Source organism: Hevea brasiliensis, chromosome 12 (assembly GCF_030052815.1).
Source record: "Hevea brasiliensis isolate MT/VB/25A 57/8 chromosome 12, ASM3005281v1, whole genome shotgun sequence".
In the NCBI taxonomy this organism is placed as follows: Eukaryota; Viridiplantae; Streptophyta; class Magnoliopsida; order Malpighiales; family Euphorbiaceae; genus Hevea; species Hevea brasiliensis.
This window is the reverse complement of record NC_079504.1, coordinates 3,955,787-4,069,306: the sequence shown is the minus strand read 5'-3', so window position 1 is coordinate 4,069,306 and position 113,520 is coordinate 3,955,787. Positions and strand designations below refer to the sequence as shown.

General features: G+C 33.5%; 10 protein-coding genes, 1 long non-coding RNA gene and 1 other non-coding gene across 23 annotated transcripts; 7 read left to right on the top strand and 5 right to left on the bottom strand.

Annotated features, from left to right (window-relative positions):
- Positions 1-25,005: 25,005 nt before the first annotated feature.
- On the bottom strand, positions 25,006-27,602 carry LOC110664340 (patatin-like protein 2). Its single transcript, XM_058130511.1, has 7 exons — positions 27,302-27,602; positions 27,023-27,207; positions 26,680-26,869; positions 26,387-26,551; positions 26,002-26,304; positions 25,524-25,696; positions 25,006-25,420 (listed from the first exon to the last, which is right to left on the bottom strand). The coding sequence occupies exons 1-7, from the start codon at positions 27,434-27,436 to the stop codon at positions 25,318-25,320; spliced, it is 1,254 nt and encodes a 417-aa protein (XP_057986494.1). The 5' UTR covers positions 27,437-27,602; the 3' UTR covers positions 25,006-25,317.
- Positions 27,603-31,934: 4,332 nt separating this feature from the next.
- On the bottom strand, positions 31,935-32,725 carry LOC110664341 (uncharacterized). The gene is made up of 2 exons (XR_009141808.1): positions 32,189-32,725; positions 31,935-32,100 (listed from the first exon to the last, which is right to left on the bottom strand). It is a non-coding gene; the product is annotated as an uncharacterized LOC110664341 (long non-coding RNA).
- Positions 32,726-36,840: 4,115 nt separating this feature from the next.
- On the bottom strand, positions 36,841-39,369 carry LOC110664339 (patatin-like protein 2). The gene is made up of 7 exons (XM_021823978.2): positions 38,997-39,369; positions 38,565-38,746; positions 38,260-38,449; positions 37,964-38,128; positions 37,568-37,870; positions 37,272-37,444; positions 36,841-37,186 (listed from the first exon to the last, which is right to left on the bottom strand). Exons 1-7 carry the CDS (start codon positions 39,129-39,131, stop codon positions 37,108-37,110), a joined length of 1,227 nt encoding a protein of 408 aa, XP_021679670.2. The 5' UTR covers positions 39,132-39,369; the 3' UTR covers positions 36,841-37,107.
- Positions 39,370-43,005: 3,636 nt separating this feature from the next.
- LOC110664338 (patatin-like protein 2) lies at positions 43,006-45,408 on the bottom strand. The gene is made up of 7 exons (XM_021823977.2): positions 45,083-45,408; positions 44,743-44,924; positions 44,464-44,650; positions 44,013-44,174; positions 43,606-43,908; positions 43,334-43,512; positions 43,006-43,215 (listed from the first exon to the last, which is right to left on the bottom strand). The coding sequence occupies exons 1-7, from the start codon at positions 45,224-45,226 to the stop codon at positions 43,140-43,142; spliced, it is 1,233 nt and encodes a 410-aa protein (XP_021679669.1). The 5' UTR covers positions 45,227-45,408; the 3' UTR covers positions 43,006-43,139.
- Positions 45,409-46,934: 1,526 nt separating this feature from the next.
- LOC110664336 (uncharacterized) lies at positions 46,935-53,345 on the top strand. Its single transcript, XM_021823971.2, has 10 exons — positions 46,935-47,832; positions 47,953-49,113; positions 49,350-50,504; positions 50,686-50,727; positions 51,275-51,351; positions 51,842-51,926; positions 52,035-52,118; positions 52,225-52,326; positions 52,404-52,502; positions 52,818-53,345. The coding sequence occupies exons 1-10, from the start codon at positions 47,116-47,118 to the stop codon at positions 52,947-52,949; spliced, it is 3,654 nt and encodes a 1,217-aa protein (XP_021679663.2). The 5' UTR covers positions 46,935-47,115; the 3' UTR covers positions 52,950-53,345.
- A 745-nt stretch (positions 53,346-54,090) lies between these two features.
- LOC110664337 (probable inactive heme oxygenase 2, chloroplastic) lies at positions 54,091-57,451 on the top strand. Its single transcript, XM_021823976.2, has 5 exons — positions 54,091-54,821; positions 55,186-55,409; positions 56,362-56,469; positions 56,561-56,688; positions 57,056-57,451. The coding sequence occupies exons 1-4, from the start codon at positions 54,335-54,337 to the stop codon at positions 56,651-56,653; spliced, it is 912 nt and encodes a 303-aa protein (XP_021679668.2). The 5' UTR covers positions 54,091-54,334; the 3' UTR covers positions 56,654-56,688; positions 57,056-57,451.
- A 138-nt stretch (positions 57,452-57,589) lies between these two features.
- Positions 57,590-60,459, top strand: LOC110664335 (uncharacterized). Of its 3 annotated transcripts, none has more exons than XM_021823969.2 (6): positions 57,590-58,363; positions 58,852-59,087; positions 59,166-59,424; positions 59,532-59,711; positions 59,789-59,944; positions 60,038-60,459. In XM_021823969.2, the coding sequence occupies exons 1-6, from the start codon at positions 58,343-58,345 to the stop codon at positions 60,209-60,211; spliced, it is 1,026 nt and encodes a 341-aa protein (XP_021679661.2). In that variant the 5' UTR covers positions 57,590-58,342; the 3' UTR covers positions 60,212-60,459. The 3 variants fall into 3 exon arrangements, with proteins under 3 accessions (XP_021679661.2, XP_057986853.1, XP_057986854.1); XM_058130870.1 differs by having other exon boundaries at positions 59,166-59,428; positions 59,536-59,711; XM_058130871.1 differs by lacking the exon at positions 57,590-58,363 and adding an exon at positions 58,391-58,748 and having other exon boundaries at positions 59,166-59,428; positions 59,536-59,711.
- A 15,311-nt stretch (positions 60,460-75,770) lies between these two features.
- On the top strand, positions 75,771-81,525 carry LOC110640801 (polyadenylate-binding protein RBP47). Its single transcript, XM_021792298.2, has 6 exons — positions 75,771-76,523; positions 77,357-77,825; positions 80,247-80,314; positions 80,392-80,522; positions 80,637-80,733; positions 81,106-81,525. Exons 1-6 carry the CDS (start codon positions 76,161-76,163, stop codon positions 81,274-81,276), a joined length of 1,299 nt encoding a protein of 432 aa, XP_021647990.2. The 5' UTR covers positions 75,771-76,160; the 3' UTR covers positions 81,277-81,525.
- Positions 81,526-84,053: 2,528 nt separating this feature from the next.
- LOC110640810 (uroporphyrinogen-III synthase, chloroplastic) lies at positions 84,054-90,756 on the top strand. 2 transcript variants are annotated; one of them, XM_021792311.2, is made up of 10 exons: positions 84,054-84,374; positions 85,577-85,664; positions 86,110-86,179; positions 87,179-87,297; positions 87,450-87,545; positions 87,650-87,705; positions 88,161-88,246; positions 89,606-89,740; positions 90,235-90,300; positions 90,506-90,756. In XM_021792311.2, exons 1-9 carry the CDS (start codon positions 84,156-84,158, stop codon positions 90,281-90,283), a joined length of 918 nt encoding a protein of 305 aa, XP_021648003.2. In that variant the 5' UTR covers positions 84,054-84,155; the 3' UTR covers positions 90,284-90,300; positions 90,506-90,756. The 2 variants fall into 2 exon arrangements, with proteins under 2 accessions (XP_021648003.2, XP_021648004.2); XM_021792312.2 differs by having other exon boundaries at positions 84,056-84,374; positions 86,113-86,179.
- A 239-nt stretch (positions 90,757-90,995) lies between these two features.
- Positions 90,996-97,430, bottom strand: LOC110640809 (serine carboxypeptidase 1). 6 transcript variants are annotated; one of them, XM_058130867.1, is made up of 11 exons: positions 97,001-97,430; positions 96,292-96,914; positions 95,900-96,005; positions 94,497-95,828; positions 92,953-93,060; positions 92,537-92,808; positions 92,194-92,445; positions 91,886-91,992; positions 91,607-91,699; positions 91,383-91,488; positions 90,996-91,297 (listed from the first exon to the last, which is right to left on the bottom strand). In XM_058130867.1, exons 4-11 carry the CDS (start codon positions 94,882-94,884, stop codon positions 91,142-91,144), a joined length of 1,482 nt encoding a protein of 493 aa, XP_057986850.1. In that variant the 5' UTR covers positions 94,885-95,828; positions 95,900-96,005; positions 96,292-96,914; positions 97,001-97,430; the 3' UTR covers positions 90,996-91,141. The 6 variants fall into 6 exon arrangements, with proteins under 6 accessions (XP_057986850.1, XP_021648001.2, XP_057986851.1 ...); XM_021792309.2 differs by having other exon boundaries at positions 94,497-96,005; positions 96,292-96,381; positions 96,492-96,914; XM_058130868.1 differs by having other exon boundaries at positions 96,492-96,914.
- A 144-nt stretch (positions 97,431-97,574) lies between these two features.
- TRNAF-GAA (transfer RNA phenylalanine (anticodon GAA)) lies at positions 97,575-97,647 on the top strand. Its single transcript has one exon. It is a non-coding gene; the product is annotated as a tRNA-Phe (tRNA).
- Positions 97,648-104,723: 7,076 nt separating this feature from the next.
- On the top strand, positions 104,724-109,276 carry LOC110640814 (uncharacterized). Of its 4 annotated transcripts, XM_058130863.1 has the most exons (13): positions 104,724-105,185; positions 105,302-105,399; positions 105,880-105,987; positions 106,094-106,210; positions 106,554-106,809; positions 106,905-107,062; positions 107,141-107,502; positions 107,604-107,703; positions 107,881-107,940; positions 108,066-108,149; positions 108,244-108,360; positions 108,459-108,681; positions 109,136-109,276. In XM_058130863.1, the coding sequence occupies exons 2-13, from the start codon at positions 105,340-105,342 to the stop codon at positions 109,156-109,158; spliced, it is 1,668 nt and encodes a 555-aa protein (XP_057986846.1). In that variant the 5' UTR covers positions 104,724-105,185; positions 105,302-105,339; the 3' UTR covers positions 109,159-109,276. The 4 variants fall into 4 exon arrangements, with proteins under 4 accessions (XP_057986846.1, XP_057986844.1, XP_057986845.1 ...); XM_058130861.1 differs by lacking the exon at positions 109,136-109,276 and having other exon boundaries at positions 108,459-108,918; XM_058130862.1 differs by lacking the exon at positions 109,136-109,276 and having other exon boundaries at positions 104,725-105,185; positions 105,311-105,399; positions 108,459-108,918.
- Positions 109,277-113,520: the final 4,244 nt, after the last annotated feature.

Here is a 113,520-nt window from a genome sequence, read left to right as displayed (position 1 = left end):
TTTCATTTTTCAAAAGGCATCTTCTTCGATTGATATCTTTTCTCTAAATCCTTTTTCGTATCTATATTTGGTTGAAGGCGATTTTTGATAATTTCCCACGCTTTGGTTTAGATAGAATGTAGTTCAGATTCTGTGTTTGAGAGGTTAAAACTATTTTTCTGAATAAAAACATTATTTTAGATACTATTAAAAAAATAATTTAAAAAAATCTATTTCATTATTAGTACTCTTATAATTAAAACTTATCAAATTTAATTTTAAATTATTTTTAAATACTTTCTAATAGCAGTTCTACCAAACAGGCTCTCTATTGGGATCTCTTCCTAATTATCCCCTCCATCAATTGGGTGGTTAAAGTGGATTATTTATCATTTCAAGTCTTAAGTTTAGGTGTCTTTGGTTAGTCTTTTAAATTTGTCTTGTTAAAATTTTTCTAAATTAAATTCTATGCTTTAGTAACAAAGATAATATAAACTCAGTGATACTGAAATCATCTCCAGAATTATAAGATCTTGTAACACCCCTAATTTTTAAATTTATTATTTTATAGGTAAATATTAATATTTTGTTTTATTTAAATTTTGAGAAATTATTTGAAATTTTTCGAATTTTAGAAATTGGGTTTGATTTTTCGAAAATATAAAATTTTGATGATTTTTAAAAATTAATTTAGAGACCATGTGGCAAAACTAAAAATATATTTGGGCTCAACGAATTTTTTTGAGTTTTTTAGAATTTTTTTTGAAATTTTTGTCCCTCGTTTTCGGTCCCAAAGCAGAGTAAAAATTTAAATTTTTGTATCCTAAATTGGACTGGCCGAATCGAACCAGACCGGATTTTACCTGTCAAATCGGACCGGCCCCTTTTCTCTCTTTCTTTCCTCATCGTGCGCGCCCCCGACGTCCTCTCTCTCTGTAACACCCTAGGCAAATCCCACATCGACAAAACATGGGAGATGCTGGGTTTATAAGTTGGTGGTTCGTAACCCCTATTGACGCGTTTTAAAACCGTGAGGGCTTCAGCCCAGAGCGGACAATATCACTAGTGGGCCGGGCCATTACATTTATGGTATCAGAGCCGCTCCGCGTGCAACCTTGAACGATGGTGGGGCAAACCTTAGCGAGGACGTTGAGTCCCATAAGGGGGGTGGATTGTAACACCCTAGGCAAATCCCACATCGACAAAACACGGGAGATGCTGGGTTTATAAGTTGGCGGTTCGTAACCCCTATTGACGCGTTTTAAAACCGTGAGTGCTTCGGCCCAGAACGGACAATATCACTAGTGGGCCGGGCCATTACACTCTCTATCCCGTTTTCTCTCTCCTCCCTCCGCCTCTCACTGCCCCAGCCTCCCCAGCTCGCAGGCGCACCACCTCAGCCCTTCCCCCTCATCGGCCGCTGCTGGAACGCCGAAAAAACGTGCCCAAAGGCGCTTACACATGCAGCGCGCCGTTTCATCTTCCTGCCAAAATCCGATCGATCCGGCCACCAATTGGATCGGATCTTGTGCCAAAACGCATCTACACCTCGAGAGCTTTCCATAGACACCAAGAACACCAAAATCCATCGAGTGGTTTGTCCAATTTTTGTCTGAAAAATTTTAGCCCATTTTGACTTTTGGACTAGATTTCTCAAAAACCGTAAACCCCACCCAAATCCGAGAGTACCGGAGTGCTCCACTCATCGAGAGCTTCGTGGTAATACCCATTTCAAATTTTTCTAACACCGTTTTTCAGTGGGTCCCATGAGACTTCACAATATTTTTTCGAGCATTAAATGAGCTTAGAAAATTCTGTAAAAATTAAATACTAACCCCCGTGTTGTGGGCTTCGCATAAGTACCTTCAATTTGTGAAAATTCAACAGTTGCTCAAGTCTACAATTTCGGGCCAGGCAGACAAGCTACCAAAAAAGTCTCCGAATTGGGTCGAGGTTATAGGCTAACCCACCATCTTCAAACGTCCCAAAAGCATCTCCACGGTCGGAATTGGCATAGGTAAACCTGAACCCTCATTTTTCTTAATTATCTAGTGCTTGATTTCGATTAAAAATCTATAAAATATTCGTGGTAGGTTAGAAAAATATAATTCCTTTTGCGTTAGCTCTATAATATTGATAAGGACCGCGGGGCAAAGTTTTAGAATTTTTAGAGTTCATTTGGGTAGTTTTTGTAAAAGGGATAATTGTAGGGACTAAATTATAATTTTTCAAATAGTGATTGTTGACTGTTTGGATGGGCGCAGGAGGGGCCATATGATGTGATTGAGTTGTGGATGTGTGGCTTGTGAACATAGAAGTGCATTTTAAACCCTTTTTCAGGTTGGGTAGGTCCTAGGTATAGGGGAGTCTCTGCCTGATTTTCGGCACGACCTAGAGTGTCTTTGGTTTTTTTCAAGCTTGTATCGAGTCAAATATATTAAATAATTGCTATGAAATTGTCAGGTAAGCCGGAACAGTCTTCCTCCTTCGCCTAGCCACCGCAGTGACTTCGGTTAAGTCAGTGAGTAAAATATTAATTTTAATTGTAATTTCGATATTATTATATGTTTAAGTATGTCTATGCATCACTTATAAATATATATATATATATATATATATATATATATATATATATATATATATATATATATATATATATATATCTATGTAGTTAAATACTAGGCATGATTTATATTACATTTTAAATTGATGAAGTGTTATGGATGTTGTTTATGGTAATTTGGTGCAGTGTGTATGCGTTGGCGTGCGTGTGGTAGGGTATTGGATATGGACAGGATGGGTAGACACGGCTTGAGAGACACTCGCTGGGACCCGGTCCTTTATGGATAAGTCAGAGTAGACACTGCTTGAGAGACACTTGCTGGAACCCCGCATATGGTTTATTAAGTGAAAGTCTACCTTGAGAGACACTCGCTGGCAGAGGTTGGATTAAGAGGGCTGTATAGGGAATTAGCTCCCATATGTGTATTGCTTGACAGTGTTGGGTGTGTGAGTGCTCCAAATTTGCCTTTTTGCTATTATGATATGAATTGTATGAAAATTATGACGATGTTGCGTTTCACTCCACAGGGTGCATTAGTTTTAGATAACTATAGAAATTGTGGTTAAAATTGGTATTTTACTCTCTGAGTTAAACGCTCACTCCTGTTCATCTATTTTTCCAGGCTATAGGAGGATTATTTGTTGTGGCTAACCTGCTCTTCTTCTTCGTAGGTCCATTAACAGTATTTAATGTATTTTATACAATTGAGTTAAATTTTAGACTCCGCATGTGGTAGAAGTACTTATTTTTATTTTGGGCCTGTATTATAAAAGTTATGTTAGACCTGTAAAATTGTTAACTGTAAGCATGATAGAATTGAATGAGGGAGCTGAGCTCCCATTCGAGTTATGGCATTTTGATTGTATGGAGGGTGAGCTGAGCTCTCCAATTTATTATATATTGTGTTTATAGGTCGGGCGAGTCAAAAACTCTCTGTTGAATGGTCCATTTTATGGCCGGACTCTGTCTAGTTGAATTCTTGAAATTAGGCCCAAATGGGCCTTAGAATTGGGTTGAGGAATAGTTAGACTTACTACGGGCCTCAGGGGCTTTAAGCTGGCCCAAGTCCTAATGCCGGTCTGGCCCATGGGTTGAGTCTTGACAAATGTCGTATCAGAGCTTAGGCTCCAGATTCATAGGAAAAATATGTCTAAAGTTTTGGGAAGAGTCTAATAGGAGTCACATGTGGAGAATAGGGTCCACATTCGTCCTTGCATTGTCATCTTTGCTTCTAGTTTTTGCTTTATATAATTGTGTGTAAATATGAGTCTATAGAGCTGTGTAACATGCTGTTTTGAATTTTTATGGGCTAATGCTGCTGAATTTCAGGAAAATATGTAGAAGCAGAAGAGCTGCAACTGCACCAGAATGGGATGTGCCAGACAAGGTGTCGACACAAGATGAGGCGCTTGCCCCGAGGAGGCGGAGTAGGAGACCTAGAGCTGCTCAAGTAGAAGAGCAGCCGCCACCAGTTCAGGAACAGTCTTTTATGGCTCAGGGTCCCATGGACCCAATGGCAGCTACCTTAGCCGGATTGCAGAGAACCATCGATATGATGGCACAATATATGGTCCACCCTCCACAACAGCAGCAGCCCATCGCACCAAGAGGGGAACCTTACAAACAAATAATTAATTTCAAGAAGTTGATGCCTGGTACTTATGATATGACAGATGTGTTAGTATTATGCCCTAGAGCATATCATTTAGTATGTATCTTGTACATATTTTATTAATAAAAGGCATTTTTACTTTTTTATTTACATAATATATTTATGTGTAATAGAAAAGGTCCATTGATATTTTGTTAGAAATTCTATTCTTAAGTTGTTAAGAATATGAGTGATAATATTTCTAGCACAAAGTATCATAAATAGGTTCACAATCAAGGATTATTCACAATAAGGACATGACTTATCCAGAAAGATTGTATTCATGTTTGTTCCTAAGTTATTTATATGAGATATAAATAAGATGGAATGGTGAGTCTCATGCCATATAACAAACATGATAGGCACTTATACATGATAAGTAGGTCGAACCAGTGACATTTATGACAAGCACATAGAGTTTACTCTTGTCAATGTATTGTCATAAATCATATCAATGCATATAATCTTTAGACTTGAGATAGCACAGTTATCTTGCATATAAGTGGTTTGAGTTTGATACTGCTTTCATACTTGTATTGTGTATGGGTATATGGGCATGTGTTGGCTCCTACTAGTTATATATAGAGGCAGGTGTTGATCAAGATGGAACTGTTCCTCTAAGTAAATAGGGATAAAATCCTATGTTCATTTAATTGTTCTTGATGTTTCAAGTTCCTAGCCAGGACAGATAGATTTAATCAGAAAAGAGTTTCTGATGAGAAAATCTTTTAATCGAGAACTGGAATTAAAAGAGAACATAATATTCATAGCAAATGGGGTTTGACATAAACCATGACTCCAGCTTGAGTTGGGATTTTGTAACAGAGAGATTCTAGTGCATGGTGACATATGATTATAGGTTCATTTAAGGTAAACCTTATTACTGATTAGGTGGCCATGGCATGCTATGCTAGGTGTTAACCATAGTCTATGAGGTGCATAAAATGATTTAGAGAAATCATTTATGGTAAGAAAGAGTTCTGATGATATTAAGAGTTGATATCATGTCTCATTGCTAATTAGTGATGAGCCTAGTAAGTCACACACATACACAAGTAATCACCAAATTAAATATGATTTCATTAATTAATTAAAGAGTTTAATTGATTAATTAAATAGGTTTGGTTTGCAATTAGATTGCAAAGTCCCTAGCATGGCTTAAAACCAAATCTAGATTTTTGGATGTATAGTACAAGTTAAATTTATATTTAAAGTGTTTAAATATGAATTTAATTAATGAGAAAATTAATTAGTAGAGATTAATTAATTAATTTATATTTGATATAAATTGATTAGAAGAAGAGAAATAATTATTTTGGGTTGAGAACTAAAAATTAAGACACAGGGGTATTTTGATCATTTCACAAGGTGACATATGGCACCATGAGATGATGACACATGGCGCTACACATAAGCTTGTCATACATCTTTTAATCATGTAAGATGATTAAAATCAAGATTAAATATAGGTTTGACACTTGGCACAATGTGATTGGGTAAATTAAACCTAGAGCCAATCAGAAGGTGACATGCGGCAAGGGTTTTGAGTGATGACCTAGCTATATAAGTGTTGTTATGAAAGAGTAAAATGTGTGGGCTGTTGTTCTTCTTTGGTGCAGCCACCCAAAGAACATCTCCCCTCTCTTCTTCTTCATCTCTTATCAATTCAAAGAGATTAGCTATCAATCTCTTGAATTAAAATTACTAGAAATTGTTTCTAGTGTCCTGTTTACATCTGTAATATCTCAAAAGGCAAAACTTGATTTTCTAATTCATAGAAAAAGCTTTAGAAGCTGTTCAAGGGTTGCCATAGGTGATCTTGGTGTGGACAAGCTAGAGGGACAACATCTGGTGTCCTAAAGACGCATCCCAAATGTGCCAAACACACTGCAATGCATCAAGAGGTTAGTGCACTTGTTCTTGATCTAATCTAAGCTTCTTAAAATTTATCTGATTAATTCTAAAATCTTAAATGGAAAATGTAGATCCAAAAACATATTAAAAGAGTTTTAATATGTTGTTTATCATTGAAATCAAATAATTAAAAATGAATCTTGCATGATGCATGTGATCCTAGGTGAAAATTTTTTAATTCAATGGTATAAACATGTGTTTTTCATGCTTTCGCTCCTTCAATTGGTATCAGAGCCACTATATTTGCCAGTTAGATTGTTGATTATATGATTTGATTGTGTGGTATGATCATGAGAAGATAGATCTATTGCTAGTTGCAAAGAAAGGTGGCGGCTTAGTGATGAACACCATTGTGTGCGCAAGGTTTGTTCATCCCTTATGGTGCACATGGTTTTGGGCAATATTTGTGCAATTGTTGTATTATCTAATGCTCATTATTTTGTCCATTTTATGTCTAATTAAATTATTTAATTAGAGTTTTAATCACACAATTAAATTTTGATTCAAATCTGAATTTTAAAAATTATTTGAAAGTGATTTAAATCTGAATTTTTAAAGTTGTTTGAATGTGATTCAAATCTGAATTTTTAAAGTTATTTGAATGTGATTCAAATCTGAATTTTAAAAGTTGTTTGAATGTGATTCAAATATGAATTTTTAAAATTGTTTGAATGTGATTCAAATCTGAATTTTTGAATTTGTTTGAATGTGATTCAAATCTAAATTTTTAAATTTATTTGAATGTGATTCAAATCTGAATTTTTAAATTTGTTTGAATCATATTCAAATCTAGATTTTTAAGTTGAATATGAGATATTCAATTTAATTTAAGTATGTATGTTTTATTTAGTTGTTAAATAGTGATATGCATGATGGATGATCATGGGCTATAAAAGACCAATGTGATTGGATTTATTTCTTTTATGTTTCTTTGTGTTGTAATTTAAATTAATTTATTTTAATTTATTTTTAGGCATGTATTATTAAGGTTGTAATAATTTTCAGGTTGTAATTTCATTTATTTAGTTCTTTTAAATTCGCCTTGGTATGCTAAGAATTACTATGTAATTGGATTGCAAGAAGATCAAGGAGGTCAAGAGTATTGGTGGGCAAGATCAAGTGTTGATTATGTACTCCTTCAGCAACTCTTGTAATATGAATGAATGAAATGCACCTAGGAATGCCTTGATTTAATTCTTGGTGGCTCAGAATTGAATCCCTTAGAAAGTCCATGATCATACCATATTTATTTATTATCCATGAATGCATGAAATGTATGGGAATGTATGCAAGTATATGATATATGCATGCTAATTGGATAATGTGCAAAGTGAGACCTTAATGGTAATTAGGACGACCACAAAATCTTTCAAACAAATTATTAAGTTGGATATGTTATAATTAAAATAATTATAACATGGGGCCTCCATTGAGGCAATTATTTTAAGAAATTTTAAATACTTGCATATGATGCAATTAATTTAAGAGATTTTCTTAAGAATAATTGTTAAGCATGAGATGTTGTAAAGGCCAATATTGGATGTACCTGAGGACATTAAAATTATTTGCATAATTACTGGCTCAATGGGATCAACTTAACTAATGCAAGATAAGTCAATAATGGATGTACATGAGATTTTAAGCATTAGGGGCTAGGTAAAGGATTGAACCTCACATGAGATGTGATGGGCAAGGAGTTGCTCACTTATAATTTATTGTAATTCCAATAATGGATGTACCTGAGGATGATCAATGGAATTATAAGAATTCAATCACCCACTAGAAATCCATCCAACTAGGATTTCCATTTTTTACTTTGGAAGTGTAGGATTCGCTAAGTTAGTGGGAGGACCAATTTGATTAAAAGACCATAATCATTTTGGTTAAATACATAATACATTTACTAATTAATCTGGTTATTTTTTGCAGTTAATTTTTTGATAATAATGAACACACCACAACCACCACCATCCAATATCCTTGCAAGCATACTTGATCGCAATAGGTTGACAGAACCTAATTTATCTGATTGGCTAAGAAATTTGAAACTTGTCCTGAACTTTGAACATATAGGATATGTTCTAGACTCAAATGTTCCCGGTCCCTTACCTCCAGAGGCCATTCAAGAGGAACATGAAACTTTGGACAAGTGGAAGGAGCATGATATGAGAGCTAAATATTACATGCTTGCTTCCATGAGTAATGAGTTACAGAAGCAGCATGAGAACATGCAGAGTGCGAGTGAGATTCTCCTTCACCTACAAGAGTTATATGGTGAGCACAATAGGAATGCTAGGTATGAGATATCTAGACAGCTATTCTGCATAAGGATGTCTGAAGGACAGAATATTGGGGATCATGTCCACAAGATGATTCGGCTGATTGAGCAGCTGAAACATCTTGACTTTAACATGGATTTCCAACTACAGACAGATTTGATCCTTCAGTCCCTTCCTGAGTCATTTGGTAATTTTGTGACAAATTTTCATATGACTAAACAAGAATGCACCTTGGCTAGTTTACTCAACATGCTAATTATTGCCCAAAAGAATATGCCGGGCAATAAAAGAAAAGAGGTAGCTTTGATTACATCTTCTTCTGCTGAAAAGTTCAACAAGAAAAAGGGCAATTAGAAAAATGAACCTCAAGTTCCAGGACCTTCCAAGAAGATAACCAAACAGAAAAACAAAGATCAAAGCTGACAAAGGCAAAGGAAAGTGTTTTCACTGCCAGCAGGATGAGCACTAGAATAGGAACTGCCCAGAGTATAGCAAGTAGTAGCAGCTTGCAGTAACGAGATATTAGACTCTGAATTGGCATTGGTTCAACTATTGAAGCCTTAGCCATAGGATCTAGATCTTAATACATGTGTGGACATGTTTTGTATTTAAATAAGGTTATGCATGTACCTGATGCCTTTTAATAACATCATTTCTATATCTAGTTTGACTAGAGATGGTTATGAACTTTAGTTCATAAATGATGTTTGCAATATTTATTTTGGAAATAAATATGTTGGTTCGGGTTATATGCATGATGGACTTTATTATCTAGATAATAATATTAAATACAAATCTAATGCAAGCAATATAAAAGAATGCAATGCCATGATGAAAATTAACTCAAGTTCAAAATATATTTGGCACTTAGGGTTAGGTCATGTTGCAGAAGATAGGATTACAAAACTGAAGAAAATAGAGATTTTATCCTCATTGGGCTCTGAGCCAACTCCAACTTGTGAATCTTGCCTACAGGGCAAAATGACTAGATCACCCTTTGTAGGACAAGGGCTAAGAGCAGAAAATATTTTGGAGCTAACACATAGTGATGTATGTGGTCCATTTAAAGAAATGGCTAGAGGTGTTTTTCATTACTTTATTACCCTTACTGATGATAAATCAAGGTTTGGGTATTTGTATTTGATGAAATACAAACATGAATCCTTTGAAAAGTTCAAAGAATTTAAATCTGAAGTAGAAAATTAAACAGGAAAGAGTATTAAAGCTCTTCGATCAGATCGTGGAGGTGAATACTTGAGTACTGAATTTGATAAATACTTGAGAGAGCACGGCATTATTTCCTAGCTGACTCCTCTAGGAACACCACAGTTGAATGGTGTATCTGAAAGGAGAAATCGTACCCTATTGGATATGGTACGTAGTATGATGAGCTATACTGATATGCCAATCTCCTTTTGAGGATTTGCATTAGAATCAGCTTTGTATATTCTGAATAGGATTTCATCAAAATCAGTATCTTCCACACCTTATGAGATATGGCATGGAAGAAAACTAAGTCTTAAGCATGTTAAGATTTAGGGTTGTCCAGCTTGTAACAAAAAGCTGAACACTGATAAATTAGAAACTAGATCAGAAAAGGGTCGATTTGTTGGATATCCAAAAGATAGTTTTGGATATTATTTTTATTTGCCTACATCACAAAAGGTTATGGTAAGTAGAGATGCCACATTTCTTGAACAACAGTTTGTTCAAGAAGGAGGCAAAGGAAGGCAAATAGAGTTAGAATTGGAGAATTCTGACCAACCAACAGATCATATGGATATAGATCCATCTAGTCAACCTACACCTATTGATGAAACATCTATTGCTGTTCCTCGTAGAACAACCAGGGTATCTCACCCACCAGTGAGATATGGTTTCCTTCATAAAGAAAAATAAGAGTTGTCTACTCATGAAGAAGTAGATCATGGAGATGATCCACTTGCCTATGAAGAAACTATATCAGATATAGACTCTTCAAAAATGGATTGATGCTATGAAATCCGAGATTGATTCCATGTATAAGAATCAAGTTTGGGATCTTGTTGACCCACTTGAAGTTATTATACCTATAGGGAACAAATGGATTTTCAAGAAGAAAATTAGTTCTGATGGAAAGGTAGAGACCTATAAGGCAAGGCTAGTAGCGAAAGGGTTTCACCAAAGGCAAGGAATCGACTATGAGGAGATTTTCTCGCCTGTTTCCATGCTTAAATCAATTAGGATTCTATTAGCAATAGCCACATACTATGATTATGAGATTTGGCAGATGGATGTCAAAACAGCTTTTCTCAATGGATACATTGAAGAAAACATTTTCATGGAATAACCTAAGGGTTTTGAATCCCAAGATGGTTCCAAAGTGCCCAAACTAAAGCGATCCATTCATGGGTTGAAACAACCTTCGAGGAGTTGGAACATCTGTTTTGATAAAGCCATTAAGTCATTTGATTTTATCAAAAATGAGGATGAGCTATGTGTATATAAGAAGGTTAGTGATAGTGCTATCATTTTTCTTGTCTTATATGTGGATAATATTCTATTAATACGTATTGACACAGGTATGTTGACAACTATAAAGGTATGGTTGTCAAATACATTCTCCATGAAAGACTTAGGAGAGGCAACCTATATTCTTGGAATTCGCATCTATAGAGATAGAGCGAAAAGAATAATTGGTTTATCCCAAAATCTATACTTGGAAAAGGTGTTAAAGAGGTTTAATATGCTTGATTCCAAGATAGGATTGTTACCAGTGAGACATGGTATCCACCTTTCTAAAGAGATGTCTCCAAAGACACCTGAAGAAAGAGGTAAAATGGCCAGGATTCCATATGCTTCGGCTATTGAAAGTTTGATGTATGCAATGTTGTGTACTAGGCTAGATATCGCATTTGCTGTTAGTTTGACTAGTAGGTATCAATCCAATCCAGGTTTGGAACACTAGATAGTTGTCAAGAATATCCTTAAGTACTTGAGAAGAAATAAGGATTTATTCTTGATATATGAAGGTAGTTACTTGCAATTGGATGGTTTTACTGATTCTGATTTCCAATCAGATATCAATGATAGAAAGTCTACCTCTAGGTTTGTGTTCATTTGTAAAGGAAGTGCAGTTAGTTAGAAGAGTTCCAAACAGGGTACGACTGCTGGTTCCATTACAGAGGCCGAGTATATTGCTGCATCAGATGCTGCAAAAGAAGCTGTTTGGATATAAGAAACCCCGGTCTCACTAGAAATCCAAACACATAGAAAAGCGCTATCACATTATCAAAAAAATAGTTGGGCAAAACAATGTAGCCATGTATAAAATAGTATCAGTTGAAAATCCAGCTGATTCATTCACTAAGCCTTTGTCACAAGCTCAGTTAGACCGACATCTTGAGAAGATGGGTCTAAGGTATTGTAATGAATGGCTCTAGTGCTAGTAGGAGATTATTAGTATTATGCCCTATAGCATATCATTTAGTATGTATCTTGTACATGTTTTATTAATAAAAGGCATTTTCACTTTTTCGTCTACATAATATATTTATGTGTAATAGAAAAAGTCCATTGATATTTTGTTAAAAATTCTATTCTTAAGTTGTTAAGAATATGAGTGACAATATTTCTAGCACAAAGTATCATAAATAGGTTCACAATCGAGGATACTTCACAATAAGGACATGACTTATCCAGAAAGATTATATTCATATTTGTTCCTAAGTTATTTATATGAGATATAAATAAGATGGATGTAACACCCCTTACCCGTGCACAGTATATCCGAGTAAGCAATGTCACACGGTGTATCGGCACCCTCTATTTTACCTTAATCAATTTTTGTCATAGTTTTGAATATAGTTTTTGAAATATAATTTATTTAATCCATTTATCAAAATTATTATTTATTTGAGGTTCCGAAAATTTTATAGAAAATCCGGCAGAGTACCGGCTAAAAATGGAGAAAACAGTTCTTCGGAACCTGTGAAGAACACTTCCAATAACTATATTCAATCATCTCAAACTCCAATAATCATCAAATCTCAACAATTTTCAATTTCAGTTCTCAATCATCCATCACATGTGATAATCAAGTATAAATCACAATAAACATTCTCTTTTCCATTTGCAAACATAATTCTCATTATTTACATGATCATCAAAATACATTTCATAAGTTCAACTACAAATGAGAAAATGAAAATTTAGTTACAAAATACCAAAATGACACCTAGTGTCCTACCAATGCACTGCAGAAGTTGAGGTGACACGGACACTGTGCAGAACTGTAGGATGGACTCACCCAGTCTGCGGTCTACTGGGCTCACGATCTGTATCTCCAGAACCTACGCGTGGCAAAAGCAACGCGCTAAGCAATAATGCTTAGTGGTGCAATAATAAAATAAAAGAAAATAGCAGAAAATAAATATGTAGTGAATGTATATGTTTTATTTGTTTTGAATTTATATATCATTAACTTGTCCACTTTCCTTCATTTGGTTGCCCAAGTAACCTATACTGGATGACTGGACTGGATAAACAGGTAAACTGGCACTGGGTATCAAGTACCTCGGGCCGTCACACCATCGGTCACATATGTATCTCCCGGTGTGCAACAGAATAGCTAACAAGCTGTAAATAATATCAGGCACAAGGCCAAAGCTCAATACAAGGTCAGAATGGCTAAAAGCCATGAAATCACAGAATGGCATGTTGCCATGTGCAGTACTGCTAACTGAACCCTATTGGCATGCCAAACTATCCAAACCAATCTTGTTAGGTATACTAGGGCATTTGAAACTTTTAAATTCTTCAATTTGTGAATTTCTAGTTTTGGTGTCACTATTCACCTCATTGGTCAACAAAAATGTTGACTTTTGGATAGAAAATAGGTATATTGGTTTTGACACTCCCAACATACCACATTTTGCATTTAAAATTTGTTGGAATTAACTCCTAAATCCATTTCCAAAGCTAAAACCTAGAGAGCAAAATTTTCAGTTTTTGTGACCCAACTTTACTGTTCCATTGGGCCCTGTTGCAGTGGGAATTTGAGGAAATGGTAAACATGAAAGTTGTTCCTTATTTTGTCTAGTTGAATTTCCTTTTTTGAATCACTCCATTTGGAGTTTTGTAGCTCCAGATATGGTCCAAAAACCAAAGCTGGCCGGATTGCCAAAACTGCAGAATTACCAAATCTACAGTACCATGAACAGTGACTGTGATTGCATTTTTGAATAGGTTCTGGCCATAATTTGGGGTAGGTTTCTTCATGAAAGTTGTTTTTCTATGTCTTAACTTGTTGCTGTAAAAATTTCAGGTCAATTGACCATATCTACAGTGAGTTATGGCCAAATGAACAGTTACTGTCCATTTGGTCATTTCTGCAGGTGCTGTTGCAGGGTATCCGGATTGGGGCCAACTTTTGGTCCTCTTGCTTTGGTCTTTTGGGCATGGTTTCTTCAGTAAAAATGTGCCATTATAAGCCTAGTTTCATGTCCAATTGGCCAAACACCAATTGGACCTACACAGCCAAAGTTATGGCTGTCTAAGTGGGCTGGAATCTCAGCCTCATTTCTGCTGTCTTTAGACAGCCTTCCATTTTAGTTTTGCCATGCATTAACTCACTTCAAATTATGATTAACTTGCCTTAAATGGTCACTAATTGACCATTAGAATGTCCATTAATCAATTCAAATGCCAAGTCCAATTTTCACTCTTAAAACCCTAGTTCCCATTATAAGTTTTCACAACACACCTTAATTACTAACTCATTCACTAACCACATGCATACATGGTTTAAACATGATCTCTAATCCTCTTTAAGTCTATCAAAACACTCTATTATTGTTCCTTCAATAGGGCTGCCGAATTTCATGTACACATACACATGAGTTTTTGTCCATTTAAATTACAATTCCTTACTAAATTCAAGTCCCTAATCATGAAATTAAAGAGTTTTAAGTAAATAGGTGCACTAACCTTTAGGTGGCAGATTTTTCCCAAGTTTAATCTTCACTTTCTTTCCTTTTCTAGGCTGCCAAACACTCTCCCAAGATGAGTGGACAAATTTTAATGAAAGGGGTTTAGGGTTTAGTGGTGTAACAAAGGGAGAAAGGGAGCTTGCTTGAAGCTTTAATGGAGGTTGGCTAGGGCAAGGATTTCGGCTGCATATGAGGAAGGGGATGGCTGCTGGCTTTTTGATGATTTTGGTCTTCATTTATCTCTTTTATTAGTTGTTAATTGTTTGTTTAATTGTGATTGGTTATGGCTTTTAAATGACATCATCATGGTGTCATAAATAAGCCTTTTTTTCTCATTTTCTTTTCTTTTCTTCACTACTCATTTTCAATTTAATTTTTAGTAATGTTTATTCATATTTTATGTTATATTAATTATTTACTCAACTGGACAAGTCGGCCAAAAATCACCTCTGAAGGCGAAATGACCAAAATGCCCTCCGTTTGGCTTAACGGGTCAAAATTGTCTGTACCGATTGAAAAATTTTTCTAGGTATTTTCTTGGCATTCTAATGCCATAGGAAGCTCAATAACCCTTCTCTGGAGTCCCAAAAATTATTTTATAATTTTTCCTCCGGGTCTAGGGCTCCTAGTTGCGAGAACCGCAACTTCTCTCTGGGTTACCCATCGCTAGGGCACCGGCTCGTTTAACTTGGTTGTACTTTATTTCTAAAATTTTTACTAAATTTTTCTTATTAATATTTGAGTTAATTATGGTTCCTGACTTTAGTTTAAATATTTTTCCGGACGTTCTAGCTGTCCGGACCGACACCGGTCACCGAAACAGTAGAATGTACGGAGTTGCTACCGGGAGGGTGTTACAATGGAATGGTGAGTCTCATGTCATATAACAAACATGATAGGCACTTATACAAGATAAGTAGGTCGAACCAGTGACATTTATGACAAGCACATGGAGTTTACTCTTGTCAATGTATTGTCATAAATCATATCAGTGCATATAATCTTTAGACCTGAGATAGCATAGTTATCTTGTATATAGGTGCTTTGAGTTTGATACTGCTTTCATACTTGTACTGTGTATGAGTATATGGGCATGTGTTGGCTCCTACTAGTTCTATATGGAGGTAGGTGTTGATCAAGATGGAATCTATTCCTCTAAGTAAATAGGGATAAAATCCTATGTTGATTTAATTATTCTTGATGTTTCAAGTTCCTGACCAGAACAGATAGATTTAATCAGAAAAGAGTTTCTGATGAGAAAATCTTTTAATCGAGAACTAGAATTAAAAGAGAACATAATATTCATAGCAAATGGGGTTTGACATAAACCATGACTCCAGCTTGAGTTGGGATTTTGTAACAGAGAGATTCTAGTGCATGGTAACATATGATTATAGGTTCATTTAAGGTAAACCTTATTACTGATTGGGTGGCCATGGCATGCTATGCTAGGTGTTAACCATGGTCTATGAGGTACATAAAATGATTTAGAGAAATCATTTATGGTAAGAAAGAGTTCTGATGATATTAAGAGTTGATATCATGTCTCATTGCTAATTAGTGATAAGCCTAGTAAGTCACACGCATACACAAGTAATTACCAAATTAAATATGATTTAATTAATTAATTAAAGAGTTTAATTGATTAATTAAATAGGTTTGGTTTGCAATTAGATTACAAAGTCTCTAGCATGGCTTAAAACCAAATCTAGATTATTGGATGTATAGTACAAGTTAAATTTATATTTAAAGTGTTTAAATATGAATTTAATTAATGAGAAAATTAATTAATAGAGATTAATTAATTAATTTATATTTGATATAAATTGATTAGAAGAAGAGAAATAATTATTTTGGTTTGAGAACTCAAAAGTAAGACATAGAGGTATTTTGGTCATTTCACAGGGTGACATGTGGCATCATGAGATGGTGACACATGACAATACACATAAGCTTGTCATATGTCTTTTAATCATGTAAAATGATTAAAATCAAGATTAAATATAGGTTTGACACTTGGCACAATGTGATTGGGTCAATTAAACCTAGAGCCAATCAGAAGGTGACATGTGGCAAAGGTTTTAAGTGATGACCTAGCTATATAAGTGTTGTTATGAAAGAGTAAAATGTGTGGGCTGCTGTTCTTCTTTGGTGCAGCCACCCAAAGAACATCTCCCCTCTCTTCTTCTTCATCTCTCATCAATTCAAAGAGATTAGCCATCAATCTCTTGAATTAAAAATACTAGAAATTATTTCTAGTGTCCTGTTTACATCTGTAATCTCTCAAAAGGCTTCTAATTCATAGAAAAAGCTTTAGAAGCTATTTAAGGGCTGCCATAGGTGATCTTAGTGTGGACAAGCTAGAGGGATAACATCTGGTGTCCTAAAGACGCATCCCAAAGGTGCCAAACACACTGCAGTGCATCAAGAGGTTAGTGTACTTGTTCTTGATCTAATCTAGAGTTCTTAAAATTAATCTGATTAATTCTAAAATCTTAAATGGCAAATGTAGATCCAAAAACATATTAAAAGAGTTTTAATATGTTGTTTATCATTGAAATCAAATAATTAAAAATGAATCTTGCATGATGCATGTGACCCTAGGTGACAATTTTTTAATTCAATGGTATAAACTTGTATTTTTCATGCTTCCACTCCTTCAAGATGATGCTTATCGATTTTTCGTTTTCTGCAAACATGTAAGGATGGAGTTGTAGTTGATTGATAAGAGGCTTATAGAGTGTGTGCAGGATGTATTGGGGCCAGTGTTAAGACAGTGGATGACAGACTACGTACTACCTCGTATAGAGGGATTATCACAGACCCAGTTTGTGGAACCGTTCATCAACAGGTTTGTGCCAGAAAGTTTCAGAGATAAAAAATAGTAGGCCTTTGAGGCCTTAAGGCAGAATGGTAGATCCGTAGATGAATATACTACAGAATTTTTAAAACTGAGTAGATATGCCCCCACAGCAGTGGCTACAAAAAGTATGAAGGTAAAGAAGTTCCTAAAGGGGCTGGACAGGAGGTATGCAAACCAGACCATGATGTCTGATATGTCTTTTGATATGATAGTTGATCGAGCTAGATAGATTGAGATTAGTTATACAGGAGATGACAGTGGAAGGGCAAAGAAGAATAGAGCAGAAGGTTCTTCAGGTATTCCCTACATGGGTACCACAGATAGTAGAGGCCAAAATCACTATAGAGGAAGGGGTAGAAACAACAAGAAGGGTGGTTTTAAACACAAATCTCGAGGATTCAGACTAGGGTATGGATCCAGTAGTGGTCACAGTTCGAGTTATAGAAGTTCTGGGTCTGGTTCAGGATCCTCCTTGGCACCTTGCACACAGTGTGGAAGAGCACATTCAAGACCTTGTATGATGGGTTCAGGAGTATGTTTCTGGTGTGGCCAGCAGGGTCACTTTGCTAGAGAATGTCCAATGTTCAGCGAGCCACAGATGGGGTCACAGGGTTCTGTTGCAAATGTTCCTCATTAATTGTATCCAGTACTTAGTCATGGCGGCGATCGATTCGATGGCCATGAGTGAGGATAAGGATGACGTGGATTTGGAGGCAGGTCAGGAGGTAGAAGTCAATTTCAGGGTTCTGCAATGCAGGGTATGGGTCAAGCTCAGGTTTTCATCTTGACCCACCAGGATGCTCAGGCTTCCAATGCAGTTGTGGCAGGTATTCTTCTAGTCTGTTCCTATGAGGCTCGTGTTTTGATAGATTCGAGTGCTACGCACTCATTTGCCTCCCCAGTGTTTGCTATGAGATTGGGTAGGAACCCTACAACTTTAGAATGCCCATTGTCTGTAGCTACCCCGCTTAGTGATAACATAAATATAGATATGGTTTTTCGGGGTAGCCTAGTAGTAGTGGATGGAAGGATCCTCCCAGCAGACTTGGTTCCTTTATTGGTAATGGATTTTTATGTGATTTTGAGAATAAATTGGTTAGCAACTCATTATGATACTTTAGACTGCAGGAACAAAAAGGTGTATTTTCATATACTTGGTATGGAAGAGTTTAGCTTTGATGGTGACAGGAGCGTGGCTCCATATAACTTGGTGTCAGTAATTAGTGCTAGAAAAATGTTAAGGCGTGGATGTCAAGGGTATTAGGCATTAGGGCTGAGCAGAATTCGGTTCAAACCGAAAAACCAAACCGAACCGAGTCAATTCGGTTCAATCGATTCGGTTTTGAAATTTAATCGATTCGATTCGGTTTTAATTTATAAAAATTTTGGTTATTTCGGTTCGGTTCGATTTTGAAGAGAAAAAATCGGTTAAACCGAACCGAACCGAATAGTGATTTATATAGTCAAATCGAATCGAATTGATTTTTGAATTAATTTATTTTTATGGAAAATTTATGAATTATATTTAATTTTATATATATTAATTGTTTAATTTCATTGATTAATGGTTATTAGGTTCAAACCAAAGTTAAAATTAGACCAAATAACTTGAAAATCAAGTCTAAATTAAAAAATCAATCAAAAATCAAACCGATCGATTTAAATCGAACCGAACCGAAATAAAGCGGTTCGGTTCGATTCGATTTTTCACCAATTTCGGTTTGGTTCGGTTTCTAAAATTGACGGTTCGATTTTTATAATTTAATTCGGTTCGGTTCGGTTTGAACCGATTGCTCACCCCTATTTGGCATTTGTGAGAGATACATCTGTAGAAGGTGTTAACATAGAAAATTTTCCTGTTGTCAGAGAATTTATGAATATCTTCCCTGAGGAGCTTCCAGGGTTGCCACCAGAAAGGAAAATAGAGTTCTGCATTGATGCTGTGTCGGGTATAAATCCCATATCAATGCTGCCTTATAGGATGCCACCAACAGAATTGAAAGAGCTAAAGGAGCAACTACAGGAGCTTTGGGATAAGGGTTTCATATGTCCGAGCACTTCACCCTGGGGCGCTCCTATTCTATTTGTGAAAAAGAAAGATGGGTCCTTGAGGTTGTGTATTGATTATAGACAGCTGAACAAGGTGACTGTAAAGAACAAGTATCCACTACCTCAGATCGATGATCTGTTTGATCAGCTCCAAGGGGCTAGATTCTTTTCCAAGATAGACCTACGATCAGGCTACCATCAGTTGAGAATCAGGAATAAAGATGTGTCCAAGACAGCATTCAGGACAAGATATGGTTATTATGAATTCTTGGTGATGTCTTTTGGACTCACAAATGCACCAGCGGCCTTCATGGACTTAATGAACAGGGTGTTCAGGCCATTCTTGGATCGTTTTGTCATCGTATTCATAAATAACATTTTGGTATACTCTCGGACCAAGGAAGAACATGTGTGGCATTTGAGGATGGTGTTGCAGACTTTGAGGGAGCACTAGCTATATGCCAAATTTTCAAAATGTGAATTTTGGCTAGAAAACATCTCATTCTTGGGACACATGGTTTCTAGTGAAGGCATTCAAGTGGATCCTAAGAAAATTGAGGTTGTAACTGATTAGCTTAGGCCTACAATAGTCACTGAGGTGCGAAGTTTTCTGGGCCTAGCTAGCTACTATAGACGCTTTATATAGGATTTCTCCAGGATAACAGCTCCCCTAACTAAGTTAACTCGGAAGAATGTTCCATTCATTTGGACAGATGATTGTGAGGAGAGCTTCCAGAAGCTTAAGAAGTGTCTAACTATCGCCCCTGTGTTGACATTATCGATGAGTGGTGAAGGATATACAGTGTACTGTGATGCCTCCAGAGTTGGCTTAGGGTGTGTTTTGATGCAGAATGGAAAGGTAGTGGCTTATGCTTCAAGGCAGCTAAAGAGGCATGAGCAGAACTACCCCACCCATGAGTTAGAAATGGCAGCTATAGTCTTTGTTCCAAAGATCTAGAGATACTACCTGTATGGTAAAGTGTGCGAGATATACACCGACCACAAGAGTTTAAAGTACATCTTCCAATAGAGGGATTTAAATTTAAGACAAAGGAAATGGATGGAGCTTCTGAAGGACTATGATTGTATCATCTAGTACCACCCTGGGAAGGCCAATGTATTAGCATATGCTTTGAGTAGAAAATCTTCTGGCAGCTTGGCGCACATATTAGCAGAGAAGAGACCGTTGATTCAGGAAGTACATGAGTTGATAGATCAAGGTCTAATCTTAGATCTTTCATATGAGGGGGTATTATTGGCCTATTTTTTAGTGAGACCAGACCTGTGAGACAGAGTCAGAGTTTCCTAGCACAGACACTAACAATTGATGAAGATCATAGAAAGAGTATAGCAGGGTGAAGGTGGTGAGTTTGGATTTGCCAATGATGACGTTCTTATGCAAGGTTCTAGGATGTGTGTGCCCGACGTGGACAATCTCAGAAATGAAATCATGCAAGAGGCACACTATACACTGTACAATGTCCACCCAGGCTCCACCAAGATGTACCATGATGTAAAAGATAGCTACTGGTGGAATGGCATGAAGAGAGACATAGCAGACTTTGTGTCCAAGTGCTTGACTTGTCAGAAGGTGAAGTTTGAACACCAGAGGTCGTCAAGGAAGCTGCAAGAGCTCCCTATCCTAGAATAAAAGTGGGAAATGATCACTATAGATTTTGTGACTGGGTTGCCTCGTACCACGTGGGGATATGATTCGATATGGGTAATTGTAGATCGTCTGACTAAAGTAGCTCATTTCTTGCCTTTGAAAATCACATATTCTGTTGCACAGTACGCTCGGCTCTATGTTCAAGAAATAGTCAGATTGCATGGAGTTTCTGCTTCTATAATATCTTACAGAGGGCCCCAGTTTACTTCTAGGTTTTGGAGAAAGCTGTAAAAGGCACTTGGCACGCAATTAAACTTTAGTACTGCCTTCCACCCTCAGACAGACGGGCAGTCCAAAAAGACAATCCAAACACTGGAAGACATACTTCGCATGTGTGTTTTGGATTTTGGAGGTCAATGGGATGACCAGTTACCCTTGGTGGAGTTTGCCTATAATAACAGTTATCACTCCAGTATTGGGATGGCACCCTATGAGGCGCTGTATGGCAGAAAGTATAGGTCTACTTTGTGTTGGACAGAAATGGGAGAAGCGAAGGTGCATGATGTAGACCTAGTGTAGTACACTTCAGAGATGGTTCCTTTAATAAGAGAATGATTGAAAACAGCTTTCAGTAGGCAGAAGAGTTATGCAGACCCCAGATGAAAGGATTTAGAGTTTGCAGTAGGCGATTATGTATTCCTGAAGATTTCTCTGATGAAGGGAGTCATGAGATTTGGGAAGAAGGGCAAGTTGGCACCTCGATATATTGGACCTTTTGAGGTTACTGATAGAGTTGGAGCAGTTGCCTATCGGTTGGAGTTACCACCCAACCTTTCTCATGTTCATCCTGTATTTCACATCTCCATGCTTAGGAAATACATACCTGATCCTTCTCATGTGCTACAACCGGATATAGTAGAGCTGAAGGAAGACTTGACGTTTGAGAAGCAACCTGTAGCCATAGTGGACTACTAAGTAAGGCAGCTATGATCAAAATAGATCTCTATAGTTAAGCTTTTGTGGAGGAGCCAGTCAGTGGAAGAGTGCACCTGGGAGTCAGAGCGAGACATGCGTAGCAAGTACCCTTATTTATTCAATGTGTGATTCTGATCTTTTATTCTACCTTGTGTAAAATTCGAGGACGAATTTTCTGTAAGGGGGGAAGAAAGTAACACCCCTAATTTTTTAAATTTATTATTTTATGAGTAAATATTAATATTTTGTTTTATTTAAATTTTGGAAAATTATTTGAAATTTTTTGGATTTTAGAAATCGGGTTCAATTTTTCGAAAATATAAAAATTTGATGATTTTTAAAAATTAATTTAAAGACCATGTGGCAAAACTAAAAATATGTTTGAGCTCTATGAATTTTTATGAGTTTTCTAGAATTTTTTTAAAATTTTTGGGCCTCGTTTTCAGTCCCAAGGCAGAGTAAAAATTCAAATTTTTGCATTCTGAATCGGATCGGCCGAATCGAACCGGACTAGATCGGACCGGTCGAATTAAACCGGCCCTCTTTCTCTTTTTCTTTCCTCTTCGCACTCGCCCTCGACGTCCTCTCTCTCTCTCTCTCTCTCTCTCTCTCTCTCTCTCTCCTGTTTTCTCTCTCCTCCCTCCGCCTCCAGCCTTCCCAGCTCGCCGGCACACCACCTCAGCCCTTCCCCCTCGCCGACCGCCGCCTTGAATGCCGAAAAAACACGCCTAAAGGCGCTTACACATACAGCATGCCGTTTCATCTTCTCGGCCAAAATTCAGCCAATCAGGCCACCAATTGGACCGGGTCTTGTGCCAAAACCCATCTATACCTCGAGAGCTTTCTATAGACACTAAGAACACCAAAATCCATCAACAGTTTGTCCAATTTTTGTCCGAAAAGTTTTAGCCCATTTTGACTTTCTACTAGATTTCTCGAAAACTATAAATCCCACCAAAAATTTGAGAGTTCCAGAGTGCTCCACTTATCGAGAGTTTCGCGACAATACCCATTTCAAATTTTTTTGACGCCGTTTTTTGATGGGTCCCATGAGACTTCACAGTGTTTTTATAAGCATTAAATGAGTTTAGACAATTTCGTAAAAATTATATACTAACCCCCGTGTTGTGGGCTTAGCGTAGGTACCTTCGATTCGCGGAAATTCAACAGTTGCTCGGGTCTGTAATTTCGGGCTAGGCAGACAAGCTATCGAAAAAGTCTCTGAATTGGGTCAAGGTTATAGGCTACCCCACCATTTTTAGACATCCCGGACGCGTCTCCAGAGACGGAATTGGCATTGGTAAACCCGAACCCTCATTTTTCTTAATTATCTAGTGCTTGATTTTGATTAAAAATCTATAAAATATTCGTGGTTGGTTAGAAAAATATAATTTCTTTTGCGTTAGCTCTATAATATTGCTAAGGACCGCAGGGCAAAGTTTTAAAATTTTTAAAGTTCATTTGGATAGTTTTTACAAAAGGGGCAATTGTAGGGACTAAATTGTAATTTTTCAAATAGTAATTGTTGACTATTTTGGTGGGCCCAGGAGGGGCCATGTGATGTGATTGAGTTGTGAATGTATGGCTTATGAATATAGAAGTGAATTTTGAACCCTTTTTTAGGTTGGGTAGGTTCTAGGTATAGGGGAGAATCTATCGGATTTTCAGCACCTAGGGTGCCTTTGGTCTTTTCTAAGCTTGAATCGAGTCAAATATATTAAATAATTGCTATAAAATTGTCAAGTGAGCTGGGACAGCCTTCCTCCTCCGCTCAGCCATCGCATTGATTTCGGTTAAGTCTGTGAGTAAAATATTAATTTTAATTGTAATTTTGATATTATTATATGTTTAAGCATGCCCATGCATCACTTATAAATATATATATCTATGTAGTTAAATACTAGGTATGATTTATATTGCATTTTAAATTGATGAAGTGTTATAAATGTTGTTTGTGGTAATTTGGAGCAGTGTGTGTACGTTGGCGTGCGTGTGGTATGTTATTGGATATGGACAGGACGGGTAGACACAGCTTGAGAGACACTCGCTGGGACCCTGTCCTTTATGGATAAATCGGGGTAGACATGGCTTGAGAGACACTCGTTGGGATCCCGCATTTGGTTTATTAAGCGAAAGTCCGGCTTGAGAGACACTCGCTGGCAGAGGTTGGATTAAGAGGGCTGTATAAGAGATCAGCTTCCATATATGTATTGCTTGACAGTTTTGGGTGTGTGAGTGCTCCAAATTTACCTTTTTGCTGTTATGATATGAATTGTATGAAAATTATGACGATATTGCATTTTACTCTACAGGGTGCATTAGTTTTAGATAGCTATAAAAATTATAGTTAAAATTGATATTTTACTCTCTGAGTCGAACGCTCACTCATGTTCATCTATTTTTCCAGGCTACAGGAGGATTATTTATTGTGGCTAACCTGTTCTTTTTCTTCATAGGTCCATTAATAGTATTTAATATATTTTGTACAATTGAGTTAAATTTTAGACTCCGCATGTGCTAGAAGTACTTATTTTTATTCTGGTCTTGTATTATAAAAGTTATGTTAGACCTGTAAAATTATTAACTGTATGCATGATGGTATTGAATGAGGGAGTTGAGCTCCCATTCAAGTTATGACATTTTGATTATATGGAGGGTGAGCTGAGCTCCCCAATTTATTATATATTGTGTTTACAGGTCGGGGGAGTGAAAAACTCCCTGTTGAATGCTCTATTTTATGACCGGACTCTGTCCGGTTGAATTCTTGAAATTGAGCCCAAATGGGCCTTTGAATTGGGTTGAGAAATAGTTAGATTTACTACGGACCTCGGGGGGCCCAGATCCTAGTGCCAGTCCGGCCCATAGGTTGGGTCATGACAGATCTTGAGTTCAAATTTTAGTTAAAGCTAAATAAAAAAAATAATATGCTATTAAAATTTATTTTTTATATTAATAATAAATTTAAATGAAATATTTTACAAGTTTAACTTTCTTCACAAGCAAATTATTAATAAGAGAGAAATATATTTTTCACTTCGTTTTTAAATTTCTTTTTTTTTTCTTTCTTTCTTTCTTCTCGTTTAATTTATCTCCTCTCTCTTTCATCTTTTCGTTTAACCAAAACAAAACGTAAATTAAAAAAAAAACAATATAATAAAGGGAAAGATGGAAATTTATTCAAACAATTTGGTACATTATTCAAGGAAAGAAAAAACTTGCAACATTGGTAACTTATTAGAAAACTTGCAGCATTGCGAACTTAATAGAAACCCTTTCAGGGATTCTATTAGTTCACGTATCCCACACCTTGAAGTCTAAGCTTCTTATTACAAAAATAATAAAAGAAACATGAAATTGTGATTTACATGAGTGTCCATTTAAAAGATGAACATCTAAAATAATAAAATTTTATATTTTAATAAAAAAATATAAAATTTTAATATAATTTATTAAAATTCACATCTATTTAAATGGAATCTAACTTCAGTCCTTTAGAATTTAAAAGAAGTCGTCCATGGGGTGATCTAGCTAGGCGAACCTGCTTCTCCTGAGAGAGTAGTTTGGCAAACCTACAAGACAAATAGATAATTCTTTAATTTATTAATTACAAATGTTTTAATGAGTAAATAAACAGTCAGTTACAAAAAAAGCTTGATTTGATTTCTTAATTACCTTTTGAGAGCCTCTTCGTTAGTCCCTTGATTAGTGGGTTCGAATGTGCCTGTCTCCAAGTTTACCTTGGAAACAGGTTTCTTTAATAATCTTTCACCAACTTTGACAAGATTTTCTAAATTGTCCCTTGTAGCTATATCCACCGATGATTCTATTCCACTCAATGTATCATCCTGCATGTATATGTCCCAATTTACAATTAGCATTAAAACATTATTGTAAAAATAATTATAATTTTAACTATTAGATATGGAAAAGAAAAAGCATAATTTCCAATGAAAATTAAAAATTAAAGTATCGATTTCTCTAATAGCCTATTATTTTTGAGACGGAAGTAGTAATTATTAACTACACAATACAAAGTTATGAATTCAAATCTTGCCAACTTTATTTCCTTGAAAGATTTTTTAAAGTGAAAAAATCAATGCAAGTCATTGAAAATAATAATAATAAAAAAGTGATGAATGAATAGATATACCTGAATGCGAAGATATTGCTGTTCAGAGTGCAGGGCTTGAAAAACTGCAGAAAGGTGGAAGTCCACCATATCTGCACTTGCTTGGGTGAAGACATCAACCAAAGGAGTAGAACCACCACTGTTTAGCCAACCCAGCAGACCCCATTTTCCTGCCTTATTTGCATCATATCTCTTTTCCGATTTTGGTGACCCAGTTCCTAATGATATAACCAGAAACCGTCCATAATCCATTGGTTTTATCGGAAAGAAGTCAGGATTTCCCTTTATCATCTCCTTTGTCAATTCACCAATAGCAATTAATGCCTGATGAGAATCCAAGAAATTAATTATTTAATAAGCACATAAGTAATTTCAATTAAAAACATAAAATAAAACATGCAAATACCGGATTATTTGCAGCAACTCCACCATCTATAAGGTTGAACTCTCTCTCTTTTCCAGTTTGCTCGTCTTTGGTTTCAAAATAATGGGCTGGAAGATAAGTTGGTGCTGCTGAGGTTGCAATGCATATATCCGAGAGTAGAGCATCCAAGCAAGGATTCCTCTTAACCTAGCCCATGTAATTAGCGAGAAAAAAAATATTATAGTAATTATTAATGAACTTAACCCACATCGATCATAACCATCATTTCCTTATATATACTTGAATTCTTAAAGAATATCTGGAACTGATCGAACCTCGTAGGTGGAAAAGATGGTTGGCTGAAGTTGTCTGATGTCGAATGTTGGGATCACGATGTTTGTCAGTGTCTGATTCAATCTTGTCTCTGCTAGTTTTTCCCGAACAATACCATGTAGATATTTTCCATTGTATTTTGGTCCCGAAATTGCTCTGATCACCTTTTTCACTTGTCTAAATAATGGGAAACTGTTTTTTTTTTTTTAGAAAAGAAAATCAAAGAACATGTTAATTAACAAAATTTAGTTAGAAATAATTACAACATCAGACATCAAATAATTTAATTTAAAAAACTAAATTGGTTAATGAATGTTCAGATTTGTGAACTCCATTATTAATTACCATTTAGGTTGTGGGAAGATTTTAGGGCAGTGGTTGAGGTAGAAGTCCTTGATATCTTTAGCAGCAAAGAGGGGTCGATTATTTTCATTGGGGGCAGTAAGCATGGCAGTAAGAAGACCACCTGTGCTCGTTCCAGCAATAACATCAAAGTAGTCTGCAATTCTTGCTTCTTCACCATCTAGCTTCTACAACATGGCCAAGTCATATATATTATGAGTTAGCACTTGTCTCAGTATATATGGCCTAAATATAGATTATTTATTACTTACTATAACCTACCTGAAGTTCAGATTCTAGGAAACTAAGGATGGTTCCAGGGATAAGTCCTCTTATTCCACCCCCATCAATGCTGAGAATGGTGACTAGGTTTCCATAAGTTGGAGGCTGCAAGGGTGGATTTGTTCCTTCTTCCATGTGAGAAATTATTGTGTTGGAAATTCTGATATATCAAAGGGAGGATAGAGAACCAGAGAGGTGTGGCAGCTAGAGAGAAGAGATAATATATGTATTGTGTGGTTTTTGATGAGTAGTGTTGGAGAGAATTTTATGGTCTTGTATTGATTTCTAGCTATGTAACGAATCGTACCGTCCATGGGGGTATTTATAGAATCATATTCCTGATCAATGCACGGATATACATATGCCATGTCTCTATACCATGTCTTTGACTGCACTTTAATCCTTTTTTGTTCTTGGATATATTTCATAATGGCTGCTGGTCATCCAAAGAAGGACAAATTTAGAACCCAAAACGCGTGGATCAACTCTATTGAGAATTGTAGTTGAGACTCACTGGCCATGTGATTTGTAGGTGAGAGTAAAGGGTAGCAGAAATACCACCATGATTAATTTTTGTGCGCCAAGTTGATCTCTTTATGGAATTATAAGGCAATGCATCTTTGTTTGGCAGCATATTTGATGAAGACGTGCTCATATTATATTCTAAGAATTTTAAATCGTACAAATTTAACATTAACATTACTTTCGATTCGAAAATGGCGGCGTCTGACATTATTTTCTGCTCATAACTGCTGTGTTTTGTTTTTATTTCTTGCTTTTTAGGTCGATTGTATTGGAATTTGCCTTTTAACAAGGAGTTAGTTTTATTATCAATAATAGTATATATATTTTCTTACATCAAAATATGTATTTTTTTTATAAATAAAATATATATCTATTTTGGATTTGACTATTATTATTATTTTTTAATTTAATTATTTAATTTTAATTAAGATTAAATTCGAGCTTCATAATTCTAAAGATGACCTTAGAATCAGAACAAGCGAGAATAGTGATGATGCGGTTTAATTTCAAACAAGATTACAAAGTTAACATATAACAAGTGATATATAGAAGAAGTTCTTTAGGTTAACCATTGGGTTTCAGCTTTATCTGTAACAAATGAATGAGAGGAAGAAATTAATTATGGTGTTCACTTATTTCAATCTTTCTTCGTGTTCATTTTCCCAATTTCTTCCTTGCCATTCATATTGGAGATCTTGAGAGCCATACGTTGAAATCTGAAAGCAATAAACCAAAATATCTTGACTTTTTTTTCCCTATTTTTGTTGTACCCGTGTGATACTAAAATTAGGTTATTATGTTTAGAATTCTAAAATTTAATGAATTTTCCTTGGCAGAAAAGTAATAAAGTAGATATATGAGTTGTCCTTAATATCATATTCATTATTTTATGGACGTGCAGTGCACCGTCTTAGTGCCTGTTTGGCATTGTATTTAGAGATTTAAAATTATTTTTTTGAATAAAAGTATTATTTTAAATGCTTTTAAAAAAGTAGTTTGAATAAAACTATTTTATTATTTTAATTTTCTTATGTCTAAAACTTATTAAATTTAATTTTAAATTATTTTTTAATACTCTCTAACTAGTATATCTTAAAAAATAATTTTCTCAACAACAATTCTAACAGCAATCTCAAATGGACCCTTAGATTTATTAAATTTTTTTAATCACATAAATCTCCACATTAATTAATCTGAACATTTTGAAATTTAATTTTTTGTTAATTTAAATTTGAATAAAATTTAAATTTATATTAAGCTTTAAAAAACCATTTTAATATCATTGAAATTTATCATTATATAAAACTTTCTTTCTTTTTTTCTGAATGAACTTTATTAACAGCTGAAATATTAATGTGTTGAGCAGGCCTCCAATGGAATAAGTTGTGTTGAGCAAATGGAATATATATTATATATGGGTTTGGCCAATTTCATGAAACATGAGTTTCGCGGTAATTAAAGACGCCATAGAAAGTTAAGAAAGCATGCAGGCAAAGATCCTACAAATATACAGAAATTTCGTAGGCATCCGTCACAGTCCTAAAAATTGAAGCGAAGACTGGTTGAAAGTTGAAACAAGTAGATTTGAGGAAAAAAAAAAAAAAAGAAAAAGAAAGAAAGTTGAAACAATGAAACAGCAGAACCATTGGCTTTCCAACTTTTTCAAGCCATCATTCATTGTGTTTTGCTAGCTAGCTAGTGACATTTCGCATCTCTCTCATCATTTTTTAGTTGATTTATTGTCAGTACAGATGAGGCCAAAGAGAAAGCTTCCATCTTATCCTTACCAGAAATGGTCGAATACGTAGGTATGTGGCATTATATGAGAATAAGTATCTTGTTGTAGTTGTTATAGTTTTAATAAGTATTCATTCCCATCAATGAATCTTGTGTGTGTTTATCTCTCGACCAAAAAAAAAAAAAAAAATTTACCACTGTCATGCTTCATGTGCTCAAACATTTAAAAAGTTCGTCCTCTCCAATAATTAGCTTTCGTGGAAGATATCCCAACATAATTGTAAGTATTCTTGTTGTCTCACGCCAATCGGTATAGAGCAAAAGTGCTGCTAAGTATAAATACTTGATAATCATCCTCTTTGAGTTAGATTTTAGGATTGGGCTGCCTCATTCATTTGCTCCACATTATTTTAGAGCCAACTCTTTTAATATTAGACTACCAAAGATATTTCACATGTTAGCTATTCATATATAGGTGTAAGGGGATTGTTTTCTATGTCAAGAATGCTAAATATAAAAATTTTAAAAAAATTTTTTAGCTAATATATATATATATATATATATATATATATATATATATATATATATATATATATATATATATATATATATATATATATATATCACTTTTCATGGCAGAATATTTATTGGAGCATCAATATTTAGAATTGGGACAGGGAAAAGTGATGTATTAAGATCTTGTTAATAAGAAATAGTAATTCAATCTTATTGGGTTAATCATTTAATAATTAAATGATTATTATATTATAAAGTAAAAAGTAAATGGATAACTTTCTCTAATTACAAGTTTTAATATAAAAAAATAGTTTGTATAAGTTTAAGATTTTTTTTTAGAAGCAAAAACAATTTTATTAAAATTGTGGGAGGTATAGCGATGGAGGATATGCTCCAAAAGCTAGACCCTTACAATCAAGCAAACCCCTTACACCCAACCTAGAGAGCAAATACGCCTCCAACCCATAGGAACAACAAACAAAACATAACACAAAAAAAGCAACAAAGACAACATACTTACTCAACCATTGCTTGACTAGCCTTGAGAGTGCAAATAAAGCGTCAGACCATGTGATATGTAGATCATCCACTAAACCAAAAACCCAATCACAATGCTGCATTTGCTTGAACAATCCAGGAGACTAACCAAAAGTGAAATTCAGCTACTATGATCTCCAAGATTATGAAACTACATCCCAAATCAGCGAATCAATGACTAAGGCAAAGTGAACTGCTTAAATTTTTCCTCCACATGAATTGCATCCCCCACAAAACAAGTTCGCATGCTCCATTAGATTAAAACTCTATAAAACTATTCCATGTCAGAAGTTGACATCCTTCAATTGTTAATAGAATCCAATTGCTGAAAATGTTATTCCTAGTAACAGAACATGACCCTTCATTCCAAACAAAATTAACTCTAGAGAGCCCAACCACATCAACAATCCAATAAAGTCAACCAACATGCATGATTTCCTAAACAAAAAGAATATGATAGAAGTCTAAAACGGAAACATTGGATGCCTCAGTTCATAAGTGTAGGAACATTGTAATCTTGTGCAATGTGGTTAGCCATTTGAACCCAAAAAAAGGATTCATCACCAACAAAAACTAGCCCTAAATTCTTCTTCAATATAACCTTCTTCAATTAAGATGATTACTGTGAAGTCGATCATCTGAAATCCATTTCAATAAATGCTTTAGAATGGATTCTTCATCTCCTTCGAAAATGATGCCCGAGTTCTTCCCTGTTTCTAAGACAGCTCTAGCCTCTTTACTAGGCGAGAGAAGAATGGACACAGTAGGTTTTGGGCGGAACAAGTTATTCATATGCCGGATTTCACTATCAGATACGATAAGAGGCTTAGTGGGCTTGATCTTACTAGGTTTACTTTTTCCTTTGAGTGAAAACTTTGGATAAAACCCAGAGAGTTCATTAACTGACTTGCGCTTCCTCCTTTTCTTTAGCAATCGATTAACTTTAAAAAATGTTGAAGGCATGTTACTCTCTAAACTAGGACTATCCTCATGAGCCGAATTATTGAGCTGACAAGCAGGTTCATCTGAAGAGTGATGAGAGGGAATAATATCTCTAATAAAATTATTAGTGCCCTTTCCTTTACTAACAGCTGGAGAAGCATGCACCAGGGATTCCGAGAGATTTATATTTCTATTTTTCACCGTACTTTCATGAAAATTTTCAAAGATAATAAATTTATAAATAGTTAAATTAAGAACTTTTGCATTTCCAAATAAATATTTAATTATAAAAATAAAAAAATAAAAATGTAAAATTTAAGAGAGAGAAAGACCCGCACAAATAATAACCAAAAATTCAAAATAATAAAGAATCATATAATTGAGGTGGCGCTGATTTTCTTCCACAAACCACTAATAGATTAAACAATAAAAAGATGGATCACATAATCTGTTTTTGGGGTAATCGTTTCGAATATGCAGCTTGTTAATGGGGTGATTTAGAATGGCTAAGCCGCCTTTCTTCGAAAAGCAGTTTGACAAACCTGCAAGAATGTTTCAGACTGTTATTTTAAGAACGATTAGCGTACTATATACTTCAATCGCCAGAAAAGTTGTGAATGGTTTTCATACCTTGTAAGAGATTTTCTTTTTTTTTTTTAATAAGCTGCCGACAAGTAAATCCCAGTACACCTATCCTATGGAGCAAGCACTAATTCCAATCAAAACAAACCATACAACAATAGCAGCAAACGAAATGACAGCAGCAAACAATCAAATAGAACCAAACAAAATGATAGCAAAAAAAAGCACATAAAATCAGCAGCAACAGGATTCCATTCAGAAGAGACCTGCAGAAAATCAGCACAACCAGTCAACCCCAAAATATACAAGAGCCTGCAACACTGTTGTTTCACGAAGAAAGTGGACAAAGCTAGCACTTGGAAATAGAATAATACATATTTTGAGCGTGAGATAGACGCAGTGGTGAGTGGCCAACCAAAAAAAAAAAAAAAGATGAGAGCAGGGCTGCATTCCATGTTTAATGAACGATATCAATATATGATTGAATCTTCATCGACTTTGACCAAAATTGCATTTTCTTGGATGCATCTAAAATATTTGACATAGTTATCAATGGTAGGGAACTTTGAAAGTTTGAAATTTGATATGAACCCAATGGCCAGCTCACAGCAAATCAAGTACACTAGTAGGTGAGACTCTTGCACGTGATTTGTAGGTTAGAATATATATTTAGGTGATGCAAAAAGACATGAATGAAGCCAATTGCGTACCCTATTCAATTGAGTTAATGAATCTTATCCACATTGAAGGTCCAATTTTTTTTTTTTTCAGTTCATTAAATTATTCACAGGGGATATTTTTTGTCTGGGAGAAAACATTGACGAAGACATAGTATGATGGATAGAAATGTTGAATTAAAATTCAAATTTTATATTCACCAAAGATGACATCTTAACTATATTCAAATTTGCGATAATGTTTAATGCAGTAACAAATTAAAATACTTAAATATATAGTTCAACCAATCGAATGATAGAGTTCTATACTAATTATATCTATTAAAGATATTCTGAATCCCTCTATTATTTTAGATTATATTTAATACATAGATAAGCAGTTAAAATCTTCATAGATAAGTACGTTATTTTTTTAAATCAATCTTACATACACTCTATTTATACTAATTCTAATTTAAGTGTCGGAGTATTCTTATCGAGAATATTTCTGTGGATCTTTGACTTTTTTGTTTTTTATTTTATAAATCCATACTTGTATTAATTTTTGAATTGAGAAAATAGTAAAATATATTCAATTTTTTGAATTTCATATGTTAGTGTTATATTTTAATATACTTTATGGTTGACTAATTAAATTTGGATAAAATGAATTAAAATAACTTTATGAGATAAATTATATATAATAACGTGAATGATTTTTTAAACAAATGATTCTTCTTTCACCTCCTTTTTTAGAGTGGTAATTGTAGATGACATATGTACTACAGTTTTTAGGGATAATATATGTAATTTATCCTAACTATATGAGTTTGCATCAGCATTTTTCTTGATTATGATCAGAGGACAAAAATTAATGTATATAGAAGAGAAAACCATTATTGAATCGGCTACTAGTACACTGTTCAATTATATAAGTACTTAGATCATGATTTTATCAAGATATATGTCCTTGCATGATCACTGATGATGATTACGTGTATGAGAATAATTAATTTAATTAACCAATAATGTAAGCATACGTACCTTGGTTTGTATAAATTACCGTCAAATTATCACAATTTTATAAAAAAGCATATCCTATCCCTAAATTTTGATCTTGAGAGTGTTTAATTATTTGCATATTTAAAAAAAAAAAAAAAAACATAGCAATTAATATTGACCACGCTAAATAGTTGGGTTTCTTTGAAATCGAACAGGCCCAACAAGCCGTCTTTGTGTTTTATATATATGTGTGTGTAATTTATCCTAACTATTTGAGTTTGCATCAGCATTTTTCTTAATTATGATCAGAGGACAAAAATTAAAGTATATAGAAGAGAAAACCATTATTGAATCGACTACTAGTACATTGTTCAATTATATATGTATTTAGATCATGATTTTATCAAGATATAAGCACGTCAATCCTTGCATGAATGATTATGTGCATGAGACCGGAATTAAGATAATTTAATCAAACACTGTCTCGATGAATAGGATTATTTAACAAAATACATGTGAAAGATTAAACTTAAAAGAATTTCCAAGCACGGAAAACCAAATATTAAAGTATGAGGGTTGACGATTAACATGTACGTTACTCAAAAATTGCAGCACGGCAATATTAGTCTGGCTTATAATTAAAAAAATTAAAATAAAATCCAACATAGTTTGTTAATCATATTAGCTAGTGGGCAATTAATATTGACAACACTTGGCACTTGGGTTTCTTTTAAATTAAGCAGTCTGATTAGTTTAAAGATATTCTTATTTAAATTTAATTTATTATGAATTTAAAATATATTGATATATAATGAAATTAATCTATTAAATATATAGATCTCACATATTTATATTTTTATTCATAGTAGATCCGATTTAAATAAGAAAAATCATTATATTTGATATGATTTTTAAATATATATATTGAATTAAATTAACTTAAATTAAATTAAATTAAGGTTTACTGGTAAAAAAAAAAGTACATATTTTTACAATCGTGTGATTTTAGTTTGTCATTTTAATTTTAATTATAATTTATCATAATTTTAAATTTTAATTAAATTACATATAACGAAAATTTATTAAAATTAAAAAATTTATGAAAATCAATTTAATAAAAAAATCATTTAATTACAACAAGGGTTTTCAACTAATTAATTTTTATTGAAACTGATATTTATAACAAAATTATTAAAATTAAACTATTTAAATAAAAGTATAAAAACAAGGTTTGGACCTTTTAAATATTAAGCCTCGTTAATAATTTTTGGGGCAAACCGAAATCGTATATAGGAAGAGAATAACTTGCATAAGTAGCATATAAAATAAACACATATAGAACAATAATCTTTTAGGCAATCATAAGTAGCATATAGCAGCCATGCTAACAGACTAAACATTTTGAAGGAAGATTGATCTACTACGTATTTCTTGTCTTCCCCCTTAAGCTTTTGGATTAATTAAATTAATTGATTTTCTCACAAAATCTTATTTATTTTTATTTAGATGATACTTAAATTAGGAAAGCTATAATTCTAAAATTTGCCTGAAAAATAACTTTTTGAGAATAAAAAATAAAAACATTATAGAGAAATCATTTTTCCCAATCATAGAAAAATACTCTTTTAAATTTAGGAAAATAACTTCTTATTTAAAGAATGGAAATTCTCCTAATACTTACTTGGCTATCATTACTCCTTTTATTTTGTTATGGGTTGCTAATGACCAATTTAATGGTTTTTTTTACTTAATTTTTTATGATAAATTTAATTATTTTTAATTAATTTTTAATATTATATTAAGCAATAAAATAATTTAGTTTTTTAAAAATATATTTTTATAAATTATTTTATGTAATCCAAACGGAATCTTGGTTAATGAATTTCCCTTGGCTCAAAAGTAATATACCAGTGATATATGGGATGTCCTTAACATCAGATCGATTCCTTCCATGCACATGCAGTGCACCGTCCAAGAGTTGTTAAATTTCTTAATCACATAAATTTTCTGATTAATTTATCTGGATATTCAAAATCTAAAATTTTTTATTTTGTATTTAAATATTTTAAATATTAAAAATTATTTTAATATTATTAAATTAAAATTCAGTAATATTTAATTTTTATTTTTTTCCATTGCGTTAAGCAGGCCTCCAATGAAACACATTAATTGCGTTGGTCAATTTCATGAAACATGGGTTTCACGTTAATTAAAGAAGCCGTGGAAAATAAAGAAAACACGCAGGCAAATGATCCTACAAACATACAAAAATTAATTGGGTTAGGCATCCATCACAGTCGACTGGTTGAAAGTTGAAACAGTAGAGCCATTGGGCTTTTCGAGTCATCATTCATTAGGTTTCGCTTGCTAGTGACGACATTTCGTCTCTCTTTAATTACCGTTTTAGTTGATTTATTGTCACCACAGTTGAGGCCAAAAAAAAATAAAATACGTACATGTATGGCATTATGTTCTTTGTCACTTGTTATTCGACCTCATTTGGAAAAGTTTGCCATTGTCATGCATCCTGTGCTCAAACATTTGTTAAGTTCTTTCCAAAAATTAGCTTTCGAGGAAGATGTCCCAAACATAATTGTCAAGTATTCCAACCCAATTAGATACGTATTTATACTCCAAATATTTTTAAATAACTAATAATCATTTTCTTGGCACGTGAAATGTTTATTTGACCATCAATATTTGCATAGAGTTAGGCGAAGAAAATCATGGAATGGGGAAATTTTGTTCATGGAATGGGGAAATTTTGTTTAAAGTAAAATTATTTCTGTAAAATAAACAGTTTAAAAAGTAAAATGATTACTTACTAATTACAAATTTTAATATAAAAAAAAATAATTTGTTTAAGATTTGCATATTGTTTCCCAAAAAAGTTTTAAAGATGATGAATTTGTCAGAATTTAAGAAGCAAATTAATACTAAGCATCAGATTATTAGTTTAATGATATGCAATATCATCTAATTAGAGTAAAAAAATTAAAGCATAAGGGAGAGAAAAGAGAGAAAGACAAGGCACAAATAATGTGGTAATGAAAATTGACTATTTGCACAGATAGATCAATTATTTAATTGATTTACATGCCCAAAGAATTTAAAGAAAATAACTGAAAAAAGGAATCTTACAACTCTGTCCCACTGAGGACTTATTCAACCACAACTTCAGAATAATAAAGAATTATATAATCAAGGTGGCGCTGTTTTGCGACCCACCTCTTGATTTTCAACCACCCGTGTATTATACCACTAACAAAACAATAAAAAGACGGATCACATGATCTGTTTTTGGTATAATCATTTCGAATTCGCAGCTTGTACATGGGGTGATTTAGAATGGCGAAGCCGCCTCTCTTCGGAGAGCAGTTTGGCAAACCTGCAAGAATGTTTCAGACTGTTATTTTATGAACGATTAGCCTAATACTTCAATCACCAGAGCAAGTTGTGAATGGTTTTCATACCTTATAAGAGCTTCTTCATTGGTTTCTTTATTAGAAGGCTCAAAAACTCCAGTCTCCAAGTTCACCCTGGAAACTGGTTTCTTTAACAGCCCTTCGCCAACCTTTACAAGATCATCCAAGTTCTTTTTCGTGGCGACATCCACAGAAGAAACTGTCTTGTTCAAAGTGTCGTCCTGAACGAATTTTTATTCAGAAAATATTAATATTTTTTATTTTTTTAACAAAGAAATAGAATAATATATAAGATAATTGATTTAATTTCGAATTTGTGTTGTAGCTGAATAGAATTATTATACCTGAATCCGAAGGTAATTACTTTCCGAGTGAAGAGCTTTAAAGACCACAGAAATATGGAAATCTACCATGTCCGCACTTGCTTGGGTAAAAACATCGACTAAAGGTGTGGAACCGTGGCTTGTTAACCAACCCAACACACCCCATTTTGCTGCCTCAGGGGCACTGTATTTCTCTTCAGCTTTTGCTGTTCCAGTACCTAAGGATATGACTAGAAATCTTCCATAGTCCATTGGCTTTATAGGAAAGAAGTCTTGGCTTCCATTGATAATTTCCTTCGTCACTTCGCCCATGGCAACCAAAGTCTGATGGAAAATCGTTTTAGTTAATAGAGTTGACTTGCCAGAGAACATGCAATTATATTTGTAATTAATAAACGACTTAAAGTTATCGAGTACCGGATTGTTTGCAGCAACACCGCCATCAATAAGGTTGAATGCTCTCACTTCTCCAGATTTCTCATCTTTTGTTTCGAAATAATGGGCTGGAAGATAAGTTGGTGCAGCTGAGGTTGAAATGCATATGTCTGAGAGTAAAGCATCCATAGATGGGTTGTTCTTAACCTGGCCAATGAAAAACAAATTTCAGGGAAAATCATTGTATATCATGCATACCTGAAAATAGAATTTACACATTCATGTAATACTTGATAATTATAACGCGGTGAATTCTAAGAGAAGATGGCAAATTAAACCTGAAAGCTGGAAAAAATAGTAGGCTGAAGTCTTTTGATATCAAATGTTGGAATCACAACATTCGTCAATGTCTGGTTCAATTTCGTGTTTCCAAGTTTTCCCTTGACAAGAGCGCGTAGATATTTTCCGTCGTATTTTGGTCCTGATAGAGCTTTTATCACCTTTTTTGTTTCAGCAAATAATGGACAACTGTTGTTTGAAAAAGAATAATAAAAAAAGCGAAATCATGTTATAATTTACCAACCCAAAAGCAGAAAATAAAAAATAGCTTCTTTTGCGTTATTGATCGTTATGATTTTTTTACCTGTCTTGTTGGAAAATCTTAGGGCACTCATTCAGGTAGAAGTCCTTGATATCCTTGGCAGCAAACACTGGACGATTCTTCTCATCTGGGCTAGCAAGCATGGCAGTGACTAGACCACCGGTGCTTGTTCCTGCGATTACGTCAAAATAGTCTGCGATTCTTGCATCCTCACCATCCAATTTCTGGACCATGCAAATGCAAAAGACACGTATTATATATTCAGTTCTTGTAATCAAATTAAAAAATAAAAATTACAATATGAACTAAGGATATAAATTAAAGCCCTATATGTACACAAGGCTCTTTTTTTTTTCTCTTAAAAGTAAAAGAGAGTTAATATCCTTGCATGCGTGCATGGGTCATATGCTTGATGATGGACTGACTTGGAGGAAAGGCTCTTCCTGCATGTTTGAGGAATATTGGTATATATACCTGAAGTTCAGACTCCAAGAAGTGAAGGATGGTTCCGGGGATAATGCCTCTTATTCCACCCCCATCAATGCTGAGGACAGTAATCAGGTTTCCGTAAGTTGGAGGTTGAAGGGCCACTGCGGCTGTTCCTTCCATATCAGGAATTGATGATCAAGAGAAAAACTGTGCGCAAGAGTGATGATTTGAAGAGTCTAGGTGTGTGAAACTTAAAAATTTTAAGAGCTTATATAGTAGTGATCTTGATGTGTCGGAGATAGAAGCAGAGAGATTGTACGTATATATTGTCGGAGATAGAAGCAGAGAGATTGTAAGTATATATAGAGAGAGAGGATCCTTAGGAGGGAACTTGAGTAGTAAAGCCTTTGAAAATAGCTTGATGAATTTGTGATTAGGGATTCTTTGGACATGGGTATTTATAGACTCTCATGGTACGCAGATCGTACAAACACCCACTTTATTCCATGTTTAATCTTCATCAACTTTGACCAAACTTGCACTTTCCTGGATATATCAAAATATTGGACATAGTTATCAATAGTAGAGAACTTTGAAAGCTTCAAATTTGATTTGAACCCTGTAGCCTGCTCACAGCAACTCGAGTACACTAGTAGGTGAGACTCTTGCACGTGATTTGTAGGTTAGAATATATATTTAGGTGATGAACAAAGACCCGAATGAAGCCAATTAAGTACATACCTCTCCGATGGCATTGATTAATTCTGTTAGCTCCTAGTTTATCCACATTGAAGGGCCAATTTTTTCCCAGTTTATTAAATTATTCACACAAATACTTGATTTGTCTGGATGAAAACATTGACGAAGGCACAGTATGATGGTTTGCAATGTTGAATTAAAATTCAAATTTCATATTCCTAAAAGGCGACGTTTGAGTCGATATTGAAAGTCAATAAAAATGTTGATATAAAAATATATTTAGAGCCTATTTGGTATTACTATTAAAATTGCGGTTGATAAAATCACTTTTTTAAATATACTTGTTAAAGAGTATTAAAAAATAATTTAAAGTTAAATTTAATAAATTTTACTCATAATAATACTAAAATAATAAAATAATTTTTTCAAACTATTTTTTTAGGAGCATCTAAAATAGTATTTTTATTCTCAAAAACAGTTTTAGACTTCCATACGCAATACCAAATAGATAATTAATTTAATTTTATTGATAATTATTAAATTAGAAAGATAGTAGAACCTATTGTGATTAATAAATAGTATAATTTTAAATAATTTATGGAGTTATAGAGACTCATTAATTATTTATTAATATCAAATGAAAAGAAAATTATTTACCTAGATGTTTACTTTATTTTTAATTTCTTTTACATTTTTTGATGAACCGAATTGTTAAAATCGGCATTTAATATAATTTAAAAAAAATTGATGAATATTAAGTACTGATCCATTTTATGAAATCTCAATTATAATACATTATATTTTTTCAAAAAAAATTACAATGAAATTTTTGACGAGTTTCATATATTAGTGTTATATTTTAATATGTTCTTCATGATTGTCTAATTAAGCTGTAATAAATTGAAGATTTTAATTAATTAAAATACTTTGAGATCAACCATATATGATAAGCTTAATGATTTTTTAAACAATTGATTCTTCTTTCATCTATTCTTTTAAAGTGGTACGTAGTTGTAGATGACATATGCAGTGCATGTTTATCTTTTTTTTTTTAAATATGTTTATCCTAGCTAATATTATATGATTTTGCATCAGCTTTTTTCTTAATTATGATCAGAAGAACAAACATTAATATAGAAGAGAAAACCATTAATTGAAACGGCCAGTCGCTCACTGTTCAACTACATATATAATTATACATATTTAGATCATGATTTTATCAAGATACATGCACGTCACACGTTGCATGATCACTGATGATGGCTTTGTGTATGATAATAATTAATTTAATTAAGTAATTAAGATAAATTAAACAAACACAATCTGTCTGATCAACTCAGCTAATTTAAGATTATTTAATCAAATACAATATAACCATATGTTAAAGAATTCCCAAGAACGGAAAACCAAATATTAAAAGCATGGGAGTTGACGATTAATATGTACGTTGCTCAAAAATTGTAGCACGGCAATTAGTCTGGTGTTTGATTTATAATTTATAGAAATAAATCACATTTGTAATCAAAATGTTCACGTTGGTCAATCGATAAATAATTAAAAGTTATTTTATAACATGAAACATATGCATGTAAAAGAAAGGCCAAGTATATTTGTTATATTAGAGTTGGCAAAGATGCGGAGAAGCTTGGAGCTCGGAAAGCGACTTTAATAGCACAGATTCATTAGATTAGGGGAGTAGTGATTTAAACTTTTATTTTTTATAATAAAGTTTACGTGACTCAGTTTAGGGTTATGCACATATCATCAATATCTTATTGAGAGATTATGGGTACATCATGAATTTAAAATATATATATAATAAATAGATTTAGGCAATGTTTATTTTGGAAAAAATATTTTTGTCTACTACATATCTGAACTTACTTGCTTATGGGACTTCTACACATGGCTGCATATACTTCCTTTTTTTAATCAATATGATACCTTCGTGTCTAAATATTACATTCAACCATTCAAAAACTTGATCTCCTATTTTAGAAATTATTTATCCTGATTATTATTTTTCATAAAGAAATTCAAATTTAAAATTTTATTTAAATTAAATATATATTTATTATACTATTGATAAGTCTTCAATTAAATATATATAAAAAATTATAATCCAACCAAATCAAATTATATTGAAACAAAGGTTCAGTGATAAAAAAAAAAAAAAAGCCTGTTTTACCATTGTGCAATTTTATCAAGTTATTTTAATTTTAATTATCAAATTTTTCATAATTTTAAAATTTAATTACAATTATGTCTGACTAAAATTAGTTAAAATAATAATTTTATTGTTCAATATGATAATAAAAAAAATTTATATTAATTTTTATCTTAAAATTATTAAAATTAAAATATTTAAATAAAATTACAAAAACGAGGTTTGGACCTTTTTAATATTAAGCCTTAGACCAATTAGTATAAGAAACATTCAGGCCGGGCTTCGTATTGGCTAGTTTGGGGCCATACATAAAAAGGCCCGACTCGGGAACGGTTCAAAAATTGAGACCGAACCTATTAAGTTGAGTTTGACCATAAATTAAGTCTGAACCTTTTTAACACACACACACACACCATAAATTAAGCCAAAAATTGTGTTCCTGTGGCATGCCATTCAGGGCCGGTGTCTTTGGCAACCTCCTTCTTTCATTATTAGAAATGTGCTTTGAGCTTTGTGGAGAATTTGGGAATTTGGGTGATCTCTGCTTAGAAAGTGCTGAGCTGTAGGAGGCTATGTTAGTGCTCATTGGAATGCTGGGAGATGGTGAGTTTCGATAGGCGGCGTTGGACATATTCTATGTTCTCCTAGGGTTCCTAAGACGGACAGAGTTGTTTGGTGGTTTGGTTTGATTTATTTAGGGTGGGTTGATTTGATTTGTTTTTAATGTATTGAGTGGGCTTGCTTTAGCCATAAGTGTGGATCTCCCTTTCTCTTGTTTGCATCTATAACTAAATTGTATCTCTCTCACTCTTTAATGGACTTTTAATGCAATATAATATTAAAAAAAAGAAATTAAAGCATTATTATATAATTCACATCTCCAGTCTCAAATAATATAAATAATTCTAAACTTTATATGGATTGATGTGCATTTTAAATAATGAAGTTTTGGAAAATTTATAAATTTTTAATTAAAATATAAATTTAAATTCTTAACTATTTCAAATGCACATTAAAAAAACATATATTTCAAATGCAAGACAACTCTAAATTCACGTACATTATAACCCAAAGTTGCAAAATTTAATCTGAATCAATATTTTATGAGAAATTTTATTTTTCTTACATTTTCACTGTCATTTTAAATAATGAAGAGAGATTTTATTTTTCTTAAATTTTCACTGCCATTTTTATACACATAAATGCACATTAATTTGATAGATTCTTAATTAAGAATAAATAAATCGAAATTGTATTAAATTATTCTCTTATACAAATTGACTAAACTTGAGATGTTGCGACTTTTTTAGCGTTGAAGGATATCAGGACAGCCTCTTCCCTGCAGTGGGGGATTTTGTCTCTCGTAATCTCCTTTCCACAGAAAGCATTTTCGCAAACCTACATGCATGAAGAAGAACCATAGGGTTAATTTTGGTTCATATATATATATATATATATATATATATATATATATATATTAAATAAATTAGTATCTATAAGAGTTTGATTTTCATACTTCCTAAGAGCCTCAGCATTAGTGCCACCATTTTCAACTGGCTCAGACAGGCCTGTCTCCAAGTAATCCACCCTGGAAACCGGTTTCATCAATAGCTTTTCACCAATAAGTACCAGTCTGTCCAACTGCTCTTTTGTTGCAATATCAACAGAAGAATCTCTTCCTGTTAATGTATCCTCCTAATTTTTGTTTACAAGGTAAATGATGCTACATGAATTCATGGCTTGATTAATTAAGGAAAAGCTATGAAATGCGAGAGGCTATATAATTACTTGAATTCTTAAATAGTTTGCTTCTGAATGAAGTGCTTGAAACGCTACGGAGATATGGAAATCAATCATATCTGCACTTGCTTGAGTGAACACATCCACTAGTGGAACTGAACCACCATGAAGCAACCAACCTAAAGTGCCCCATTTGGCTGCCATTTTAGCATTGTATTTCTGCTCCACTTTGGGTGTACCGGTGCCTATTGAGATTACAAGAAACCTCCCATAGTCCATGGGTTTAATCGGAAAGAAATCAGGATTTTCATCAAGTATCTGTTTGGTCACTTGGGTTATTGCCACTAATGCCTGACACAACATCATAATTAAATATATCTATGTAAGACCAAAAAAAATAATTTTGTTTTATGATCATCTCAATATAATCATTCCCTGCGCATCTATTAACATACCGGATTATTTGCAGCGACACCACCGTCAACAAGATGGAATTCTTTAACATTTCCATCCGGATCTTGATTCTTGAAGTAGTGAGCTGGAAGGTATGTTGGAGCGGCCGAAGTGCTAATGCATATGTCCGACAGTTTAGCATTTAGGCATGGGAACTTCTTCGCCTGCATGCATGAAGTTGGCTTCTATTATCTCTTTTCAGTTCCAGCTAAATACAACTTAATTAACTTGCATGTGCATTAATTAGAGGTTCTTGACATTCATTTTGAATTTAAAACTTATAAAGATTTTTTTCTGATAAGCTAAATTTTAATAATTAAGACCAATAAAAACTTAATAAAGAAAATCGTTAAATCATAATCAGTAGATCAAACTCCAGGAAACCCTAAATATATACTTTTAAAAGATATCTCATTTGAATTTCAAACAAAAAAAAAAAAACAAAAAAGATACCTCATATGATGAAAAAATGGTTGGCTGCAGTCGCTTGATATCAAAACTAGGGATCACAATATTAGTCAATGCCCCATGCAATCGGACCTCTCCTAGTTTCTCCTTTATCTGTTGATGAAGGTATTTTCCATCATATTTGGGTCCTATTAATGATTTAAATATATTCCATATTGACCCACATATGCCCCTACATATTGCAACCAAATACTATTACTTTCACATTCTAATAATTATAATTAATTAATTAATTAATTAAATTCCAGTTGCTTGCTAAAAAACCTCTTCTGTGGAAAAATATTTGAACAGTGCTCGAGATAGAAGAGCTTGATGTCTTTGGCGGCAAAGAGAGGACGATTTTCTTCATTAGGAGCAGTTAACATTGCGGTTATGAGACCACCTGTGCTTGTCCCTGCAATCACATCGAAGTAGTCTGCAAGTCTTGCATCCTCGCCATCCAGCTCCTGTCCCAATTTCACAAGATTATAAGAAACCCTTTTAGATGCGTAATGCATTGTTTATAAATTTGCATGACATATGGATATAATGCATTGTATGTATGCATGAACGCATGCACGTGTACCTGTATTAAAATACACACAGACTTATAAAATGTGTATACCTGTAGTTGTGCCTCTAGGTAAGCAAGAATTATAGCAGGAACGATCCCTCTGATGCCACCCCCATCAATGCTGAGTATGGTGATTAAATTCCCATAAGTTGGGGGTTGAATTGGAAGAAGGGGCGACGATGGAATTCTTTCCATTATGAAGATTAAAATGACAAATTACTTGACACGTAGTGAAAGTGTATATTTATATATGTATCTACCCACCAAAAATTAAGGAACAATCCAAATTGAGTAACAAGAAAATGAAAGAAAGGCAATTAATAAAAGCTTTTAGGTAGCAGGCAAGGAAAAGAAAGCTCAAGTTTTTCAACTCTGGAAGTTTTAGTTTGCACAAGGACATCACCAACAAACCTATTTATTGAACAATTCTGCAAGACACGCAGCCCCTACACCAAGTCGTCACAACCCCAATCCAAATACTTGGATTACTTATATCTCATATCTTAGAAGGCAAATAAAATCGTCTAATTGTTTGATCAATTACTACAATTTATATTTATATAATATGTTTTTTTATAGCTGATGTCTGATGAATTATTCCTCAATTTGGATAATTCCTCCATGTAGATGCATGAACTGACCTCATCAGCTTGATTTTTGCCAGGCCTTTTAATTAAAATCTTTCACTATTCTCTAAATACTGACTTAATCATCCAATTAACGTAAATCACGTACATCGTTTCTCAGCTCTGCACGTACTTTACTACCTAAGAAAGATTTTTTTATATATATAGTAGAGAGTAGAGCCGCATGCTGATGATATGGCTGATAAGTATAAGATCATGCCAGCATATAAATAACACGTGAAAATCTTGAGACTAATATGCAAATCAATTGGTTTTGTGCGATATGGACCCGTCTCTTATCTTTTATAAGATCACAATTAAGTTGAACGATTATTTTCATATTTAAATTTATTCACGGATCTTTAATAAAATTTAATATAATATTAAAACATGTGTGTAATTTCAAATTTAATACAAAATATATGAATTATCCATAGATCTCGTACAATCTTCAGAGGTTACGTTAAGGTTAATTACATATGCATTGGATTGTTTATGTTGCCCTATAATGACTGATACCGAACATTTCATCAGCTCCTGGGTTGTTTGTCCATATAATGACCTTCAGAACCAACTGAAATCATCATTTGAGAATACGTGGCGCACCTAGTTATGAATTGCTGAGGTTTTCATGATTTATCTCATCTGCATCAACTTGTTAATTGAACTAATTAATGAGCAACTTCCAGGGCCCAAATTAACATCATCAATACTTAAAAAGGCAAAGCTTGAGCTGCGTTCAGTGGTAGTTTTGCTTGGTTTTTATGGGCTGGGGAGCTATCAGTTGTATAATATGACGCATTTGGTAAGGAAAGCTTGCAATCAATAAGCATTCGGCGCCATGATGTAAGCATTGGGAATTCAGAATATTATGGTAACCAAACATGCCAAACTTTGAAACTATCATCAATTCAGGAGCCCTGCGGGGTTGGGCCAATTGACGCAATATATTGTGGTTGAAGATGTCAAATTTTAATGTGAGATTTTGCATGATAAAACCTTAATTTTTGTTGAACCACAAGCCCAAATGCATGATTTGGCTGCAGAGCAAACAATTGTATTTTTCAAGTATCATTTCATTAATAGGATGGTCCCTTCGTTTAAATTAGATTAATAAAAGGGCCTAACACGAGCTCAACTCAAAACTCACTTTGGATTTCGAGTTCGGACTAAGTTTATGTTTAATGTGTTAAAATTAATCAGGACAACCCCGCAAAAGAATTTCGAGTTGAACTGTGTTATTTTCAGCCCGGCCCATTTACAATCTAGCTGTAAATATGCGCATATTGTAGGAGAAAATTCCAATTTCCAAGGGATAGACGGCAATGGCGTTGGCAGTTAGAGTACGAATTGCAATTCGGCCTCCCGCCATCTGCTCGTCCAGCGATTTTACTTGTCCTCCAATACAAAAACTTCTCACGCAAACGCAGACGCAATTCCCATTTCTGTTCAAGAGTTATGCTTCGTCTCTGTTTCAGACTCCGACGCTACCGTCGCCTTTCCCTCCCTTCCACTCGCTCCTTCTCTTCCTCATCCTCTTCGAACCCAATCGATCCCCAAAACAATCTCAAAAATCATCACCAACCACCAACCATCCACCACAACCCCCTTGTCTTAACCGCCAATGCTTCCTCTTCTCCTCGTTACTCCGTGCTCGGCCTTTCCACCGCTGTCGTATCCTTTCTAATCGCTTCCGTCGCTCTCCTCTCCTATAATGACCGCCACTCCTCAGAATGTGATTCTAATTTCATCCACACCGCCATTGAACACACAATTTCTAAATCGAACGACTCTTGCAGGAGAGTCTTTTATCACGTCAGGCAAACGGGCGTTGCCGCATCGGTTCTATGGCAGTCTTTGAGGTCCGTGCTTTCCTCTGCGAACCACGAAGTCAGGCTGGGGTTCGAGCTGCGGGTGGCGGCCTTGTTGGCCGACATTGCTGCGGCAAATGGAGGCCGCAGAGCGGCGTTGGTTGGAGCGGGCGGCGGAAAGGTGGTGGATTGGTTGCTGGAGAGTGTGGCAGTGCGTGAAGACGGGTGTAGCACCCAGGCTGAGGCGGCCAGGGCGCTTGCTTACTTGATTGCGGATCCGGATGTGTCTGCAGATGTGCTTGGCAGGCCTCGCGCTGTGCCCTATTTGTTGCGCTTTATATTTTCTCGCCAACCAAAGAAGAAGGTCAGTTTTTTTTTTTCTTGGCGCTATTAGTTCGCATTGTTGAGCGATTAAGAGGGTGTTCGGTTTGATGACTCCAAGTTGTGTTTTTGCCATTGATATATTGCATTTCTATGGGAGCAGCATTCAAGACGTAGTTCATTCGATATTTGTGATTCTTTGAAAGGTGGGAGCATGCTTGTGGCTGCCATCATGGATATCGTCACATCCAACTGCGATAGAAGTTTAGAAAAGGTTCCTTGCAAGCCATCCTTGCCTGGAAACGCTGAAACAAGGGATATTGCTGTAGCTATTGAGGTCATTGAGGAAGGGGGCTTGCATATGGATAGGCCGCAGGAAAATGAAGATGATGACAATGGTGGAAGAGAAATGAAGGGGATTGGAATTAAAATCCTTGAAGGTACAACAGTTTTAGGGCTTACAAGAAATAATGGGTTAACAAAGTTGGAGCACTCTAATTCCAGTAATGTGGAATCATTTAGTCAGACTTCTAAAACCCTCAGCTTTTTACAAAAGAAAGATGGTTCGCTAGCACAAAATTTGTCTTCTACTGTTGTTCCTGGACTCTGGGATGATCTACATTGTCAACATGTTGCTGTGCCTTTTGCTGCATGGGCATTAGCCAATTGGGCAATGGCATCTGAGGCCAATAGATCCCATATTCAGGAACTGGACCAAGATGGTCAAGCTGTGATGACTGCCTTAATGGCACCTGAGAGATCTGTGAAATGGCATGGAAGCTTGGTAGCCCGGTTGCTGTTAGAGGACCGACATCTGCCCATAAATGATTCCATTTCGGACTGGACTTCCAGTCTTCTCACAACTATTTCTCAGGCAAGTAAAAATGATGATATTCCTTTGGCCCAGGTGGCTTTATCTGCTTTTTTGCTTTCTGTTGAGAGGAGCCCAGAGGCACGGAAGATAGTGATGGAAAAGGGTCTTGAGCTGATGAGGAAGACAACTAAGCAGACAACAAAACACAAGCAAGTACAAGAAGCATTAGCAAGGGCTTTGGAGTTACTTTCTACAGGGGATGTGCATTTATCTCTTGAAGAGAGCGAAAAGTGGTCTGGCATTCTGCTTCCTTGGGTTTTTGGAAAAGTTTCCTCGAACACTATAGGATCTTCAGCCACAAAAATTCTCTCATGCATTCTTGAAGATTATGGACCTTCTTCTGTGCCAATTTCTCAAGGATGGTTAGCCATTCTCCTAAATGAAGTTCTGGCTTCGATCAAGGCTTCATCTAGTAAGGGAGGCATTCAGCCCAAAAGTGATAAAGTGAAGGTTTGTGAATATTTTTATCATTTCATTTAGCACTAAGATGATGTTGTATTGAAAAGCTCAACCAGGTTTTGCATAATGAAGTCTTTTATTCTAGCATATGCAATTAGAGTGTACTTTACCATATCAATATCTATAACTTTATTGAAAAGGCTAATTAACTTTTCATTCTAGCATATACAATTGTTATGTACTTTTATTATCTGTACTTGTATTTACAGGCTGATTAACTTTTGCAGACCCAAATTGATCAGTCCAACATTCTTTTCGCAACACAGACTGTTAATCAGCTGGCAGGTGCTGTCGTAAATCTAGCAGGGAATCAACTTAGAGTGGCCACTGTTTCTGTTGATACATTCCCACTGGTAGATCTTCTTTCCCTGGAACCTTTTGCTGGACCATTTCAAAACTTTAAGAAGGATGCTATGTCTAAATTTAATGTGGCAGATTCTGCTTCAGCAACCCTAAAGGGGATCAAAGCACTGACTGAACTTTGTTCTGAGGATTCTTTTTGTCAAAACAAAATTGCTGACCTTGGGGTCTTGTGTTTACTGAGGCGCTTTTTGTTATGTGATGATTATGAGAGACTGTCTGCAATGGAAGCTTATGATGCATCTAGAGCCCTTGAGGGACAGGAGAGGGTTTCAAATGTTGATGGTGAGACGGCTAATGCAGCTATTAATGGTCCATCTAGTCTGCAAGTTCCACCTACGGCTCACATTCGAAGACATGCAGCTAGGCTGTTGACTGTCCTATCAAAGCTTCCTCAAGTCCAGAAGGTTGTTCTAGCAGATAAAACTTGGTGTAAATGGCTTGAGGATTGTGCTAATGGGAACATCCCAGGTTGCAGTGATTGCAAAATGCAAAGTTATGCTAGGGCAACACTCTTAAATATATTTTGTTGTCACCATGCTGGCACAGACTCTGCAAACATTAATCTCCCTGAGAGTGGAGGTGCAAACAGAAACAGCAGTTGTCCTCAGTATAATGACATGATATTTTTAATTAATCCTGAAATGCCCCATTGGAAGTTCTGTGAAAATATGGATAGTAAGAAAGTTGGAAGTGATAAATCATCGTTGGTTGAGGCTGATTCTATTAATGGTGACAGTTCATCTGTAACCAAAACTTCAAACATTATTGAATGTTCTACTGCTGCCAATGAATCGCTTAATAGATCTGAATCAGAGGCTCCTCAGCTAGATGTTGTCTTTGTCCATGGTTTGCGTGGTGGGCCTTATAAGACTTGGCGCTTAGCTGAGGACAAAGCCTCAACTAAGTCTGGGTTGGTAGAGAAGATTGATGAGGAAGCTGGGAAGCAAGGAACGTTTTGGCCTGCCGAATGGCTTTCAGCTGACTTGCCTCAGTCGCGTATGTTTACCCTCAAATACAAGGTTTGTCTTCATATTGATTTTTTGTTTAAGAAGTTTTTGACTTGCTAGTTGTTCCTTTGATTGATTACATCATGAAATTTAATGTCCACCACTTATTGGCGGCTCTAATGTTGTTTTCTGAGGTGGTTTTGTTTTGGTCATTTTCATCCCTGTATAACTCCTGATTAAATGTTTGATGCAGTCAAATCTTACACAGTGGTCTGGGGCTACCCTACCTCTTCAGGTATTTCCTCTTTGATGATCTAGCTGTGTCAATGTCCAATTTGCTTGTTTTGGTTGCATTATTTCTCCATTCTCAAAAGTTTGAGATTCAAAAATGAAAAAAATTTCACATTTAAGAAAATCAGCAAATGATTACAAAGTAACCTACTGAGGGTTTAAAAAAGATGTAGCGTAAATATTGGGTTTTGAGACATTTCTACAGTGCATGTGTCATTTACAACTTGCAATTGGTGATCTTAATGGCCCAAGTTGACATAGATTGGGAGGTTTGATATACTTATCAGAGATTAATGCTTGTATTATTAAAAATATTTTCCAACTTGGTACTAAACAAAATTGAATATATGTTAATGATGTCTGCTACCATTAAAACTTGGTCTGATATTTATGTCTAATTTCCAGGTGTAATTTTGCTCATTTAGTGCAAACTAGCCTCCCCCTCTCCCCCCACCCCCCAAAAAAGCCCCTTCAATTCTGATATTTGCTTTACTAGTGACCTTTTGTTCTTGATGTTATAGCATTATTCATTTTCTCACTGAAATGTGCAGGAAGTCAGCTCCAAGCTGTTAGAGAAGGTTGTCGCTGCAGGCATTGGGAATCGACCTGTTGTGTTTGTGACTCACAGGTGAGTAATTATTCATATATCTTGTTAACTAAATAATTGATAGGAATCTCTCTCTCTGCTATAGTGTTGTTGCTATTTTGGTCTTTCATAAATTTGTTAAACATAACTATTGTTCAAGAAGTGTTCTGAGGGTGCTTAAGCTTAGTGCTGCTGCTGAAGTATCATTGGAATAAGCTTTCTAGCTTATGATAGACTAGCAAAGCAAATCCATGTGATATAATTTGCATGTGTTGATTCGGATCAAGTTTTGTTCAGTTTATGTGTATAATAGGCACCAAGAACTGGGTACTAGGGCTTTATGTTGTGCTTTTTCCTTTACTTTGTTTACTGTTATCTGCTTGCACCAAATGTATGGTGAAAGAAATGAACTCGGCCAGTTTCTGCAATTGTTTTTGGTTTATTCCAGGTTTCTGTGGCTAATTTGTGTCCTTTCCAACATTTGCATGATAGCATTGTGCTTTTGAAAGTAATATTTTTCTGGTGTTTGCAGTATGGGAGGCCTGGTTGTTAAGCAGATGCTGTATAAAGCAAAGGCAGAAAAAATCAATAACCTTGTGAACAACACTGTTGGAATTGTGAGCTTCACTTGATGGTTTGATGTTAACATACATTGCAATGCTTCAGTTTTTGTATTCACCAAGTCTGTCAAATTGTTTAGTCTTATTGTTTGACTCTGATTTCAGGTGTTCTACAGCTGTCCACACTTTGGTAGTAAACTAGCAGACATGCCTTGGCGAATGGGCCTTGTGTTACGCCCTGCTCCAACTGTTAGTATGCAATTTAAGACAATTTTTTGTTTCAGAATTTAATCAAGTTAAAAGTAGTTAGTATGAATTGATTCATGCTATAGCACAGTATTTGCTTATTTCACAGATAGGGGAGCTAAGAAGTGGATCCCCTAGACTAGTGGAGCTTAACAACTTCATCCGCCACCTTCACAAGAAAAGACTGGTTGAAGTCCTCAGTTTCTGTGAGGTAATATATGTCAGACTTGCATGCAAGTGTGTGTGTGTATCTTGCAAGTCTGATGGCTAGCTGTTATTGCTTTGCAGACCAAGGTAACTCCAATAGTTGAAGGGTATGGAGGATGGGCTTTGAGGATGGAAATTGTACCAATTGAATCAGCATACCCTGGATTTGGCGAACTTGTTGTAAGTGTTTTTCTCATAACAATATTCTTTGGCTCGTTTGAATAATGCATTTTTGAAGAATGGTGGATGAGTTTATGGCAGTCTTTTTTTTCTTCTTTTTCTGAATGGGAGGCTTTTGTTTTGTCAAATTAATGCATATGAATATGATTGCATTTTTTCCATCCTCACTGTATTATTTATTTATTCATGATACAAGTTTTGTTGAGAAATAGGATTTGATTGTATAGAATTGTTTTGGACAAGATGCGGTCAGAATTTGAACAAGTACGTTTAGATTTTCACACAAATTTCGTTTCACTACTTCTCAATAAACAGGTGCTAGAGTCAACGGATCACATAAATTCTTGCAAGCCAATCAACTGCAGTGATCCTTCCTATGCAGAGACATTAGAGTTTTTGCGCAAGCTAAAAACCCGTTATTCTAAAGAGGATGATGCTTCACTGTGATCTAATGTGCTTGAAAATCTGTGGTGATAATCATGCAAAAGTTTTGGATTAAGCTTTGAAATTGCATGGAGTCCGAAACAAATTATTCCATCTGCAACTTAGTAGCCTGCAATTTGGATTGCTGACCTAATGTGATGAAGCTTGCAGACAACCTATTCTTTCTGAATCATCATACACTCGCAAAAAGAGAGATTTTTTTTTTTTTTTAATGTACATTGTTATCTTGTGTTTTGTCTTAAAATTGTACATTGACTTTGTAAATCATGTCTTTCTCATGTACACTAGCATCTGTAAATAAGCCTACGCGTTAGAGTAGGTTCAAAGGTGGGTTGTATATACTTGAGGAGAAAGAAATGGAAGTTAGTGAAGGTTACAGAGTTTGATTTGTTTCCGCAATCCTGCAAATATGTTTTGATCTTTATGGAATTGTTGAAAACAAAATAGAAAAGGGTTATTGGAGGCCGCCTCGTTGTCTCCTTTACAGGGAGCTTTGGGGGAATTCCATTCATTCTATTAATTATTTTTCTATAGTTAATATATACAATTTCTATAAATTATTATAATATGTTTAGCGATCCTTTTACTTTCCATGTATATCTTAATAGCCATCGATTTGCCGCACCAAGGATTTTTTCTTCAGAAAGTATACGACTTGGCTGGGCTGAAAACCGAATACGAGTTCACGGGCCTGAGCAGAGGAAATGAGGTAAATGCCCTTGCAGCCTAGATTTTGATACAATTTCAATTGGCCACCTTTTAGTGGGCCTCTAGGCCTTGATATGAACTGAGCTCAGCGCCTTAGGTGAAGAACAAACCCTGCCCTTATGCTTCGTTTAGATGAGATGAAGAGAAGTTTAATAAAGTAATATAAAAAAAAATAAAAAATTATATAGTATAATAAAATAAAATAATAATTTTATTTATATTAAAAAAAATAAAGTAAATAAAAATTTTATAATTTATTTTATTTAATTAAATAGTATTAAAAGATAAAATTAAATATAAAATTATAAAATTATTTTTTTTATAAATTTTGTTAATTTATAGTAAAGAGAGATAATTTAAACTTTTTTTTTAAATTAATACAAGTAATATAAAAAATCAACAAATAAAATTTTTTTTAACCTCTCCAATCCAAATTGATGAGTTAAAAATTAGAGGATTTTGAATAGTTTCAACCCTCAAATAACCTCCCAAAAACCATCAATTCCCTTAACTCTTCCCACCCCTCCTTCTCAATCAAGGTAAAATTTCCTTGAAACCGTTACTTACTTTCCCTTGCCACCGTAGCCTCTCAATCCAACAAAGAGTTTGCATCATCTTCCAGTTGCAGACAAGAATACTAGCAGAAACCAGAAAGTCTGGGCAGTGTCTTAAAAGCACCGATGGCACCGTGTCAAGCACTGCCAAACTCATTATTCACATCATCTCAACTGAAGCTCATAGTACCAACTGAGAATAAGAGATACCCCACAAAGTTGATAATGTGTTGCTCCCATTCCAATTCTTCATTTTCAACCACAACTACGACGACGACGAAGTTTGGTCTTCCGATTATTAGAAAGAGAAAGAGATACAGGAAGCCGTACCCAGGAGAGACAAAGGGCATTACTGAAGAGATGAGATTCGTTGCTATGAGGCTTCGTAATCTCAAAGGCAAATACACCCGCGAGTCTATTAACAGTGATGATGGGGATGATGATTCCCAAAATTCACAAGACGACCGCGTATCAAAGGAAGAAGAAAACACGGGTGAGGGTGATAGGGAAAGTTGGGTCCCCAGTATGGAAGGGTTCATTAAGTACCTGGTTGACAGCAAGCTCGTTTTCGACACCGTCGAGCGTATTGTTGATAAATCCGATGATGTTTCTTGTTAGTTTTTCTCTTTCCTTTTATCTGGCTTCTCTTCTTGTCCCCAATTTTCTGCCATTCAAATTTGCCGTTCTTGGTCGCTATAGTTTTCTGTGAATTGTTTTTAGTTTTTGAGGGGTTTTGGTTTAATCTATTATATGATTCTGTTGATCCTTGCTTTGTTATAATTCTCAATTATGGTGTAAAAGCATAATAGAAATTATCATTTTTTTTCTTGGATAATGGCAATGAACTTATGTGTAGTTGCCTAGGATGGCAATGCATATATTAGCGCCAAGGAATGATTATGTGTCTATGGTGGAAAGCTGCTTGCTGAATCCTGCTATAATTTAATGTTCTTTTTTTTAATTTTTTTTTATTACAGATGCTTATTTTAGAAGAACTGGATTGGAACGATCAGGGGTTCTTGCAAAAGACCTTGAGTGGTTTAGCCAACAGGATATTGCTATTCCTAAACCTAGTACTCCTGGAGTTTCATATGCCAAATATTTGGAGGATCTTGCAGAGAAGAGTGCCCCTTTGTTTCTCTGCCATTTCTATAATATATATTTCTCACACATAGCAAGTGGTCAAGTGATAGCAAGACAGGTGTGTTGGTGTGTGCATACATGTGTGATTGGATTATTATTTGTGCTCCTGATTAAACAAAAATTATACATTTTCTATACATGAGCTTATAAGCTTTTCTGAAACCGAGTTGATCTTTGGGACCTTGTGATTGCTTTATGAAGCATGATTTTTCTTTGTCCTCTCAAAACATTTCATAAAAGTTAGTATCTTGTGTGTATTCTTAAAATTTTTAGATGGAGTATCATATGCATCAGGCTTCCAAATTGATAATAATTGTAATTGTAGTATCGACATCCTACAAGTTAAGTAAGCCCTCATGGCTGGTGATATAAAAGAAGTTCCATTTAGAGCTTAGAAAATCTTTAGCTGCTTAGGATTTGAGCAATTCGTGCCTGACCTTTTCTGTGGACAAACTATTTGCTCATTGAGAATTTCCAACTCTTTTTTCATGGATATTTTTTGGTTTCACAGCTTATGTTTGTTTATGGTGCTTAATTAAAAATTGAAAGAGATACAGAAGCCATAAAGAAATAGAAAACCAGATATGAAGGAAACATGATTTCTTGTATGCTATAGCTATCCATCATCGGACAGTGATTCAAAATGACACAGTATCTGCAGCTGCCCCCAAAATAATTTGGGCAAGGCAAAGACATTGAAGAACTTTGCATTGGTTTTATTTCTTTATTTATTATTTAGTGCTCTCTGGATTATACAAATTTAATTAGAGAACACATAGTGACAACTTGATCATGCTAATGCATGTCTATTATAGTCTCATCTTACTTTCTTCAAAGTATAAATCAAGTTGCGTTTGCCTATTTGTTTGAATGCATTGATTTTCTCTTACCTGTTCTAGTTGCTTTGAATGTTTGAATGGCTGTTTCCTTTGGAGACTTGAGACATTGAAAAAAAAATTTTCTTCCATAGAAGGCCTTACCATTCTTAAAACTTTTCAAACTTTATTTAGGTCTCTGAGAAGCTTCTAGAAGGGAGAGATTTGGAATTTTACAGATGGGAGGGAGATGTTCAAGAATTGCTGAAGTGGACACGTGAGAATCTCAATATGCTTGGAGAGGTTGATTGCTTGAGACAAGTATATTTGATTTGGCTTTGCATTAGATTTTAATTGGGGATTATCCTCTTATTTTTCTAACCTATAACTGCAGCACTGGCCCCGAGATGTGAAAAACAAATGTTTAAAAGAAGCAACGAAGTCCTTCAAGTATTTGGGGCAGATAGTCCGGTTGATTGTCTTGTAAAGCAAATTTGTTTTTGCATTCAACCGTTGTGCTGGGTAAGGCTGCAATTTCTATCTTCATCCTTTATTTTCTTTTTTCAACCTTGATTATCAATCTTGTGATATGAATGCCCACAAGTCATATGCTTGTCTTATTATGAGAAAGTCTTTCTACTCTCTCTCCCTCTATATGCTATCTACTTGAATTTAAATATGCTTTCATGATTAAACAGCCATCAAAGAGCTAGCATGCCTTCAACAAAATTCGATGCTAATGATATGAAGTTCTAATGATTTTGCTGTACTTAGGTGTCAATTAATGGTATTATATCTAATTCATAGATCCCCGGCAACAAAGCTGTTCTAACTGCCTCAGCTTTTTTGTTTTACAACATTTTTCCTTGTTTTGTCTTATGTTTCCCAGGTAGCATTGATCCCGTTGTGGCCAAGTTAAAACCTTTCTCTAGCTGTTCAACTTTGCAAACAGGCAGGAGTGCGGATCATGGAGTAAAAGCAGCACTTTTCTTTCTACACATGGGATTGCCTTATGCTTGCGCTTGGTGACACTGATTTTATCCCATGTGAAGCAATTCGACGTAGGAAGCAACATTTGTGTTCTGAACCATGTAAAGTGGTGGATCTCCCCCTACGTCCTTCCTTTCTAAGGCCTTGCCTTCAGAACCTAGCATTTGTTTCTGATGCTGATTTGGGGGCTGGGTCCATTGGTCCTGATCCCTCAAGGGATGTAAGGCAAATAAAGCCACGTTGTTTGTTGGAACTGGAAACTTCAATGCACCCACGAGTTTATTTTGTCAGTAAAGTGCAAGTATAATACAACAAACCAACCTAACTTAAACATGATAAAACAAAACAAATCAAACAAAGTAGATCACTAAAAAGTAATTGTATCCATAGAAGGAATATTACAAACAATGTTCTGGCAGACGGTTCTCCATGGACATCATCAGTGGGAGGCAAGTCTCTATTTAAGGTAGGTCTATCTCCTTCATGTGTTTCAGCATCTCTTCTTTCTGCCATAACTGTAGGTGAGACTTTTTAACTTTTCCAGATTCTCTTCAAATTGTGCAAGCAAGCAAGACCCATTATTGTTTGGATCCTTAAAATGTTAGAATTTATTTAACAGGCACGATTGATATAATCCAGGTAAGGAATGCGAATAGCAATGCTATGCCACAAAGTCAAAGTCATTCCCTTATAATTATTGAACAAATTAAAGCTCAATATCTATTTTGTCAAAATAATAGCGAATACTTTTGGCATAAATTAATGGAATTGCAACAACTACTTTATTATATTTAATTCTTTTTATTTATTATAAAAAAAGGCAAACTCATATCCACTAATGGAGAGGCTATAAAGTTGCCTCTCTCTGTAAGACACTCATATTTGGTTGAAAAACTTGTTGAAAACTTTGCCGACGCAAATTCACAAATGTCCTCAAAAAGATAGTGATATGAGAAACGCGTCAAGATATATTTATATGAAAGAAAGACTGCCCAAATGAGCATTGAATTCAAAGATGTCTTTTTCAAACAAAAAGCTTTAAAACCTGGATTTGAGAAGTAGCCTTGAAAGATCACCGCAACAAGAAGGAAGAACCTTTTTTTTTTGAAACCAGAAGGAAGAACTTAAAAATGCTCTCATTTCTTATCTTTCTTTCTTTGTTTTCTTTCCTAAAGGATGGCTGAAGATGTTTTGCTTTTTCAACAAGGTATGTTAGTTAATTCTCTGTTTCATTTCATTTTTTAGTTATCCATAAAACAAAAATTGTTGGATTTTTTTTTATTTTAATTTTTTCTTCATTGGTTGGTCCCTTCCTAATTTTCATGACTGCAGGACAAGTATAGGCTATATTATAAAAACATATGTTGAGTGCCAGAATATTGTTGTAGATTTGTTTTCCTTTGGTTATGAGTCATAACATGCATGTTTTTGCTTGGATCTGATCTCTTCAAGTGAATCTATGCTCTGACCATTTCTATCGCCTTAATTTTCTCCAAATGAACTACCAGAATAAAACCCAAATCCCTCCCTACTTTCTTGTTTCTTCTTTGCTCTAACTCTATTTTCATGGAGTATTATAGATGGAATCTACAGTATGATTATGATCTATCTTTACTTGTTTTTATTTTATTTTTATCTTTTTAATCTGTTATTGGCATCACCTATTCATTACCTTGTGTAATTCTTCAATTACAGGATTCATTGATCATTAAGGCTCCTAAGAAATCCCCATTAGTATTGAGATTGGTGGTGCTAGCATTTGCTATGGTTTGTGGAGTCTACATTTGCTCCATATGTATAAAACAAATAGGCCCCCACACAACAGCCACACTCCTAAATTTCAAAGTATTTGACCAACAATGTAATACTTCAAATGCAGAACCGTGGGAACTTCATTACATGCACTACCCAGAACCTGAAACATTTAGCAGGTAACTTAAAAAGTTATTTAAAATTCTGGTTCATGTTACTGTTTTCTTGCAGATAATGACTCTGGCGCATATATGCAGGGAGGAATGTGCCTGCAATCCTGTAAGATACTTTGCTATCTTGTCCATGCAAAGATCCGGAAGTGGGTGGTTTGAGACATTGTTAAATAGTCATATTAATGTTAGCTCTAATGGAGAAATCTTCGGAGCCAAAGAACGAAGGGCGAATGTTTCTGCAATTGTGAAGACATTGGATAAGGTATACAATCTTGATTGGTTCAGCAGTGCTTCAAAGAACGAGTGCAATGCAGCTGTTGGGTTCAAATGGATGCTTAATCAGGCAAGTGATGTAACCAATTATACCTGCAAATTGAAGGCATCTTAATTTTTCTTCTTCTTCTTGCTTATATTCAAGGCATATAGATTATGATGTATACATTTTTGCAGGGAGTGCTGGAACATCACAAAGGTATAGCGGAGTATTTCAAGAAAAAAGGAGTTCATGCGATCTTCCTATTCAGAAGGAATTTGCTACGCAGAATGATATCAGTACTTGCAAATTCCTATGACAAAAGCAAAAAACCACTCAATGGAACCCACAAGTCTCATGTCCACTCATCTGTAGAGGTGCATTCTCTTTCCTTCTCGATGAAATTCCTGTCTCTATAAGCACTGGCCTCAAACTTGACAAATAAGCATTGCAGGCTAAGATACTTGCAAAATACAAGCCAAGATTAAATACCAGTACCTTGCTATCCGAACTGAAGCACGTAGATGATAGAGCTATCAGGGCCATCAAGTACTTCAAGAGCACTCGCCACATTGTTGTTTACTATGAAGATGTTGTGAGCAATCGCACGGTAAGGCTTTTAAAATTTTTACCTCAGCCTCTTCAATAAACATTTGATTTATGGGCTAATATAAAAACAAACTTGCCAAAAATTCGTGTGCAGAAACTCAAAGAGGTTCAGGAGTTTCTAAGGTTGCCACATAGAGAGCTCACAAGTCGTCAGGTTAAGATACACAGTGGAGCCTTATCAGACCAAATTCAGAACTGGGATGAGGTCTCACAAGTACTGAATGGAACATCGTATGAGAGCTTTCTTCATTTAGACTATCACATGTAGGATAACGACTTGAATAACAGTGTTTTTTTTTTTTTTCATATCAAATTTTGTAGCAAAGAAGCTTTCCACAGTTTTGGTCCTTGGATGCAGCTAGACTTGCTAGGATGCTGCCTCTTCCCTTACTCTCCTTGCGTTTTCTACCCATCATTACTTAATGGTTAGATTTAGATAAGCCCTGTACTAGCATCTAAACATGATCCTGTTCATTCAAATTCGCAATAGCAAGTTAAATTGTTATCCTGGATAAATCTACAGAGCAAAATGATTGCTTCCAATTTCTCCAGCTTTATGTCAGTGATGCTTAGGATCGTTTTCAGAACTATGAAGTCTCAAATATATATATATATATATATATATATATATATATAAGCATAAATTTATTGAACTAGTAATTTAGGGGTTGAATGCCTGTCTCATGCTATAGGAAGTCATAGAAATAACCCATCCAAACTGGAAAAAAAGAAAAGGGAATACCAAGTATCACGAACTTGGCCTTTGGAGGTAGCTACTTTCGCAGCTTATTGGCACGTTCTCCATGCCATCAAAAGTTCCTGTACAGAGATTTTCCAGGCACAGGCAGAATGGGAATCCAACCGCCATAATACATATAGAAATTAACTCTAACTGCTTCAAATTTAGGTTTGATCCAACAACTTTCAAGTTAAGCAAAATCCAGCAGCAGCTGCGAGTGATTAAGTGCTCAAGCAGGCTATAGTTCAATAAGAAATTTTCAATTATATCATCAGTAACATCCATAGGGCCGGGAATAGACCTGCCCATCGCTATGGGCCGGTCCGGTTCATTTTTTGGAACTGAGAGTCCAGAATCCAACCATAAAATACTCTAATTTCAATTTCAGTATAATTTTGATTTTAATTTTAATTTTAATCCAATTAGATTTGAGTCAATTTAAAAAATAACCTTTTTTTTCTAAAAGAAAAGTTATCATTTTGAATCAAATCGATCTGCATCTGATTTTATTTAAAAAAATAATAATTTAATTTTAATTCATATTTGTAAAGCTTTATTTAAATTTAGTTCAATTGTAAATCAAAATCAAATCGTGGGTACCTCTAACTAGGGACACGCACAATGCAACAAATAACTGAGCCCAACCTAATTTGGGACGTTATGTTTTATATTTTATTAAGGCCTGATTCAACTTTGGCATGGGTCTTAGTGAGTGAGTCTACTGGCTTGTAACTTGCCTTTTAAGTTTCGATGTTCAGAAAGTATAGTTGGGCCCATGGAGCTCTTTAAGGATTAAAGTTTGAGCCAGCTTGTCTCTGAGGTGAAATCTCGAGTGAGTCTAGAAATGAGAATGCTAAGGCTCATGCTACTACTGCTATTCCAATCCACTAGTCCAATAACTTGGTTTGCAGGTGTGGAGTCGAGGATGCTGTGCCTGAGTCGGTAACCCATACTTTTAACTTACGATGGGCAAAAAAAATGAAAAAAAAATAATAATAATTAAGATTTTATTTATATGCTTTCGTTTGAATTTGATGAAAACTTTTTTTTTAAGTTTTCACAATAAAAAATGTTATTAAGCATATTAATTGACTGACCACGAGCTTAAGAGTGTTTTTATTTTTCATATTTGTCAGGAAAATTTTTATACAAATTCAGTATATTATGGATTTAAAATATAATATATACAATAAAACATGTAAAATAAGTAAACACATATGTTTATATAATTATATATTAATTCAAGAATTACTTCAGCATTAATCAATTAATGAAGCATTTATCTACAAAATTAGATATGCATTTTATTAACTAATATTTTTTTCTTTCAAATTTTCACTAACAAATTTATAATTATATATTATATATGAAATTTAAATTTTACTGTTAAACTTAGAAAAAATAATAATTATGCTATTGAATCAATATTTCAATGATCAAGTGTTTATTATGAAATGCAAAATTTTAATCATGGTAAATCCTTTTTTTAAGATTTTCAAAATTTTAAAAAAAATACTTATTTTAATTTGAAATACCATTTATTTGATGTTTTATTTCGTGAAACTAATATAAATGTAATGATTTTATTATAATCATTTATCATATATCAGTTATTTATTTATTTATTAATACTTTAAATAAAATTATAATTAATTAAACTTAGAAAAAATAATAATTATGCTATTGAATCAATATTTCAATGATCAAGTGTTTATTATGAAATGCAAAATTTTAATCATGGTAAATCCTTTTTTTAAGATTTTCAAAATTTAAAAAAACATACTTATTTTAATTTGAAATACCATTTATTTGATGTTTTATTTCGTGAAACTAATATAAATGTAATGATTTTATTATAATCATTTACCATATATCAGTTATTTATTTATTTATTTATTAATACTTTAAATAAAATTATAATTAATTAAACTTAGAAAAAATAATAATTATGCTATTGAATCAATATTTCAATGATCAAGTGTTTATTATGAAATGCAAAATTTTAATCATGGTAAATCCTATTTTTAAGATTTTCAAAATTTAAAAAAAAATACTTATTTTAATTTGAAATACCATTTATTTGATGTTTTATTTTGTGAAACTAATATAAATGTAATGATTTTATTATAATCATTTATCATATATCATATATCAGTTATTTATTTATTTATTAATACTTTAAATAAAATTATAATTAATTAAAAATTCTATTGTAACAAAATTTTATAATATTATTATAAAAATAAAAAATATAAAAAATACATAATAAATTAATTTTAAAAAATAAAATAATAAATAATTTATGCAATACACAATTAAAATGACTAATTAATTATTATAATAAATTTTTATATATACATTAGTTTTATGAAATAATTTTTTCATTTTTACCCTCTACCTCCATTACTTTAATAGAGTGAATAATAATAATAATAAAATTTACCTTATTCCCCTCTGTTGCATTTCCTAATATTATTATTCTTTTATATGTAGGAAAGAACTATTATTACGATCTATGATGTCATAATTATTTTATGGGTTGAATTAAAAGCAATAAGAGGAAACACTCTTCTTCCCCAGTGCTGGCTGCTCTGGAATCCAGCAATCCTGCCGATAATATGGGCTAGAAAATGGGAAGCAGCCTTCACTCTGGAGCACAATGGCCGTAATTTCATTGGCTAGCTGGACCTGGCCCGCTCCTCACCAATTGTGTTCCTTCTAGGTCGAACAGATGTATCCCACAGCGATATCATATATGTATTTTTTTTTTTTCAGCTTTGTCTAGCTACAAATGATCCATCTCCCACTAGACGAAGAACATGGAAAAGGGCAAAAGGCAAGCACCAAAATCTTTTGCTGCTTCTTTCATAGATTCCTTAGATACCTTGACTTTTAGTAAGATTCCTTTCTCTTTTTCTCTTCTTTCCTCCCTTTGGACGGTTGGGATTTGACGATTCACATAAGTGGCTTTTATCTTTCAACAGAAAATTCCCCATCCCCCATTCTGATTGATATGATCACAGTTACGACTGAATAAAAGCTGCTGAGTGCTGCCCATTCTCTAGGGTCCAAGAAAGGTGAACTTCCCCAACTTGAGGAGCCAACCAGCCACCATTTCCTTTGTTTTTCAACCATAATGTAAAATCAGAAGAGACACAGAGAGAGAGAGGTTAGGATAAGGAACATATCATAGCAGTAATTCATCATTATTTTCATTTAACCACAAAAGCTAGTTAATTATTTTAAACACCCAAAACTAAGAAACACATATATAATCACGTCTTACGCTATTAACATCATGAAAAATAACAAGGCTCAGCAAAAGAAAAAAAAAATCTCAAATATAAGTTAACGAGCTAATATAAGCATATATTTAGGCTGATTTTGATTTGGAATTGATTTAGAATCGGGATTCTTTATTTATTAAGAATATAAATCTGAATTGATCTCTAAAATTCTCTCATAATTTTAGTTTTATTTCTAGTTTAATTTAGTTTGATTCGATTTTGATTAAATCTAACTGTTTAGATTTTTATATTTTAAAATGAAAAATTCGACTTTGATTTAAAATCGAATTGTCTAGTTTCGACTCTAATCAATTTTTATTTATATTAGTTTCATATTAATTAAATATATAAATATGAAAAAAAAAAAGTATTGGGTATTTAAGTTCATTTAATTACTTTCATCTTCTTTGATTTGTAGGATTTTAATCTAATGTAAGTACAGAATTATACACTAACACGGACAGAAGGATTTCTGTGGGGTTTGAAAGTTTATGGACCTTTCTTTTCCTGCTAAAAGGTTTCAGAAATTTAGTGCGCACTTTGTCACGATTACTTGCCACTTTAGCAATACATCAAAATCTTCAATTATTTCTCACAAAATCTTCATTTAAATGCTAATTAATGTATCTCTTAATCATGATTTAACAATTAATGAAACTGTTCCTTTTGGATATTCTTCCATCTTTTTCCAAAACCATCTATGGTGCCTTTAGGCATTATCCAAAGTGACTGTCTCCATACTTTGTAAGAATAAGATTTGCGTATGACTCGTTTTGCAGATTCATAAATAATTGTTCAGCACTTACAAACACTTGTATAATTAAAAAAATTATGCTTCATTACCAAACTTAGTATTCATATGTCACCTTCGTTAAAAGGTGACAAGCATTTTAGCGTGGGCGAATCTTAGTAATCACTTGCTCAGAAAAAAAATGAACTCTAGCTAGCCTTAGATTTATTATATCAAATATATAACTCATATGGTTACTGTATTTTGTGTCACAATTCAGTGGTTTGTTATTAATAATTAATCATGCTTTTGCTTGAATACAGTCTGGTAAGGGTTAAAAGTTGAATTTTACGCGTGGAAGGAGATATTTATATAGGTGCCCACAAATCCTGCCTTCGATTCTTATCATAATAATCACTCTATCTTTCTAGCTGATGAGATTTCCTGCACTAGCTACATATCGAATAGCAAACAAAGGTAATATATATCTACATTATTACTATTACTATTGTTATTCTTGTCTTGTAGCCACCAAATGTGAGCGATCACAAGTCAAAATGAGTATGTATTGAAACTTTGAAGAACAAAAATTCTAGCTATGTGTAAAAGTCTATAGGGATCCATATTGTTACATAACTTTGAAAGAAAAACATTATATACATATATATATATTTTACAATTAGCTTCAATTAAAATTTTAATTCGATATTTCATAATTTTATAATCGACTCAAGCATCACTAAGTTAAAATTCATTAATAATATATTAAGATATTACAACTATGAATTAGCCTAATCATTACATGGGAATAAAAATGGACCAGAAGAAAGCCATATGATAATCCTTGTTTAAAACATATCAAAATGCTTAGAAAATTTCATGATTTGCTCAAGTCGCTATCTAGCAAGCAAAATCAAGAACCGCCAAACACGCTTAAGCTTCATATATCACTTTCAGATGTTGAAAGATCTTTCCTGTAATATATATATATATATATATATATATATATATATATATATATATATATATATATATATATATATATATATAAAGCAGAGTGGTGTCCCTGATGCTGCCACATAGGATTCTAAAACTATTATATTTATACTATGTGGCAATATTTAAAGTAGTCAAATATTCTCCTAAGTGAAGTGACAATATTAAATTGAATTTATTGCTAGCAATATTTTTTCCTTCTCACATATGCCAATTATATTAAATTGAATTTATTGCCAGCAATTTTTTCCCTTACCTCATTTATCAATTTTATTGATAGCAATTTTTTTTCCTTATTTAATTTTTAAGTTATAATCCAAATTTAACTTTTTACTGCCTAAACATACATAAAAAAAGATCCTCAATATGCCTAAATACACATATTTTCTTTCTTATCAATATCAAAATTTAATTTCTTGAGTACAAGAAATTAAGGGAATAATATTCTATTCTCTGTGATCCAAATTCTATAATTTGTGAATTGTAATGATTCTTCAGACTTGAAGTGAGGTAAATGAGTCACTGCAGGCCATGTGTCTTCATTTGGAGGTTGTACCACAAACATATTATTAGATCAGTACTACAATTTCAAATTTATAAATCAAATACTAGACAGATCCATCATAAGATTCACTTCAACAAATAAAACATATCTCCCATAGTATTAAAAATAAATAAATAAATAAATATAGTTTTTATTTAATTGGCATTAAGGTAGAATGATCATGTTCTTGCAAAAGAACAAGCAAAAAAAAAATATATTCTTAGTAAGGAAAGTTTTCCATATTTTTTGAAAATAAAGTTGAAATATTTTTTTTTAGAGAAATTAAGTAGAAAATCAACAATACGAACAAGAAATAGAGCACATAACCGAGTGTAATCAAGTCAAATAAAAAAAAAAAACATAGCAAAATTACCATAAAGAGTGGTAGAAGAAGTGAGAATTCAGAAAGAATCACAAGGGGGATTGTCATTTTAAAGCAAAACACAAATAAGATGAAAGAGAAGAAGAAAAGAATAATAACCACAAAAAAAGACTTTGCCTTGGAGACCTAATCTTTTCATTATTTTTCTAAAGAGTTGAAATATATAATTATTATATAACTTCTAAATTTAAATATCTTTAAATTTAAAAAAAATAAAGGTCAATATTAAATTTTATTTATATTTTCTAAATAGTTTTAATTAAATTTAATTTTCTTTAAAATATATGTTCTAAATTAGAATCAAAGAATCAAAGATATTTGAATATTTGTGAGAAATTAATAATTAAATTTTTTTAAAAGATGTCTAATTATTAAGGTTATTTAAAAAAAAGATCAAGATTAAATTTTATATATATTTCATAAATAGTTGTAATATATAATTATTATATAATCTAATTCTCTAAACACAATTCTTAATTATATGATCTTCTAAATTTAAATAATGAAAAATTATTAATTACTATAATTAGGTTTAATTTTCTTTAAAATATATATTTAAAATTAGAACTAAGAATAAGGAAATATTTGAATTTTTTTTAGAAATTAATAATAAAAATTTTCATTAGGTGTAATTTTCTTTAAAATATATGCTTTAAATTAAAATCAGAAATAAATAGATATTTGAATTCTTATGAAAAATTAATAATTTTAAAGGTAATTAATATTCAATTTAAAAAAAAAAGAAAGATCAAAATTAAATTTTATTTATATTTTCTAAATAGTTTTAATTAAATTTAGTTTCCTTTAAAATATCTATCGTAAATTAAGACGAAAATTCTTAGTGATTAAGATATATATATATATACCCATAATTAGTTTTAATTTTCTTAAAAATATATGTTTAAAATTAGAACTAAGAATCATGATATATTTAAATTTTTTTAGAAATTAATGATAAAAATTTTCATTAAGTTTAATTTTCTTTAAAATATATGCTTTAAATTAAAATCAGGAATCAATGATATATTTTTAATTATATATTAAATGATATATATATATATATATATATATATATATATATATATATATATAAAATGAATTATAGAAAAATGAAATGAAATAAAAATTTATTTTCATAGTTATGGCAAATAGAAAAGTTCTATCAATATTTAATTTTTATTTTTTTATAGTATATTAATAAATAATTAATATTATTACTTTAGTTAATATTAATTATGTTATATTGTTTTATTATCATTTAGAAAAATTAATTAATGATATAATTTTTTTAAATTATGATTAAGTTATTAATTCCCTAATTATGTGGATATAAGTTACAAACTATTTACTTAGTTATTACTTTAATATTCTAATAAGTAGCTATTATTATTATTATTATTATTATTATTATTATTATTATTATTATTATTATTATTATTATGTAGAAACCTTAATTTAATTAGACATAGAAAAAACTCTTTATTATGTATATATATAGAGAGAGGTTATATTTAATAATTATATTAATTAATGTAAATAATTATTATAATTACTCTTATCATTAATTATTTTTACTATTACCATTATTATCACAATTTTTATGGTTAACTAATTAAAAATATTAGACATATTTTAATAATTTTATAATTTTCTTATTTAATAATTCTTCAAATTTTAATTATTTCATTTAATTATAAAAATTTAATAATTATATATATCTTAAAATTAATAAAATAATTTAAATTTATGCTATGAAAGTAATCATATGGAGTTAAATACTTTGCTCTCTTTCTCTCTTTCTTTTATATATTTAATAATCTTTAATTTACTTTAATGTTATTTTATTTTTATTTATCTTATTTTAGTATTCATTTAATAAAGGCATATTTTTAATTATATATTGAATGCTATATAAAATGGATTGTGGAAAAATGAAATAAAATAAAAATTTATTTTCATTGTCATGGTAAACAATAAATTTATATTAACTCAACTCAACTCAACTAAACCTTTATCCCAAAAATTTGGGGTCGGCTATATGGATTCGCTTTCTCCACTCTGAACGATTTTGGGTTAAATCCTCAGAAATATGTAATGCTTCTAGGTCATGTTGTACTACTCTCCCCCAAGTCAATTTAGGTCTGCCCTTTTTTTTCTTTCTATCCTCTAACCTAATGTGCTCTACTTGTCTAACTGGAGCCTCCGTATGTTTACGCTTCACATGACCAAACCACCTCAATCTCTCTTCTCTCAACTTATCTTCAATTGGCACCACTCCTACCTTTTCTCTAATACTCTCATTACGGACTTTATCTAGTATAGTATGGCCACTTATCCACCTTAATATTCTCATCTCTGCAACTCTTATCTTAGATGCATACGACTCTTTCAGTGCCCAACACTCACTACCATATAAAATAGCCATCGTATGGTCAGATGCAGTAAAATTTTTCTTTCAATTTATTGGGAATCTTACGATCACATAAAACTCCCGTGGCACGTCTCCACTTCAACCATCCGGCTTTAATCCTATAACTAACATCCTCCTCACATCCCCCATCTACTTTAAGGACCGAGCCTAGATATTTAAAGTGATTACTTTGGGACAGTACCACTCCATTTAAACCAACTCCTTCCCTATCAACAATTTGGCCTTCACTGAACTTGCAATGCATGTATTATGTCTTCGTTCTACTTAACTTAAAACCCTTTGACTCTAGAGTACTTTTCCAAAGTTCTAGCTTTTCTATTGACTCCTTCTCGTGTCTCATTTATCAGAACAATATCATCCGTAAACATCATGCACCAAGGAATACTCTCTTGTATATGTTTCGTCAGTTCATCTAAAACTAATGTAAAAAGGTAAGGGCTTATGGCCGATCCTTGGTGTAATCCAATTGAGATCAGAAAATCTCTTGTGTCTCCTTCCACTGTGCGCACAATAGTAGTTGCTCCATCATACATATCTTTCAATACTTGTATATACCTAATAGATACCCTATTTTATTCTAACACATTCCATAAAGACCTCTCTTGGAACACTATCATAAGCCTTCTCCAAATTAATAAAAATCATGTGTAGATCTTTCTTCACATCTCTATATTTATCTATTAAGCTTCTAATGAGAAAGTTCGCTTCCATAGTTGAACGACCGGGCATGAAACCAAATTGATTGAGAGAGATAGAAGTATCATGACGTAGTCGATGTTCCACAACTCTCTCTCACAATTTCATAGTATGGCTTATGAGTTTAATTCCCCTATAGTTTGAGCAATTTTGTATGTCTCCCTTATTTTTAAAAATAGGTACTAAAATACTCTTCCTCCATTCATCATGCATTTTCTTTGAGTTTAGAATCTTATTAATATAAATTAAATAAATTTATATTAATATTTAATTTTTATTATTTTTTTCATATTTTTTATAGTATATTAATAAATAATTAATATTATTAATTTAGTTAATATTAATTATGTTATGTTATATTATTTTATTATTATTTAGAAAAATTAATTAATGATACAATTTCTATAAATTATGATTAAGCTATTAATTCCCTAATTATGTATATGTAAGTTACAAATTATATAGTTATTACATTTTAATATTATAATAAGTAGCTATTATTATTATTATTATTATTATTATTATTATTATTATTATTATTATTATTATTATTATTATTATTATTATTACTATTAATGTCTAGAAAAGCTTAATTTAATTAGAGATAGGAAAAATTAAGAGTTAATCATATTAATTTATTAATTATGCTCAATAAACACATATATGTTAATTTATGTATATTTCATGTTCGTTTTCTGATAAAGAGGTTATTCAAATTTTATAAAACAAATTCAATAAGATATAAAATTTTAAATTTGTCACATTTGTAGCAAGTAATAATTTTTAATTAAATTTATTGATAACAATTTTTCTATATTTCTTAAACAGCTATGATATATAATTATTATATAATATTATTTTTAAATGCGATTCTTAATTATTTTGATTTTTTAAATTTAAATAATAGAAAAAATATTAATTACTAAATATAATTGTCATTCGTTACAAGTTTCTTACTTTTTAATTTAAAAAGTCAATGGCAGTTACTTTAAAGGAAAGTTAAATACTTTTGAACACATTTACTATAATTAAATATAATATTTAATTGCTAATAATTCAACAACTCAAGACATTTAATTTTAAAATTCAACTAATATTATAATGATTATCCAATTATTACTACAACTAAAAGTTTAATTTCCTTTAAAATATATGCTCTAAATTAGAATTAAGCATATTTGAATTTTTATGAGAAATTAATAATTAAATTTTTTTTAAACATGTCGAATTATTAAAAGTAATGTCTATCCATTAATTTTTAATTTTTTAAAAGAGAAAAGTCAACATTAAGTATTTTCTGTATTTTTAAAATAGATGTAATATAATTATCACATATTATTATGTTCATAATTTTTAATTTAAAAAGTCAATTACAGTAAAATTAAGACTCATATTTACTTTGAAGAAAAATTAATATTTAAAATTTTTTTCTCTTCCTTTTATGCATTTAATAAATTTTAATTTGCTTTAATTTTATTATTTTAAAATAATTTTATTATTATTATATATAAAAAATAATTTATGGCCATTAAAAAAAATTTATAGTTATCAAGTTCATTAATTTGAGAGTAATTATTAATTTATTTAATTAAAATTTATTGCTAATATTTTTAAAACTTTAAATAATAATATTAAAATATTTTTTATTAAAAAATAATATATATATATATATATATATCATCGTGCATAGCACATGTATTTCGCTAGTTTGTAATATATATTTCTCCTCATTTGTTTTCCTTCAAAATCTGCTTTAATATTATATGTATAATTTCAATTTTTACATCTCAAATTAAGTAATATCCTGCAAATAAATTCTCCTTATAAAATAAATATTTTTAAGCACACCTTTTTTTTCATATTTAAATTTTCATTTTCTTCTTTCAAATAAATCATAAAGTACAATTAAAAAAAAATGGAGTTCGTCATTTTGTAACAAAAAATAAAGAATTATTTGTTTCACTAATTTATTTTTTGGTTTTATATCTATGAATTCATTTGTATTTAAGAGATTATTTTTTTAATAAATAGAAAATAATACGTTATATTATTACGTAAAAATTCTCAAAACAAGAGATAAAATAGATTCTGAAGTGTGTAATCATAAAAAAGAATCGACCGTTTCACCAAATTTATTGTCTCATTCAAAGTAAATAGTTAGCCGTTTCGCCAAACCTTTTGTCTTGTCGAAAATGATATTCTCAAAAGAAGAGTTAGTAACAAATTCTGCTTGTGCTCACTCGTAATCGAGAATCAGCCGTTTCATCCCATTCAATATAATGAGAGCCATTTCATCAAATATAATGTTTTATTCACCATAAAAGAGTCAGAAGAGAGTTAGCCGTTCCACCAAATTTTTTTGTCCGATTGAAATTATCAAGGCACACTGATGTCTCAAAATATATCTAAAAAAGGGGTGAATTAAATTAAAATAATTTTTCAATTCTCACTCAAAATCTTTGAAAAATTTTAACTTAATTGTTGTAAATAATAGAAATATAAATGTGTACTAATTAATTCATAAATAGCACGTGAAGTATGATGTAAAAACATTGCCCTTTAGCCCCGACTCAAGAACCACTAAACGTCAAGTCAAATTTATAAGGTGAAGTGTTATTAGATCCGGTCTAACTCTGCGGCTTGATTTTGTGAATTGATGATCGGAAATTAAATTAGTTCGAATCTTTTATTGAATCAAATAAAAGATTAACACAGAAAAGTCAAGTAACTCAGTTTAGTTTTTATTAATTGTTTATTATATTAGAAATTATTTTAATAAATATAATATTTAATTTCTCAGAAAATATAATATTTAATTATTTATTTTTTTTAAACTTATCAATTGGGTCTTTTAGAATGGGATTTAAATTCGGACCAGTACAGCTAGCAATTGGCAGTGGGTGCAAGTTTCATTCACTACATCTAACTTTCTATTAATTTTCTTGAAGCAATCCGAGAATTAAATTAATAAGAAAGAAATGTGTTAAATTGTAATATAATATAGTTGCATGGGGCATGCAAAAATATACAACACAGAGAATCTTGGGAAACATAATCATGAAAACCTTTGAAATCCAACCATCAGCCACTTCACAATTTTCCCAAATTCCATTTTGTATAATTTATTTATTTACCGTACATAATTTCAACCCATCTCTAAACTCTATATATATTCAATAAGGCAATAGCTTACAGGCACTAAAACCTCTAAACACCTCTCCTAGCTAGCCTTCTTCAGCTTTCTAGTTACCCTTCACTTGAAAATATTTGGCATGGCTAGAGTTAAGATCATTTTCACTATTGCTTTGATCATTGCACTAGTTTTATCTTATGAAATTTCTTCCACAGAGGGAAGGCTGTTGAAGATCCAAGAGAACAGTGTGATGAGTACTGGCGATTTCAACTTCCACCGCCGCAACCCTTTAGTGGATACTGAGGGAGATAGTGACGATTTTCGACCCACAGATCCAGGCCATAGTCCTGGTGCCGGTCATCCTAAGGGCCCTAGCAGTGCTGCACCTTAATTATTTCATGCTTCCATAAATTAAGTATCATCTCCTATGAAATAAATGATGTGGTATGATTATATATAAGTAGGTTTTTATATATAAGGGTTTTATATATTAATATCAGCAGCAAATATATGCCATAGTGCATATATTATTTGTGTTTCTATCATTTCTGTTTTTATCATTTATGTGTATTTGCATGTCATTCCATCATGGTATGTATGAACTTCATGGTATTAATAATAAATTAATTTGGATTTTAGCCTGTATGTGTCTTTCTTTAAAAGTAGTCACCAAGATAGACATTGCCCTGATTTACACTTGTGATAGAGAGATGTTGACAATATGCAATATCATCCAAAGTGGCCATGCGAAAAGCATTGGTGAAACAATTTCTCTTGTAATCAGATAAAGGGAGACATTACTTTTTGTTAGAAGATGATATGTAACAATTTTCCATGAGCCATTTTCAAGTTTTGTGGCTACAGAATTATACCAATATTAATTACTCACCAGAAAAATATGAGAGACCTATAATTTAATTTAATTTTGACCATTCCATTATCATTGTCTTCTTATAAACTACTCTCCATTTCTTCCTATAAATGATTCGAAATAATTAATAATTATTTAACATATTATAAAATGCTTTGAATGAGACATTATTATTCCTTTTTTCTCTTTCTCCAAATCCTTGAATTCTATTTTTACTTATTCAATTAACAAAGATTAGTCATATATAGTTAGAATTAATAATAGTATTTTTTTATGATAAAATTTAGAAAATTGTGCAATTAATTTTTTATAAATTATAACTGAAAAAAATAACTGTCAGAGTTTGAAACTTTTCATCATTTTATATATCATAACATCACTTTAATATTTTACACTGTGAAAAATATTTATTATCTAATTAATAAATTGTGTAATAATAAAAAAAAATTAAAAATGCATTTGAAGCGAACAAGTTGAAATTGAATAAATGCATAGGAAAAAATAATTTATCATGTGAATTTTATAACATATATTATATTATATTTTTAAATTATAATAAATCAAATTTAAAAAAAAAAAAAAAGAATCAAAACAGGCATGGGCATGGGTATGGTTTAAAAATTAAGTAAAAAAATTAAATAAAATTCTTTGAACTTGGTTATACTGACATGGGCTGGTAACATGCTTTATCAATTGTTGAACAAAAGAGCCCATAGAAAGCCCATGGGCAAATTTATACAAAATTGCGATTAGGCCCTCCTACTACCCAATGACTCAGTCAATTTTGTCAACGCATACAAAACAAATTACTTAATTATTGCCAATTAACAAAGACTTGGAGACTTTGAATGTTATTAATTATTTTTCTTTTTTTTAGTTTTTTTTTTGACCTTTTAAAGCAAATAAATGTGTTTGTTTTAACTTAATGAATCCTTCCTTTAAAGAAAAAGATTAATTAATCTCTATTGACTCATTATTGGGCTATCAAACCAACTCCAACAACTCAATAAACCCATAGCATGCACACGTGCAAAAACATGTCCACACACTAGACAAGATGGCAACTTGTAGCCTATCACCTTGTAAGTTTAATTTTTAATTATGCTTAATAAACGATAATTGCAATTTTTTTTTATTAATGAGCTATAAATTCAAGACCAGCACTCCAAAGTCTATTTAGAAAGGAATTAACATTTAAAAACAAGTTAATTTTCCTTAATTATGTTAGTTAACAATTAATAAATAGGGTAGGAGAAACATTCATCATTGCTTGCACTAACATGTAATTATAAAACAGGGTAGGGTTGTGCAATCAATAGGATTGGTTTCAAACCGAACGTAATCAAAATAATTAGTTAAAAATTAACATTAATCAAATGAATTAAAGTGGAGGTTTAATAAACTAAATTGAAAATTTTTAATTAAATTTAATTTGATTTATCAAATTGAACTTATTTTATTGAATTTTTTTTTATTCTCTGGATCACTATAAATTTTATAAACCACATATTATATTCCATAAAAATTAATAACAAACTGAATAAATCGGATGGGTTTTTTTTTTTTTAAAATTAATCAAACTATAGCAAAAAAATGAAACTTTATACAAAATATTAATAAAATGAAAATAATTAAAAATTAAATTAAATTAATTTAATTATTATTTTTTTAATTTTTCAACGCCCCTAACAATAAAATTACAAGTAAATAGTAGTAATTGATTACTCCAATTAGGTAATTATTTAACCTTTTACTCTGGTTAACTTCAATGCCACCCTAACCTAACCCAATTCCCATAAAAATACAACGCACAGAAAAACCTTAAAAAGTTTCCTCTTTCATGCAGCCATATGCCTAGGATTTGGTCAGAAAGAATGGGAAGTTAGTTCAGTATTTGATTGATTAACTGTGAGGTGACGCAAGGTAAAAAAAAAAGAAGGAAAATTTACCATTCACGGTGAATAAATGCAAAACGAAATCTATAGGCAAACCAAAGAAATTTCTCTACTGGAAGAAGAGGAGTACCACGCCACAAAACATAAAAATGCGCAGCTGGCGGCGGATCCTGGAGAGACGAGAGAAAACCAAAGTAATATCACATGCATATGAGCATATCCTCCGGTTTTACCAAAACCAACGGCTACGATCAAACCTCATTACCACAATCCAACGGCCCTAACCACAACCGCGTTTACAAACCCAACACGGGAACCCTCGGAATCTCTTTTAACAAACAATCATAAATCCTCTACTTAGACCCTAACCGTGTCTCCCTCCCTCTCTCAAGCCAAGAACTCAGATTTATATTTACAATCTCTCTATTGAAACTCAGATTCATGTCCTTTTTCTTTGAAATCTGATTCCATATAGAATAGGTACGTATATATTCGTTTGGATAATAAGGTAAGATGCAATCCAACGGCTCCGATTCACAGCAGCAGGAGCAGAACCAACGCCAGCAACAGCCGCCGCCTCCACCTCAGCTGCCTCAACAGCAGCAGCAGCAGTGGATGGCGATGCAGTATCCAGCGGCTGCCATGGTAATGCAGCACCAAATGATGCCACCTCAGCATTACTCGTCTCCACCGCCGCAGCACTACATGGCTGCGTACCACCAATACCACCATCACCACCCGCACCTACAACAACCGCCACAGCAACATCATCAAAACCAGGGATCTAGCGGTGAGAACAAAACGATTTGGATCGGTGATTTGCATCACTGGATGGACGAAAATTATCTCCATACCTGTTTTGCTTCCACCGGCGAGGTACAAATGACTCTCCCTATATCTATCTTTATTTACATATATAATAATGAAATATGTATAGATGTTTTTGTGTTTTGTGTCCATGTAGAGATGTAATAGTTGCATAGAAATGACGAATGACATAGCTGCTGGTTAAATTCTGTGAATCCCGGTTTCTGTGTGTGTTTAAAAGCTGGTGGAGCTGCCTGTCTGGTTTTGCATATATATGTTATAAATGTTGGTATTTATTTAAGGAACCCTTCATATGGACTGGAATTGTGGGAGGCAAATTTGAATTTGATTTCAGCATGTCATGAGAAGTCGAGCTTTATAATTATTATGTGCCATTACAATGAAAGAAAAAAAGAAGAATAATTGTGTCAGTCAGTACAATCCTGGTGGCGTGCAAAGGATGATGTGCCGGCACTTAATCTTTTGGAATGAGGGGAGAGTTCTTGTGAACGAACTATGTGCATAATATTAAGTTATAATCCTATGTGATCATCAAGACAAATCACCTCTTAGGGTCTAGATGGAATGGAAATAGAAATAGAAATAGAAGTTGCATAGATTTGTCTTTCCAATTCCATTTTGTGGAGAACACATGGAGCCATGCTAAGTGTAGCTTTTGAATATTATACTTGGAAATTGGTTTTTGTTATCACCTAAACAGGTTGAGCCAAGCACAAAGCTAAAATTTGTATTTATTGTGAAAAATGTAGAATGGGATTCTTTTCTAATTCCAGTTTCTAGCTAGGACAAACCGAACAACACTTAAATTTTCTTGTTGAATGTTTGTTTGGTTGACTATCACACTTTTTCCTGTCTAATGACTAGTGTTATGTATTGCACAGATTGCTGCCATTAAGGTTATTCGCAATAAGCAGACTGGTTTGTCTGAGGGCTATGGATTTGTGGAATTTTTTACACATGCAAAAGCTGAGAATGTTCTGCAGACCTATACTGGCATTTTGATGCCTAATACAGAACAGCCGTTCCGTCTCAACTGGGCAACATTTAGCACGGGTGATAAGCGATCAGACAATGCGCCTGATCTTTCTATTTTTGTTGGAGATTTAGCTGCAGATGTTACTGATAGTATATTGCATGAAACTTTCGCTGGTAGATATCCATCTGTTAAAGCTGCTAAAGTTGTATTTGATGCCAATACTGGCCGTTCAAAAGGTTATGGTTTTGTGAGATTTGGAGATGATAGTGAAAGAGCACAGGCTATGACAGAAATGAATGGTGTACATTGTTCAAGCAGGCCTATGCGTATTGGTGCTGCAACACCCAGGAAGTCCTCTGGATATCAGCAACAAGGTATTGGATTATTTTGTTTTGCTTTGCATTTGTATTGTCCAAATTTAATTGTTGATTCTTGATACTGTTCCTTTATTTTATATTTTTAAAAACTTCTTGTTATAATTTCATTGACTGCTAAAAATCCTCTTGACTTTTGGATTGGATAATAAAAGGCTATTTGTGCCTTACATTCTGAATTGCATCATAATTTCATTAGCTACTCTGTTCTCTCTCTCTCTCTCTCTCACACACACACACACACACACACGCACACACACACACGCATGCACTTATATGTGCGTGCACACACAAAAATAAAAATGACAAGCCAGCGCGTAGGCTCTCTCTCTACTCAACTCAACTAAGCCTTTATCCCAAGAATTTGGAGTCGGCTATATAGATTCTCTTTCTCCATTCTAAACGATTTTGGGTTAAATCCTCGGAAATGTGTAATTTTTTTTTTTTAATTTATAACCATGTGGAATATGTTTCAAGGATTCTTTAAGTCCTCTATAATCTACTAGTTTCTTCATCAGGAAAGCAATCCGAGTTATATATTGGATAGGGATGTGAGAGATGTGCTCTATAGGAGGTCCTTGTGATTTTCAACACTGCAATGCATTTGATTCATGCATCTTCTACTGTTTTATACATGCTTAAATGTGATCACTGATTCCTTTGCTTCCCTTTCAAATGCCTCACATGCATCAACAGCCCCATCTCTGCACCTGAAAAGAATTGGTTTATCTTTCTGTACTGTGACCATTGTTTGATCCCATGGTTGCGTCATTGTAAAGAATCAAATTTTTGTGGGAGAAATTCCTTGCTATGTTGGAATTCACTTGTCAATTTTTACTCATCAAAATGAAGAATCTAAGAGTATTCTATGACTACTTTCTTAATTTGTTTCCTTTTACGCCGTTTCAGCCATCATCCTCTCCTTAGTTCTGGTTTGACATGTTCATTTTTGTTTGATTATGTGATTATTTATAGTACTTCTGTACTCTGGTTGAAGTTGAATCTCCTTTAATTCTAATCGTGACCTTAGAAATTGTTGAATGAATTAATTTCTCTGCTTTCATATTCTAACTTGCCAACTCTGAACAAACATGGAAAACCTTTTCGTTCTTGATTGATGATAGTGAAAAGGAAACAGGGACATATTGGAATACAATAATTTGGCGTACAAGTTTCCTGTGGGATGGGCATGATTTGGACATTGTGTGTTTTGAATATAGTCTTTTTTTTTTATATATATATATATATATATAAAATTAGGCTGTTGTTTTGATTATATAAGTTAGAGGTGTTGCCCAGTTGTAGAATGCCCCAAGTTTTGGAATTGTAATGATGTACTTCTTTGGTTTTATATATGACCTATGCTCAATACGTAAAAAGAGTGCTTTTCTGGGACCAAGTTTGCAGAGTCATGATTTTAAGTGAGATCATTATGCAATTTAGCTATTAGTTTACAGTGTTTTAGAATGTTTCTATAGTACTAGGGAGATAGAAGTCCAGCAGAGGACTGTATATCAGTGTTCAAAGTAATCTATATAAGTGTCTGAAGACCTTAAAAGTTTACTGGAAGTTGCAGTATAGTATTGAATTATCGAGGTAAGTCCAGTCATCTCTTGTGGTAGTCTGGTTAAATAAGTGCTCTCCATGCTTAAGTATCTATGCTAGCTAAGTAGGGATTTCTCTTTGTAGACAATGAACTAATGAAGAAGAAGAAGAAACAGAAAGAGGATGTGGGAGAAGAATTGCTTAATTATTTCCTCAAGCATCTAGGGAATGGGGTATATATACACTTAGAGATAAACTAAGTATAGAAGGTTACAATCAATTGTATAATTACGGCACATAATCACTCACATGGTTATAGCATACAACTACTCACATGATTACAGTAATCATATAGCTAGCATTCTAACACTCTTCTTCTGCACTGACATTGAATTGTTTGTTTTTAGTTAGTCTGTCTTGTGAAGCTCTGACCTTTTCCTTTTTCTCTTTTTTTCACGAAAGCTAGTGACTTACAAGATTTTCCACCAGAGTTTTTGACTTGTAAGAAAGTCAAGTCTGCTAGGTGTTATGTTGGGCCTGGAGTTTACATGATGGCTCTCTTTTTTGCCATATTGGTATCATATTCAAGTTCTGAACATCCTTTATTTGGCAGTGATCACAGGATGGAACAGTAGATGTCTCAACATACTAGTTTCCATGAAATTTTTGTAGAAGTTATTCATGTCATATATTCTCTTATCCCCATAAGTGGTTTGACTGTAGATGCTTTTGGTTTTTTATTTCCTTTTGTATCTTCTCCCTTTCAATCTTCTTCAAACTGAAAACCTTCGTAATTGGAGTTAAAAATCTATCAAAACATAAAAGAATGCCTTTCAATCTGGAATCTTGTCAAACCCTTCTTCTGTTCTTTCTCAGGCGGATATTCATCAAATGGTGCCTCTGGACAAGGCTTCCAATCAGATGGTGATTCCACTAATACAACAGTGAGTTTCAAGCTTCATCATGTGGTTTAACCTGTAGCCTGTGTTCTTCTGTTTGAATAAACCATGTTTCTTTGTAGATATTTGTTGGAGGACTTGACCCTAATGTCACTGATGAAGATCTCAAGCAACCTTTTTCTCAATATGGTGAGATAGTTTCCATTAAAATTCCAGTTGGTAAAGGATGTGGATTTGTACAATTTGGCAGCAGGTAAAACTTGTAGTTCCGCTCTGCTTTACATTTTAAGGAAATGCTAAGGTATGAGTTCTGTTATTTCCTCATATTGAGTTCTTACATAGTCTGCCATCTAACTTCTATTGACAGGAGTAATGCTGAGGAGGCATTGCAAAAATTGAATGGGACTGTAATTGGCAAGCAAACAGTGCGTCTTTCTTGGGGTCGCAATCCAGCAAATAAGCAGGTATACATTCTTTTGCAGTGTTGATTCCTTGTACCTCCTTTCCTACAAGTAAACTTCAACTTATGACCATTGCAAAATCCATGGTGTAATTATCTTGGAGGAAACAGTTGTGAGTTTTAGCAGTTGAAAAGGTTTTAGTCTTAGGTTTGCTGTGATCTGTATATATAACTGCTCAGGAAGTAGTCGCTGCATAGTTTGTTAGAAATTAATCGGTTTTTTGTTTAAGTCGTAGTCTTGTGAATCTAGGAAATTATTTCAGAATAATCAAAGTGATCTGAAAGTAGATATGGAAACCAACCATCATTAGAAATGAATTGTGTTAAATATGCTACTAGATTATTTATTTGCTTCTGTTATTTGGGAATTTGACAGTTTCGATCAGATTTTGGCAACCAATGGAGTGGGGCATACTACGGAGGGCAGGTTTACGATGGCTATGGATATACTTTGCCGCCACCTCATGATCCAAGTATGTATGCTGCAGCAGCTGCAGCATATGGCGCTTACCCTGTGTATGGAAGCCACCAACCGCAAGTAAGCTGAAATAATCGCAACATAAAAACACGTAGTTCTAGCAATCTGGATTTGTCACGCTAGAAGAGGCAAACCTGTCTCATTTCTCCGTAGCTCTTTTGGATCTGTAGAATTCTTATAAATCCCTCCAATTTGTGGAGTGGAACCGAATTTTGATGACCTGAGGTAGTCTTCAATGGATTTAATTAATTATTTGTTTAAAATTACCGTAGCTGAGGTAAAACGTATTTATTGGAATGGAATGCATGAATTGGTGAACGTGTGGCAGAGTGCACCGTGAATAAATGTGGTCTAATATGTGTGTTCCATAGTGCGTTTATCTTAGATATATACTGTAGTGCCTCCATGTTGAATGGAGGTACTTAAAATTTTTATCTAAACTTTGATGTGTTTTTGGCAGATAGGAGTGAATGGAGATTTTTTTAAAAGTGAGGTAAAGTAAAATAATGAAAGGTAAAATATTTAAAAAAGAAAGGAAAATCTTTTAAAATTTTACCTTAAAAAAAAAAAAAACAACCTTTCTCAAGTAAACTTGCTTTTTTAAAAACTGGTACTTTATTTCCTAAAACTTCCCTTATCTCCAAGAATTCTCCCTAAATCAGCTTTGATGACAACTTTCTGCAATGAGCTTCCATTTTTTTTTTTCCTTAAAATCTAATGGGTGAAATTTTCGTCATCAAAGTGTTGATTTTTTTTTTTTGAAAAATCTATAAATATACCAGGCGAGTAGGACATTTTGGTTTCGCAGATTGCAGTTGCTCGAAATGGAATGATTTTCGGGTGCGTCGTAAGCTCAACATGAATTAAAATTAAAATATTTTACCCAACATGAATTACTGGAGTCATAGATTTATCTACACAATTCTATGAGATTCATGGCATGTGTTTGCGTTCTTTGGAAACTCTTTTTGTATTCTTTTCCCCTTCGAGGATGCAAATGGAACTAGAAACTTCCTTAACTAGAGCTGGCTTGCTGTCAGTATTGGGTCTTGAAAACATTTTAATTTACAAAAAGATTTATTAAAGGTAGTTAATTTTTTTTTATCGGAAATTACGAAACTTCATGGATAGTCCATTACATACAGAAGTCCTAAACTATCTTCAGTTATCAAGCCCTAGAAAATTAGAGCTCAAAGTCCATCCAACAACCCATTTACAATCGGGTAAGGGATTCGGTAGAACAAGATCCGACATTACCAAAAGCAAGACAAAATGTCCTTGTTGCCGCATCATAGACCGGCATCTGCTAACTCTGAGGAAAACTCAACACAAAAAAACACTAGTAGAAGCTCTACCTCTACTAAAGAAAAGAAGCAAAGCTCTCCAAACATAATGTCTCCCTCAAACCAGGTGAGCCAAAATAAAATACTGCATCAAACTGAAAGAAGGTTAGGACCCATGTATATATCGGTGGAAATCGAGATAGGAATGATAGAGCTCGGGCCTCTAACTCTCCTCTATTCCGTAGGAAAATCAATGCCCATAGATGATACCACCGCTCCTATAAGTTGCCATCCAAGCAAAAAACCCCTGGAATAAAACATGCATCCACTTGTAACAAGCAGATCTAAAAAAAGTACAAACCCCATCTAATGAGGGAAACTAAAGTCCAGATTTTTAGACTGTAGGAACATTACAACAAAGCACAAAACTAAAGAAAATAAAAATACTAAGAAAAGAAAGAGGTAGAGGGGGAGGGTTGACGGCTAAAAGGGCGGATTTCCCCCTCAACTGAGAGCTGAGATTGGTTTGGGTGTTTTAGAGAAAGGAGAAAACTGATTTAGAGTGAGAGTTCTTTTAAAATGTTTAATGTTTGAAGACAATTACAAGTATCTGATGATATTTAACCGTAATTTACATTTATAGTAAAAAAGGATCAGACGTATTGTATAATATAGTCATACATTTATAATTAAAAAATTTAAAGTAATTTAATATATTTATAATAAAAATTATTTAGAAAAATAAGTAAATAAAATATAATATTTATATAATAATTTTAATTATATATAAATATATATATATATATATGATTTTTTATTTTGTTTGAATTTGATATATTTTTTTATAAAATTTAGTAAAAATTAAAATATAATTAAAAAGTAAAATAAATTTGATTAAATACAAATTTAATAATTTTTTATGATTTTTTGGTTTAATTTGTGACTAAAAATGGCGCACACCCCCTAATCTCGGTTCCCCGATCCCCGCGTCCTGCAATTTCTGAGACCAACGTCTTGTGTTGTTCTTGTGATGAGAGCCTCCACAAGCCCATAGATTTAGAAGTCTAAGCCAAAAGTGTCCGTGGTCCTGATGGAATGGTCCACCAAGAATAATGATGAGGATATAACAAAGCATTACACAGGCTCGCTCGATGGTCACAACTTTAGGGGAAGCGAGCTGGATAGCCGAAAGGCATCAAGGGGGGGCACAGCATCTTAGGGCTGGGTAGCCTATTTGGGAAACTGCCACCTCAAATTAAAATCATTAATATACACATATGGTTCAATTTATATCTATTTTTGTATTAAATAATAACGTGTATGTGAATTAGGGTCCTGGTCAGTCACTAGGGAACCACATGATGGTTTCATCGGTGACAAATGATAAGCCCATGAGGAAAACTTGTGTGTCAGACGTTCATTGGTTGGGCTACTACTGTTGGTTCCACGTGGCTTCGACCGGTGTACCTACTTCAATGTTTTGATTAGGCGCTAAATCGTAGGGCTTTAATTTTTAATTATGATTTATTTTCGCTTTTCGTTGAGATATTTTGATTATAATAATAATAATTATGGTGTCGGCTGCCTTTTTTTTTTTTTTACAAAGTGCCTAATTTGGTAACTGCTGGCCAATTGGGAATCAGCTCTCTTCCCAACACGTCGCCAATGGCACAAGTCTCTTACTTCTGTTTTGCTCTGCTTCCTCCTTCAGCTTCCTCTGCTCCTTTTCGTCTGGAACTTCACCGGCGAATTTCTTCTCCGTCTTTTCCAATCCGAGCTGCTACTAATGCTTCTTCTTCGTCTTCTACTTCTATTTCCGGTTCGAAGCCAAAAGTCGTCGTCACAAGAGAACGAGGCAAAAATGGCAAGCTCATTAAAGCTCTGGTGCCGTTCTCTCTTCCTCTTTCTTTTCTTCTTTTCTCTCCCTATTCATGGAGCATTTTGTGCTGTTGCTTTTTGTTTAGGCTTTGGATTTGAGATTTTTTTTTTTTAAATTGCAATGTGGTATTCTATTGGAATTTGGATTGGAATTGTGTTGACTTTGTCGGATTTGTTTTTGGATATTAAAAATTTTTTCTCATTTTAAGTGTTTGATTAAATGCTCGGAAGAGACACGCTGCATTTTCAGCATTCGACTTGTGACTCGACAAATGTACTTGAGTCTTGACATGTAACGATAATCGGATCTTACATGACCATTTCTATAATTGAAATATTCTAAATAGTAGAGATTTGAGCCTGTCAAAAGTGGAGGTGGTTTTAGAAACTTATGTAAAATTTTGTGTCTGGCCCTAAACAGAAAAAGATGGAGGAAAAAGACCTTTGTAGCCAAACTCGAAGCTAGTTTGGGACTGGGGATTAGTCGAGTTTATGCTATTTTTTCGGTGTTCAAAGTAGAGACTTATGTTTGGATAATTAGGAAAAAGACATTTAGATGTTGTTTACCTGTATAATTAATAAATTTATTAGTTAAGAAAATGCAGGGTATTCTTGAAACTGTTGCGTGAGTAATTTCTAAAAATGTATCCATCGAAAACGCATATCAAATGAATTATGCAATGGTCTACTGATATCACGTAGTCTTAATTGGATCATCCAAGAAAAATTGGAATCATTGTGAGAAGTGGTGGTTTGATCTCATGGAGAGTATTGCTTTTATAGTTTTGGTCTCTGGTTTCCCATCAATAGAAAACAATATCCATAATTTTTTTTTTAAGCAACGGAAAGGTCAGGAGTGTCTCAACTCACACTGCGCACTTCTTTGCAGCAGTCCAATGAGCAGTCATGGTAGTAGCTAAGAAATCTGTAAATTGTTAAAAGTTCTATTACTTTTATGTGCTTTGGGGTGAGTTGCTCTGTCTGAATCTATTTGTGCATCATGCTTTATAAGCTGTGGAAAAATTGTAATGCCGATCTTCTATATGGGGGAAGAGTTGGGGGAATACTGTTACTGGTACTAGTGCATGAGACCATATGAGGATGTGTGCAACGTGCATATGGTGGTGATTTGATGCAAAATAATACAAGAGTAATTCCTTGTTGCATACATTTGCCAGAGTATATAGTTAATGATTTTCTTTTTTCAGGCCAAACATGGCATCAGTTGCCTGGAGCTTCCTCTAATTCAGCATATTCAGGGACCTGATTTGGATAGACTCTCTTCAGTATTAAGTAGTAATTTCTTTAACTTGATGGATTCGCTCTATGGTGGTAGAAAACACATGTTACTTTATTCATTACATGTTAACTTGTTGCCTATCAGCTTTTTATATTTGAACTCTCGGACATAGAAAGAACCGATTTAGGATCAGGAATGGAGACATTTCTCAGACCCAAGGTGGGTCTGAATGGTCCTGACTGGACCTGGCTGATTCTTAGCATGGTATTTTACATGTATAAATTCCTTGTTGTCCAGAGAGTTATATTGTTGCATACTTTATATTCTATTCTCCTCACTATTTGGTTATAAAACGGTGATCACAGATTTTTCTGTATGCTGATATTGGAATTTCTTGTGCATGTATATGATAATAATTATTATGATGGCTTTCCCTAGTCTGAAAAACAATTTTACTTGTTATATTTGAGTTTTCTTATTATTTTGTTATAATGATTTCAGCAGATACTTCATTTGACTGGATTGTCATAACTTCCCCTGAAGCAGGCTCAGTATTTCTGGAGGCATGGAAGTATGTGTTTGAAGTTTTTAACAACATAGTGTCCCATTTTGAATATTAATAGTACCTTGAATTTTGCCTCAAAGATCTAATGGGGATTCTTTTGTTAATATTAAAATCTCTGATGCTCAAATGTAACATTGAATTGTTGACAGTTAACACTTTTAAATCAAATCTCAAAATCTGATTATTTTGATTTATTTTGTTTAACTTGTTTGTCAGTTACAAGTATGAGTCAGAATTGTCTTGTTAATCTACTTTTGTACTCCTAAAAGTAAGGGGAGGCATGCTTTCTGAAAAGTTGTTTTGTAACCATGCTTAGTTGGTATAAGCCATTGAGAAACTTGTATCTTTAAATATGATTATGTAATAGCAGATGTAAGCACTCTTTGAACCAATTATCTTTAGCAGAACTTCTTTCCTCTGGTTTAAAAAATTTTTCTGTTTACCTCCAACATGAATGCGTGTCTGCCTCTAGTCCCTCTGCAGTTCAATGGCTTGTTTGATTAATATTAACTGGTCATTTTTCACCCTTGGATTTATATTTTAATCAATGGATGTGGAGTATTTCTGTTGTGGTTAATTTTGGGTTAATATATTAGTAGAAGAAAGGCCCTGCACCACAATTTTCCCCTTTCTATTAAATCCTCCTCTGCTTTTGTTTCCTCTGCTTTTTTTCCCTTGGTATTATATCTGTCCCTCTCTCTGAAAAAGCAAAGCAGAAAAACATTCCAATTAATTGCATCATTTCAGGATATTATATTCTCAGTGATCCTGCATCAAATATATTCTTTGGATAGTGTACATAGAGTTTGCAAAAACAGTGCTTGTTTTGTATCAGTCTGTAGGATTGCTACATGCTAGTTGTGAGGTCTTAAATTAGGGTGTCTAAAAGGGCATATTGAATAGAGCTATTATTTCATTGTTGTTTGGCTAAACAGTATATCTCTCTCTGTTTTCTTTTCCTCTGAAAATGTAAATCAATAAACTTGTCCTTAACTTGGTCGTTAGGGCAGCTGGAACCCCAAACGTTAAGGTAGGGGTTGTAGGAGCAGGTACAGCCAGCGTTTTTAATGAAGTAATGCAATCATCAGGGCGATCTCTTGACATTTCCTTTGCACCATCTAAAGGTATTCACAGATGTATAAATATGCTAGCAGTAATATAAATCTATGTCTGCATTGAGCTTTTCCTTATTACGCTTTGCTAGATCACTAGACAGTTATATTTTTTTAGCACTGTGTCTAATGTGCCTTTTTTCATGAATTCTTCCACTCTTCAGCAACAGGCAAGGTTTTGGCATCAGAACTTCCAAAGAGTGAGAACAAAAGATGTACTGTTTTGTATCCAGCTTCCGCCAAAGCAAGTAATGAGATTGGTATGTAACCCTTCTAGTTGTATGCTTTCCTTGCAAAAAATAATTTATATGTGTGAGAAGATGCAAAAGAATAATTTTGAAAATTTTACTTGCATATGTTTCAGAGGAAGGCCTGTCTAATCGTGGATTTGAGGTTATGAGACTAAATACATACACAACGGTAAGTATTTTAATTTTAGTACTTGATTGTGCTCTTTCAGTTTTGCTTTAATACTTGGAAAATGTGTGCATGATAAAGCTTATATAATTAGGTTTTGTTTGTGCTACTTCATAATTTCTTATCTCAAATGATGTTAAATTAACTGATATATGAAGAGTAACTGCCTTCTGGGTAAACTTTATCGGTAAACTAGGCCTCGTGAAGTGTGATTTTTATCAAGAATTCCATGGATTTATTGGCCAAATAGTCCGCAGAACTAACTATGATGCTTGTTCGTGGGTGGTTTCATCCGGGGTGGCTCTCCTTGGTTATGTAGCTTTGTTATGCTTCTTAACTGTGGTATAACCATAGTTTTAATGGTAGCTTAAACCTCCTATGCACTAACTAGATAGGAATGTCATGGATAAATGTGAGATGTGTCATCAGGTCCCCTCATTCATAATTGTCAACTTCAGGTACCTGTTGATCATGTTGACCAAATGGAGCTGAAGCAGGCACTTTTTTGCCCCGTCGTTGCAGTTGCTTCTCCATCTTCAGTTCGGTAAGTCGTTAGTTGCATTTTTAATGAAAATTGATAGCAAACTAGAGCTTCCTAAGGTAGCTGTGGGGGCCCTACAATTAAGGGAAGGGGGAGGGGTGTATCAGTTCCCTGATTTCCCTATTGATAAATTAAGGACATAAAGACAATTCAACTAGTTGCTCTGGCTGCCATAAAACCTTCTGGTCACCATGGTTGTTAAACTCGAACTAGACCAGCTGGTTGAGCCAGTTTAACCGAGAACCTGAGCTTGGTCCAGTTCGGTTAACCCTCAAACCAAATTTTTAAAAACTCCAATTGAACTGATGTGAATTGGCTAGGTAACTGGTAATCCAGATTTTTAAAAACTCCGGTTGAACCGCTGTGAACTGGCGTGAACTGAAAAATCAGCCGGATTTGAAACTGGCCAATAAGATACTCAACAAAAAATTTTGAAGGAGTGCGCTGCCGTGAATTGAACCGAAGACCCAAGGAAGTTGTTTTCATGCCAATAACCAAATGTCGTACAAAACTTTATAACTAATTTACAATAAATTATATATTAACTAAACCCAGTATGGAGAAACTACCTTATTTATAAGATTATAAATATTGCAAAGTTATGAGGTTATATATGTTAATTCACATGAATTGATTTACTATACAAAACTATTCCTTTTATTAATTTAAATTATATTATATTAATATAAAATAATTAATAACTATTATACTGTAATTATTGTAAAGAAAAAACAAAAATTCTTAACTTTACCCGCTTGTAATTTAATAATTAATAGTTTCAAAAATTTATTTTATTAGTATATTAACTTGAATTATTTTTTATTTTATTATATTTTATATAATAAAAAAATATAAAATTTTCTGTTTACTATGTTATATAATTTTAATGTATAAACATTTATTTTTTATTGATATAAATAAATTTATTATTATAAAAATTTTAATATTAAATATTCTTCATTATAAATTATTAAATATTGTTATTTAAATTTTTTAAAAAATATTTATATATTAAAATTAAACTAATTTTATGTTAATACTTATAAAATATATAAAAGTATTAATTATAATATGACATTATTATTAATTTTATAATGTTTATGTAATAATATATCAATTAAACCTTAGCTCGACTCCGGTTGAATATTAAATCTTAATTCCATGCCTTCACCAGTTCAATGACCAGGCTAGGTTTGAAAAGCTTAGTCATTCCATATTTATCATTGTGGGACCTTCATGGTGCTTTTTGATATGATAAAAAGCTATTGGAAACCAGTTCCTGTCCTGTCCCCCGCTTTGAGCCACCCTGATTAACCAAGTATTCTATTCTGTGTACTTGTTTCATATGCCTCCAATGCACAGTGCCTGGGTCAATCTTATTTCAGAATCAGAGCAGTGGAACAATTCAGTGGCCTGTATTGGTGAGACAACTGCTTCAGCAGCAAAAAGCTTGGAATTGAAAAACGTGTACTTTCCAACTCATCCAGGTTTTGAAGGGTACTCCTCACTCTGTGTACCTGTTCTTTCTCATGTCATTCTCTCATGAATATTAGTTACTGCTATCTAAATCTCTGTCTCGTAGCTACAGTATTAACACTGCATCAAGATCTCACAATGCTTGTTGTTTTAGATTGGGGTTCTGTCATAAGAAAAGTATGTTTTAGTTGCAAGTAGTGAATGTCCATAGCTCTTAGCAACAGTAGTTATGGTATATATATAGTCCAGAGAATTCTCATTCATTCTTCTTGTCTTATTGTCTTTGTGATATCCTTTTATGTAAAAGACGTCACTTGTTTGACTGCAAGCAGTTATTTTGTTAGAATGTTGCTCATATATCTTTTATATTTCCTGATTTGATGCTACTGTTAATTTCATGGAAGGAATAAATATGTTTTGCCTCTTTTTTCCGTCAGTTCAATATATTATTTCTCAGGCAGGGCATCTTTAACAAATTCTTCACATGATCACTAGTTTTTTTTTTCCCTTGGCAGGTGGGTAGGGAGCATCCTTGAAGCATTGAGGGCACATGATAACTCCTAGGAGTTGAAGCTTTTCTGGTAGTTGCTGCTTTTATCTTTCTTAAAATCCCACAACACCAATCACAACCACAACCACACCCCACCCCCACATCACCACCCCCACACCCCCCCTGCGCCCCCCATGGAGCAGGGGGAATTCTTCTGGGGCTTTTATATATCTCTAGACATTATATTAAACAGTCTCGTATTCTTGGTAAAAGGTTAATTGAATTCTATTCTTTAGTTTCCCGCATGTCCTCAGCAGGCTTACAAGGAGGCCTAAAGTATAAGATTGATGCACTTCCTAAAATGTCAAGGCCTGCAAAAGCTGGTTGCAGGGCAATATGAAATTGTTTCAAGCAGCAAGCAAAAAGGTGGCAAAATGTTTTGATATTTGGAGAGATCAAGTCCAGTTGTCACAGCTCTAATATGAAAACCATTGAGGTTTTTTGCTGGTATTGCCAGCAAGGAAGCCTCTCAATTTGTATTTACATTTTTTTAAAATCTTTCATTATAATTCCATATAAAGCAGTGCATGTTTATTAACACTAAAATGAAATATTTCCCCATATTGAGCTGCTGACAAGAAGTGGAAAATTTTATTAGGGTTTGTCCACTTGTATGATTGTATTATAGCCATTGAACACCTTCCAAGATTTTAAAAATTGAAAAACTTTCACAATTATGTTTGTATTTACCTGCTATACCATGATATTTTGAAATGTACATCTGTCTAGTGTACCAGGAAACGATCATATATTTGATAATCTGTTCTTTAGCAGAATTGAAGATAAATTTTACAAGCAGAACCTGATCATGTTCTTGTAAAAGTAACAGGAATAAAAATGATGAGATAATTGTCATATGGAATGGCTTCCATTCAGTGGTTTCCTTGAGAGGAAGGAGGAATTGTTCCCTGAAGGAAAGAGTATATCATGGTTAGAGCTCTCTCTGGTTGGTAGCTGGGAACGGTATGCCCGGATCCTCTGACTGTGACGAATGTGAGCCCTTGGTACTCCTCCACATATCCTCCAACCTGAAACCGTTATTGTATTGAAATAATACATGAAGTAGTTCTTGCTTTGGGTTTTAATGATGGGTGGGAAATTATCAGAATTTACCTCATTACTGGTGTACCACGGATGCCAAGCCGTGTCGATTGCAAGTTTGAAGGTTTTTATGGCGTACCTAGATGTTGTTACTGATACTACTGAATCTACGTCGCCACTGCAGATCTCATTTTGAACGCGGTTCAAGCATTAGGATTTGCAATTTATTATATGAAATGAAATGATATTCTGGTGAGAAAATAACTTCTAATTGGTCTTGCCAAGTGGTGACTCACCTGTATATCCACAATCTTATCCCGCCTGCCATTAGCTGCTGGATGGTGGGTAAAATTGTTGGTGGACTGTCCGTCCATTGTACTAGATGACCTCTGCTCACCAGGTGGCAACCAATTTATTAGACTTCAAATTTAATTATATTCATTATAATTATAAACCAAAGGATTTTTAACTCTTTTATAATTAACGAGGGTAATAAAAAATTGACAAAAAAAAAGGGGGAAACATTGAAGGGAAGGTATGCGGATTCAAGTTATGCTATGCAATGCAGTGCCTACCCGCAAGCCTCCCACTCCGTGGCCTCTGCATGAAGAGCTGTTTGCACCTCGGCTAGATTTAGATAAGACAGTACATAGTCACTGGAGCAGGGGTCGAAATCTTTGACCTAATGATAAAAAAAAATAATAATAAAATAAATAAATATATAACAAGGTTCATCTTTTGCTTCAGCTGCTTAATTGATAACTGATGGTTGAGAACTCATGAAATACTAGATAAAAAAAAAAGCCATGAAATGGATTTTTTTTTTCTTAAATTTTATTTTATTATCCTGGAATATGAATTGGTGATCTCCATGAACACTTACAGAACCAGGTGAGCCAGATTTTGGTGCTGATTGATTGCAGAATGGTGCATAAATGTTGTAAGCGTCAAGGTCCCCAACTTCCTCATCGCCCAGGTCCTGATATTTATTGCAGATGCTCGAGAAATTCCCAGTAACGAAGTCACAGTACTTGTTGATTCCTGCATTGGTTTCGTCAGAATTCAGAGCATGCGTCCAGTAATAATCATATGTTCCCTTCACGCCAGTGTTATCATCTATCCATGCATTCCCAATCTGTACCATTAAAAAGTTAGCTTCTTAAGATTTAAGGGAGGAATGAATAGACAAGAAAAAAAGGTTGGATTTTTATGGAATATGAACTCACAGCAATGCCTTTAAGGTTGATGATGGTCTGATTTGTGCTATTGTTATTCGAGAGGATTGTGTAAGCAAGTTGGGGTACATAATGACCAGCGTAACTCTCCCCAGTTATGTAAAAGTCGCGACTTTTATATTGGGGGAACCTCTCCAGCCAATTCACCAGAAAAGTGTAAGAATCCTCAGCTGTTTTCTTGTCGCCGGTGGTATAATCTGAGGAAGTGTTTGAATACGAAAACCCAACTCCGGCAGGGGATTCCAAGAAGATGACGTTTGCAACTGCCAAATTTTACCCTTCATTAATGCGGATAATATGTTCGATAAAATATATGAAGATTAAGAATTTGAGACGGTAAGTATCTCGATCATCAATTTTATTTCAACATATTATCATTTCTTTGACAATTAGAAAAGAATTGCTACCATTGTTCCAAGCATACTCATTTCTGTATAGTGTCTTTCCGTCACTGTTGACTCTGAAAGGTCCCAATTCTTCCATGGCTCCAAATCCTAGAGATGAGCATCCAGGTCCTGTACAATAAAACATCATCACGTTGTTTGTTCATGAGACCACTTCTTTTTTCTACAGACGGCAGCAACTATGCACTCAATGAGGACAAGGGTGAGGTGTCACGGGAGTTCTCTAGTTTGCTATATATTACGTTATTGTTTGCCATGGTCTGCTTGTGTTAAACGTGGGTACTGGGATGGGAGCTACATGTTGGGTAAGTTCTATTTCTTACTATTACGCTGATTTAAAACTTTTAGAGCTCCGTTGTGAAAGAGATTAGAAGTAACCATTTAGAAATGTTTTGCATAGATGGACTTTAGGTGTACTTTGCTACAATGATTTTCATGTTAGGGAAAAAGTTGAAGTTCATATTTGTTTAGGAAGCAACTCACATGCTCTCAAGGAGATTCAAAAATGGCAGAAAATGAATATTGACTGACATGGAATGACAGGTGAAAAACTGTGACAATGACTACAATAGAAATAGAAGCGCTAGTAAATTATGTTTTAGAGATAGCATCAAGTGTATTAGTGGCGAAAGTTGTTGGCATTATAATGTTTCCAGATAACTGGCTAGCCATTGTCCCCAGTTTGAAAAAACAAGATTCCCAAGAGGGGTCGATATCAATGTCATGAAACAGTGTTCCTTCTAATGGTTACATTGATTGAATCTTTGAAGTTGAAACTGTCAAATGAAGATGTCCCAAATAGTGTAAAATGTATAATCAGCCCTCGAAAGTGCAGAGCTTTAAAATCATCCAAGTAAAGTTATTTGACCAAGAATTGTTCTTGAGTTTTGACTCATAATTTAGTTTGAGAATAATTGCTTTCATTATATCAGTGTGCCTTATCTTGGAAAAGCACTAGTTAATGTTGGTAATAGAAAAGCCCAGTAGGAAATTGGGGATTTCCTGGGCCTTGCTCTCCTGATCATTGACCATGAGCAATTTGATTACCTCCTCCTAAGCTAGTCTGGCTCTTCTTGGTGGAGTTTTGGGTTGAAAACGTCACTTTCTTATGGAATTGTAATGTGGATTTAAGTGCTAAGCGCACTTCGAAAATGATCATGCTGGTAGTTTAGTGCTTGAAACAGAAGGAGTTGGATATGAGCCACCAAGTTCGCCTTTGGAGTTGGCAAGTGCAGGCTCTTAACTTTCCTCATTTGAGAATCCCACTCCAGTTAGTGCGAGTCCTATTTTTTCATAAGTTTGAACAAGCCAGGGAAGCTCTATATGCCTTTCTTCTTTTATGTGTGTATGAACACACATGAGATGTAGATGCATGCAAATGAAGAATATGAAGGAAATCTTAAGGCCTATTTATCGTTTGTATGTTACTATCAACATGCTTAGATGATCCTACAGTATATAGACTACTAAAAAAGCGGTGTATCTAGTTTTTATTTTCCTACTTCCCTGTGCCATTGCTAGTTAAAATAGGAGTAGTATTGTATTACCTCCATTCAGCCATAAAACCAGTGGTTTGGTGGAAGAATTCTGAGGTGACTCAACAAAATAATAGAACAGCGCCCTTCCATTCTTGGGATCAACTGTAACAAATCCTGCATACTGATTAAAATCCACTCCTTTGGGCTGTCCGGGCAAAGTATCAATCTTGTCAGCTTCCATCAATCCATCCTGGGAACCTATATATACCGATGATAGAGGCCTGTATGCTCCATCTTCTTTATTCCATGACTCGGTGTGAGAAGCAGAGTTGAGTTTCTGAGATCTGATAAACTTGCGGAGGTTGTTTATCTGGTTGGCATTGCAAAAAGTGTGGATAGCCAACAGGTGGAAAGAAAGAAGCAACAACAGCAATGATTTGAGGGTTGTTACTTCCATTTTCTTGGTGCCAGAAAGTTATAGTTTAGTTTGCCAAGGGCTTGAGCTATTTATATATAAGCACTAAAGAAATAACTGTCTAGGGTGATAATACTGATGGGTTCTGTTACATACTGCATCAGTAGATACAACTTGTAGCAATTACCTAGAAATATTATGGGGCTGAGTGTCCTTATTGCATTATAGTCCAACGGGGAACTTTCCCCTTACTTTTTCTTTGGCATACAAGGAAAATCTATTATATTTTTGAAGTAGTTGTGCCTGCATTTGTCCTTCTTTGTTTAGATACCGGCTGAAGGGAAAGGCCTTTTGTCTAGTTCTTGTTGTCCTGATCCAAAAATACCGTCAAATGGATATCCATAGCAAGAAATTACATAATGATCTCTTTTACTTTAAAAAAGCTCCTCCCAAACAAAGGCAAAAGTGCATATTGCTTTGAGTAGTTGAAGAACTGGATGACAGGATGGAATGTGTTTGACAGGTCAATTGAATTCTTCATTTCCCTAGCTATAAGGAATCTAAACAACATGAATTCAAATGTCTCACCATACTAGGCTTTAATCGTCTAGCATCTCATATTTTAATGGACATTAGGGAAACTACAATGGAGAGCATCTCATATGAGGTACAAAACACAGCAGGGAATATAAATTCTTCATACTCCGTGCCAACATACATTGTCGTTGAACTATAGGATGGGAAAAGCAAGAAGCCTTCTGTGAACCATTCACTTTTGAATGATCATTTAATACACCAGAAACACTCTGTTATTCCCCTTCTCCATATGATTCGAACTCTGGTTCTTGAATCTTTAAGGTGAAGGTGGAAGCTTCCTTTGTAGGAACGAGTAGAGAACCAAAGCCTGCCTTGCAGGTGCCAAAATGTCCTGACCCCCTTATGGTCACAAAGGTTAGATTTTGGTATCCAGCAACATACCCACCAACCTTCACAGGCATTAATATTGTTTGATTGGCCATCAAGGGATATAATAAATAATAAGTTGTAGAAGTTTTACCTCCCCTTGGGCATACCAGGGACACCAGGCAGTCTTAACTGGTGATCCCAGTTTGTTAGTGGAATATCTTTTGCATGTTACTGGTAAAGCACCATCTTTATTGCCACTGCATATTATGTGTGGTTAATTTGGCCTAGTTAACATTTAGTAGCTTGAATCATTTGTACATATAATGAGGATAAACTTTTCAAATTCTTAACCTGTCTATCCACACACGAAGTCACATCTTAATCTTTCCAAACCCTATTTAATTTTCCACTGTTTTAAAACATAGGGAGAAACTCCAAAAAATAATTAATGATAGAAAAAGCCAAGGCTAGCAAGCATTAGACACAAACAACTAATAAAACCTCAAACTGTAGTTATAGCAGGTATATGATATGAGGTAGTACCTGCAGGATTCCCATGGATAAGGAATAGCAATAGCATTTGCACGTAGAGCCTTTTGTACTTGTGGAATGTTTATGTAGGAGTGGACATATCTAAAGATACAAGCATTACCTATCTAAAGATATCATGAATCTCCTCGAGTTAATTAAGGTTGATATATGTATATGAACTTCAAATTTCCACTATGAAGAACAAAACTTACAGCAATTCCCCTTGAGTTGATTTTGGTTTGGTTGGTTTGCTTCTTGTTGTGAAGGATTGCGTGAGCAAGCTGGGGAACAAAATGGCCTGCATAGCTTTCTCCAATTATAAATAATTCCCTGTTCTTGTACTCTGGAAATCTCTCTAACCAATTAACTAGAAATGTATAGGAATCTCCGGCATTTGTATTATCTCCGCTTGATTCATAGTCAGACGTGTTTGAATAAGAAAATCCAAAACCAGCAGGGGATTGAAGGAAGATAATGTTGGCATCTGAAAATAGCCCAGAATTTGTTAGCCTCTAAGTTACTTGGAGTACTCGCAGCTGCTACAAAAAGTGAAAAGAACAACAATATTCCAGGCGTATTCATTTCGATCCAGTAGTTCCATCATTGCTCATTTCCAAAAGAAGAGCAACCAAGCCCTGCCCATCAAAGCCACAATACCCATTAACGAAGTGGCGCTATGGGTTCAGAAAAAATGCCATATTAAGAGATATATGCATATTACCTCCATTAAGCCACAATACAAGAGGCTTGGAAGAAGAAGAGTTTTATGGTGACTCGACAAAATAATAAAACAGGCTCGCCCTGCATTAGGTTCCACAGCCACATACCCTAAGTACTGATCAAAGTCCACACACCACACCCTCTTCAGCGTCAGCTAGTCCTGGCAAATTTTAATCTTGTAGTTCTCTTTTGAGTCCAGGTTGAGGGTCTGCATACACCAGGGAGCACCCTTCAGATTTTTCTAAACCAAAAGCCGTCCATCTTGATTCGCCATAAGTGGGTGGAAATCTTTCTCTCTGTAGCAGTTCACAGAGCATGTGAATCACAAAAGTGAAATCAAAATGATGGAAGAAGAATTCGGCATTGATACTAGCATGTATTGCAATGTTGTGTGTGTGCATAAATTTTGTACGTAGTGGTTGATTTGGTCAGCTATTATAGACCTTTGTAGAAAGAAGAGGGATGGTTGATTTTTGTGTATTTGTTATTTTTGTAGCTGGCCTTCAACATTGTGATTTTTAGGCCGAATTCATCCTCGATATAAGTTAATAATCAATGGATTCTTAAGTCGTCTAGCGGGGATAGCTCAGTTGGGAGAGCGTCAGACTGAAGATCTGAAGGTCGCGTGTTCGATCCACGCTCACCGCAATTCTTTTGCTCTTTTACCTTTGCTTGATAGATCTGAGCCTACATAGGCTGAGTTTTGCTATTACTAAAATTTGAACTTGTCAGCAGCCTGCTATGGGCCTAAGTTTGTAGATCGGTTGAGATAAGAGAGTATTTGAGCCTATATGAGATAAGATTTGGACATGATGGATCAATTCAGGGCCCACTCAAGCATCTTGTGATGGGCCTCAATTTGGACATAGCGGCATTTTGGCTCGCTTATTTTTCTCCATTCCTTTTTGTATGTATTTTTTCTTTAATTTAATTTTGACTGAATGTACTTAAAGTGTAAATTTTCTTTTCATTTAGTTCCGATTGAAACTTAATATGAATATGATATTATTAACTAAAACTCATTACTACTTATTGTTATAATTTGATTATCTTAATTAGAGACTTCAAATTTATTACAATCACTTTGCTGCTTAAATATTTTAGTTAAAAAATATTAAAAATTAATTTAAAATTAAATTTAATATATTGTCATAAAAATTTAAAAATAATTAATTAAAATTTTCTAACTATAATTTTTAATAATATTTAAAATAAAGTTGTTTTTTCTTTAAAAAAAAAAAAGACTGTTTTAACTGCACTCTCTAATGTTCCTTTTCCTGAATTTTGAAGGTACGAGTAATTATATATTTTCATGTCCTATTAACAGGTTGCAGTTAGATGAACATGAATGTAACTTTATCATATGTGTCAGGTGAGAACCAAGGTTAGCAAAAGGTAAAAGCTCTCCCATCACAAGATTACCCTGCCTTTGCTGTGGACTTTTATGTCTCCTTCATGGATTTCTGTCTCAAGAATTCTTTTTTCTTTTCTTTTCTCCCCACTTTAGATGATGTCTACGGGAAATAATACTTTTCTTTTCCCTCCTACTTTCTTCTTTTCCTCAGCAACTTTATTGTTGTACACGAGCTGCACATTTCTCATCATTTGTATTATTTATTATTTTTAACCTAGAGAATGTGCAAATGTAGTGTAGACAGACATCACATACATTTCTTGCACTTCTTCTGTTTATGGGTATCAGAGAAACAAGATTTTCGTTTTTTTTTTTTTTTTCAATAATCCTATATTACCAACCAACAACACTGGCTTTGGCTTATTAAAACTGAAATCGTCTTTAAAATTATAAGGTTTTGAGTTGAAGTCTTAATTGAAATTAAATACAAATAAAAAAAAACTCACCCAAAATTCCCCGAGTTCGTGCAATGTTTGTTGACATAAAAACTGAAGGATCTGGCAAAAGCAGCTCCACTGGTGAGTGGTGACCACTTCGATTGCTAGCTGGGCCAGTTTACTCACATCTCATCATAAAGGCTAAGCAGGTATCAATTTGGAAATTTAATGATTGAGTGCAACATAATCAGCCATCATCCTTTAAATATTAGCGATCATCAATTAACGGTCAGATGATCTGAAAGTTCTAATTTTCAATAATTAAAAGTTCAAAAACTAAATATTAAAAATAGACTTTGAACTGCTTAACTAAATCAGACTCTTAAAATCTTGAAAATTGATTAATGAAGCATTCCATACGTTATATGTTGTGATATTTAATTAATTAAGTTCTTAATATTTAATCATGCTGTATTTTCCAGAGTTTTGGAATATGTATTCGTAATGCCATGCACCCATTTGTTCTCAATATGTTATGTAGCTGATGGGACTTACAAGTATAATAAGTCCAAGCCATTCTTTTTTGTGTATGCTATGCTATAATTATTAATCATCAAGCCATAAAATATGTATAGGAAAATCAAATTAAATTACTAGAATCACAAGAAATAAACTGTCAAAATTATTTACCAAGCATAATCCCAAACAACCTCTAATTCTGGATATATATTTTATAGAATTCGTATGATGACTTTGTTTGGAATCATGATTGAGAGATTAAAAAAATAATTTGATATCTTTGAAGTTTAATTTGCTATTGAGATCAGGGACGAGAGTTCTCTGTAGAGCTGGTCCTCCCATGCTCAAGTCTTTGTCGCACTCCAGAAAATCGAACTAGCCATGCACACATTACTATAACATCAATAATTTGCTTCCTACATTATTCCATGCCTAGTTGGTTACACTAACAAGAAACAGAAAAAATAGTTGAACCAGAGGCTTCCTTTAGACAATCCAAGAAAAAAAAATCATTGGATTTTCTAGCATTACAATGAAAGTGTGTTTCTTAACTTACCCACGAAACTCTTATACTTGAAATTTCTATGGAAAATGGATGAACCATTAGGAAGAGATACCTAGCTACCAAATCCTGAGGTAAATCAAGAGAGAAGCCGACACTCACTGCTCTATACACATCCCATCCAGCTATCCTTAGATTTCCATTCGATTTTGTCTGTGCTTTTGTCTCATTTTTTGTCTTCAGCCATTAATTTTCAGACCCTTTCTCTATATATGGTGTGAATTTTTGACAAGTAGATAACAGTCAATGGTAGATCTATGGCATATATAGGTAGGTTATGGTATGGAAGTGGATCTCAATTCTTTTTGATTCTTTCCAGGACCATCTGGTCTTTTGAACAACATGTGCATAGCAATTAAGTTGGGATTCACTCACCTATTATTTATTTTTTAAGATCTGGCACCTGGTACCATGATTAATGTCCACTTTACCATTTTTAATTAATGTCATGTGATAATGGAAGCTACTATGTTTAGTTAAACAGTACATATGCATCAGTCATGCATTCTTTATCTTAATGGTTGTAGATGTCCTGTCTATTGATTAGAGGACAGACCCTCTGGGAAGATTTGCCCCAGAAAGGCCAGCTGGCAACCCCAATTGAGAAAATCTCATTGTGAGCTAAATAAGGTCTAGTGGAAATAATAACAATTCTTGTTTGCTCCATTTTGATTTGATTACACCATGAATTGCATTTACATTAAGGAAGTATATATGATGATTCAGCTTTATTCTTCAATAATGGAGATTTGTGGGTGAAAGGCCAAAGAAAAGTGAAACAGCAATTAATCCATGCAGGTCCACCAAATGCTAAAGTGGCCTTTAATCTTCACCATTCAGTTTTTGAAGATGAAAGCAGAGACTTTTTACGTATAGCTGCTTTTTTGCCTTTCATCAGATTGCCACCCACCAAGTGCCTCTGTTTTCCATGTTCTATTTTGGCGTCATGCCCAGATAAAGTTGAGACACCAGAAACCCATGCATAGAGCCAACAGCTTCCATACACAATAGGACCACTTCTAGACCAATGCCCTTTGACTTTCATGGCTTCATCCCATGATTATTTGCATTGGAATTATATATTATATATGTCCTAGATTTTTCACCCATTATATCCTTAATTTCAATACACTATACTAAAAAAACAGGCTTAATGCCACAAAATTTTTTGTTGTAATTTTTGTACTTTTACAGCACATAAAAAAATTGTACTAATTATTCCATTTGATGCTTTCATTTTATTGTCATTGTCAAGGACACCTGAAATGAAAGAACCGGACCAACAAACACAGAACCTTGCAAACCTTGAGTCAACAAATTTAGAAATACTTGATCATCTCTGGTACTGTAATTAAATTCAAATAGCAAGATCTGTTTAATTTCATGTGCATTCAAGATTATATTGTCCTGTGACCAAATTATAAGAAATCAATAATAATCATCAATTATTATCGGATTGGTTTCATCAAAGAATTTTCCCTCTTTAACGGCTTTTATTTATATTTTGCAGGATTTTATTGATGAGAGAGGACTGAAATTTTTGGAGAATGAATTATATATTTACTAGTTTAGTGGTACTGGAATTTCGAAGTTTCAGTCGGAGTTAAATGTAAGAAAAAGAAGTAATTATACGATGCGAAAGAGTAGTATAAAGTGGGCTGAAACGAGGGGTCTGGAAACAGAGAAAAGAAGATCATACGAGAGCAATAGATAAGCTTTAGGTAAAGATTAAAGCAGCAGTACAATCATTCTGGAATTCTGACCATCAACACCAACTCATCATCCAAGTCCTCGCACTGAAAAGCTTTCAAAAGCCATACATATATATTGTGCACTTTTTTCATATGCATATTTTTTATAGGGAAGACATGCGTAAAAATAGATGATCAGTAAGTGTCTTTCTGCAAAGAAATGAGGGGATGACTTGTGTGGGGTATAGTCCTTATGGAAACCGGAGCACCCATCATCACATCTCCTAATTAATTAAATTGCTATTAATCCTAAGACCACACACCGATCAACAAATGAAAATTGAAACCACCCCATTTTCAGCTCTTATATGAAGCAAGTTTCTGGTGGATTGATAATTAGTAAATGACCCATCATGATCATCATTCCCCTGCAGGTCTCAGGTTTCTCATTAAAGACCTACCAAAATTTCTCTTTTCAGAGCCGAGCACCAGTCACCATCTTTTATTGCATGCGCACATGACTTATTCCAGGCCAAGAATGTACATACAAGAATCATTAAAAGGAAAAACTTCTGACCAAGCTAATACTATTCGTCGCTTAGCACAACATCTTATCAATGAAAGTGGATTGAAAATTTGAGCTAATTGCTAGTTAGAGCGGCTTGATGGTATGTTGGGATCTTTAGTTGTTCTAGGTAGGGTGCATGATGTGATGAAAAGCATAAATGTGGAAGAGAAATGTTGGTACTTTTGTAGGACCAAATGTCTTGTTTGGTAATGAAAATGGTGGCAGACTCGTCCAAAAGATTCTCGCACAGACTTCTTCAACCATAGGGCGGAAATAGTTGCCATGGATGAAGTCAGGCCTGTCATCCAGAGCCACAAGGCACAAAGCCAGGATTCATCATCTCATTAGTACGATATGGTTAAGTTGAATCCAAACAACCCCTACCCTCATTATCACATTGTGATTGGAAATTTCTTTTTTACTTAATAAAATTAAATATCTTTTCTAGACAATATAAATAAATATTGATAATAAAACACTTTAAAATAAAGAATTTTCTAATTAAAAATGAATTAAATTATTTTTTGTTATACCCACCGAATGCATATATTTTATTTCAAAAAACCCTATTAGATTGCTAGTAGTTGGGACCAAAAGCAAAATTCTTATCTTGAATGTATGTGGAGGGGGAATCATTGCTCGAAGCATTCATTATTGTCATTCAATAACAACGAAATTTCCCGAAATAATTCTTTGTACTAATTCTTCAGTACCAACACAAATACAAAATCTACTTAATTCCTCTACTTCTATTTTGTTTCCATCAGAATATATAGCTTTTATCAGAAATTATATATGTTTTTTTTTTTTTTGGTTTTCTAAACCTAATCTTTTGGATTTTAATTAATAGAATATTGAAATTGTTACTAATATTTATTGGAGATTCTTATAGGCATATTAAATAAAAACAATTAAAGGACAAAAAATATATATATATGCGAAATTCAAGAAAATTATGATATATTCTGACTCTATTAGTGAATTAGAAAATAGACATTTCACCTACCTGCAAATGAACAGCTTACTGCTGTGACGGTAGAGGCTTGCAAGAAACAATTTGTCTCCATATGTCTCTGATGCCTCAAACAATTAACAATTAATGGAAGGAGGAAAGAATCTTATATAGATTATGCAAAACCTAAATAGAAAAAGATATTAAAGAAAAAAAATAATATTTAGTTAGCTTATATATATATATACAAACAATTTCATTACATTTTATTAAATTAAATTTAAAAAAGACTAATTTTATTTCAGATAAACAATTAAGTAGCATTTCAATTTCATTGCTTAAAAATATCTTGGCGTATATAATTGTTGAAATCTAGCTGATTTGGGTTTGTCTCATTCTCATCTCACCCTCAAAAAAAGTAAGATTTTAAAAGAATTAAACGCGTAATAGTGGACAAATCATAAACAGCTAATTAAACATAAAGGTATTATTTAATACATTGTAGGTTGTACTCAAAGAGTCGCCACTCACTCGTCACGTGGTTGTGGGTAGTGAGTCCATTTCATCATTTCAATCTTTCACTTGAAGCCCACATATCCCTTCATTATAGCTCTCCCCAGCCAGAACTAGCCACACCCATCCATGTCCAATCCAAAAACTCCATTTCATTTGTTTACATAGTTTCATTGCTTGAGTGTGTCTAAAATTATGAGATTTTAAATTTAATTTTTAATATAAATTAATTATAAATAAAATAATATTATTTTGATTTAAAAAAAAAATTTAATTTTAAATCTCATCATTTTTATTATTTAATGAAAAAAACACACGTCTTTTTCATTCACATATCATTCGTTTGTGAAAAAAGAGATTTTGGCGAGCGGATAAGAGATAAAAGCTTAACAAGAACGCCAAACATTGCACGAGACGTGGGGTTTACATAATTCTTAGATTCCATACTTAGAGCTTTAGCTTTGTTTCCTTGCCCTGTTTAAATAGTTCCACATTTATGACACCAACTTCCATCTAAGCATTTCCCCGTTTTGGTATGCATAAATTGCTTTTTTTTTTTTTTTAATCCACAATAACTCAATGAATTGGAATTCGAAGTTTTAAACTTCAACCACTAATAATTAACGACAAACGTTAAGCAGAAGGAGCTATATTAATCCAACAAGCAGGATGTATATTAAATGAGAAAATGCCTGTAATAGTTGGACTTGGACCTCCTTTTAAATATTAAAAATTTCCAAAACCAAAAAATGTTTAGTTGGCAAACATGTGACTGAAGCAGCTTTTGGCCTTTTGCCTTGCAATGGCGTCCCGTAATCGCTCGCTCGTTCACTCACTCACTCACTCGCCCACCCATATCTTACCTTTAAACCCATCAGTTCACAACCAGCCAAATTCCAAACGATGGCCAATCAAATTCTGGTGTCAATTGATGAGACTCTTTCGCTTCCACCGTCAAACCTCAAACCCTGTTAAAATTATTTACGAATATTGGAGATTTTCCGTATCAGAAAAAGAATATGGACATTGTGGTCTGTTCAGGTAATGATCAGGGGCATTTCCGGAATGATGGAAAAAGGCATTCAAAGAATGTTTAAATGGGAGGCGCACGTTATTTCATGATGACGCAGAGAGAGAGAGAGAGAGACCACGGAACCTGTATGCGTTAGGAGCCTGCGTACGGCGCCATATTGCGCCCTGATGCCCATTTTGCCTTTTCTCTAGCAGAGCCAATCTGTTTCAAATTTCACCTTTCACCTTTCACCGCCCACATCCCTCTCTCTCTGCCACGCCGTTATAAAATCTTCCGACTTCGCATAAACAATTAACAATAGGATACAGCAGTGAAATCTCACTCTCTCTTTCTCTCTCTCCCTCTATTTCTCTCTCTATGTTGAGTTTTGAGTTCTGCACATACATACAAATAAACATTAAGAGCACTGAATTTCTTTGTTGTTTTAATCTGGGTGTGGTTGAATTTACTTCATGATGATCGAGAAATGCAGAGATTAAAAGTGACCTTGTAGTTATACTTGATTGTTGGGCATTGAATTTTCTTGGATTTCTCAAGGAATGAACTTTCTGTTGAAGGTATAGATATGAGTCTGGTCCTCTGCTTCTTAAATGCCATTCAATATGGAGTTGCGTTCTCCGATTCTGTTTCTTTTCGGTTCTGTGGTTGTTAACCAAGTTATTGATTGGGTTAGGATTCGCAGATTTAGAGGGAAGTGAAATATAGTAAAAGATGAATACGAGAGCCGGGACAAGGCTGCAGCCCATGAAAGGTCCAGTGAAGCCTGAAAAGGTAAGCTAATTTATCACACTAATCAATGTTTAAACAGTGTCCGTTTGATCTTGAATGTTCTTGTTTTTGTTAGTATCTGTTTTGAAAGAACGGTTTCTACTCTACATACTCTATCCAATCTAAATTCATTCAGAAGCTTAAAGATACTGGAAATCCCGATAAAGTGGCCATATTTGAGGGAAATCCGAAACGGTTTTCAAATAAATCTGTAAAAAAATAGAAAAGAAGAGACATTAATTTCCCTTAATTTTTAACGTAGATTTCTTTTGGACATGCCGGTCCCCTGCAGTCACCAAATTTTCTCTGCATAATCATGATATGTATGAATTATCTTTCTTTTGATTTACGTTCTTTCCTTTATGCTTCACTCTTCTTTGAACAGGATATTTCTTCAATTGATTTGATAAGCTAACTGTTATTACTCATTATTACTTTCTGCTTATCAATCTCTGTTGCCGATCAATCTCTGTTGCCGTGAAGGGTAAGGTCGAAAAGATATTGGGGAACAAGCAGAGAGATATCACGAAAGCTGCTAAAAAAAATCGACAAGCCTCAAGCAGAGAGAAGAAAATAGCACTGCAGCAAGATGTATAATCCTTCTTTGTTTATATTTATTTCTCAATTGACGTTTTATCAATACCCATCTACATCTTTTTTATAAAAATTAAAGAGTTCAAAATTGTAATTGTTTCAGGTTGATAAACTAAAGAAGCAGCTCAGGTACGAAGAGAATGTTCACAGAGCTTTGGAGCGAGCTTTTAACAGACCTTTGGGAGCTCTTCCTCGGCTTCCTCCTTATCTGCCTGCAGCTGTAAGTGATTCACAATCCCTTTATTTCTATCTTAGATTTTGTCTTCTTCCTTGTCCTTCTTCTATGAAAACAACAAAATGAAAAGAATCTTTTTTAAGGGGAACGCATTTACCATACATGCATGGACAAAATAATAGGAATTTCTTAATCATGAGTTGAGTAGGAATGGAAGAATCAAATGAAGAGATCTGTGCAGGAAAACAGAGCGACCCACCATTTTCAATTAATATTTTAATGGTCAACATGAAGATTAACCTCAATATTTACATGTTTTGTTATTAAATTCACTAACAAATGCAAATTATTCGAAGAGAATTTTGATTCTGGATTTTAGTTCTTCTAGACGCTAGAGCTTCTCGCAGAAGTAGCTGTTTTGGAAGAGGAAGTTGTTCGGCTTGAAGAACAGGTGGTGCATTTTAGGCAGGACTTGTATCAAGAAGCTGTCTACATTTCGAGCTCGAAGAAAAATGTGGAAAGTTTAGCAGATTTGTATGACCTGTCCCCAAATGAAAGTTCCAAACCAGAAAATGCCAAGACAATAGCTCGAAATTTAGGGGAATCCACAACATCCATAATCGGGCATTTGCCAACTCTTTCCGGTAAGTTGCAGGTCTCAACGAAATATACGTGGTTGCCACTATTGAAATTGCAACATTAACTTACTTTTTTTGTTCATTTTTTGTTGTTTTTATAGAAGATGGACAAGGGAAAGATAATCAGTTGTGTACTAATTCGGTGAAGCAGAACAAAAGTTCCTCAATCCATAAAGCTCAAAGAAGCAGAACTCCAGTGAAAAGACCTCCTGTCGACAATAAACCAGCTGAGAAGCATTTAAACCCTCAGAAATTGGAGGTCATTTATCTTGCAATAATCTCACCAATTTAATTAAAGTTGCAATTCTAAATTAACAAGAGTTTTATAATCATCCAGGTAGATTGTAAAGCGAGAGGCCAAGAAAACGCTGAAGCAAGAAGTGTTAGCTCTGCAGAAGAAAGGTTATCTGGAGATGACAACCCAAACAAGATTTCTGAGGACATTTTGAAATGCTTATCGACCATTTTCTTACGAATGAGCACAACAAAAAGTAGGCGTACTGCAGAGAATTTACCTTTCTTATCGACATTAGTGTCCCAAGAAAATGGTGAAGAAACTGAATATCGAGATCCTTATGGTATGTGTTCACAATTTGGGAAGAGAGATATTGGTCCATACAAGCATTTATTTGCTATAGAAGCTGGCACAATTAATCCAAACCGAACATCGAACTCTTTATTTCTACTTCATAGGCTCAAGTAAGTTCTCTTCTACATCAAATTTTATTGATTTCTTGACTTCTTTTCATCATGATATTCACAAATTGTATTTATGGTCAATCAATTTTCTGAATTCTCAGACTTCTACTTGGGAAACTTGCCTCTGTCAACTTGCAGAAGCTCACCCATCAAGAGAAGGTTGCGTTCTGGATAAACATTTACAACTCCTGCATGATGAATGTATGTGATGCCCCTCTTTGTATAGTTTTGGTGGCTTCTTATCTATCAAATTCCATATGATTTAGCTTCATCTATATTTGTCAATATATCTTTTCTTTCACATAGAAGCAAGTAATGCTATATATATGTGTTCTTATATTGATAGAAAGGACCACTTACCTTGCTATCTTGGTTCAGGCATTTCTAGAACATGGAATACCAGAAGGTCCTGAGATGATTGTTGAACTAATGCAACAGGTATGAAATATTTTCTGAATTGCAGTGAATTTGGCCTAGAAATAAATTAGAAAATTGAAAAGCAATATTCTCAAGTTTTATTTATAGCTTATACATTCTTGGTGATTCCATTTCTTAATATTTAGGCAACAATAAATGTTGGGGGACACTTGCTAAGTGCAATAACCATTGAACATTTCATCCTCAGACTACCTTATTACTCAAAATATGTCAGTGGTGCACGCAACAACTTGTTTTGCTAATTTCTTCTGTAAGTAATTAAAGACTTTCTGAGCTTAACTCTCTTTCCTGATTTACCATCAGACCTTATCAAAAGGAGCAAAAAATGATGAAATGACAGTGAGGAGCAAATTCGGATTAGAGTTATCTGAACCGTTAGTCACATTTGCACTTTCATGTGGAAGCTGGTCCTCCCCTGCTGTAAGTTTATGCAGAATTTCCATTGGTGTGATCTATTAATCTTCCAATTGATTTTATCACCATTGCTGTTACTGATCAATGTACATTGCCAAATGAAGGTGAGAGTGTACACTGCATCTCAGGTTGAGAACGAACTGGATGTGGCAAAAAGAGAGTATTTGCAGGCTGCAGTTGGAACTTCAACCAGAAAGTTTGCAATCCCAAAGTTGTTGGATTGGTATTTACTTGATTTTGCAAAGGACATGGAGTCATTGCTCGACTGGATCTGCCTTCAATTACCAGGCGAATTAGGGAAGGAAGCAATTAGGTGCCTTGATAGAGGTAAAATCGAGCCTCATTCCCAGTTTGTCCAAATTATGCCATATGAGTTCAGTTTTAGGTACCTTTTGTACACACAATGAATTTCCTTTTTTTTTTTTTTTTTAAACATTATTCTGGGGGAGTTGGTGTCTCATTTAGTCAAATTTTGTACACATCCTATAGGATAATATCAAAGCTAAATGTGTAATTATATCTTGTTGTAAGTACTTTGTAAAGAAAATCCATTATTCTCTCCAACCCATAATAATTTCATCTAACAAATGAAAAGCATATGCTATTGTTTTGTCCTAATCAATACGTATCAGCACAGCAGTTAGCAGGAAGGAGTTATTAGAGTTAGTAGGGTTTCAGTCAAATCATCCATGTATAATTCTCTACCTCTTTGATGGATGAAAAAGTTTCGAATTTCCAAGCCTGAGTGATAGGTTGACATGTTGCTTTTGTATTGATGTAGGGAAAAACAAACCTGGAAAGTGACTTGTTTGTGGCCCCATTTGGCATTTGTTACGCTGAAACTGCAATAACGACATTGTTTACTTCAAAAACGGCGTCATTTTAACCGAAAACGTCTTCCAATCACTCTTCTTTTCTTCAATGTCTCTTCTACTTTACCAAAAAGCGCATGGTCGAACTTTCTCCTCATAATGCTCACTTGCCCAGAACCCTCCTTAACCCAACTCTCTAACAACCACCAAGTTCTCTGCCATCACCACACCGTCCCCATCTGCCAATATATATATATATATATATATATATATATACACTATTCATTACCCTAAAGCAAAATATTATCCGGTTTAAAGTTTAAAAACTGGAATTTGAACTGTAAATTTTTTTTTTTAAATTGATTTTAATTTTATTTTAATATTGATTTAATTTCGGTTTTAATCAATCTAACATTTAAATTGTTTTCAATTTTTTATTTTTAAAATTAAAAAAAAAATCTTATTTTAATTCAAAATAGAACAGAATTAGTTAGTTCCAGTCTAATTTAAGGCTGATTTTGATCAATTAAATTTGAATCAATTTCAGTTATATCTGATTTTAAATCAGACCATGCGCAGACCTACGTATACCAAAATAAAATACGGGACAGGAGAAAATTTAAGAGTACTGAGCAAGAAGATCTGCAAATGATATCCATATGATCTCATCTGCAGTAGAAAGATGACAATCTACTGTAATCCCCAACTAGTTTAAGTTTTATATTATGGGCAAGTGAAGTTGTTTGATCTGACTTCACTTAAAAAAGGTATTGAATCTGAGTGCCTTTTGTGTAATTGATATGCCAACTACATTGAAAATGAAAACAAAGATGAAAGTCCAAAACAACGACACATTCATCAAAGAATATTAGCGTTAAACATTGAAACCTGAAACTTGTTAATAAACATCTTAAGTTACTGTAAAAATTAGAAGTGGGAGCAAATAATTGGCTAGCGCAGCTGAATAGGTTGATGGAATATAAAGTTTGTCCCACACTGAAGAAAAATAATTGAGGCAAGCAGGGTGGTCCAAACGTTTTGTAGCTTTATGGTGAATGAGGATTCATCTAGCAATTCATGTGAAGCAAAGATCAAAAGTGTTTTCCAAAAGTGAAGGATCACAATTCACAAGTCACACGTCACAAAAGCTAAACCCTGAATCGGCTGGTTCTCGTACGTGCTACAATTAAATCACCGCCACATCTTTTTGTTATCCAAGAGGATTGGCCTATGCCTTGCCTGGGTGTGGCCATACATAGCCCCGCCCAGACGCTGGTTCTGGCCCATAGAGGGAATAGATCTGAATAAGATTGGAGGGGACCGTTTTGATCTTGATTCAGTTCTTGAAGATTTTAATTTTGATTTAGTTTTAGTTTTAATTTTGGGTATTTGCCTATTGTGTGATGAACATGATGTAGTTCTTATTTTAAGCTGAATTGTGAGGGGACCATGGAAGGATAAAGGATTAGGCTGAATAAAGGTTTGAGTCCTTCCTTTACCTAACCTCTACTAGGCTCTATTTTGCAAACCACGTCACATGTGAAGTAATATCAATGCAGGTGAAAGTCTCACAGATTAAATATTTTTTTTTTTTACTATTACAGAGGGGGAAGACAAAAGGCTGAATTATCTTATCTTGTTATTTTCTTCTCTGATTTTTTTTTTTTTAACTGATTTTGTTTTATTTTCCCTCATTATGCCCTCATAACCGTTGCCGTTTTAACTTGCCAAATGCTAATGTGGTATTCAAAGCGTTTATTTCCTTCCATGTGGAGGAGATGCTCCACATTTAGGGTCAGAGATCAAACAAAGACTCATGGAAGATGGCCTACTAGCCCAGTTATAGTGGGCTAAAACCTGAACGTTACTCCTGGGAGAGCCCAATGAATGTTTCTCGTGTATTCAATATTGAGCCTCAATGAGAATGGACAGCCCACACACTCTGATGTTTTTTTGGCGGCGGCAAAACCAATGTATCCGAACCATATTTGGAAAATTATATGATGTTACTGCACCATGCAATTCAGTTATTGCATGGATTATAGAATGTGAATCTATTTTATTATGAAAAAAAACAAAAAGCATGTACTCCTGCAACACCAAATAAAATATAAAGAATTTTTATAAAAAAGAGAGTTTAATTTATGCCTAACCACTGATGAATTATATGACAAGAGGTAGTCATCTCCTTTCTTATCACAAAGGTGAATTATTTTAAAATAAGTAATTGGTAAGATTCGAACTCGAGAGATCTCTACTTTTTACATCTTAAAAATAAAAAAGACCAACCAAACTACCTTGATTGGCTGTTGATACTTTTTTTTTATACATTAGATGTGCAACTGTGTTCATACATATATATTTATAAAAAAAACTATATATATTATTCAAAATTAATGAAATACCCATGAAATTTTGAGTTCAAATGTTAAAATTAAATAAACTAAAACAAATTATCAATACGATTTTAACAGATGAATCCATCAAGGAAATTCCACAGAGACAGACAAGATATGAGAGTTCCATACACCATATAAATATGCCATGCGTATATATATATCCTTTAAGTTGTTGATGGTCTCTTTTGTTTTTTAGTACACTACCCTCAGAAAAATCCAACTATAAGAGTGTTAGGCTCTTAAATTAGTTATATGGATAGTACTTAAAATGGAGCCTCCCTATTGCAATCTTATTAACGTGCATGCAAATGAGATAAGGACTTGTACAATTATCCAAATTATAATTATTCACAATAATTGCACGAAATAATGACAATAATAAAAGCTTGATTTAAAAATGAAGTAAAAATTCGAAGCTATACAGTGGATATATATGTTATAATTTGGTTTAGATTTTGCAGAAATATTTACAATTGAATATTGGCACAATGTGTTCCCATGTCCTGAACGTACAACAAACACCCAGAGAGAGGCCGGCCAATCTTCCTCCACCATCAGCATTTTTATCCTCTTTTGCTTGTTTTACATTTCCTCTCTAGAAGATGTTCCATATATATATATATATATATATATATATATATATATATATGTTTAGTATTTCTATCCACATCAGTATTTTTAATATTTATTTATGGCGACTACATATATTACTAGAAGTTTATGAATTTGATATATATTAACGCTAATTAATAATATGAATTGTTTATCTCTTAAATTCTTAATGCGTAGGAAACAATATGAATATGGCTATGGGACAAAGCAGACAAGGCAAGAGAATTGTTATCTTCAATTTAATATATATTGGGATAAATTAAAATTTTTAAATGGTATATAAATTTAATAATCGAAAAAATTATTGTGAGATCATGTCAAAGTAGAATTGAAATACAATGTTCAGGTTCAGCTGCTTGTATAAAAATAATAATGAAGGGTATAGATGAAGCCAAAATTGTTAGAAAGATGACTAAATTTATTATATATGTTTTCCTTATAATAATATCTCAGTGATAATGAAGCGAAAAGGCGGACATATATAGAAAAAGTGGTATAATCCACCAACTCATGAAGATCATATTAGAAAATATTCTCTTTTAAAATCAAACAAAGAGGCTACTTATTTAAGTTATTATTGAAAAAATAAAGTTAATTTTAAATTAAATTTAATATATATACTAGCCATATTGATATTTTAAAAATAAATAAATAAAATTTTTAAAATTATTTTCAATAATATCTTTTTAAAAGTCAGATTAAAGTCATAATCTAAAAATAGACTCTAAATCGATCTTAGAAATTGGAGACACACGTACAAAAGAGCTTCTACCCCAATAATGTCGAAATCTAGAAGCATGAATTAGTCTAATTTAGAATTTAGCACATGTTCTGTGCATGTAAATAATTATACTTACTGGGTAAAATTATTTGATGGAATAATTAGTCCATCATCTAAAGCACGAGTAAATAATTTTGATTATGATTCAAGTCACATCCACACTCCCAAATTGGTGGGTACACCAAAACACCTGATTGCAAATACAGTTATTATTATTATTGTTGTTGTGGTGGTGGTGGTGTTGATTCCTAATTCTAAATTCTGGACAACAATCTTCTATTTTTATCTAACAAAATTAGGTTATATGCATTGAAGTGATAAAGTAAATTAAATTATTTTTAAAAATATGAAATTCTGAACAATAAATGTTAAATAAAAAATATATATATATTATTTAGAAAAGGTTACAAATGTTGACTGTCTCTAGAAGAGCAGTGCCTCCACCAACTAGAGTGGAAATAGTAACCTTGACTATTTTCCAGTTCTCTTTTCCTTAGCAATGATTTCAAAATCTGCCTTTTAAGCAGTCCTTCCCCTATAAAGTCACGTTTTTATTTCACAG

Coding starts and splice junctions, on each gene's coding strand:
- LOC110640814 (XM_058130861.1), top strand. CDS start 105,340: ATGAATACGAGAGCCGGGACAAGGCTGCAGCCCATGAAAGGTCCAGTG. Junction 106,810..106,904: donor GCATTTGCCAACTCTTTCCG/GTAAGTTGCAGG, acceptor TTGTTTTTATAG/AAGATGGACAAGGGAAAGAT. Junction 107,503..107,603: donor TTTCTACTTCATAGGCTCAA/GTAAGTTCTCTT, acceptor CTGAATTCTCAG/ACTTCTACTTGGGAAACTTG.
- LOC110640801 (XM_021792298.2), top strand. CDS start 76,161: ATGCAATCCAACGGCTCCGATTCACAGCAGCAGGAGCAGAACCAACGC. Junction 76,524..77,356: donor GTTTTGCTTCCACCGGCGAG/GTACAAATGACT, acceptor TGTATTGCACAG/ATTGCTGCCATTAAGGTTAT. Junction 80,734..81,105: donor GCAATCCAGCAAATAAGCAG/GTATACATTCTT, acceptor GGAATTTGACAG/TTTCGATCAGATTTTGGCAA.
- LOC110640809 (XM_058130867.1), bottom strand. CDS start 94,884: ATGGAAGTAACAACCCTCAAATCATTGCTGTTGTTGCTTCTTTCTTTC. Junction 92,809..92,952: donor TGAGTATGCTTGGAACAATG/GTAGCAATTCTT, acceptor AAAATTTGGCAG/TTGCAAACGTCATCTTCTTG. Junction 91,700..91,885: donor ACGGAGTGGGAGGCTTGCGG/GTAGGCACTGCA, acceptor CCTGGTGAGCAG/AGGTCATCTAGTACAATGGA.
- LOC110664337 (XM_021823976.2), top strand. CDS start 54,335: ATGGCACCGTGTCAAGCACTGCCAAACTCATTATTCACATCATCTCAA. Junction 54,822..55,185: donor TAAATCCGATGATGTTTCTT/GTTAGTTTTTCT, acceptor TTTTTATTACAG/ATGCTTATTTTAGAAGAACT. Junction 56,470..56,560: donor ATCTCAATATGCTTGGAGAG/GTTGATTGCTTG, acceptor CTATAACTGCAG/CACTGGCCCCGAGATGTGAA.
- LOC110664338 (XM_021823977.2), bottom strand. CDS start 45,226: ATGGAAAGAATTCCATCGTCGCCCCTTCTTCCAATTCAACCCCCAACT. Junction 43,909..44,012: donor GTGTCGCTGCAAATAATCCG/GTATGTTAATAG, acceptor ATGTTGTGTCAG/GCATTAGTGGCAATAACCCA. Junction 43,513..43,605: donor CAAACTATTTAAGAATTCAA/GTAATTATATAG, acceptor AACAAAAATTAG/GAGGATACATTAACAGGAAG.
- LOC110664335 (XM_021823969.2), top strand. CDS start 58,343: ATGTTTTGCTTTTTCAACAAG. Junction 58,364..58,851: donor TGTTTTGCTTTTTCAACAAG/GTATGTTAGTTA, acceptor CTTCAATTACAG/GATTCATTGATCATTAAGGC. Junction 59,945..60,037: donor ATGTTGTGAGCAATCGCACG/GTAAGGCTTTTA, acceptor ATTCGTGTGCAG/AAACTCAAAGAGGTTCAGGA.
- LOC110664340 (XM_058130511.1), bottom strand. CDS start 27,436: ATGGAAGAAGGAACAAATCCACCCTTGCAGCCTCCAACTTATGGAAAC. Junction 27,208..27,301: donor TCCTAGAATCTGAACTTCAG/GTAGGTTATAGT, acceptor GCCATGTTGTAG/AAGCTAGATGGTGAAGAAGC. Junction 26,870..27,022: donor ATCTTCCCACAACCTAAATG/GTAATTAATAAT, acceptor AAAAAAAAACAG/TTTCCCATTATTTAGACAAG.
- LOC110664339 (XM_021823978.2), bottom strand. CDS start 39,131: ATGGAAGGAACAGCCGCAGTGGCCCTTCAACCTCCAACTTACGGAAAC. Junction 38,450..38,564: donor AAGATTTTCCAACAAGACAG/GTAAAAAAATCA, acceptor TTCAAACAACAG/TTGTCCATTATTTGCTGAAA. Junction 37,187..37,271: donor AATGAAGAAGCTCTTATAAG/GTATGAAAACCA, acceptor ACATTCTTGCAG/GTTTGCCAAACTGCTCTCCG.
- LOC110664336 (XM_021823971.2), top strand. CDS start 47,116: ATGCTTCGTCTCTGTTTCAGACTCCGACGCTACCGTCGCCTTTCCCTC. Junction 50,728..51,274: donor GGGCTACCCTACCTCTTCAG/GTATTTCCTCTT, acceptor TGAAATGTGCAG/GAAGTCAGCTCCAAGCTGTT. Junction 52,503..52,817: donor CTGGATTTGGCGAACTTGTT/GTAAGTGTTTTT, acceptor CTCAATAAACAG/GTGCTAGAGTCAACGGATCA.
- LOC110640810 (XM_021792311.2), top strand. CDS start 84,156: ATGGCACAAGTCTCTTACTTCTGTTTTGCTCTGCTTCCTCCTTCAGCT. Junction 87,298..87,449: donor TTCCTTTGCACCATCTAAAG/GTATTCACAGAT, acceptor TCCACTCTTCAG/CAACAGGCAAGGTTTTGGCA. Junction 88,247..89,605: donor GCTTCTCCATCTTCAGTTCG/GTAAGTCGTTAG, acceptor TCCAATGCACAG/TGCCTGGGTCAATCTTATTT.